The 144,179-nt window shown below is 40.5% G+C and overlaps 3 protein-coding genes and 1 non-coding gene across 6 annotated transcripts in view; 1 reads left to right on the top strand and 3 right to left on the bottom strand.

Moving 5' to 3' along the window:
* The window catches only part of SACM1L (SAC1 like phosphatidylinositide phosphatase), a 29,301-nt gene extending 14,480 nt beyond the window's left edge, over nt 1-14,821 (bottom strand). The window contains exons 1-6 of one of the 2 annotated variants that reach the window (XM_059475187.1): nt 14,657-14,821; nt 6,695-6,792; nt 5,030-5,104; nt 3,011-3,138; nt 1,868-2,017; nt 554-613 (exon numbers count right to left, since the gene is read on the bottom strand). In XM_059475187.1, coding sequence (XP_059331170.1) covers nt 554-613; nt 1,868-2,017; nt 3,011-3,138; nt 5,030-5,104; nt 6,695-6,792; nt 14,657-14,715 — 570 coding nt within the window. In that variant the 5' untranslated portion in view covers nt 14,716-14,821. Of the gene's footprint in view, nt 1-553; nt 614-1,867; nt 2,018-3,010; nt 3,139-5,029; nt 5,105-6,694; nt 6,793-14,656 lie in introns of those variants that run through there. The other variant, XM_059475193.1, reaches the window with a different exon arrangement.
* A 154-nt stretch (nt 14,822-14,975) lies between these two features.
* TRNAR-ACG (transfer RNA arginine (anticodon ACG)) lies at nt 14,976-15,048 on the top strand. The gene has a single exon. It is a non-coding gene; the product is annotated as a tRNA-Arg (tRNA).
* An 855-nt stretch (nt 15,049-15,903) lies between these two features.
* Nucleotides 15,904-48,530, bottom strand: LIMD1 (LIM domain containing 1). 2 transcript variants are annotated; one of them, XM_059485434.1, is made up of 8 exons: nt 47,276-48,530; nt 37,779-37,880; nt 26,677-26,744; nt 25,642-25,704; nt 24,158-24,288; nt 22,977-23,028; nt 22,219-22,287; nt 15,904-21,259 (listed from the first exon to the last, which is right to left on the bottom strand). In XM_059485434.1, the coding sequence occupies exons 1-8, from the start codon at nt 48,435-48,437 to the stop codon at nt 21,122-21,124; spliced, it is 1,785 nt and encodes a 594-aa protein (XP_059341417.1). In that variant the 5' UTR covers nt 48,438-48,530; the 3' UTR covers nt 15,904-21,121. The 2 variants fall into 2 exon arrangements, with proteins under 2 accessions (XP_059341417.1, XP_059341426.1); XM_059485443.1 differs by lacking the exons at nt 15,904-21,259; nt 22,219-22,287; nt 22,977-23,028 and adding an exon at nt 24,822-24,889 and having other exon boundaries at nt 24,254-24,288.
* An 11,359-nt stretch (nt 48,531-59,889) lies between these two features.
* LARS2 (leucyl-tRNA synthetase 2, mitochondrial) lies at nt 59,890-143,719 on the bottom strand. The gene is made up of 21 exons (XM_059472869.1): nt 143,659-143,719; nt 140,536-140,786; nt 138,610-138,738; nt 129,190-129,281; nt 127,301-127,361; nt 119,563-119,652; nt 115,349-115,492; nt 103,180-103,287; nt 101,409-101,568; nt 98,072-98,176; nt 95,275-95,390; nt 94,041-94,324; nt 90,397-90,495; nt 87,519-87,656; nt 79,348-79,451; nt 78,015-78,197; nt 75,352-75,521; nt 74,281-74,358; nt 72,126-72,237; nt 65,614-65,741; nt 59,890-60,256 (listed from the first exon to the last, which is right to left on the bottom strand). Exons 2-21 carry the CDS (start codon nt 140,767-140,769, stop codon nt 60,077-60,079), a joined length of 2,715 nt encoding a protein of 904 aa, XP_059328852.1. The 5' UTR covers nt 140,770-140,786; nt 143,659-143,719; the 3' UTR covers nt 59,890-60,076.
* Between the last annotated feature and the right edge of the window lie 460 nt (nt 143,720-144,179).

Here is a 144,179-nt window from a genome sequence, read left to right as displayed (position 1 = left end):
AGCTGTGGCTCATGGTCATGCACTTGTATTTGCTGGACTAAGTGAATTCAAGGGTTACACTTCATTTGAAATAAACTGGAAGAATCTAAATTGTCAGTCTCACTCTCAATTACCAGCTTTATGATCTGTTCACGAGCAAAATGGAATATAAACTGCATTCATAGAGAATGATGTGAGACAGTCTTAGGGAAAAAAGTGATGAACTAGACCTTGCCTATACCCAAAGATAAATAAGTAGCTAAACTTCAAAAACTTGAAAAGTATACACTGTGCAGTGTAACTTCCCCTTTGGTTTATGAGCAGCTATCTTCACAGCACAGTATTTTCAAATACTGACACTTCCAAAAAAGTAGCTTTCTAGAAGTGCTACTGAGGGCACTAACAAAATTGGAAGTCTGAAAGCAGAAGACTCACTGTGCTAAACTAGATGATGATTAGCCATGTTATACTAGATTCTGGCTGTCTGAAAGAGACAGAATCACAAAAAGATGTTGCATACTTATAGCAAAAGTATATTTGTTCTCTATTACCAGAATCATTACTAAGTGTTTACCTCTGGTTGAGCAATAAATTCTCTCAGAAGGTGCCCATTCCATACAAACCGTGGATCTGCCTGCAGTAAGAAACAAAAAGCCAAGATGCTTTTAGAGACTGTCAGTTCTGCTTAATTCAACATAAAGGCAGTATCATAGCATCCACAGCATCATGTAAATTTACATGAACGGGTACAAATGGAGATGAAGTTCCCTTCTTTCATCAGTAGCTTTCATATCCTCAACTAGAAATCTAAATTAAGATTGAAGAGAGCTATTCTTTTAGCTGTTCTTAAGGGTGTTGCATGACACTTCTAAACCACTGACAACTGAGCTGCAGAACATAATGCATTGGTGCCCCTACGCTGTGGTTGTTTCCTTCTACCAGTACTGTTATAAAAAACAACAAATACAGATATCAAACAATTACACCCACACTCCAAACACAAACCAGACTTCTCTTGCAGAGAAAAACTGGAGATGTTCAAAATTGCCCTAATCCTTTTGAAGAGCCATTATACTGCAGCCATGGGCATATGAAATTACACTGCAATGAACCATATGATATCTGAATTTACTTGTAATTGATGTTTTTTTACTGTACTTTGCCTTTCAAACAACCTTCTGAAATGACACAATTTTAAGGCAAACCAATCCTTTTGTGTCCTTGCTCTCCCTGGCAAGAACACTGCCTGAGCAACATTTGATGATGCAAAACAATCCCCAAACGATTTTCCAATATTAAAAAACCAAACCAAACCAAAACCCCATCAATACATACACAAGAAAATTTCAAGTTCAAATTGCATTTGGCTGCTGTCTTTAAGAAAAAAGCAGCATACTAAATTCATGCTTCACACAAAGAATTGGAATACTTCAGAAAGAATACAACATCCCAAGACCGACAGCCATAAAACCTGCAGATCTCTCCCAAGTTATCCTGGAAAAGAATATGAACACAAGTACAACTTATTCCACTTTGGATTCCTTCCCCCCACTCAAAGGAATTACTTGCTTTCTCTCAATTGCCCAAAATGCTCAGCTCCTTCTTGTAATTAGAAGTGTTCCATATGAGAGGCAAAATTTAATTTCTTTTGGATTTTTCAAAATCAGTTTAAAGTACACTTTAGGAGGTACTTCCAACTGCTGATCTGGAAGTGTGACAGGAGATCAGAACAGAACTCTAGAACGCTGTGCTGCTCACAAGCTACGAGACTTGTGTGGACCAGTGTGTTCAGACACAGCCCCTAACACCAGCATCATTTAAACATCATCTGCATCAAACTGACTGACAATTTGCAAGACACAGACACGAAGCAAACTCAAATGCTTACCCTCTCTAGAAGGCTCATCTCCTGGAACTCTGGACTGGTGTTGGCCAGCCGCTGCAGGGTGTGTGTTAAGTCGTAGGTTGTTGAGAAGTAAAACCCGTCCACGCTCAAGACATGGTTAAGCATTGATAAAAATACTTTATTGTCCTGCAACTGTTGGGATGACGAAAGAACAAAAGAGCTGTCAGATACTGCTATCAAAATATTTTACTCTTGTAAGCTACCACTACTTTTTGAAGTGATGAGATGAATTTTGCTAGTGCTCTAGCAATACATGACATCATCCAGAGATTACCACACAAGAAGGAAAGCACGAGAGTGCAATTCTGATACCAGTTCACTGGTAACTTGCAGCTAGCACACTGCAACCAAATTCTGCAACAACAGTGGAGAGCAGAGAACAGTATTCCTGTGAGGCAAATAGCTACTGATATTAAACAAATCCTAACAATTTCCAAGCAAAAGGGAAACTGTTGGTTTCCCTGAAAACTATTCAGTCAAAAAAAAACCAAAAAACCAAGATGGTAAGACAAAAGAAAAGTTATAATCTATGTTCTGGTTCAACCTCACTCCTTTCCTGAAAAGGCATCAAATTCCCTTCCAGCTCCATTGGTTAGATACCCTGACCTGCTCTTTATCAATCCACTACAAATCTGTTTTAAAAAAATCTTCCACCTATCTCTCCCTTAAAAAGGTAAAAGTCAAATTTTCCCTGCTGAGTAATTCAGTAATTGAACAATTCCATAAAGAAAGCAAGACAGATAAGGTGACAGCTATGCAGTTTATTGTAGGGGCTGTCAGAAGAGTAAACCTCTGAGAAAGACTTAACAGAAGCATTAGGAAGGGTGTACCATTTAATAGAAGCAAAAATGCACATCCATAAACTGCAATGATATTCTAAGTTGCACCATGTGAGTTTATTACCTTGAATTTTATAAACTTTTTATCACCTTGACTTTATATACATCCATACCCAAATATTAGAGCCATTCTAGTAACGCGAACAAATCAGAAAAGGGTATTGTTCAAAGAGCTTCCAAAAAAAAAAAGAATTCATAGCTTCCTCATGTGGGAATCCACAAAATCAGAGAATTTTGAGAAAGCTGCAAAAGGCAGGCTCCACACTCCCCTAATCAATGTACCTACCTGAATATCAGTTAAGTGCAGCATGGTCTTTTTGTAGGAGAGGATGTCAAAGTCTGTTGCTTTCCAGATTGCATGACCAAAAATCTCACCTACTTTTTTCCTTTTTGTTATTACAATAAGATATGTGCCTGTAAATCAGAAAGAACAAAGTTTAAAAAAAAAACAACAACAAAAAACCCCCAAACCTGCATGTATTAAGAAAAGCAGCCTATACCCATATCAGAAAACTGAAACCAAGAGGACTTTGTGTTCTTAAGTGTAGCAAAACACACAGGGCTGGAGCAAAAGCAAAATGTACTTTCTAAGCTACCTACTTCTCTATGCTCAGAGATCTTGAGCTGCTCACTAATTTTAAGGAACTTGAAAAAAAGCAGACAACAAAGTGTCACCTACTCTTACTTCTGATCAGTGACAGTCTGAAAATCTTCAGGTTTGCCAACTCAGAAAGAGGCCAATGCTCTTGAATGTGGTTTGAAAAGCACAGAGTAAGCCCAAAATACATGAAAGGAAGTATTTTGCTTCAAAAGCAAAAAAGACTATTCAACTTATCATTGCAGGAAAAAATATTCCTCCTAACAGATTCAAAACTGTACAAAGATTTGGGGTTCTTTTACCTATTTAAGATAGGAAGTGTGCTGTTTCCCTGGCTGCATGAGTAACAAAGCAAAAAACCCACCCATAATCATGAACAGTTCACTCAGAGCAATTAATTTACACTTGCTGGTGAACACAACACAACCATATTTCTAAGCACAGCGTATTTTAGTATCACCTTGTTTTTGAAGAAAAATTTTACTCTTAATACTGCAATAGGCAAAGAATATTTATATTTGTTAAAGATGCTGCATTGCTAGACACAGGGTCAGTTTTACAATTCACAGCAGTGAACTGCCTAATAACACTAACAAACAGAACATTTAATTTAACTAATAACATGTTTACTTTGACAGCTGTATGCTAACACTTGGTGCAAAGCTCTGGGGGACAGAATGAAAAAACCCCAAGCTTTTAAGAGACTTAACATATTCTATATTTTATTTAATATTCAGGCAGATGAAAAGTAGTCATTACCAAGCCTGTAAGTGATGACAATTCCCCTTTGGGGCAGTTCAGTTTCTAAGACACATGTATCCATTCATTGCTCTTACTCTGCAAGACCACAATTCTTTAGAATATGGGCATAGAAAGTTCAGCAGTTTTAAGATGCTGTAGAAGTCACTGCATTCAACACAATGACCCTTTGCCTCAGTTGGGAATACTGCAGTGAGTGATCTTTAATCCCTTCTACATATGGGGATTTTATTCAGTATGTATACTGCTTATTACATCATTTTTCAGAGTATTTCAGTCTCAAACTCTACCAAATTCTACAAAAAGGATTGTTGGAGCAGCAATGCTTACTTTCCCAAAAGCTTACACTTTATGCATCAAGTGTATTCATGACACTGGCTGCTTAGACCTGACCATTGAGACACTTAGAAAAACTGGACAACTTATATTATCCTAGAGCTCTCTGAACTTAAAATCGTTCCAGTCTGCCCTTGCCCTTTTCATGCTGGATTTTCTTTGTATTTGTAGGGCAGCTGCAACACAATCACTACTTGAACATCTGCATCTACTTGTCTATCCTCCAGTCACTCTCAGCTATTTGTGTACCATGAGTATTGATCAAGCTTCACAACACAACACTTGACTGTTGCACCAAATCCTGCAGCTCAGATTAAAATAGTTACAAAGAATAAGCAGATGAGCTTGTTTGCACTCATTTGAAATGCATTCCTTATAACTCAACTACCAGTTAACCCTACCTTTAGAGTATCTCCTGGTTTAAGAGTTACCCAGACATTCATGATAAAGTAGATTTGGATGCCTCCATCCTCTAGAAGCCACATGGAAAGCCTATCATACTGATGAAAGTGCATCCTCAGATACTTGCAAATACTATTTTTGCCTTTAAAGCTTCTTCAGCAATCTATTTTGTCTAAGTATTTTTAAAGAGCAGAGTTCTGTTCTCCTTACCTGCCACCAATCGGATTGTTCCCAAAATACCAAATATAGGCCTTGTAACAGCTGAAGGGGGAACATCTTTTTTAACTGAAAAGCAGAAAAAAATAACATCAGAATTTCAGGCTACTTCTTTCATGACTGTATTGGAACACAATTAGAACTAGGTTTCTTCAGCCTTCCTTGTCAAATCAAGTTTTGCTACAGTATATTTATAGTATATAAATATATTTAAGTACAAGAAACAAAGCATCAGAATTTCAAAGCCTGATGGAGCTTTGGGAGGAGGATCTAGGATTCTAACCCACCTTCTAACCAATTCCTCATGTTTAATGAAACTAGTAATTCCATTAAATGAATTCAAGCTTATTTTCATGATAGCATAGCAAGTAGATTCCTCAATAATGTATTGTCCTGCCAGCTTCCAGAAGCTTTGTTTTGAAGCCAGCAAGACACAAAGGATAACCAAACCACAAGTGCTTATGCCTCCCAGGTCTGTTTGTATCTTCTGAACCTTGATCTATTTCTGTCTCAGAAGACCTAAGCTGTCTCTGCAAAACTACCAACAGCAGCACACACATGGCAAGGGACACAGTATTCCAAACAATACACCAAAAGATCCAAAAAGGACCCAAATCTCAATTAAAAGTCTTACCATGTGTAAGTTTAATCTATCTATATTTCTAACAGAAGGGATTTTAGAGAAATTGAAAGAAAGTCAAACCGTTCCCCAGAATGAAGCATTTTCCCAGAACTCAGAAAACTGAGAACCGTAACCCTGCAATCTTCTTTTGCTTTAAACACCTTGCAGGTTCATCTGATAAAAGAGCAGTAGTAAGAGAGATGCAGACTGACAAAAGACTTGGGATCACTATCTTGACAGTTTTGAAGGAGAAATTGCAATAATCTACTATGATACCAAAAGTATCAGTGGGATGGGCACACTGTTCTTACATGAAGGATACAAGAAGCCTTATAAAAGGGAGATAATGACTGCTTTTATATTACTATTACTGTAGCATTTCTGTTTAGAGATCAGTAATACTGTGCTACCAAACTCCTGAAGTATCAAAAGGGAAGTCACCCAGTGCCTTCATTTTATTGTTATTTAATCAAAGTTCTTTGTTTCATACTCTTTTAAAAATGTAACTAAAATTTTCAAGACGTCATCAGGCTTAAGACTCTTCCCACTGACATCTAAATCTGGATTTGCAACACAGAATGAAAATTTCTAGTAAGAAGTTTTTTTACTGTTGCTATTTCTGGAGGCATTATGAAAAGTCAGGTTTCAGTTTTATATAAAAGACAGCACTGGGACAATTTGCAAAAGCTGAAGAATGCCAGTATTCAATCCTTTCCCTGTTTGATCTTGAGCTTCTAGCACCAAACCCAACCAGCCTGGATGAGTCAGCTTCCCCTGTTGTGATGGAGAGTCTTACCAAAGAACAGGCAAGCACTATCACCCTGGGAACCCTCAGCACCAAACCCACAGCCAAAAGGCATCTGAAACAAAGCTCTGCAGAACAGAATGCAAAGCACTGTTTTAAACAGTAACAAAGTAAAAACAATTATGTCAGTATTATCTCAGTAATGTCCTGAAGACCTTCTTGGACTCCTAGAGCAAAACAGACAAAAAGGACAGAGAAGACTGTATTGAGAAATACTGGTGAGGAGAGTCACCTGTAAGAGTGACTTCTGTGGAGACTCTGTCAATGGCAAGCACATCATCTGCTCCATCATCACAGGCTTCCACATAGAACTTCTCTGGCGTTATATGCCTGTAAGGGGAGAGAGAGGAAAAAGGAATTAGTTTAGCAGAACTTACTTTGGGTTTGTTTATTCTTCACCAACTGAAGACAGAGCAATCAATTTCACACCTTATTTCAGCTGCAAAATAACAAAATTTTCACTGGATTGCTTCTCAGGCCACTGATGTTGGCAGTGGGCAAAAGAAAAGCAAAAAAAACCCCAAGTCCAGCACATCAGTTATTGCAAAATTTATGGCCTGCTTAACAATCTTAATCCTGTTTTATTACCATAAGGTAAAGACATGGAAGTAAATTTGTGTACATAGTGGTCCACTCTGATTCCTGTAAGCTTGAACCATACCTGATAAGCCAAAACCTAACACAAAGTCAGAAGTTTTTAAACCAAAAACAGATCAGACCACATCCCTAATGCAAATCTAATAAACATAAATTGTAAACACCTGTTTCACATTAGTGTTGTAAGTATTGCAAGAATCCACTGGAAACAACACAGACATGGAAAAGTTCAAGTGGCACACGAATTTATTGAAGCAGGGATCTCAACACTACCATTTCCCAGGTGAGTTAGCCAGGTCTACATAACCCACATGGCATTAACAGGTACCCCTGCACCAGACAGACAAGTCACACATCGACTTCCTGTTCACACCTCATTGCCATCTTTGCTGTCCTTCCCCCCAAAACCAGCACAAAACCCAATGCTAGTCATAAACAGTTTTTAGAAGTGTTTCTTAAAAACACACCCATTGTGGTAATTGCAAGAAGCCAGACAGGTTACACTGTGCATGGATAGGAGGGATATGCAGAAGTGGCTTGTAGCCATACACAGGAAACAAACAAAATGCCCCAAACACTCTTAAACTATTGCTCTTGACTCTTACAGTGATTTTCTTAGTTTAAGGCTTGACAAGACATGGGGTCAGAGTTTTAAAATTCTTGTTCTGGTAACAGGGTAGGTATTTTTAGGCTCCTTCTCCCTAAACAAATTTTGCATTTCTACGCATCTTTTATTTTTTTTAATGCTTCAGAAAGCTGAATTAGAATCCTAATTTAGATCAGAGGAGTCTGATAGCCAGGTTTGGTGGCAGGGTGAGGGGGGCTACTACAGAACTGGCTGCTGTGAGAAGCTGCTGGAAGCCTCCTGTGTCTGACAGAGCCAATCTCAGCCAGCTCCAAGACAGACCCACTGCTGGCCAACGCCAACCCACCAGTGACAGTGGCAGCACCTCTGGGACAACATATTTAAGAAGGAGAAAATGCTCACCACAACAGCAAAATCAAGCAGCAGAGAGAGGAGAGAGAACAGGAACAATCCTGCAGACACCAAGGTCAGTGCAGAACGAGGGGCAGAAGGTGCTCCAAGAGCAGCAGAGATTCCCCTGCAGCCCCTGGTGAAGGCCAGTGAGGCAAAGCTGTCCCTCTGCAGCCCAGAGCACAGACCCACCTGCAGCCCTTGGAGCACCACAGCAGAGCAGGGTGATGCTGGGTAGAACAGGGTGCTAATGACACCAATGCTGGAGGTTTGAGGAGAGCAAATACTGAACTGAAAAAATCCACCAAACAACATAATACAACAAACTGTAAAGCAATTAATAGTTAAGTGTTTATTCATTAGATAATTTAACTTCATTATAGTCTATGGGTCCTAAAATGGGAAACATATCTACAGTATTTCCTTTGTAAATCAGCATCCTTAAATCTTTCATGTACACATATTAAATGCTTTATCTTTGAAAATAAAACATAAGAGTAAGAACTATAAATATGCAGTACACTGAAGCCTTAAAACACCTATTTTACCTCCATTGCTTCTGTTTTTGATGAAGTGCACATGAGCATCCCCAGCTCTTTAGGGGAGTTTCACAGCAATAATGGGAGCTGTCTTCATGGCAAAAAGCAAACATGCTTACACAGATAGAACAGGGGCAAGAAAGCTTAAAGACACCTACAAACGCTCACTTTGGTAATGAAGCTAAAAAGAAAAGAGGATATACCATTTAAGGTGCAGTCAGAAAGCTACTGCTAACTGGCAGGAGGCAGCAGGACACATTTTTTCCACAAGAGAAAGCTGCAGCTCATTGGTTTAGTTGAATGCTTATCTTTCTCTGGGATATCAGCTGACACACAAGATTCCAGCTAAAACAACAACTGGGAAGAGACTCTATGAAGTTTAATATTGGATCTGTTGTGCCATTAACACAGATGCTTATGGACTCTTACTCATCTGAGCATCTCAAGCAAAGTAAGTTGAAAAAACACATTAACTTAGCAGGTCACAAACAAAGTGTTGAGAACTACAGTTTCAGTTTTTGAACACTCTCTATGAAGAGCACAACACAGACAAGACATCTACACTGACTGTACAGAGCACAAAAAGCATTTCCATCAATGATACTATTTTTAAAAGCTGCTCCTTACACTATAAAGTGCAACATGGCCCTGACACTACTACAGTCTTGGAACAGAGATTCACATGCATATTGGTTAAAGCCTGTTTTTAACCAACAGAGAAGCAGCTTACAAACCTCAAATAATTGTCATATAACAAATGTTTTCTTTATCACACGCAAGAATAACAATTTCTCCCTGAAGAACAAGAAGTCTTTTATCTCAATATCCCCAAACTGAAAAGAAACCAGAGAGAATTAGGGCTGCCACTGCAAATCATGCTGTTCTCTCAATGTGTGTCATACATCCTGCTTTGCTAGATCACATCCCAGCATTTCTCTCTCTGAAATCCTAGACCATGTTATTTCCTGCCACTACCGTTGCTTTTAACAACTTTATCATCCTAATTTCCTTTTACACACTGTCTATAGTTTAAGGAAAACTAGAAGTTTATGTTTCACATTTATTCAAAGTCCTCTTCCCATGGCACCCTCCAGGACCAAATTTGGTGACAAAAGCGTAGTGGAGAATGTAAGGCAAATCATCCCTGCTTTCAGCTCAATGGACCAAAAAGGCTTCAGCAGCTTGCAGCAGTCTGAAACAGAAATGTTGACTCTTGAGTGAGAGGGGAATCAGGGGTAAGAGGAAATGAAATTACCAATCTACAAAGCTGACAGAACCTGAACAAATACTACACTCGTGGGGTCATCTTTAAAAACTGCCTTAAATAAAGCTGTGCAACACAAACAGGAAAGCCTAAGGCCCTGCAAGATACTGAACTTGTGCTTCAGAAGAAGTGGGATAATTAGTGCTCTACAAAATCTCCAACAGAAAGATGATTCACTTAGTCCTTGCCTCATTTGAGCAAGAAGTTCAACATTTCCTAAAATATAGTTGAGGAAGAGGCCAAGACTCCAAGCAGTTCCAGCCCAAATGGTGACTTACAACTTCACCAATTACCAGAACTAGCTAGTAGGCTCATTCACACCTAAATGCATTTTTCTGTCCTAAAATTGCTAGAGTCAAGATGATTTCCTCTCACTTGTCTTTCAGAAAGGAAACTGATGAACATTGCATGCAAGAATTGGTTCATCTCCAAACTGTGCTCACCAGCAAGCCTGTATGTCTATCACAAGTTTAGACAGCACACATGCTCATTTTGATCATCTGACAGGGAGATAGTAAATGGTGAAGAAAGGATCATTCACAACTAGAAACTGCAGATTCATTCTAATTTTTTTAATGAAATAAGGACAGATGAAAGTCCAAGTGACAGTATTGTATAAAAAATTAACAATCAGGAAAGCAGAATTTCATAGAAGCCCACAGTGTCTGCAGTTATGAACTGGTTTTCATACACCCAACCACACTCTGGTTTTGTATAAACTTCCTCTGTGACAGTGGAGCCTGCCTTCTCCTCAGCTACATTGCCTCTGCTGTCTAGAACCATACAACACATCTAGGGCTCTCACCACCTTGCTGTGTCACCATCTTGCTTCCCTTAGAACTTAACAGCATGCCAAATCTTCACAACATTTGAGTCCTTCTATTTCCTTTTATTTTTTTTAATTGAAGGAAAACTGACCACCACTATAATGAACTATTTCTCAGTACTGCTAAAGAAGAAAGGATGTGATAAGTGCAAATGTTTTACATTTTTACTATAACTCACATTACTCAAGAGAGGAAGTATTGAAGAACTGCAATGACCAAATTCCCATTTCAAATATTACTGAAGGTGACTTGAATTATTTTGATAGTCTTCTGCAATTGAAACTGTGTAGATTGATGCTTGAGACAATGCAAGTCAGTAGATTTCATTCCTACAATTCAAAGTTGCAGGGGAAAAGTATTGATTCCATAAGAGAGACATTAAAAAAAACCCAAAACCAGAACAAACCACTGCTTGCTTACATCAAGTGTAAAGTCAGACTCCTTTACAGTTGTGAGATAGTATTTCTTTTGTTCATGTATTTGTTGAAAAGTTTCACTTCCTTAGTTATGCTATAAAGCAGCTCTGTGTATCATACAGATGATGCACAGTTGCACCCCACACTTTAATTAGGCTGATCTTACACACAGGAATATTCCTGTGCTCAGATCCAGCATGACAGAGGACCCAGCATGCTCTAATGGCCACTAAAGATAGTGCTTCACTCAATATCACTTAAGCCTTCTAGGCCTCAACAGCCAAATCCTTACTTCAGTAATTGATTATTTCACCATAAATACTTAACATTGCTCTAATGCAGGAAACTTTGATGTCAGCCTCTGAATACTGTAATAAAGCAACCCAGAAGCACAGCCTGTACTGCACAGAGATGCATTTAGGATCTTGAGCACAGCAAACTGCTCTGCAGTGAGATACAGGATGATAGTTTATGCAGAGTCCCAACAGTATGTTAACTAACAGAGTGAACACACTGGTGGTTTCAGCACTCCAGAGATTCCAGATTTTCTAGGTGAGCAGGTGTGCTAATTATATGTCTCCCATAAATATTACTCCTTGAGCAGAAACAGCTCAAGGAATTGGAACATCTCCCATGCAGCAGTAGTTGCTGCAGGAAGAAAAACCCCAGGATTTAGAAAACTAATGGAAATACCATTTAAAAACAACACAGAAAAGGCACGTATTAAAGGCTACATAGTGTCTATTTCTACTGAAGTTTCACTCTAGAGGAAAATAATTTACTGTATAAATTAATGTCCTGCTCAACCAACATCCCTGAGCTTTACCATGACAGCTGCTTAGATGGAGCAGGAAGAAAGACTAGCTAAAAATCCCTTTCTATAAGTGTTCTTCAAACCCAAATGCCCTTTCAGCCCTCCCCCAAACACACACACGAGTGGAAGGCACTCTGTTACAGGGCAGTGGCTACCAAAGACCGACAAATACTTTCACAAAGCATGTGATGCAACATAACTACAGGCAGGAGGAGTTAAATCTGAAACACAGCTAGGGTCATGGACCCACAGGATACTGAGAAGGCTATCAGCAAGGTAAGCCTTCATCCAAGCACAAAGAAAAAAAGTGATTTTAACTGAGCCAAAACAACAGTCAGAATTTGCTCTATTCTGCAGACACCTTCAACAATCAGTTTTAAATATTAACTGGACTGGCAACTCCATTGCCAGCAGTAGATGCAATACCTGCAATAGCTGTTTGAATTTTACAATTTATTCCTGAGGCTACCAGAAGAAGTTAATTAAATACAGCAATGCCAGAGGTGACAACTGTGGATAGCAGTTTTCAGGTTCATAGTTTTCCCAATAACTGTTGCTGTAACTCAGTAAGCTCCACAAGCAGCACAAATACCAGACATCAGCTCTTTCACTGTTACCACCTGAACTTGAGTGATGACACAGGTCAAAGCACAAGGGGTGTGAACCACTGCTTTTGATAAGGTGGAGAATACAAGGGGTTTGTTTTGAGAGCTAGAACCTGTGGCTGGATGTACAGAACGGGGCCCTGCAGAGCACAGCAGTCAGGGAAGCTCCATACAGACTCCCCAGAAAAGGGGCAGCCACAGAATCTGACCGTATCATCTTGAGAGTGAGTAATCAGCCAAAAACCCAAACCCAAACCCAAACACTGCCACCGCTAAATCCCCAAACTGAAGTCTAGCCTGGACTTTTCATGAGAACATTCTCCTTTGACCTTGACAAGCTGGTAGGTTTGACTCATGACACAAGTTATGGCCCTTATCTTCAAATGCTGGTAGAAAGGCTGCAGCCATTATCACAACTTGGTGCAATGACAAGAAAATAAGCTCATTTTTCAGAGCAGAAAACAATTCTGTTTTCATGTTGATGAAAAAACTCATGTTAAACTACATCTGAGACAGCCTTGTTCTAAAAAGATCAAAGCTTACTTTTAGCCAAGATTAAACTTTGAATGAGAGAATTCTTTACTAGCCTGTATCCAGAAAAATGCTTTTACTTGAAAAATTCTCAGTAAGAACAACTGTGCACTACAAGTCACACAACTGCTACTCACACAACTCACCTTTGCTCCTCTGCAGCCAAAAGGATCACAAGATCAGTGTAAAGAAAGACAAATACTGCTAAGGTGACAAGAGAAGGAAAAAAAAAAAGAAAGCTTTCTGCCAAGTGAAGTCTTTCTACCATCACTGATGATGTTACTCTTCAGCAATACTCAATTATGTCCAAGGCTGGTGTACCCTCACATACCTACCTAACCAAAATAAGAAGACTGGTGACTTTGAAACACATAACAGCATTATGACAAACTGTTTATACAGACCTGCAAAAGATCTGTTTGCTCTGAATGCAAAAGATGACTGTCAAATGAAACTCAACAGAGCATAAAGTACAGTTAAATCAGGCTTAAGAGTCACTTTCAGATTTTGCTGCCTGAAAACGGCATCTGTAACTCAATCATGGAGTTTCCAGCTACTGTTTAGAGGTCAAAAGCCTGGGAATGCCTTTAGGACACACAAAGACACTTCACTTTTGGCTTCAGACAGTCATGAAGAGTCTCATGCTCAGAGCAATATCCTCGGGAGTTCGAACTGGTGTGAGGGTTTGTAATGGAGATGCCTCTTGCAGCGTTAACTTTGTGCTGCTTTCGGTTATGCAACTTCTGCTGCTGTATTAAAGCAGCAAACAAATATCTGGCATACACACACGTTCAAAGGGTTACAGTCTCTCCTAAAAATTTTTTTGTTTTAATAATAGAATTAAACTGGGTAGTTAGAAGAATTTATCTGGAAAAGTCACAGCCGGCACTGCACAGCAGAGTCCCGAAAGTTCAAAGCTCTCAAAGTTCAGTCATCGACTGGCTTCCAAACCATCGCACATCACAAAAAAAGCAGATTTGTGTGATGAGAGAGCGATGGGCAAGCACGCCTAGGGAACCTTGTGCTGGCAAGCGGCGCTGCACACTGACAGCAGTGCCCGAGCCCCTCAGCAGCAGCAAGAGGGCAGAACCCCAGAGCTGTCAGGGCTGGGGCACCTCCGGAGAGCACCGGGCCCAACGCCCTGCCAAGGCACGGCCACCCGGAGCAGGGGACACAGCAACGCGGCCAGGTGGGGTTGGGATGGCTCCAGGGACGGAGCCTCCACAAGCAGCGGGCAGCGCAGGCTGCTCACGGCCAGGGAAACCCCTCAGGCACTGACCTCCGGGACCGCGGGAGGGCAGCGGGACAGACAGACAGACACGGGAGCCGCCCGCCCGCCCGCAGCGCCGTGGGATGGACGGCGACAGGGGACCGTGTCCGCGGCCAAAGTCCTCCCTCCCCATCCTCCTCCCGCACGCAGCCGCCGCCTCAGGCCAAGCCCTTCGCGGTCACCCGGGGGAGCGAGGGGGCCGAGACGGGCAGCAAGGGCGGAGGACAGGCCGGGGGAGGGCAGGGGACAGCCGGGGACGGGTGACCGTCGCTCCACCGGCGGCTCCTCCCTTCCCTTTCCCTCCTCTTCGGCAGGTGCCAGAGCCGAACCACCCCCGTCCCAGCGGGTCACTCACAGCTTCAGGCTGGCGTAGGCCGCCGCTGCCGTGGTTCCCACCGGTGCCGCCGTCGCCATCCGTCCCCTCGGGCTGTCCCCGGCCGCGGGCTCCGCTCCGACCCGGCCGCTCCCTCCCTGCCCGACTGACGCGTCCCTGGGCCGGAGCGACGGGGCCCCGCTCGGGACAAACCTCCGCGGGCGCGCTGGCGAGCTCAGGCCGGGGCGCCGCCTATGGCAGGGGAGGGCGGGGCCGGGCGGGCTCGTCAGCCCCACCATTGGCTGAGGCGGCGAGAGAGAATTGTGCTGAAGTGCGCGGGAGCAGACATCACCTTCGAGCAGGGCCAGTGGCGCAATGGATAACGCGTCTGACTACGGATCAGAAGATTCTAGGTTCGACTCCTGGCTGGCTCGGCTGCTCCTTTTTCTTTCTTTGTCGTAATTATATTTTTTTTCTTTTCTGTTTTCAGCGAAGGATGCTGCCTACAGCCCCCCCACTTCTTATATGCTCACCGCTGCCACATCTTTGCCCTCAATGTGGGAGTCTTCAAACCTCCCAGGGCTGGGTGATGTTACAGGGCTTCCTGCCCTTGGCAGTGCCCCAGCTCAGGGACAGCTGCTGTCCACCACCCTTCCTGATCCTGCAGGTTATGGGGTTTGGCAAGGAGCAAACCTGGGGCACCTCCTGGCCCACAAATCCAGCTCTCTGGGCGTCATGCCCCAGGTTTGGGTAGCTTCTTGCCCCATGGATGGGGAACTATAATTAGTTATTCCTATGTATTTGTTTCATTTAGCTGACACCTCCAAGCTGCTGTGTGCTGCTTGTCCAACATCCAGTCTTCAGGTCTGAGGCATCTGGTAGCTGATGGCAGGGGCACCATGGGAACATGGGAATGCCATCCAAATCCCTCAAGGAACCCACCCCCACCAATGCTGCAAAGGAGACTCACTCCCATGCTGGGGTCAGAGCCTGCTCCCACGTGCAGCAAATCCCTCCCCACACCCTCAGCCTGGGACCTGGGCCTCCCTAGAATGATGCCAGAGCAGGACAGCCTCCAATGGAACTGCAGCAAATACCAGCTGCCTGCAAAGGACTGGAAATTCCCAGGAACCCCACTGAGGTGGTTCTCCCCACCCTCAGCCACTGAGGTGGGGGAACAGGCATAAGGAAGAGGTTGGGAAACCATCAATTCACAGCATAACTCCCCCCACCATGGACTCTGGGCAATGACAGTCATTTTAAGTTTAGGAAAGACTTGACTCCGAGTGTTGCTTAAGATACTGTCTTTAATCACTGAAATCACAACAGGCCAGTGGCTACCGGTCTCCATTCTTTATAAATACTTAATAGCACAGAGGAAAAGAGGGCTGTGTTCACAGGAGGCTAAGGTTAGTTACACCAGCACAAATCCTAAAATACTGTCTCCTGGAGCTGAGCTTTGAAGGAAACATAAAATAACTAGTACCATTCAGTATCGTTAGGCAGGCTCTGGATTTGCTTTCTGGATGCAGAAAGGCAGAGCCTGGAGGTGTGCTGGGTCCCTGCCTGGCCCTGCTCCGCAGACCTGCTGCGTGGGGAGGAGGGCTGGGCTGGCCACTGCAGCCCTGTCATCCCTCCACCAGGGCCACAGGGCATTCCTGCCTCTACAGGACTCTCTGCCATGGATTTGCACGTGAGGACAGTTTCTTCTCATCTCCTGTCGTGTATGAGTGGGTTACAGATGCATTGCCACACCAACTTCTGGCTGCCCTGGAAGAAAGCTTTGAAGAAAGGATTTTTATTGCTCAGGAAAGCTTTGCTTCTCTTATGAAAAAGGGTGGGTGAGCAGTTCCAAGCTCTGTCTGGGCTCGTGGCAGGAAGATGTCTGCCCAGTCAGCTTCAGTGAGGACAGCCAGAGCCACTGCAGCCAGCGAGCAGCAGGACTCAGAAATGGAAAAGAAAAATGAACAAATGCTGTGCCACGATGAGAGATGCAAAGCCCTTCCCAGTTTCTCCCAGTGGCACTCACAGGATGGGGGAAAGGGAAGTGTATCTGGTCATGGCCCTTCCCTGCCTGCAGGTACTGACTCCAGGGGTATTGCCCAGTGATGAGGCAGGCCTGGGTCAACGTGGCATTACATTCATGCACAGAAAGTTCCTCAAAAGGCACCTACAAGCACTTGGCATGGGCACAGCGGTGTGAAAGGCAGGTGTGGCATGGGCACAGCGGTGTGAAAGGCAGGTGTGCCATGGGCACAGCGGTGTGAAAGGCAGGTGTGCCATGGGCACAGCGGTGTGAAAGGCAGGTGTGGCATGGGCACAGCAGTGTGAAAGGCAGGTGTGCCATGGGCAGCACCTGCCACACATCATGTGCATGGACACAGCTGCACAGAGCACCCCAAAAGTGAGAACATAGCAAGTTGTCAAGGCCCACACGGTATTTTTTGTTTTTTTTAAGATAATCCTTTCTTTGGAATGGCCAGCCAGACCCATGGCAGCTCTTGGAAGCCCAGTTTCCCCCTTTCAAGGCTGCCACATCACACCTGACTGCTGATGAAACTCCATCATCATTTACAGACTAAGCAGCTATTCACTTCATAGTAAAAAGATCTAAAAAAAAAATAAAAGAGCATTTAAATCTTGAAAGACTGGGAAAACGTTTTAAAAGCCCCCAAATGAAATTCAGAAGCTGAAGAGCCACAGATCTTTTCAAATGCTCTTTACCAGAGTGTTAGAAACTGCTGTTCCCTGTGTTTTAACATCAGGGCAGCTTCCCAAAATGCTTTGATCACAGGTGCTTCTTACACTTTAAATTACACAAAAATGTCTGCTGCTTCTGTAACTGGGGCTTTCCCCCGGCTCTTATGCAAAAATCCCTATTTAAATGAGTTTCTGTGTTTTAAGCAATAGAAATTTAACATCATGAATGAACATGATCTGAATTAAAAAATCTTTTAAGCTCTGATTCCTGAAAGCAGGCTTCAGGGAATTCACTTGAATAACTATTTGCATGAGAGTTACTCATTAACAGCACAATGGGACTTCCGAGGGTCCCTTACTTTAAAGCCAGTCAGAAGAACTTGCTGGGGGAGGAACCAAGACTAACATTTCATAGCATGTTTTCATAGCTTCTTAATAAATTAAAAGGCAACAAGATTCATGTGAATAGCAAAACCCAATGTGTACCAGCCAGAAGACAGGTGGAATTTAACATGTTTTTTGAAATTCTTGTGAAGAGGACACAAAGTGTCACACCTCCAGCTCCAGAGCTATTTCTCCCTTTGGGGGAGCTGCCTGAAGGCAGGCAGGGAGGGCTGAAGCTCCACAGATGCCTGGTGGAGGGTCGGGAGGAAGAGAAGGTTCCCCTCTGGGCAGGATGTCCTGCCTCCCCCTGTGCCAGACACACTGCCAGGCAGCTGCAGAGCTGGGGAAAATCAACAGGGACTCAGACACTCACAACCTGGGAGAAATAATACTGAGCTTAAAGGAATTAAAACTCCCAGAGACAGAAGCAGTGCAAGTTAGCACACACAGGGGTGCAGGGCAGTACAGCAGATGCTTTAGCTTCAAAACCACAAGATCACAGGCTCCTTTTTTCAAGAGCTTCACACTGTCACTTCCAGCTCTTTTTGTAAATACAGGAAAGGAGAGTGTTAGCATTTAATAATTTATAGGGGACCTTAAAACTGGAAGTAGGGCAGCCTTCATTTCCCCAGTGCTGAGGGATAGAGGATGGCTGACAGGAGTAAGAAGACACTGTGTGGGAGCAGAGGCCAAACTCCGGTGATGCAAAGAGGGCTCGTGCAGGACATCTTGCCACAAACTGCTGCCCTTGAGGCTTTCCATGAAAGAAAATTATCCTTCTCCCCATTCCCTTCTCTCCTGCTTATGTTGAGGTTTTGGGGAAGGCTGCAAGGCTGAGACAGAAGTTTAAGCTGCAGTTTAAAATTAAAATACCAGTCCCACTAGTGTTTTCAGATCTTTACAAAATGAAGGCCAAAAAACGTGCACAAGGGCTTGATCTAAAAAATCAAGAGGTAGCAAAAGCATGAACTAAATAGCAGCTGGTCTTTCAGAGGCAAGAGATGACCAAGGCTGGTATTTCCAGCTCACTTCAAAAAAACACGTTGGTATCTCGTTGCCTTCACTGCAAAAAGCAGCCCAGGGCACAGAACCACCTGCCCAGGACTATTTGAATTATTTACTAGGGATTGTGAGCTGGTGTTATTTTCCACCTCAGTCCCTTCCGACAGTCCTGAGATCACAGTCACACCTGGAACACCCCCTCCCTGCTCCAGCCTAGCTGTGCTGCAGGACACAAGCTGATGGGATGCACTGGGGTGAGAGCACTATGGGATCTGCCCTGGCTGTTGTTGCCCTCAATCCATCCTGCTTGGATGCAGAACTGCTTACAGCTCCCATCCCTTTCCTAACCAGGATCTGGAGGCTAAATTTAAGGCTCTAGGAGGGCTCACATATTTGGAGTCAATTTTACCTCCTCTAAAATCATAGGTAAAACTCTCAGAAGATATATTTCACAGTGCTGAAGTGCCCTCCCTTGAGCTTTCAGTCACTCACTGAAGGGATTCATGTCCCAAGCTGCACCAAAGCTCTGGATGGCTCCCAGGCAGGACCAATCTCCAGCCCCAGGCTGCCATCCCCATCCTGAAGGGCAGTGCAAACAGGCAGAGGCACTTGCAGCTGGATGGGGCAGAGGGCTGGATGGTCAGCTGGCACCATGAAACTCCAGGCCAGGCCCACCAAGCTCTGAGGCTGGGGCAGTTTCACATTTCAGCCACGGGGAGATGATTTACAGGCAGAGACTTGCTGCTGCCTGACACCTGTGCTGCTCCAGATGGGCACATGTTGCTGTCTGACTACATCAAGTGAAGTTCAAGCTACGTCCCTGCTATTGGAAAAGAGGTTTGGTTGAACTGTAATGGGTTTTCAGCATGGGAACATTTTGGGAGTCCCACTGCCATGGCTCAGCTAATTTATTGTCATTTCCACACTGAAAAGATCTTCAAGAATGTCATCCCATCCTTTGCCAGTCAGAACCAAATTTACATCTTCAGCATAGATACATGAGGATTTAACTAATTTTCCACACAAAGAAAGAGTAGTTAAGATCCCCAACTGCATCTGAGGCTTTAAATTAAGAACTTTTTGTTAAACAAAAGTACCAGTACATGAGGGGCTGCACAGCTTTGGTAGGGACAGAACATGCACTGCAGGCACACCTATCAGAAATGTAACACATCAGGGGAACAGATTGCTTTGAATATAAAGCAGTGAGTGGGGGAGTGGGAGGGTCAAGAAAAGAAACAATTTGCCTTCCTGCTTTCTCAGCAGAAGGGAAAGTAAGGGCCAAACTCTCTAACCCCTTGCTCAGATAAGCTGTTATTATTCATAGGAGCAAATCTGTTTATGCCAACATACACATCTGAGTTCAGGTTGTGGAGCTGGGCTCTAAATCCCTGCGTGACAAAGCCTTCATAACAATCCCAAGTTCACTCCCCAAACTCTGAATAAGCACCACTATGAAATGGCTTTGTTCTGGGTAAACACCATGAAAAGGAATAGCCAGACTGAGGGCTGAGCTGTGAGGCCAAACTGGAAAACCCAGGCAACTGTCTGTGTATGGAGAGCTTTTTTCCAAACAGAGCTCTGCAAGCAAGAATGAGGGTGGATTTCTCCCATGTCCACACTTTCAGCATCCCGACCTTTCCTTTCCAAATATGATCCACTATTTAGACTCTGACACAGCAGACTGGCCCCTGTGTGTCATGCTGACACACAAGCCTGGGCCCCAAGTCACTGCAGTAGCTTAGCCTAGCTTGTTCCAGTTTTTGGTTCTGTTTGAAATGGGATGTTGGCCTCCAGTTGACAGACAGCATTGCCTCGTTGGTGCTTGGAGAGTTGGTACTCTTACAGCCAGACTTGATACTGGAGTTCAGGGAATTAACTGAAAGGTCTGAGTGTGCCATTTTGCATAGACTCCTTTCTTTTGTTTTCCTAAAGAATTAATAAAAACGGAGAGTCTCTAAAAAGCTGGTACTAATAGGTTCAGAGAACCTGGTGAAATGTGCTTTCAGGAAACAGTAGACTGATGGGATGTCCCCAGCAGGCAGGCAGGCAAGCCAGGCCTCTGGCTTTTTAATTGTGCATGGCACGATGCGAGTTCATAGGCACGAGAGCAAATTGTGCTTTCACTGAAGAATCTTCCAAAACGTGCCCAGAGGAATCTCCAGGCAGCAGAAAAAGACACGTAAAAGTAAACTGATCAGTTTAGGTAACATGCCACATTCTTGGTCAAGTAGACATGGTTTGATGCAGCTGAAACCCACAAGCATACAAACTTGGTGAATCCAGCAAAAATCTCTCATATCCTTTGACAGGAACATTGCTGACTGGCAAAAAACATGCAGAGGAAATCAGCTGAAGGTGGGGAGAGGGGGATCCTGTAACAACTCTTCTGTCACAGCTTCCCAAAGCTGGCCACAGTGACTAGTAGTGGTGCTGGTAGGCAGCTGCTGGGGTTGTGCCATTCTCTATGTGCTTCAGGTGACAGGAGTGACAAAGCAAATGTTCATCCAGTGGGTAGCAGCGATGCCCGTCTTCATCGTTCAGCTCCATCCCACAGTCCTGCAAAGAGAGGCCGTGCAAATTATCAGAGCTTGTGCCCATCTCCCAGTGTCAGCTGGGGTCTGGCTTCTAGGAGAGACATTTTGTGACAAGGACAGACAACACCCAGCCAACAGCTCCTTCCCAATAGGTCCAGCATGTACCAGAAGAAGAAAAACATCTGACACAGGCATTTTGATGGGCAGCCTTGTACAAATTTGTTCAAAGCAGTTTTATTGAATAAGCTTTATCTTGTGGTAAAGTGCAACCCTCTGTATTTTAAATACGCTTGTGTCTCCTTACACTGTCAGGTAAGATTCACCTCTTCACATTACAGTTGTACTGATGTGAAATCAGATTGTGGAGTCAGGGCCTCTTTTTACTGCATTATAAGCACAGTGAGAAAAAACAACTACATATTTTAATTCTCAATGCAGAAGTAAGGCAGCTTTCTGAGAAGCCCTGCACAGACTAAATGGTTTTTAAGAGCTGGCATCTCCTGGAATTTTTTCTTGTGCAGCCACATCCTTTCTCCAGCCTCAAGGACACATTCATTTCCCATTAGAGTGAAGGTAATTTACACCCCGCAGGATCAGTCACCACCGTAGCATTTTTCAACAATCTGACTTGGAAATCAGATACACTGATGTTATCTGGAGCTGGAGGCTTCTGGAAGGCAGCAATAGACCTTACTAAGTCACCATGTTTCCTGCATTAACAAATAAACTGCCAAGTTTGAAAAGCAGTAATTAACTGGTTGCCCGTAACTTTACGGATGGCAAATGAAATTAGAACTGAAACCCATTGCTGCAAAAACTTTTGTCCTCAATCTGGAAACTTCTCAGTCACTGACAGAAAGGGTCTCACACTGAAGGTTTGAATTGCTCAGCTGCTGTAAGGCAGGAGATTTATTTCCATCTTAAAAACAACAGCAGTTATGACTATTAAGTGCCCAGTCCCTGAGAAAGATGCTGACCTACCTCGCAGTGATAACATTCCACATGGTAATCCTTGTCCATGGACACAACCCGAATGGTCTCATCAGACCCCTGTGAGCATTGGAGCAAAGCAGAAATTACAAAGGATTACAGCAGGATCAGACACATGCACTCTGTAGATTGCTTCCTGCAACAAAATGAATGTTGAGGAAATGCATTTGGACAGCTGGATGGAGACCACAAATAAATCCTGCAACTTGCAGTTATTTTTACAGTAAAGCTTCATCACAGACTGACTGCAGATATCCTCTAAAATGTGATACCAGAAGTGTAAAAATGTTCTCTGTTTAACAGTAACAGCTATCAGAAATCACAAATGAATCACTTGGTAATTTCAACAGATCACATTTTTCACCATTGTAAATTAGTTTTGCCTAAGATTCATCTCCAAGCATTAAAATGTGTTAGTCCCACAGTGGTCACACAGAGGACATTCATGAGTACCACCAGCATCTATTGACATAAAGGAGAATTCCCCTGAACATAAAACTAGCAGCAGCATGATCCTGCAGGAGATGAAAACAGCAGCCTGGCAGAGGAGCAATAAGCTTCACCAGTGAACAAAAGAAGGGTCACATCTCAAGAACAGTGCATGAGCTTAGACCAGAAGGTTGCACTCCAGAGGAAGCAACCATCTCTCCCCATCAACAAGCACATTTGTTTTGACACATGGTCAAGTGTGAAAGAGAGCAAGGCCTGACACTCCTCCCCCAAAGGGATATGGAATTAAAGGCTCTCACCTCGGAGGGCAGAATGGGAAGTCCACACGCTGCACACTTTGGAGCTAAAACTCTGGAAGAGCAATGAAAAATTGAAGGCAAGTTATGGACCGACATAAAAAGAGAGGTCTGTATGTTCTCAGTGATAACATGAAAAGTTGCAGCTGTAAATTACTTATCCACAGGAAACTTTGCATCCTGAGATCATCAATTCATTTTAGCATTTATTTTAAGTAATGCTTGGCACACGTTGCTCAATCAGGCAAAAAGAGACCTTATATCTTACACTTAGTGCCAGAAAAAATACAAATTTTCCTTATAAAATTCTTGGCTGCTCCTGAGAGATTTGGAAGAGAAAATGAGGAGGAACTGAGCAGGACTGTCCCCAGAAAAGTACATTAAAAGAAGTGGGGAGAAAAATTTCTGCCTCTGGGCAGAAAAATTCTGAGAAAATGCCACATGACTGCACAGCTTCTTAAGGCCTTATAACACAATAATTAATTAAATTAAATTGCAAGGAAATATTAATTATTTCCGGATAATGATGGCATGCAATGGCACTAATCTTGGCAACAGGATTGTAACAACTCTAGTCTTGGCGCAACACAGAAGAGTTCCAAGGGCTGCCTGAGCAACACTTAATACTCTCCCTGCTCAGAAAATGGAGAGAGGACCAAAGCAAGCCAGAAGGACACACAAAATGTGTGCAGCTCTAATACCATAACTACCAGCCAAGAGCACAGCCATTTTATTTTACTGTCTAAATAAGAAGTGATTTTTAAAGTGGATTTATCAGTTGTTAAATTTAGAACTGGCAAAAAGTTTTGCTTTGCAGATTCAGTGGCAGTTCTTTAAAAGTCTAATTCAGCCCTTCAACAACTCAAAAAGTAAATCACATTGATTTCCACAGGCATTCACAGGCTTACCTTAAAGCAGACTAATTTTGTACATCACTGAACACTTCAGGAGCACTATTTCTCACTCTCTCTGCTTTGCAGAGAACCTCTGAAACCCAGAGGCTATTTGGCTTCATCAGAGTTACGAAAGAGTCAACAGCTGGATAAGAGGAGAGAGGAGGAATTTCTAGGATCTAGTCCCACCCTCAATACTTCTAACTCTGTCTCTATTTTCTCCTAACTAGCTGAAAAGCTAAATTAGAGGCTTGCTGCTTGGAACATCACTGCTGTTTATTTTGCCCTTACTTGTGGTAATCCCTGACACAGTAGATTTTGTTTTCAGAGTCTACAGTGAACGGCACACCGTCCAGACACTCGTTGCAGATGACGCATCGGAAGCAGCCCGGATGATACGATTTCCCTAGAGCCTGCAGGATCTGCAACAGAGCAAGAGAAAGGAAAAATGCACATCAAGAGCCAATTAAGGTGAAAATAGTAAACACACAGCTTTACACCAGATAATACTGCATACTCATCAGCAGGGCAGTGTCTTTTTTCCCCTGTTTCATCTGAAAAATCAGTTAACAAGGATGGAAAGGGCAGCTGAAATCAATACACAGCACCTGACTCTAGAGATATTAATTATTAGCATGGGTACTAAAACAATTTAGAGACTCAGTCAAGGTGTTTAGCATGACAAAGGATAGAAGTGACAGAATTTAAAGAAAATAATTTCTGAAGTCAACAAGTAGAGAATACTTAGCAAGATCACAAGGCACAATGTATCAGCTGAACAAAGGAAATACACTTTTATATTCCCCATGAGAAGTTGAAACTGGTATTATTGCTAGGTTTTCATAATTCCTTACATACTGAAGGGCTTTGTACTTGCTTGCCTGGCTTTCTAATTAGCACAGACTATGGAAACACAGCTCAGACTGTGTTGAACTCAACAGCTGCAATTCACTACCTGGAATACCATGGTCCGTCAGTAGAAGGATCAGACTTCTGAGTAGGAAACAGCTTCCAATTGTAATGCTTTCCAGTGTAAGCAGGCAAACAAAGATAATTAATGATAAGCATTAGAAAATGTTGGGAGGCATGCTGTGAACCAGAAATTCCTAATTTCTTTGCCTCAGCTGTAGTCTTACACCACCAGCTATACCAGTCTCCCTCTGAACTTCCTATAACTGAATGCTGATCCCCTGAGTGTTCCCCACCCCATGCACATCTGGAATGGATGGTACCTGCTGCAGGCTAATCCTGCTTCACAGATCTAAACTGAGGTCTGGATCACACACCCTGGGTCAAACCTGCTCCCCAGAGTATCAGCACCCACAAAAAACAACGAGAAAGTGACTTAATGCAGAATACACATGGGAAGCCACAGCTTGACTGCAGGACAGAGAGGCTGAGAGAGCTGCACTGATGCCTCACAGCAAGGGAGCACTGCAGAGCCACGACACTGCTGAGCACGAAGCATCAACAGGATTACAAATACACTGTCCAGAGAAGTCCAAAAAAGGGATGAAAGACCTGGAGGCTCTGCTTTTCAACACCCACTGAAAACAGGCAGAGCAGTGTCTCTGCATGATGTACACTAGGGTGCCAGATTCACTTCCTTGAAAAAATCAACAAAAGGCTCCGTGGATTTTCCTTCTGATACCAGTCTCACACTAGGCAAACTACCAGATGATAACAGACAGCACTGGATATGAATATATTTTTCTTTTGATGCATTCTTGTAAAAAGCTGTGGGAGTTTTTTCTCCTAAAGCAATTATCACTTACCATGTCCATTATCAAATGACCACAAATGAAACACCTGTCAGCTGACTGCTGGAAACCAGAATACTGCAAGGACAGAAAAGAATTCACTTAAAATTTCACAAGGCCACTCAAGCATAAGCAACAGTGTACTGTGGAGTGCTATTTGCATATTTGTTATTGGTTCTTTTTCTGTGCTCCTTAGACAGAAAAACTAAATTTTCCAATCTTTTTTTGTTATATAAAGGTGTGGATGTGTTTCTGAGCGCCCAGGCTCAGAAGGAGTACAAGTTCCTGTAACTTCCAAGTCCAATTTAAAGTATAAAAATAAATACCATAAATGCACATGCAAATGAGGCAGTTACTAATAAGACTTATTTACATGCTTATTTGACCACATGAATCCACAAGACAAGAACCTGCTTGTGTTTATCCCATACTTATGTTGTAGTATCTGTATATATAGGCCTGGAAAGCCAAATTTTTCTTTGGTTACATGGTTATAATTCTGTTGAAGATTCTCTAAGGTCAGTGGTATTGTTCCAGCTCCCTGGTAGGATAGCAATCAAGTCTGGCCCACTGCAATTTTTTTGCTGTTTTTCCTGAGATCTATTAATAAGACACTGTCTGTCATGTCCATGCACCTTGGACACAGCACATAATCTGTCTGAATGAAGGAAATGCACACTTGGAAAATGAAATATTTTAGGTGAATTTAATTCTTTTATTTTCACCCTATGTAGAATATACTGAGGAGAACAAAGATGACCTTACCTATCTCTGACAGAAATCACTAGGATTCACCAATAAGTAAGCAAATACAACTTTTTCAAGTCTCAAGGAAGGCTTCATCTACCAGGACTCAGGGGTAGTGTATGGATTTTTATCTGGGGTGTATGGATTTTTATCTGCACCAGCCAAGAAGGGAGGTGCAGATAAAAAAAAAAAAAAAAAGCTCTGGGGTGTTGCTTCATGCTTAGGTACACTCACACAAAATCCATTGAGGGCAACAGAAAGATATCCATTAGGTCTCATCACAAGAGTCAACTGAGTGCTTACCAGGAAATCTTCTTCACAGTACACCTTTCCATTGACAAAATAAAAGGCTTTTCCTCTCAGCTTTCGACCTAAGGAAAAAAACACAGAGATAAGAAAAAGATCAGTAGAGAGCAAGGAGAAAATGTGATCAAAACCTGGCTACTGAGAAGCAAACAACAATGAAGACATCCAAGGACATATGTCACAGCTGGAAAAGAGCACCTAACCCCAGCATGGGTCTTCCCAGACTCCAGCGTGCCAAACTCTCTTCCACTGGTGGCTGCTGATGAATGCCAGTTGGTGGATCTGGACGGAAGTCCCACCTTTGGGTAGGAAGTAGGAGCTTTGCAAGCCTGGACCATCTCCTGGCAGATTACCATGTGTTGTAACTCTGGGAAGAGTGAGGGAGGATGCACTGACTCATGCTGGAAAACACCCAAGGAAAGGAGCAAGGAGGAAAGAAGAAAGGGCATACAGAGAGTGACACACACTTAATTCCCTAAAATGTCATGACCCTACTGTTTTGCTATGAGCAGCAGCTGCCAGACAAGGCACTGCAATACCTGAGCACTCACTCTGCCCCAGCAGGCTCCAACACCAAAGCACTCAACAAGCTTCTCTGCTACCTACCAGCACATTTGTTACTGCAGCTGCCAACAAAAAGCTTTGAAACTATTAAAAAAAAATAAATCCAAATGTCATAATCAAGACAAGATGACACAGTTTTTCCAAGAAAGGACTCTACATATGGAGAGGATTTGTATTTACTTCAGCTTTCATGTTTATGCCTCCCATTCACCGTCTGTTTTCAGTTCCATGTAATCATGGCAATGTTTGCTCACACTGCCACCACTCCTAAACTTCTCCCAAGAAAAAAGGGCTAGGTTTTGTTTGTTTATAAAAAGATGCTCCTACCTCTTAGCAGCCTGGTTTCCCTACTGAGTCCAGGGTTTGAAATGCAAGCCTGGCACTGGAATGGTTCTGCACTGGAGCCCCAAGCATGTGCCAGGAGACAGAGCCCAGGGCAGGGGGAGCAGCACTGCCTGGGCACAGCTGGAGCAGGACCTGCTGCAGGCTGATTTTGGACACATACCAGGCACTGCTGGAAGGAAATTGGGTCTGAGACACTGGGGCCCAGAAGCCTCCTGCTTGACATGCTGAATGTGGCCAGCATAATTTAAAAAGTGATTGTCAGCTGCTGGGTGCATAGATCTGAACATCACATGGGACTGGACTGGGGGTCACCTTATGGTATGCACCCACCTGGCAGCCTTCAGTGAAGAACCACGCTGGCTGCAAGGCTTTAGGGAAAGGAGGAAGCCAAGTAAACCCGAGAAACAAGTGGGTTTTCAAGAAACAAATGTTACAGTTTTCTGCATACGCCAGAGGGCACCCTCAGGCTGGGAAACAACTCCTGCTGCCAATTTCTTCCTCTGCTGCTCTCAGCTTCTCCCTGCCCACTTTTGGGATGGACTGCTCCCAGTGTCTCTTAGAGGTGAGGAAACACTTTCTCATCATACAATTGGGAAGGCAAGATGCAGGAAAAGCTCACTTCCCCATGCTGCACTGGGAACTGTCTCGATGGAGCACCTACCAAAATGGAGATGCTCCAGGGAAGCTCCAAAGTTTTGCTAGTGAATTGAGCCAGACCAGCATTTCATCAGCAGCCCTTAGTGCCCAGTCCAAGTCCCAGGCAGCAGGGCAGGTGGAGGACAGGGCAGTGTGTTTTCTCAAGGAACAAGCCCCTGTTTGCATGTGCAGGAACTTTGGGGTTAAACTGTGGGCATTGCTCAGCTCTGTGTTTACTGGAGCAGTGTAGAAGCCAAAAGCACATGTCCCTGTCACAGTCACTGTCCCCCATTCTCTTCAACTCCCTCCTAGGGACAACCATGTAACCTGAAGGTCAGAGATGACCCAGGGCACCAGCCCATCCTTGCATCAATGCAGGCATTGGATAGGACATGGAAGAAAACCTGACAATCCTGAAAGTGTCCCACTTTGATTTTTCTCATCCACCCTCTGTTGCCAAGGTTGCTGAAACTGAAACAGGACCCAGAGTTCAAAATAGAAAGTATCTAATCTGGGACACGTAATCTCTGTGATTTATAACCCAGGGTGTGTATTTGCCTGATAACCCTACCTGTGTGTCTGCCTGTCCACAGGTAAGCCTGGCATGCTCACCAGCAGCTCCAGAGTCACAGTTTCTGAGGAGGGACAGGAGAGGCATGGGAATACCTGAGATTTGCATCACCTTTGTCGAGGGTGGTCCTAAGCAAATTAACAACTTATGCTGCTAATGCAGCAAGAAGTACTCCTGAAAATCTTCCACTGATTGAAATGCAACACTGGGATTTGGCACTCCCAAAAATGAAAAACAAACAAAACCATTTAACTCTGGTTTTAAATTACATGGTAGCAAGGGCTCCAGTTCAGTGCAACGGGCAGGTGCCCAAATGACTTTCCACCTGCATGCAATGTGTCTCCTTAAAGACAAGCTGACAGTGGTAAGGAAAAACATACACATGGGGCCATGCAAAGAGAAACACTTCTTTGGATCAAGGCCTGGTGCATGAGCAGCAGACATTCCAACAGAAGGGATGAGGTTTGGATCACTGCCACAACGCCATTCTTCCATCATTCTTCCACGGTGACAAAAAAAGCATTTACCAGCCATTCTGCACCCAGTGTATTTTTAACACGGTGACATTAGCAGGTTAAGATTGATGGCAACAGACTTTCAGTGAAGGTGCCACAGCCAGCATGCTATGTCTGGGCTTCTGCTGTAAGCTCATTCAGCAGAGGGATAAACCTTTGTAAGGGATTTATAATTTGGCTGTTGGTATCACGTGAGTCCCTGAAGAGTTGCTGACACCAAGAGCACTTTGAGGCAGGACAGGGATGATTTAATTACTTTTGTCAGATAAGAGGGAAGCATTTTAACTATTTTTAGTTCTCCATGACTTTCTTTAGGCTTCTGGTATAAATGTAAAAGGAAATCAGCAAAACCCATGAGTAACCAGGTGCTACTGCAGCCACTGTGGGAGTGGTTCATGCAACCACAGCCCATTTCTTCCCTGCTGCTCTCAACTTCCCCAGTGTCTCTTTGAGATGAGGAAGCACTTTCTCATCATACAATTGGGAAGGCAAGATGCAGGAAGACCTCACTTCCGAGGCTGTGCTGGGGACTGTCCCTGTGGAGCTGGGAAATGCATGTCCTTGCTGCAGCCACAGCAGTAAAGGGAACAGCACTGGGACTGCCCCACAGCACAGAGCAGGGTGGCAGTGACTTCTGTCCCTGCACTGAGCCCCCTGCCATGGGACAGTGCCTTGAACTAAACCAGGCCCTCTCAAAAGCAAGGCTTCTGACTGTGCCTGCAGAGGCTGGCACAGGTTTCATCCGAGCATGGACATGCTGTTTTACTTTCACCAAAAGGATGGACTGAGAAGTTAAATGGCATATACGGAATCACATATTGATAAATGCCTACTTTCAACATGTATCATGATGAAATATCCTCTGACAAACCCAGGAATATTTAAGGTGTGTTTGCTGCTTTCAGGATCAATTGTTCTACTACATGTCTTATGCTGCTGGCTCCTGACTGTATTTCACTTTTGCTTCACCCTGAATTTAGCTAATCTCACACCCGAAAAGATTCAGACAATTAAAATTCTTTGGCATTTAAACTTTACTGTCTTCAGTTTTTTTACAAGGTATCTTGATCATCTTTTGACAGGAAGTTTGAGCCCTGAGCTTTTATACACTGCTCATCCCTTCACATGTCTGTCTAGTCTGTTTAGCTGTGGGACCTTCAGGATGACCTCGAGGTCATTTCAGCACCAATTTCAAAATATTTCAAGCTTAGTCACCAGTGCCTTTGTGCTAAAATAAACACACTTTGCTAAGCAGCTGATAATAGGCATACCACCAGGCTGCACTCCCAGGATGCCAGTGCTTTTGTCCACTGTTTTCTCAAATGATGGCTCTCTCCTTTTGAAGACCACGCAGAGAGAGTTTAACCAGAGACTTGAAATGTCCCTGGCAAGGAGGATCCTGGGAGATCCATCATTTGCTTGCTGGGGATTTGGACTTAACTTTCTCTTTTGAAGTTGCTTTTCCATTATTTATTAAAAACAATGGGGTCACAAACCCATGTTCAAAGACAAGAGATAGCTTGTCAATGCATACAATGGAACAGGGCCATGTCTGGATCCCAGGGCTCTATGGAGATACACAACCAGGATTGCTGCATTGCTGGAGGGGCAGTGTGCAGGCTTCACTTATCACTTATCTAAGCACTATGCAACTCCCTGTGGTATCTGCACAGCAGATGGGCAAAAATCACTGCTGACTGGCAGCTTCTCCTGGGTCCCTTCCACACTGACAGCCCTGGGCCTCTGCCATTACAAAAACCAGTGCTTTTTCAAGTGCCACAGCTGTAAAATAAATTTGGCTATGTGATTACTGATGGCACGTTAAATTCAGCCAGCACGTGTGTTTTGGGAGCCCACCATGGACACTCTGCTGACAGGCAGCACGGTGTCCCACCATGTGCAGCAGACAAGGTCAGGCATCAGACAGCTCTGCCTCATTTCTGACATCTCTCCCATTTCTCTTGGCCACCATTAAAGCTGGATGCAGCACTCAGGCTGACACAGAAGCGTCAATATTTCCAATCTGCTCTAGAACTGAGCCTGCATGAAAGGGTCACTTCAATGGCTGTACATCCTCAAATCAGGCAAATGGCAGATATTCCAGGACAAACCAAAGTCTTGCTGAAACCATGGGCAGGAGGATAGGATAGCTGCAAGAAAAACTGTGCTGGGACACAGTAACTCCATTACCCTTTATGATGTTCAGTCTCTCTCAACTATACCAGTTGCATGCTCTGTGCTCTCACCATACATTTGAGGCAGGAAAAAAAGCAAACAAACTCAAGCAAAAGACTTGGTGGCAGTTTTTTGCTGTTAAAAAGTGTTGCTTTATTCCTCAAAACTCTCAGGAAATGATCTGATGCCTGAAAGCCAAAAGCATGCACATGCAAGAAAGGTCAGCTGCCTCTAATGGCAACACAAGCACAGGTGAGGGTGGAAATGGATCCCCAGCCAGAAACACTGCAAAACCACAGCACCCCACACAACTGAGCAACACCTCTCCTTTGCCATCAGGCAAACCACTGCAAGAAGATATTCATGAGTTCTTCATTTTAGGGAAAACCCCTAGAAGTGTCAAAATTAAGAGGTAAAATACCGTCACCCTGGGACAAAGCAGTGCCTTTGATCCAGACAGTCCCTGCTCAGGAACTGGTTTTCATCCCAGTGCTCAGCCACTCTGCATCACTCTGGAGATGGCTGCCCAGCTCCCCAAAATGCACCAAAACCAGGTGGCTGTCAAGAGCTGGCCTCCCACCCTGTCACCCAGTGACTCATTGAAACACAGAGCCTCAGAGGAGGAAGGAGGGGGAGGCAATCTCTGTGACCTCGATGAATTAACTGCATGTTGAAATGACATGAGAAAGTATTTTCAAATTTCTCTGGTTATGGAAAGGGCCTCATTACTTACTGAGACACTACTCAGAAAATTAGTCACAGTATCATTAAAATGTTGTAAGAAACCCACTAGAATCTTTGCAGCACAAATTGATCCTACACCTGTTCTTTACAGAAAACAGTACTTTGAAGACGACATCATAAAACAGAAAGACTAGAAGGACTAGCAATTTATTCCACAAAAGATTTCAACCTTTTTTTCCTCCTCACATTGTCCTGATGATTTCAGACTTTCAGCCAGCACTAAAACACATGCAATTGACTGAAACCACTATTACACTGGTAAATCCCTGACTGCATCCATCCCCTTGTAGAGCTGAACATCTGCACCTTTCCCTCAAGGATATCTACTGAGGACACCTGATCCGTGCCAAAGCCCCTCCAGCCCAGGCCTCGTATCACTACTGCCCTGAAATCTGGCCAGGACAGGAACAAACACTGTCACCTTACTGTAAATCTGTCCTGGCTTTTCTCATCTATAGCAAGCACTTCTTGTGACAAACAATAGGATTTTTCAACGGTGAGCTGAGACTGAAGACAAAAAGTCAGCAAGAACATAACAGCCATTTAGACTGAAGCAGAAAAATGTACTGATGAATTGCCTGTCCCCTAAACTGTAAATCCAAGCACACCTGAATCTTTTCTGACATGATTTTTGCTAAAAATTATATTGTTTATTATGCATGAACAATGCATGCTGACTCTAGCATGATAATCTTACTGAAGGGATGCTGAGGGTGGATTACTGACAATGCTTTGCACTCTCCACTCTGAAGATGTGCACATTTCTCAAGCAAGTTGATTGGTGTGGTGGGTTTTTATCCAATTATAGGCACTAAGTTCTGCCTCTATCAGAAGAGATGGCAGTTTCTGCATCTGAAAATAACCATACACATAAATGTGGCCGTGGAGAAATCCACTTGGCAAGGCTTACTATCCTGCTGTCTGGGATTAAGTCACATGGGCAGAAAACGGTGACTTTCTGCTTGTAAAGTTATTAAACTGTGCCAATAAAAACCATGACCTTCTTTTTCTAGGAGTTACATACCAATACAGGACATGTTTACTCCATATAATTAGCCCAAAGACACCAAGAGCTGCATTGCTTTAAGTAGCCATGCTTCATAATCACTGCAGCAAGACTAATTAGGCCAAGCAGAGGGTTATGCTTGCAGAAAACACTACTTCGATAGCTTAGCTACCTAATGTAGTAAACGACCCTTGACACCTCTAAACACAACTATGTTGTGAAATATTGAATATAAAATAGATATACCCAGAGGGTGGCAAGAGGCAGCCAGCCTGTGTGATTCCAAAGTGTGTCACTGGAACAGCAGCCTAACCCCTGCACTGATATCAACATTAATCTGAGCTTGCAAAAACAGAAAATAAAAATAAAGTAATGAAGTGATGTTGACATGTCAAAGACTGGATTCTGTAATCTAGTAAAGGCTTCCAACCTTTTCTCCTGCAATCTAAGCAACCATTTTCTGTAATCTGTGCAAGGCTTCCAACTCTTTGCAGTAAGGAGTCAAAATCTGGTCCTCACTTTGGCCCTCATGTTGTAGTTCAACATCAAACACTCCTTCAAATCACCTTGCAATCAGTTCTTTCTTTCTGACTTCCTTCCTCATTTACTGATTTCCTTCCCAGCCATCTCCAACATTTCCCTTGCACGTTTTTAGCTTTCAGATTTCCTCTTGAGGAGCAAGTGGTTCAAGTGCAAGACTCTTCTGCTCTAAACTACACTTCCAGCAGAGCAAAAAGGTCTGTTTTCCAGGCAACCTGTGGCAGTTGGATACAAGCCTGGCTGAATCCAAGAGAAAACACTAAAACTTAACACAGAAGGTTAGAGTGATACAGTCTAGCTAAAAGTACATAATTTGTAAGGTCTCTTTACTGCCTAAATTGTAAATATCAACATCTGGAGACACATACTTTTTTATACCTCTGAGGAGGTATAAATTACAGATTTTATTTAAATGGTTAATGTGTAACAAACCATTTGATAGCTGCAACCTTGTGTCCAACAAGCTGTAAAAAAAACCCCAAACCCCAAGGCGGAAACAGACACCTTGAGACTGCAGGAAACAGCTCAAGGTGTTTGGAGGCCTTTTTTTTTTAACCTACTTTCATAGCCCTCCTGTAAAGCAAATTTCATTTTTTACTAATCCTGCAGAAAGAACCTGAAGCTTTTTCCCTCTCCCTCTCTGCAACAGACTGCCTTGTTTGTGCCTCTGCCCTGTAACAAACAAGAAGATAAACGAGACATTTATGCCAAAGTAATAATTCTAAATCTGTTGTTTTGACCTCTAAGCCAAATTTTCTGCATTACATGCCACTGGCTCAGATAAGACATTACATTTTTTTCCTGCCAACTGAACCCTGTAGTGTGTGCACAGCCCTGTTCAACAAACTGCTCTATCATTAATCTCTGAACATATGTGCATTGGGAAGCTGAGGGTGAAGGAAATTTGGCACTATATGAGGTATCACCCCCCACCTAACCCCTTGCTTCTTAGACCCTCTTGATTTTCTGTCTGGGGAAAACCAATGCACATTTGGACACAAATACAGCTAGGAGCAAAATTAGAAATCCCTGCTCAAATGAGAACGGCAGGACAGTGGTTATAAATATCTGGAGGACAATATGCTTTACCTTAATAGGTAATTTTGTATATTTTATTTATTGGAGTGGAGGATATTCAGTGTTCCACCAGAGAAGAAATTTTAGGACTGAAATGAGGGGCAACCTTGACTTCTCAAAGTCAAGTTTGTACTGGATGGTGTCCAAGATGAACTCCACTTGACCTTAAAAGCACTACTTACTTTTCAACTAGAAACCAGAGTTTCCACACAGGCTGCTCAAGATGTGCTTTGCAACTAGAAAGACAACACCAAATAAGTATTTATTTTTCTGGCAGACAAAAATGGCCTCATCACACTTCCTGCAGCGACACAGGTGACAGAAAGGCTGCAGAGGGGTATGTGTCCTCTCTGAATGAACAACAGAGTGTGCCCTTTGTCCCCACAGCAACTGATGGTCTGTGGGGCTGGGAGATTACTTAGGGCTACAAAAGGTGGGATTCCTCTTGAGTGGGTTTCCTCCCTGAGTGCAGGGCAGGATGTCCTGTACCTCCCCAGGCAGCCACAGTGCAGAGGTCTGATGAAGCAGAAAGTCAGCCCAGAGCAGGTAAGGCCACAAAGCCTCGGAGCGAGTGAGCAGGGGCAGTGCAGGAAACCACCCCCTGCACTGAAGGGTTTCTTGCAAACCTTGCTGCTTGTAGAGGTCTGTGCACATGAGGGAAAACACCCACAACTGTGGGGGCCTTCCTCTGGCATCACTCTTTCTGGAGTGCTGGGAATGCTATGCCACCACACACCTTCCCCTCCATCCATCCATGCCATCCTGCCAGCTGCCACTGCCTCCAGTTTCCATTTTAGTATGGCCACTGCCACAGTGGGAAGGACTTTATCTTTCATGACTACTCTCCTAAATATAACAAGCTGAATTAGGCTCTCACTTATATGCCCATGAATTGCATTCCCTTTTTCTATCTTGTTTTGAAATACAGTCTTTTCTACTGAGGGAAATATCATTATTGCTCCCACACCCCTTTCTTTCCCCACCTCCCCATAATTTTCACCAGCCTTGTTTTCTAATTTTACTTTCAGTTTGAAACCCTTTGCCCCAGCACATCTACTGAGCACATTTCTCAGTTACAGCCTGGGTAAGAGAGAAAATGGGCTTCACTTTGCTAAACTTGGCTTCTTTCCATCTTTCTAAGTCTCACCTGACATGCCCACCTTTACATCTTGCACTGGAAATGTTTGGAAAGGGTTGACTTTTAAAATAAGCAGCAAATAGCTATTCTTTCAACCCTCACCAACCCACCTCATTAGAAATGGGATTAAGTTAATTTTTAACCAAACACAGACAAACAAACAGACGTAACCACGGATACCTCTGCAACCACAACTACTTTTCCAGCACTCGTCTCCAAATAAAGATTGTAAAATTCATTTTAAAAGGAGGATCAAAAGTGTTTCTTTCTAAAGCACCAGTTGTATGGTAGTAATTTTAGAAATTTAAGACAGCTCAAACCTGCTGCTGGATTATTTTTAACAGGAGCTTTGGGTGCAAGGGCAGTTCAGAGACTGCCTCACCCTAGAGGGTGAGAGGTAACTGAAGCAAAGCCTTGGCTGCAGCCAGGAAACCTCTCCATGGGAGAACACAAATTAATCTCAAATTAATGTCTAAGAAAGGACAGAAGAGTGAGCAGCTGACTTCTGAGCCTCTAGGAAACTGCCACTACATGCAAAAACCACTTTCTCTTTTCAGTTTTCCTATTTTCAGTCAGATGATGGTGAAATACTCTACTAAAAACATAGGTGAGGCAGGACAGCTGGTGTAGGACAGCTGGGAAATGGGCATAGTTCAGGGCTCAGCTATTATTAAAAAGCATACACATCTTTCTATATTTATTCCAACTTTACAGCTCCAAATAAAACACATGCAGTCCTGATGAGTTTATAACTAAATACAACTCAGGAGGAAAAACCCTCAGTCTCATCTGGGAAAACCAAACTCATATATACAAAAGCAGCAGAAGATTATTATTTTTTCTGCCACCACATACACAGCTACACTTCTAAAAATACACTACTACCACTGGAGTTAAACACAAACAAAACAGAAAAACCACTGTCTTACAAACACAGCCACGGTTTAAAATCAAGTGGCCAGTTCTTCATTCCAGCTCCATCACAGACCTCCTGGAAAAGCTTCTTAGGAGGATCCATACATTGCTATACAGCCCAGCAACCACCAGATGTGGGTCTGACAAAGTGACCCACAGGGAGCTCAGCAGGGCCAGCTGAACCATTAACTCTGCTTCTTGGATAGATTTCATAGGGCTCATCATCAATGCTCCCAGCCTGATACCTTTGCACAGTAACCAGTTCCCTCCCTGCAAAAACCATAAACCAAGCTGGCAGAGACATGCCCCTTATCTCAGGGCATGGCTGCATCTCCCTGGAGAAAGAGCAAGCAAGATATGTAACCTGGGACATTCATGCACTTACATGCTTTAACTGGAGGTATTTCACAGGTACAAAATTATTTTAGCAAGTAAAAGATAACGCACACAGCGAAAACGCTGCCACTGGATTTACCCTGCAGCAGCTCCATCTGAAAAGTAAAGCCTGCTGAGACAAAAAACTGCCAGCTAAGGCATTTTCACTGCCACTTTGAAAAAATACTCTTGTAAGAAAATGTGGCTATAACAGAGAGGCAGAGAAATGAAAACAACCATCCCCCATACCAGAAGGCAGAAGCCTGGCACAATCCAAAATATCATTTCTACATGCCTTGCAACAATCCATTCAAAAACAAACAGCAACACCACCACCACCAAGTCACAGAGCTGCAGCAGACTCCAGCTGGCAGGTAGTTTAACAACTGCTTTCTTTTCTCCCCCCTTTACACCAGAAAAAATGTTAACCCTGAAGAGTTTGCTGCAGGGCCTGGCCCCAGGGATATTGAGGGATCAGACCAGGCCAGGGATACTCACTGCAGGCTCCACAGGTGAAGCAGCTGTCATGGTAGAGGTTGCCCATGGCTTGGCAAGCTTGGTTTGCTCCATACACGCCCTTGCTGCACTTCACACAGGTACCTGGGGGAGAGAAGAGAGGTCACAAGTGGGACTCAACAGGGTGCCTGGGGACACTGGTTGGGTGACAGCACATTTAGCTCCTCATGGTGGCTGAACAGCTTAGGACCATGTGGTTCACTGAAGCCACAACACGTAGGTGACACCACTGTCACCTGCCCTTAGAGGTGCTGTTAGCAGTGGTCATGACAGCCATCAAACCTCCACAGTGAAACACTTTTGCAAAAAAATGAACTGCACAAGAACAATCCTGTCCAGGTACAGTGACATCTCCTTCCTTCTCCCATCCTTCCTGACAACTTTTATATACATCTAAAACTGCTTAAGGACCTTTAAGGACCCTCATAAAAGCAGTGAGTATCAGTAAGGGGTGCTCAGAGCTCCTCATAGACAATAGTTTCTGGCAATTATTGTATAAGATAAGCTTGTTGGTCACAACTGATGTGAGGAAAGCACAGCTCTTTACTTACCTCCTTTAAATCATCCATTTCAGACCCTAGTTGTGCCTGCTGAAGGCCCTAATGGCTCCCCAACAAAACAGAGCCAGACTAGCTGACACCTACCTCTCTTAACAAGGAAATGGGACACCAAGCCATTTCACTCACTTCAGGCATTGCCCTGCGATTGTGACAGGCTGTTTTTAAAGCAGCACTACCCTTCAGCTACCTCTAACTGAGAAATTTGAATGTCTGATTGAGCAAATAAATGAGTAAGGGGCAGTGTGAAGGAAAAACAGATTATGTGTTCCTGTCTCTGGTCTGTAGTGACTCTGATGTGACTTCACCTTGCATCACTACCCAGACCAATTAATCCTGGCTCTTAAAATCCCTGGTCAAGGGACTGTGAGTCACACCTCACTCCTACGGGCCCAGGAGGAGGAACAGCATCATCCTGCCGGAGATCCTTAGTTATGCTAAGGATGATAAAAAAGTTTCACTTCTTCTGGGGCACTGCAAGCTCCAGAGTAATTTAAAAAGTCTGGAGAAAGTTAGGAAGAAGTCCATAGTGCTTACAACAGCGCTGAAAAGTAACTCAGTTCTGGCAGCACCAGGCTTGCACTGCCAGGGTGAGTAACAATTTCTTCCTGCAGCCAATAGCCCTGGTGGTCAGTTTCCACACCACAGGGATAAAACCACTCAGGAGTCCTTTGCAGTAGCACACACATGGCTGCTGGAAAGCAGACACTTGGTTTCCCCAGGTTTTTGCAGAGCAGCCCTGGCTCTCTGTGCATCCAACCAGCACGTTGAAAGCCATCCTAGTGCTGTGCCAAGCCCCACTGCACCCAGAGGCAGAGTCCACACCGACACAAACCTGCAGAGAGGGCTGCAAAGAATAATTAGTTACTTTGTTTTGTCCAAATCCTACACCAATGAAATGCTCACTTGGCTGTGGGCCCACCCCAGCACTCAGGCTGGCATCGAATGTACAAAACTTTCCGGGTCTTTTTGAACTGAGCAGGTTTATCTCATTTATAAATTGTACAGGCATTAGAAAAAGGATAAAAAAGAAAGTCAAAGCAAAGATAAGAAAAAATTGGCCTTTCAAATGGATGTGCTCTCCCAGGAATGCACACGCTCAGGGGCAGCCTGAATTTCTGTGCAATGATCTGACACAAGAGCTAACGACTCAAAATTCCCTCTTGAGTGCAGCAATGCCGAGCAGAAAGTTTAGCGAGCAGAAAACCTGCCAATTTTCCACGACACCCACCAGGCTTTCCACAGAGTCAACGTATTTATTGCACTGCAAGTGCTGCATTTTCCCCTTCTCCGTGCCAATGAGTGGCTGCTCCAGAAAATCTCACCAGCATGCTCCGATTTCCTCCTCTCCACAAGGCAGCCGGGTGACACTGACTGTGGATGAGCAGCAAGAAGAAGCAGGAGGCAGAAGGCACAGCAGCTGAGTGCAGGCACAATGCCCAGTAAAGATGCTGGCAGGCATAAGCCGCTATTAAGTAGTCTAAGGCAAACCCCATGGAGGGCAGAAATTGCCTCTGTCCTCTCCTGTCTATCCCATCACGCCTCAGAGCACAGGCACTGCCCCTCTGGCTTCCCAACAGGACAGATCCTGCAGGAGCTGTCAAGGCTCTCACATCTGTACCTCCACCTCCCACCCCTCAACCTTCCCAACCACTCTTCCACCTTCCTTTCAGTCCATGCTCTATTTCACCCCCTGATTAACCCTTTCACCCACTTCTTTTGATATTTAGGCCCCTAAAAAATGGAAAATAAAGTAACGGAGTGAAAGGGCTTTTAAAACACATTGACGATGTTTTTTGTAAAAACTGTAATGTGCTAAATTACTCAACTATGTCATAAGCAGACATGCTATAAATATTCATACATATCCTGTGCCAAGGTTGACAATTGAAAAATGGCATTATGGCACATCTGAATCTAGTTTATGTTCTTACATATATCTGCTAAATCTTACTTGAAAGCCTATTAAATCTCACTAGCAAGTGAAACTACTCTCTAAATAAGTCTTTGCTTTTTCCAGATATAATATTCTGAAGTATTTTAACCAACATACTTCAGCCTTCATCTCTGACACTCAGCACACCTGGCCTGAAATAGGAGGGGAAAAAAAGTTATTTTTATTGATTTTTCCTTTCCATTTTTTTTTTCCCATTCACTCCCTGCTGTCACAATGATCCTGATCCTTTGGCTTAGGCTAAGCAAGGAAAAAGCAAGGAAAAATCTGCTCAGCAGCCCGTGTGCAAAGCCAGCGCAGCCGGGGCCAGCTCCAAGCGCATCCTGCTGCAGAGGGGGCTCCACGCCCTGCCCCACGCCAGCTCCATGGCTATTTCCCGAAACACTGCTGACTGTGCTTGCTGCTGCTGTTAAAGTGTCAGCAGCATCGCTCCAGCCCCACATGCCACTGACACTAGTCAGCAGTTCTGGGTCATTTTCTTGGCATGGAGTGGCTTTTAGCAAAAACTTCTGTCCTCAGCGTGAAGCAGAGGGATCCTAAGTAGCCACAGTTCAGCAAGATCACTGATTCCTGCGCTCAGTAACTTTGCAGCTCCCAACAAGTGTTTATCCAAGTACCAATCCCAGCAGACATCCCCTCTGAAATTATGATTTTTAACCTTAGACAAGGTTATTAAGAAGAAATGACAGGTTTCCCTTTTACCACCAGGATGACAAACCACACATGCACAGCACCACTAAATTCATGCCTGAGCGGACAGGCAGAATGGCAGCCAGATTTGGGAAGGAAAAGGGATGGAAATTGCTGATTTCAGTTCAATTTCTGCCGGCAGGGCAGCCGTCCTTGGACAACAAAGAAATCTCTGTTCCCTTTCGCATCACGCAGCAAGCAACCGCCCGCGCTGCAGCTGAGAGTCTGAACAAAGGGACCTTTGGAGCAGAGCTGGGACCAAAAACATGCCCTGGAAGCCACTTCCCAGCACTTGCCACACTCCATCTCAGCACTGCAGACCAGGAGGGCTCTCACCAGGAACGGCCTCGGCTCACATGATCCAAGAGGCTGGACGCAGACCTCAAGGGCTGTGAGAAATGGAAGTGAACCCGTGCTCAAATGTCAGTCCCACCCTCAAAATTCAACAAGTGCATTTCCATTTACCACCTGACTCAAAGCCCCTGGAGACATTTTTCCTCCAAGTGTTGCTATTTCACACTCACCAGAAGGAGTTTAGTTACTTACTGTATCCCACTCACTAAAAATTCAACACAAGGCTTGCTGAACAGCAGCGTTTTCTGGGACTAAGTCTTATTTCCACATTTCAGACAACACCAATCTACAGACCAAGACCACAGTTCTTCCAACAGCATCCCTCTTCAGCAGCCTTCACCTCTACCCTCACCTCCCTTCTCAGCAACACACAGCACAGCCAAGCTTTCCTACAAGTGCTCCTGGCTGGGCGTACTAATATTGTCACTTCATTTTGAGCAGCCAAATGTGACGGTGCTTCAGTGGTGAGATTTCTTTGCCATGCCAATTTGGTCCCAGGTAAGAGGAATGCAGGGGCAGGATGATTCCAGTGGTGTGAGTCTGCTTATCTGGCTAATCCAGAAACAGCAAGTCTGTCCTACTTCTTCCACATACTCTGTGCAAGCCACATTTCCACAATCGGATTGACTCTTCTCCATCAGATGTAACTGGGTTTTGCCCCTTATTTACAGGAGGCTGGATTTATGGCTGCGGAAGAAAACCCCCAGCTGGACTTAGAAAAACCACTCCTCCCTCTGGCAACATAATTCCCATCTGTCCACACATGCACACAGTAGATCTTGATGCCTCTTGGCAGAAGTTGTACCTTCACAAGGGTCTTCCCCATCAGAATTCTGCTTGACACTCACTCTGACAGGGAGGACCCTGTGCAGGTGCAGCTGCTGTGTCTCCAACTCACCTATTTATCCCAGGAGAAGCAAGCCCTCCACTTGCACACACGTGTTTCAAAGACTGTCTGCTGAGAAAAGCATTCACCCTGTTGCACACAGTGTGATGCTCAGTTCTCCTGGTTTTACTTTAGAATTTCTCTGGAACTTGAACCCACCCACCTTCCTATGGCTCTCCTTTAACTAAGTAATTCCTACATCAAACTCTAAATTACACACATTGCATGCCTTGCTATGCTGCTCATCCACTACTGAGCAGTAATTCTTGCTGAGAGGTGATTTCAAGGAGATTTGGAGGCCTGGGTGAGATGGAGTGCCTGGAAAACCTGGCAGATTGGTTCCATTCATCACAGGGTGACTGGGTTGTCTGCACAAAGATGGACAGGTACTCCCTGCCCAGAGAACCACAGAGTTGGTAAACACAAGTTTTCTGTTCCCTTTTTCATGCCATTCTTGACCCCCAACCTTGCTGCAGACCTTCATGTACACACTGCCAGTGAAGGATGAAAATGCCATCAGACTCACGTCAGTGACATTTTAAGTACCTTATAGTGCCATCAGAGATTATGATAACTCCCATGCCACATGAATGAGGCTCCTTATTTCTTTCAGTCCCACTCTTACTGTATTCTGGCTGAAACACTGATTGCTCCTCTGCCTCAACTCTTTGCTTTTTATTTCCTTTTGGTAGATTTTTCCTTAGCTTGCAAACCCAGCTGAGCTCCCAAGAGGAAGGGAGGAGAAGCACATACTGCTGTAATCTTGAAGAGCCATATTCCAAGCCAATACTTATTTGCTTGGCTTCTTGCAGTGAGATAAGCTTTGCAATCTGTACACACCCACTACTCCAAGTGTTGTAATCCTTCTGGCTTTCCTTCTTCCACCAGGACCTGACTCTCCCTTCCTCCCCCTCCTCTCTGCTGCAGGCAGGTGTCTCCTTTCAGCTTTGGTATTCTCCCAGGAGAAGGTAGTAAAGGATGCCTCTGCTCATTCTCAGTGGAAATGGCATTGTCATCATCACCCACAGACAAAACAGACTCAGAGGAACTTTAATTTTAGTCAGAAATTCTCCACTTGTCAGCCCTGAGATTACCTTTGCTGCACACAATGTGTCCTGGTGCCCCACCATCAGCAGGGTTCAGTAAAATCCCTGGGTGCGTACAGCCCCAAAGTTAAAAGATTGTGGTTCCAGCAGTGGTGAAACACCAACTTCACTGTGCACCACACTTCCAAAGAGCACTGCTGGCCTTTGAGCTGCTCACACCCATTCAGATGTGCTGGGCTCCCAGCTCTCCACAGGGCTCAGCAACTCAGCTACTGCTCTGCTTATGCCAAGGGAAAAAAATCTACAGACTGTGCTAGGAGATATTCTCTGCCTGACTGCTGGGAAGCATCCCAGCTTTTCACTGCAAAACAAGATGCCCAGGGCCCTCCTAAATCACCCACAGCTTATCAGCTCTGCTGTAAATAACAAGGAAGCCAGAATACAACAGCTAACAAATATTTGTAACACAAAAACCATTCATAAAAATGGTTTTATAAAAAGCTCTTGGTAAGGGAGTAGATAATCCTCATCAGGTGGAGATTTCCATCTAGCTGTATGAAAAAAGCACTGTTAAAAACGTGATGCTACACGTTACACCTCTAGAAGCGTCCATCTGTGCCTGCAGACCAAGGCACTGCATGCTAAGACAAGCAGTCAAACCTCCCTGCAGACCCCAGCACAAGTCACTCCCAGGCAGTGCAGGCAGATACTTGGTGTGGTTGTGCATCTGTCTCACCTGAAAACTCATCAGGCACCTTCAGTCTTTGGGATGGTGTCACTTCACCTAACCCTGAACATTTGGGTGGTGCTACCAAAGGATTTGCAGCTCCCCTGATTGCTCCTATTTAATCTACTGTCACCAAGAGGAGATGAAGGCTGATGCACCCAAAGCAACTCCATGGGAAATCAGTGGGATTTGGGCACCTCACTCCTGAATGTTCTCTGGAAATAATACACCAAAACCTAAACACATCCTAAGCTGGCTTCCAGTGACACCTCCCAGACACATGGGGGCCCTTCTCTGCTGCATGGGAACCAGTCTCTCTCACGGGAACCAGTTTCTCTAGAAAGCAACCAGTTGCTCTCTGAGCAACTTCAGCTTTTCCTTCCCCAAGCAAAAGACTTGGGTGATACCTGAGACTCCCTGTGTCCTCCTTGACAGCCCACATAAATCAAATCAGCACTTCAAAAGCCCTCTTGGAGAACTGAAATTCCTCCAGAGACACGCACAGCCCATGCAGCTCACACACAGGTCACTACTTCCAAAAAAACAAAAGGAAAAGAAACCAGAGCGAAGTCTTGGCTTTGTGTATTCCTTTCCTTTCACTAATTATACCTACTCTGAGCAGACAAAAGCATTTTGCACAGCAAGCTGGTGCTGACAGATAACCAGACTGCTGCTCCTCAGCACAGCATCCTACCTGTATTTTACCTAGTCCCTGGCTTATCCTTTTCTAGGCTTTCACTCACAAGCACACATTTTCACACAGTGAAGGAGAAAGCAGCTGCTTTACTGTGATCAGATTTAATTGTTTTCTATAAACATCTGGTCCTGACTGAGAAAGACTGAAGGACAGTATGTTAACCTGACAGACAGACCCATCTTCAAAAACATCCCCTTGTTACAAAAGTAGCACACAAAATTAGGAGAACTGAAAATATTTTCTATAAAATACTTGGGTCATTTGTACTTTAGTCTTGGTTTCATTTCCTGGCTCTGATGAACTTCAAAAGTGCTGCAACAGACTTCCCTTCACTGGGGAATAAGTCTGCAACAAAACAAACTATTGATCCTTTTTATCACTATTGCATAAAAGTGTTTATTTTACATACTAAAGTTTGGTAGCTTGAGAGTAGGGCATAGCAAAAAATGGCTGAGAAGGCCAGCTGTGTCCTTTGTTCCTTCAAAGGAAGTAAGGTAACTGCAAAAAATGAAAATAAAAGTGAGAAAGAGAGGGGGAGGAGGAGGCCCAGAATTAAAATACCTCGATACTTGTTCCTTCCTGTTCCTTGGTCTTCAGCAGGGCAGATCTGCTGAACCTTTGTCTGCTGAACTGAGGCTCCACAAAACTTTACTTTTCCCTGTGCCAAGACTGCATAATTTCTTTTTTTCCTTCTCACTCTCCTCCTTCCCAAATTTCTCAGATATCACATCCTGGTGCAAAACCTCGTGGCAGGAGGATGTCAGAACACCTCCCTGGGGATCAGGCAGCCTCGGTGTCTCCTCCCTCCCTGGGGCTCACTCAGCCACCGGACCAGCCGGGCTCTCCATGCTGCCGAAAATACTCCTGCTTCACTATAAATCTCCCATGGGACAGAAGCCTCCTCCTGCCTCGCATCCTTATTTTGTGACAAAAATGTAAAATTAATCAGGCCATTAACTGGGTTCCTCTGCCTCCTGAGCCATCCCCAGGCACATTTTGGATGAGGTATGATCCAGCTGTTTACACACACCGCGAGGAGCAGACACAGCAGGGTCTGCTGGAGAGACCCCTGACACCTCCCCAGTGGAGCTGAATGTCACCTCCAGAAAAACATTCCCATTTTCGAGCACCACTCCCCAGGAGCCTGCTGTCCCGACCCCATCCCCGTTATCAGCTCCTTATCACGGCATTCAGCCCCCCCCCAGCGAGGCTCCCTGTGCTCATTCAAACCGCGCGCTTCCTGCAGGGGACGGAAAGCGCCAAAACTTCTTTCCAGGCCAAAACACTGTGAGCAGAGCAGCTGAACGCATCACTTTTCTGCGACAGGATAAAAAATGCCCCTGCCCTGCCACAGGGCTTAACCCAGTCTCGGATACCAAGATAAACAAGCCCGGCACAGCCCTCTGCGGGCAAGTCCCCCTGCCTGCTGCCAAGGAACACATTTAGCTATGCAATGTGCAGCTCAGCTCTCGGTGGTCCCCCCAGCTAAACCCCCAAAGCTTGGTGTGAAGCTCTGGGGTGGCTCAGACCACCACGGAGCCACCCACCGACCCCAGCAGACAGGACCCTGTGCAGGCTAAGATGCACAGAACCCTTCCTCAGCACCAGGCTGAACAGTTTAATCTGTCCCTGTTCCACTTCTGCGACTGCAGGTCTAAAACCATGAGGAAAATCCATACACCTGGCCTGCTCCCATCGTTTCTTAAGTTAACCATGGAGTTTCCAGCCTTCCCAGCAACTCACTCTGGGTTTCCCTCTCCCAAAAGCTGAGCTATCTTATCTGCTGGTAAATTGTGAAGTGGCACAGCAGGGAACGGAAACACGCAATTTGACCCTGACCTCCCGCCATCCTGGGGTAGCAAATCAATTTAATCCAGGAGGACATTCAATATTCTCATCGGGAGTCCTGGCATGTAAGTGGTTCCTTTCCACTGCCAAGTGCCAGTGATAACCTCTGGTGGTGGTCTGGACTCGCCACAGACCCCAGAGTTAGGGAAGAACGCGCCTACTGCCTGTTCTTCCACCTTCAGGATGCACCAATCATTTCACTGCTGATGGGAATCAGCATCTGGGGGCAGAGGGAAATCCTGGCAACCACCGCCCTCCCCATCTCCAAGCTACTTCTCTCTTCCTGAACTCCGTGTTCTTCTCCATGACGGCAGCCTATGCAGGCTGGATGGCTGCCTTCCCACCCACACGTGGTCGGGAATCCTTGTAAGACACACAGAACCAGGAGCATTGGCAAGAAAAGTTAAGTGCCTGACTGCTGGGAATGAAGGGCACTTCAAAATACACTGTTTCAGCTTCTTCCCAGAACTGTCCCCCTGCAAAGCTGCTAAACTACCTTTGCTTTAAAATTAGAGAGGTAGGATTAAAGAAAAAGGTGTCGCAGGAGGAAGAGCTTCTAATCCCTGTGATAAATAAAATTTAAATAAAAAGCCTCTGCTCTGGGGAACTGACAGAGCACAACCAAGGATATGTATAGGCCAATGCAATCCTGCAGGTCTGAACCCTGCCGTGACACTCTGCAGTGAGCCCTCCTCGCGCCGACGGGGGACTGCCTCTTACCGAAGTAATCGGCCTTTGGCCGAGCATCCATCTCCTGCTCCAGGCGCTGGGTCAGCGCCTCCAGCTTCAGCTCAGCCGCCGACGGCCCTTGCTCAGGCTGCGGAAGGAGGGTCTGGCAGGGCAGCTTCACCTTTGCTGGGCTGGAGCCATCCAGGTGCCCAGAGTCTGACCGTGGTCCGCTCACGCCCTCCGGGAAAAGCATCTGCTGGGCATTGGGAGCCACCATCCCTCGGGAAGCCAGGCGTGAGGAGCCGGGCTCAGGGTTCCCGCTGCCGCTGCCAGGCCTGTGGTTCTGACCGTGGGCCACGAAGTGACCGCCTGGGCCGGGGTAGGCAGCGGCGTGCTGGTATTCCACACTGGGAGCAGCAGGTGCGGAGCCTGGCGGGAAGGACAGCGAGACACCCTGGTACCACGGCTGGCTGCCATCTCCTCCGCCTTTGGGACCGCAGGGCTCAGCGGAGCCTGAAAACCCCCGAGCGGGCTGCGCTGAGGGTGCCGAGAAGGATGAGGACCTCTGCTGTGGCGGGGGCTCCTCTGGCCCCACCGAGGGTGCCGAGGGGGTCCCGGCGTTTGTGAAGGAGGAGGACCTCTGTCCGGCGGGCATCGGCTCACGGCCCCCGACACCTCGCCTGCCCTCGCCGCCGTTCTCCTGCCCGCCGCGGCACGGCTGGGGCTCGACGGGGCTCCCGGCCAGCTGCTCCCCGCGCCCCACGCCGGGCTGTGAGGCCCCCGCTCGGGGGATCCTGTCGGGCTCCGCTTCCCAGCCCCGGCGCCCGGCCTGGCTCCCCGGGGCCTCGGCACGTGCGCCGCTCTCCCCGAAGCCGCGCTCCGCTCCCTCGCAGGGCCTCGCCCGCGGCCCCTCGGCGGCGGGGGGCGGCTTCGAACCCCGCGCCACCGGCGGGCTGGGACGGGGCGGGTGGAAGGCGGCAGCCCCTCCGTTCATCGAGGCCATCAGCATCTCCTCCTGCTGCTGCTGCTGCTGCTGCTGCTGGAGGTGGATCTTGGCCATCTTGGTGGCGAACACCCGCCTGGTCTCCTCGAACTCGGGGTTGTTGCCGGCAGCTTTGTCCACCCGAAAGAGACCGTCCTTGGAGGCCTCGTACATGTTGAGGTCCTCGATGAACTTGCTGGCTTCCAGACCTAGATCGTCGTACTTGTCCATCCTGCCCGGCTTAGCGGGAAGATCCCCGCTTTCTTCTTCTTCTTCTTCCTCTCCTTGTTCCTGCTCCTCCTCCTCGCCTCCTTCCCGCCGGGATCAAGGCAACGCCGGCAGCGGCAGCCGCTCCGTCCCGCCGCGCTCCCGCCGCGCCCGTCCCCGTCGGGGGCGTGGCTGCGGGCGCGGGAAGGGGGCGTGGCCACAGTGAACACGCCCCGACCGTCCCCGCTGACCGCGCCCCAAGCCACGCCCACCCCAGGCAGCGCGCGCTGCTCGCCCCCGCGCCGCGGCGGGGGCGCGCGCGGTCCGTCCGAAAGGGTCGCGTGCGGCTCCGAACGGGCTCGGGAAGGGCTCGGGTCAGGCTGCGGAGATGGGAAGGGGGTTAACCAGCACGCTGGTTAAAGTCACCGGCGTGATGCAAGGAAGGTGGGTTTGCCTCGTCTCCCCGCTGGATAATATTGCTCCTTTTCACCCTGCAGCCTGTAAATCCTCCTGAAGAAGCCTTGTGAAAAATCACATACACCCGTCGAGGAAGAAAAAAAACCAACAGTCCTACTCCCACATGAAAAACTGCGAGGAAACTCTCATTCCATAACTATTGGGGCAATTGGTCTGTATGGTAGGAAATGGTATGAATTTTCTTGGTGTAGATAGACATTCTATGCTGGATAGTCACGCTTAAGTAAACATGACTTAAGCGTTAAGTTAACATGACTTAAGTTAACTTAAGTCTAACGTTTAAGTTAACATGACTAAAGGGCCCTGGATCATCGCAGGAAGATGACCCCTTGCCTGAAGGTATCCAGAGGTATCCTCTGGATGCCCAAGATAACATCAGCATGCCAGCCTTCTGGACACCTTCAGGAACCCCCACCCCGTTATCCAGCATCATACATGTAACTGCAGCAAGACCACCTCCAGAGACATTTAGATCAGGAAAGAAGCAGATGGATCATGACATGTTAAAATTATTGTCGCTTTGTAATTCAGCGTACCTGTGATACATAGGGACTGGGCGAATCATGCTGTTCCCAAATGCTCAAAGGGTACAGAAGCTGTGTGTAAAACTGCATTTGGGGTGCCCCAATGAGATCGGGACACTTCATGCCTATGACTAAATACTCACCCATGTGAATCTACACTTTACATCCCGGCCTCCCTCCTCTGTCAGCCTGGGCCACTTGCAAAATTTTCACAGCAAAACACAGCCTGGGGCTGCCAGAGGTTGGAGGGCAGCAGTGGGAACTCTGCTGGGTTCCTGGGAGAGGCTGGTTGGTAGGGAGCTGTGGTACCTCTCTCTAAACTTACTGGTGCAGTCGATCCTGCGGGCCCAGGCACGTGTCTGGCATTCCCATAACTTGTTATTGTAATTCTCCCCCAGGCTCCAAGAGGGAGGGCCAAATGTTAAGGAATGTAGAAATTCTCTGCCTTTAATAATAATGAATTGGGCTGTGATCAAAACATGTCAGAAGTAAAAAAAAAAAAAAACCACCAACAAAGCCTCCTGAGCAACTGAGGCCAGACCTAAAATATCCTGACTCTTCCTGTGAGATTCGGCCCAATGTGCTTAAAAATGATGGCACTGTGAGCCCCTGGAAAAGGTGCCTTGTCTTCTTTCAGGGCAACCTTGGAACTGCTGTGGTGTCTCCAAGAGGCTGGAGGCTTGTCCCTGCAGCAACAGACTTAGGCTGGAGCTTGAGCTGATAAATGATGAACTTTGGACTTACAAAAATTAGCCCAGCCATAGCACAGCTCTAGATAAGGGAGTTTATGGTTTCTAGGGAAGACAGGCAGATGGGAATCCTGGCACAGGGCAAAGCAGCAGAGCTCCCCCAGTCCTCAGGATCTGGAGAAGTGGCACCCCAGCATATATTGCTACTTTTTAAAGAGATCTGCCACTTTTTAAAGAGATTGATAATGCTGGAGCTTTTCACAATATCAGGGAAACATCCCAACTATCAAGCAATCTCATCTATCAGACTTTTCCAAGCCCTCCTCTGCGGTGGGGGTAAGGGAAGGAGGGGTGTCACAGTTCTCTCAAGCTGATCCCTACAAGCTCTCTTTCACTGTGGGAGAAGCTGGGTGCCTGGGGGCTAAACCCCACTTTGCACAAGTCCCATAAATTCAGGAGGAGGGTTTAGCCTCCATCCATGGTGCAAAGACAGCAAACCCCTGCCTGCGCCAGGGCTTTTTTGGCTGGAGTGGAAGGGGTTTGCCTCCCATTTTGTGGCTGGAAGAGGCCACAGTGGCCCCCATGAGCTGCTTCATGCCAGGCAGGTGTAGGCTCAGGCCACCAGTTACTAAGAGCCAGAGTGACTACCTCTTCTTTGGGTCTTGACCAAAACTGTGATGTTTGAGGCAGAGCTCAGCTGGGGCAATGAAAGCCAAAACAGTTTCAGTGTCTAAAAAGCATCCTCAGAAGGTGTTCCTGGAAGTCTGCTTTTGGCAACACCCTGGGCTGACCAGGAGAACCACAGCAAGTTACTGAGGCATGGGATGCCTCCTCCTCATTGCTGGCTTCAGGATGCTTTTGGAGATGGGCTTAGCTGAGATGCCTAGTTTTCAGTATGAAAATGGGCAAGCTTCAGTGTTAAAACAGTAAGTAACAACAAAGTTGGTACTGAAGCACATATTGAGTTCATATTTGTATGGAGAATGACAGAAAGGAAACAGAGCACCAGGTAGATAAGGATGGGAGTGTGAGCCCCGGCAGTGCTTTGCTCACTGGAGCAATATGCAACGTGGACAAAGAGCACTTGGAAAGGAAATTACACAGCGTGCACCTTCTTGCCTCCTTCTCCCCAAAGGATGTGAAGTTAATCAGGGGAGGCCATGCTTCTGTCCAGCACATCAGACTCAGACTTGTGTCTACTGGAGTTTTTTTTTATTCCAAGACACAGAGATGAGGCTCTTCCATCCCTCTAAAAAACAAACTGTTTGGTGAAGCAGAAGGATTTGGGAGTAGATGTCTTTATTTTCAGCTTTCAACACACAAACCAAGGAAGAATCTAACTTCCATCAGATCATTTTCTTTCTTTCTTTTTTAGGGTCATGCACATATTTTCTGCTGTTTTTAGTTTTTATCTAACATCTGTAAGTCCTTTCACAGTCCGACCTGCAGGAGCTCACCCCTTTGCAGAGGGAAGGAGTGGGGGAAGCAGTCTTCTTGCCAAATGGCCGCTCTGGATGCTGCTGACCTTCACCAGCTCTGTAAAGTACATTTCCTTCCTATGCCAGAGGATCAAATCAGCTGTCTGCAGAACAATGCTTACGTGGAAAAGGCTGCTGAAGCCCTTTGGATAGGGAACCCCTCGCTCTGGGCCTGGCCTCCTTCCAGGCTCCGCATGCATGAGCAGACACTTTGATGGCGAGCGCCTTCCAGGGGGGATCGCCGCCAAGCGATTCAAAGGCATTTTGGAGCTGAATTCGCAACGCTTTCAGTGAACATTAGGCAGCAAAATACCTTTGAAGTTTCCTGCTCGGATTTATTCTTTCTGTGAGATTTGGGCTAGGGGTATTCTTAAGTGAGCAGATGATTAACTTGAACTTTCTACTAGACTGGAGATGTAATACTACACGGACTTGCAGACCCTTCTGCTGTGATTAGATATGGTCCCACATGTTTATAGTTCCTGTGACTTTTACAGCCCACGCCTATTAAGAAATTAAGGGGTCCACAATTTCTGTTGTAGCACAGGACCAAAATCTATGTGCCAATTTGAATTAACTTATTCTAAACCCTACCCCTTGAAGAGAAAAAAAACCCAAAAAAACCAAAAAACCCCAAACCAAAACATTGCTCATTTAATCTGTTTTTATTCCTGTGGGCAAGGCTTACACACTGCATTTATTCATGCAAAATAATGCTGACAGCTTGTAACTCAGCCCCGCTCCACGTGGCAATCTCAGCTGCCCGTGGGGTGGAGGGGGGCAGTGATCTGGGGAGAAGCAGCCCCGAGTGGTGTTCCCAGCTTTTGGCTCCACCTCGGCGGGAATGCTGGGCACATCAGCACAGCCCTGTGCTGGGGCAGCACGGCCCTCCAGGGTGGGCACAGCTCTGCCTGCCTGGCTAAACAGGGAAGTGGCCAAGGAGAGCAGGAAGGGGATCTTCTGTCTTTGTTTCTTGCTGCCACGTTGGTGTCCGGGCTCACATTGCAGAGAGATGGAGAAAATGTGAAGAAATTCTCCACCACAAGTTCACAAGTTTCTCTCCCCTGCCCTCCCCCCCGCCCCGATCTTTTTTCAGTCTGGGTGAAAACGCCCTCATATTTTAAAGCATGACAACAGCCCGCGGCTGTATAGTTTATGGGAAAACATGATTAGGAGGAGTCTGGGTGCAAATTCACAGCCAGATCTCTCTCCAAAAGCAACTATTGCATGCTCACACTGCCTATTTGCAACCAAATGAGTGTGGGGAGCCAGTGGCTGGCAGCCCACCAGGTTGTTTGTGGACACGTCCAGGGCTGGTCCCAGTACCTGTGTATCTCCAGGCCGTGGCTGTCCCAGGCAGGTAATTTCCTGCAGGACTATGCACACCACTCTGCAGGGCCTGAGATACGTGCTCTGGTGTGTTTTAGCAAGAAAGTAATAAAGGCTTCAGGGCTAGAGTATAAACAAAGCAAGCAATTTATAAGGCAGAAATATTTCCAGCATAGAGCCTGGCTTGATTCTTGCAGGAGCAAATGTGTTTCTCAGCTTTTTGCAAGGCAGTGCCACGGCATCTCTGAACTCTTGACTGAATAGCAGGGGGAAATGATGGACTTTCCTTGCAGCTTTTTAATAAAAGTTTTCATTAAATGTGCCATTTATCTGCACCTGCCAGATGCTTTATACTAGGAAGATGATGCACAGCACTGTAGGGCAAATCAGAGGGTGGAGGAGGAGGAGGGAGGGATGAAGCAAGGTGACTGCAGAGGTGAGCCTGGGGGCTGCTGTGGGTGGGAAGGCTGGGCTCAAGCTGGGACCCAGACTGCAGGATGGGACTGCAGACTGTGGGATGGGACGCTGCAGAGGTGGGGAGGCCAAACCTCAGCCTCTGCCTTCCCAAAGGTTTTCAGGAAGGCGGCAGGGCAGGGCAGGGATGTGTTGTTCCTCCTGACGGCTGCCCCAGGGGCCCCTGCATTCCTCCAGGAGGCCTGCCCTGCCTGCAGCCGGCTCTGCCAGCCCTGCCTGCAGCCTGCCTTGCCTGCTGCCTGCACAATGAGCCCCCAAGCTGCAGGGGCAGCCTGGGGCTGGGGGCTGCCCAGATGCTCACCATGCAGCCTGGGTCAGTGCATCCCATGCCCCTGGGATCAGGGCAGAAATGGATCCAGACTTGGATGTTTTGGTCCTGCTGTGCTACAAGTGTCTACCACAGGGCATTACCTCTGGCAGGGTATTATGCTAGGAGTATTAATTAACACTAATGGGAGAGAAAGGCCAGGGCAGTACAGGGACACCTTTCCACACTGCCTTTCAGGAGAGGCAGCTCCTTCTTAAATAGCTGCTCATGCAGCATCAGTCCAGTGGGGATGCTGTGGGCCCTGCCTACAGGTGGGTAAACTGAGGCAGGGAGAGTTACCTGGCAGGCCCCACCTTGGGAAGGTTAGAGGAGCCATGGGGAATCACCAAGATCCAAACAGGAACCCAGGAAGCAGCAGAGAGAGAAGCTGCAGATCCCTGAGTAGCAGCAGCTCAGTCTCTGTGAGGAAGGCCAGAGCTGGGTGCCAGGCGCTCAGCTACTGCTCTGGGGCAGACAAGAACCTTCACCTTCCTCTCCTCAGTTTCTCCAGGTGCCATCAGTGGTGTTGGAGTCACTGGTCTCCCTTAGCTGTCACTCCATGGGCCAGAACACTTCCTTTCAGTGACTGCAGATTTGCACCGATGCAGTTGGTTTTCCTACCCCTGCTCAAAAGAATGTGGAATAGTTTGTTTTCTCCATTTTCTACTGAAAAGAGCCTTTTATCAGAACAAGAGCTCGCCTGGAGAATTTTCCAGCTCTGTTTCCCTGCCTCTTTATCAGTGCATTAACACAAACAGCGCCGTGACCTTTTTAACCAACATACGTGGCCCCCAGTAATGCTGGGCTGGAAGCACTCCACAGGTCAGACGACATCCTGCCATCAGTCATCGGCCTCACGTGCCTCCCTGCACTTCGAGTGGCTTTGCCAGATGCAGTCAGTGCATCCACTCTGTTCCCCCGTGCATGTAGGAGAAGCTCTCTGACTAACAGATGTTTTTAAATGCTCTTTCACATGGGAAAATTGGGAATTACATGTTTTTGTTGTACCCTTGCTATTTCATCCAGCGATGGGGCTCTCCAGGGATGGAGACGTACTGAAGAAAAATATTCACTTCTAAAAGCTTCTACAGATCTTTTTCACAATACTTCCTTGGCTTAACCAGCCCAGCAACGTACACTTGTGTTTCTGTTTTGTGACAATTAGTAAGATTTGCTAATTACACCGCTATGTGCTTAAAGACAATTGATTTCCCTTTGTAGCAGAAAACAATTTCCTGTTATGCCGATTCTCTTAATCTTCATCAGAAACAAACCCAGGCTGCCATTGCCAGCAATGTGTCACGTTCCTTTATTAAATCACTCTCTTTTTCTGCCCCAGTTATGTGTCCTGTGTTTATTATTCCTGATCAGTGGATTGGATCACCTACAGCTGTTATGACTCGTACATATTTTGCTTCATGTATTGCTGGCACCAGGCAGAGTTATTGAAAAGCAAGTCCCTTTGCTCAGCAGCTTGCCTTGCGTGTCTCCTTTGGCAGTGGGATGCGGCTGTAGGGACAACCCTGGACCTTTTACGCTTGGTTTTGGCACGTGTAAAAAACTACTGGCAGGGGAGGAAGTTCTGAGCCTTATATGTGAGTGTGTTGGCCACCCCCTTGCAGGCAGCCCAGAGAGCAAGCACAAAGCACACATTTCTGCTCACGTAAATGTACAGGTTTTGTTTAGAGTTATAGTGAAGAAGACCAGGCTTCTCAAATAAAAGAATTATGCCAGGGCTGAGCACCACCAGTGCAAGCAGAGTGTGAATATTCAACTCATTGTACTTAAGCCTGTCCCATTTACAAATTCCTTTGCTTAGTGAGAAACTCAGCAGCTCAGAAGGGAGAGCAAATTGGTGTGGCCCAGGCAGACGAGAATGCCAGGAAATGTCCTGGAAAGCTTTGTATGGAAGATGGTGCTGGATGGCAACTACCCAGGGCTTCAAACCAGACCTGAAGTTTTCCAACCCCAGGCTTACCTGAGTGAGAGAAGTGCCACGAGTCACAAAGGCTGTGTGTGACTTGGGGCCTCCTGGGACAGACAGGGTTAGTGACTGAAGACTGCTTTGTGATACCGGAAAGCCACATTATTCAGGAAAGGGAAAAAAATTCCCACCTTTCCTCCACATGTCAGGCAAGATCTCTTTTATCATCTGGGCTGCAGATGAGAGCTCTGATTCTCTCCCCTTCTGCACAGAGATAATGCTTCAGTTCAGTTCTCCTGCTAGGGCTGGGAGATGCTTAACACTCTGTCTCATCTACTGTCATCAGCTTCATACTACTACTTTGAGACATAAACCCCATTTCCATGAAAAAGACCCCTAAACTAACCACTAACCAGTTCCAGCAACATTTTTTAAGGTCAAAAGCAGACTGATAGTATGTATGTTCACCACTCGGGTTCTGTGGTGACAGACCTGGTTTAACATTGAACACTTGTTCAGCTCAGTCCTTCGATACAAAATCAGCCCAGATCATTGAAGGAGAGGACTGATGAAACATAGAAACAAAAAAAAAGCATCCAGCAAAGCCAGCATATGTACTCTTCCAAGTGGGTAAATATACATGAATAAAACCAATCCCATTGTAAAATGTAATCTCATCTGTAAACTGTAGTAAGTATTGCAAAACTACAAAAAAACCCACAAAAAAACCCCAAAATCAAAAACTACCTCAAAACACCAACCCACCAACCAGCCCCAATTACTTCTTCATTTATAGCAAGCTTTTAGAAAAACCTCCCATACTGCAAACCTCCCTAGGAAGGAACCAGCAGTGCACTAGTTAACATTCTTTCTAGTGCATGTTGGTTGTGAAAGGCTTAGAGAATAGGAATAGCTTTCTGTGAGGCTTTACACAGAAGGAGGAGAGACAAAGAGGAGAGACTGTTCAACCTGCCTTATATGTGGAAATACTCCCTCCAGAAGAAACAAGCAGGCTTTAGAAAGTCAGATGAGAAAATGTCATTATTAACCTGATGTCAGTTCTGTAGCATTAGTATGATAAGACAGCACACAGATTTTATTTTGCACCAAATCTCCATATTTGGGTTCTAATAAAGGTCATGGAAATATAAATGCCTGTCCAGCAATGCTCCTGTACAGTTTTTTGTTTTTTTTCAAAGCACAGGTGGAACAAGCTGGATAGAGAGCTATCAGTGTCCTTTATGTGATAGAAAAAGCTCTTTTGCCTTGCTGCAAAGGAGCACGGGTGTGTCCATGTCACCTCAGTTCTCACCCACACCAAATAACACATTTTTCTACACAGTGACGTCTTCCAGCACATTTCAGTGCCCCCATCACCCCAGCATCTGAGATCCTTTCTCATGAAATCAATGGCATAGGAAAAGTACTTGGTGACCTTTCAGGACTTTGCCAGCTTTGATTTTCCCAGAATCAATGTTTGAGGGCTGGATTTTTTTAAGTTTAGTCACATGAACAATTTTGGGGTAGAAAGTGTGGGTAGTAATTATTCTTTAAATCTGACAGTACTTAAAATAGAAATTCAACATAGATTGGATTAGTGCAACCACCAATCCTCTATCCCTTAGATGGACAGGATGCTGAAAATGCCCCTTCTGTGCCATGGATCCATTTCTTGGAGCAGCTTGTCCTGGGCCTGTCCCACTGGGTTTAGCAAACCTCCCACATCATCTTTGGAGTTCACTTCATGGAATAAGGACAGTGGCACCACGTCATTTTTACCGTGTGTGAATGCAGTGCAATTTGACTGATCACCTGCCAGCACCCTTCCTTCTCACTTCTCAAGTGTCCCCTGCCCAGATTTCAACCTCCAGCACTATTTACCCACTGAGCTCTCCAAGGGGGCACAATCTATATTAGGCATAAAGATGCCTCTCTACTGTGGCACAAATAACAACTGCCAAATAAATAAGACTTCTGTCCTGAGTTATTTTACAAAGGCTGGGTAACAGGCTGCAGCCTGTATGTCATTATCAGACCCATCTAGCCACAGACCGAACCTGTGAGTCACAATTACTGTAAAACAAACGGTGATTGTGCTTCAGAGCAGGTCACCCTTGGAAGAAATGTCAGTGGCTGCCAGCACACAGCAAAGTTCTGCTGCTGGCACCTCTGCCATCCTTCAAACATACACTTAGCAGGGATTAGGCTCTGTCACACCGTCTGCATCATCTCTCTCACTCATTCTTTCACCACCTTTTTTGTATCCCCTAGACCACACTGAATTACAACTTACTATAAACACACTGGCGGGACTTCTGACCTTACACTTTTTGTGAGTCTGCTGCTCACTACCTTTCCTTTTTTAGCCTGTAGAAATCTATTCCCTATTTTGATTTTTGCCTGAATCACCAAGTGACATCTACAATTCACTTCCTCGGGCAAGAGCAAATACCCTCAAGTGCTAACAGCAATAAACACTGTGGGCGGCTGCCCGGCCCTGCAGTGACTGCAGCTTTTGTTTAAAGGCACCACAGGGTTGCTGGGCTTACAACATCCTTCTTCATCCTTGTAAATTTATAGTTTTTATTTACATCAAACATGCCACCTTCCCCCAAAGAAAAACTCTGTAAAAAGTTTTAAAAAACCCCCACACCCTGGTTCCACAGGGTGTGCTAAACCTTTTACATTAAAAAAAAAAGGCAAAAAAAGAAAAAAGAAAAAAAGCAGGACTGGGCTGTGCTACAGATTTTACTTCAAAGGATCTCTTTTACAGTCCTTTAAGGGGGTTCTGAACAGGAGTTTTATGAATTTATAACAACATATATGTCAGGCAGACACTGGAATTCAAATTATTTTAACTCCAACTAAAGGCCTGTGTTCGAATGTCTGAATGCATTCCTTTGTGGCTCAGATTTCTGGAGTCTTAAAACTGCAAAGACCACATCTTAATTGTAAATATTCAATTTCTTAGTCATTGTGGTGTCAAAGGACTGCTGGAGAGAAAATCTGCACAAGTGTGGTCCAGGAGGAAGCAGGAATCAGAAGAGTTTTGTGTAGAGCCAAACATGCTCACTAAGCCTGGCATCTCTGTTATGCATCTGGATATTTGGTACCAAGAATGCATAAACCCCAAATGAATATTGGCATTGCTTAGCTAGTGCCCACATGGCAATGTGATCTGTCTTGGGCCTGGTTGCTGAGGATCTGTGAGACTTATTTACTGTTATGTGGGATATTTTTCTTGGTTTCAATTCAGTATAGAGTCTGGATGCCTGCTGGGCTGGAAGGTTACTGCAGACCTCTGTATTTGCCTCGCTGGTTGTTACTGCTGATTTCTTAACTGTTAGAATGGCTCACAAATGGCTGGCTTATTGGACTAGTTAGTTGGATGACTGTTAAAGAAAAAAACATTCTTTCACAATGAACCCTGCAATTGTTTCCTTGGAAACTCCTTTTCAAGCATTTGCTGAACACAATAAATATTTCCATGTGGATATATCAGCAACGCAGTGTACAAATAACCTGTCTAGAATCAGGTATGAGAATGGCTTTATGTTTCAGGAATGTCTGATTGATTTTTAGAAACATGATGGCTATTTTCACTTAATCAACCCCTCAGGAAAAAAAAAAAAAAAAGAATCTCAATTCAAGTTTCACAATCTAGGCACTACAAGAGCCTTGAGTGGCCTGTAAGTCTCTGAGATGGCTCATGCACAGGAAGCAACTTCCATCCTGTTCCATGCAGAAACAACCATCAATACTTTGCTGAAGTTGCACCTCTCATGCCTGTGCCAACACAAACACATCAGCTAAGAAGGAGAACCCTGGCTAAGGCAGGGCTTGGCTAAATAATCTGACCTTTTTCTTGGCTTGGCTCTGAAATTTATGTGAAATGTATCAAACCACCCCATTCTGGCTACCTGCTGTGCCCAAGGCCATTGGTCAGCACAAGAAATTATTTTTTAAATTAACACTTTGTAGTGTTTTGTAGTGTTTCCTTCAAACTTTAAATGCTAGTTAATGGTAGGGCACCCAAACATGAGATCCAGGGAGCAAAGCACACCTAACATTTGGGTTAGCACATATCAGGACAGTTGTTTAGTCCTGGAATCACATTTATGCATCTGCAATTAGCCAAGCCAGCTTTCCAACAGGATATATTCCCAAGGCTGACACTAAGCCCCATGTGCTTTCTTCAGTTACATTCTGTTACAATTGTTTAGTTCTTCTGTGCTTCCTTCTCTTTCTCCCAAAGAATAAGGACAAGCAGCATCTTACCGTGACTCAATAAGAAACTTTAATTCTGCACATTTCTCCACATTGAAAGGAAGATTTTGCAGCAACCTGATTTTAACAAGATTTCTCTCCCACCTTTACATGAAGTGAAATAACCATAACTGCTCTTTTTGGTTTCTACCTCAGAAGATTCCAGATCCCTTTTGCAGCCCAGCAGAGCCTTTACTATTCTTGCACCAAGAAGTTGATAAGGGAAGTTCTGGGAGACAGAAAGGCCTTTTTAATGGCTCGTCCCTGCAGGTGCTTGGCTCCAAGCTCACTCTGAAGAACGAGCTCCTGGACTTCTTCAAAATTGCGGGCTGCTTGCTGAGGCACAGAAACTTTGCCACAAGCTTTGTTATTGATCTGAAAGAGAGGCACAAAAACAAGAAAAAAAAAGAAGTTTAACTAGACTGTTTCCTACAATTTCATTTCCTGTATCTAACCTATCTTTTTACAAAAGGAAAGGGGGAAAGTGGAATAAACACTTTTTTCTCCAAACCCACACTTTATAAGTAGAGGATAAAATTCTTTCTATCTCCTGTCCACCTAAGATAAAACTCTGATTCATGATACTCAAAAAAAAATTGGAGAAGTGGCCACAGGAAGTCTCAGTTTTGAAGACAGCAAGCAGCATGCGACTGTGCAATGCAGTGATCTTTTAATTTTAAAAACATGACAGTCATATAGGCTGCATGAAATGTCTGGTGGGAGTCTTGGTTTGTACATACTTCTGGGCAGCAGCTTGGATTCTTTACAGCCAAGCAATGTCTTGCAGAGATTCAAATGGAAGATTTATTATTTTTAGAAAAATAGGCTTTAACTTAGTGTATGTTGCACTCATTGTTATATGCTGCACTCAACCCATGGCTCATTAATCCAACAGTGACCACAAGGATGTCAGCTGCTCACTCAGCAACATCTTCCTGTGTCGGGCTGCTTTTCAGTGCAGCTTCCACCCTGCTTTTGCTTCAGGAGGGCAGAATCACATAAGTAAAAATGAGTAAGCCTTTTGGTGGGAATCACCTCAGTTTATAAAATGGTTTTATAAATCTTTTCTGTCATCCAGTAAGGGTAGATAACAGAGAAAGACTACGGAGCCTCACTGAGTACCTTTCTGGAGCTGGCATAAAATGAATTATTACAAAGGCTTTCAGATTTATATGGACTATTTTCAGTGGCTTAATGAGAAGAAGGTCAATCACACATTTTAGAAAATGAAACAACTCAAATCTTTTAATGCAGTTAATTGCATTACTTGCATAATAATCTGTATATGTACTGCGGATTTCTGAGCCCTAGGCATCATTTCAGGGAGATTTCAATCATCTAAAAGAAACACACATTGCTTCATGCAGTTTGGACATAAAAATGTTCACGACTTGGTTTTCACCTGGATTTTATCCAGGATATCTCCATGCAACATACAACAAAGCCAGAGAAAGACCTAGTTCACTTACCTAGTTTGTATTTTGTTTGTATTTTATTTTAATGAAAATAAAATAATTTGTGCAATTCTCTGAAAGAGGAAGTTGGGACAGATTTTTAAGGAACAAGATGGAGTCTCAAATGCAGCAAGGATGAGCCACTTCTGTTTTTTGACTAGTCTTGACAATAATTTGCAGTGATGTCAGTAGGCTTTTAATTACTCCTATAAGCACCCATAATATGGCATCATAAAAGGCTGACTGTGTTAAACTTTGCCTTTAGCATCTGGTGTAAAATAAAAATCTTTGAAAAACACATAGGAGTTAATTTTTAAAGCTTTTGTGAAAAATAACTACAAACGGCTCTTTCTGACAGGACACTTCAGAGAAGAAATGCATTCTACAGGAAAAAGAAAACAGTAAAATCCAAAGAGATACAGTTTTAGTGGGAATATAAAGCAAGCCTCTCAGCTTGCTGCTAGGACACGCAGCCTGCAGTTCAAAGCTATGCCTGACCAGTTAAAATGTCATTCACTGTCCTCCATCATGCAAATTAATATGTCCCAGTGGATGGATGTTGGCAGGGGGAAATTTTCCACAGCTAGCCTATTTGGTGCTGTTCTCAACAGAAGAGCCAAGCAGCCTAAATCAACTTGGTAAATAAATGACTGCTAGTGGTTGTGTTTTCCTAGAAAGGTTGAGAAGCCTGGGCGACCTGGCACTGTGTACCTTCCCACAGCACATCTCCACCTTCCCACAGCATGTCTCCTGATCTTCCCACACTCTGCTCTGAGCTGGGACCATAACTTTTATCAAACAGCAGATTGGTTATGGTTTCACCACGTGTTTGAGCATGGCTTTCATTTTATCATAGGTATCATGAAGCATTTTACCACTATTCTTAAAAGAGGCAGCTGCAGATTTCATCACATGCTGCATGTAACAAGCATCCTAGTCACATATCCTTTTAGTCCAGGGCTTAGGCTCTCAGCAGGAGAAATGCCTTCTGCCATTTCTGCATCTCTCTCTGTGTATCTCAGTAGACCAGCACAACCCTTGGCATTTCCAGGTGAAAGTGCCACACAAGAAAACTGGGTGCTGGTAGCCTTGTTTCTCTGACAAACCATGCAAGAGGAGAAATACACAAGTCTTGGGTCCTCTCTTCCCCTGAGGAAGGAAGCTGTTGCTTTTTTCTTCTCTTCTTTTCTCTCATTTATTTTTTTTCTTTTTAACATTTGACATTCCACACTATTCCAGATCTACAGAGAGCCAGTGGTAACTACAGAAGTTATAAAACTTGAAATGAAATCACAGAAGACTGAAAAATAAGCACCTTGAGGCTGGAGAGAGGAATTTTTAATTCAACTCAAATATTTTTTTACCATTGATGCATAATCCTTCTGAGAAGTTAGAAAGAAAATAAATATCTGTGCACTGTTAGACCTTCCTCATATGCCAAAGCAAGGAAAATGACACCAATTTTTTTTTTTAAATTTATAAAAACATCAGTTATAAGACCACATCTGCTAACAGTTCTGCACCACCTAGAAAATGTGAGGAATGCTAGTCAGAAGTATTTATAGGATGAAATGCACACTACATTCAGGTCAGATTTTTCAGAGCATTAATAATATACAGTATTATTAAAAATACTCAACTTTGCAATAATATTTAGAGGAACAGATACTGTGCATACCCAGTGAATTTAAACGTCTTTCTTGTAGGCAATTTATATTGTTTCAGCCAAGGATACAGTGAGCTGGTTGCTTTTGTTGCTTTGGGTTAAATATGGAAAGACATAACTGCAGCACAGACAGGAAATAATGAAGTATTTTGTGTGAAGAGAAATAAACCCAGAATGTCTCAGCAGACAAATCCCTGGCAGCCTGAGGCAGTTTGATGGCTCCAGAAGAATAGGGTTGTGGCCCAAAAACTTGGTTTGACTGTACAGCCTTGTGAAGAGACACTGACTCTTTGCAAAACCAATTCCTCTGTATGGCGAGTGTTTCTTGGTTTAATGAAGGCAATTTATTTTTGCAGCCATACAAAAACCTTCAGTGTCCACAAGAATTCCCACATTCCATGCACATTCACATTCCCTGCTCCCCCATACCTCCCTTTTGCTTTACTCTTACAGTAGAAAGCCAGGCACACTCTGTAGGCACTATTGCTAAGAATTATTCCCAGTTCAAAAAAACAACTTGTCTTTCTGGTCTTCCAGTCACTTGCTTTCTCAGAAGGAAGGTGTTTACATACATCATATAATTCCATGAATATATGACTGAGACCCCAGGGGTTTTTTTTTTGTCTTATTACAACAAGACTTACACAAGGCTTTGACAAAGTCAACCAGGAAAAGAAACAAAAATCATTTTAATAAAGTAAATTAATTAAATTTTTTTTCTTGTTCCTTTTTATGAGAAGGAAATTTTCGTGTCAGCAGAAGAATATCAGTGAAATATTTAGGTATTTTCATGTTTGGTTGTGTAGTCTTAAAAACATTGTGTCCAGAGTTTTCTCTGTGCTGCTGAAGTTGTTATTTCAAAGATATATTTAATAACATGTTTGCTTTAACCACAACTGCGAAGACGTTTCTAAAATTACACAATTTCTCATTCATGACTTCCTTATAAACTGAATGCTGGAATTCAACATGTTTGCTAGCTGTGGAGGCTTATTTTGGGCTTGAGAGAAGTGATCATATCTCAGTGAAGATTTTTACTGTTAGAACTAAAAGCTTATCACTTAAAGAAAGAAAGAGAGGGCAAGAGAGAGGAAAAAAGCAATTCACCCACAGTGACTATTAGGCTAAGTCTTCTATTAACCCCAGCTGGCAATTGAGTCCTTCTTGGTTTGGAAAGATGACAATTGAAAATTTCCTTCAAAAAGACATACTCCTTGGTCTTTCTTAAGTGCGCATGTTTAATGTTGGAAAAACAAGTGCTTTAAAATTATTTCTCATTCTGTTCAAATAAACTGACTCAGAGATCGGGCAAGATATGAAATTATTTGCAAAGATACTTTGATTAAGGAAATATAAAGCAAAATGGCTTCCCCTAAATTCAACCAATCTCTTCCCTCCTGAAAAAATTCAGCTCAACAAAAACAACCCAACTGCTTTGCTCCCTCCCCCAAAGGGGTGAACAGAAAAAATACAACTAAAACACATTGCTTCTGTTTCTTCTACACACACAGAACATACAGTTTTACATGACCAAATGACATTTCTTCTATAGGCTCCATTTTCATTGACTGTCCAGAAACACAGAAAGTGTTTAAGTTGAAGCGTTACATTTAATTTAGAACATTAACTTTTAGAATGTTAGCATTAAAGATTATCCTTTGGGGAACAGTGAAAAAGGCAGGAGACCTCAGATCTGGTAGTGTGCAGCTATGTTAATTACTGACTATCACACAGTGCCTGAGCATGAGGAGCTTGAAGGCAGGCGGAGCAGGAGCCAGCCAGTGAAGAGCTGAGTCCCTGCTCAGGGATCCCACACCTTTGGCTCCAGGCATCCATTCCCTCTGTGCCCTGTCTATGCTTTATGGTGCCTGGGAGCATCCTGAACACATGCTAGTTAACTAGAGCCATAGCAAAGAAGACAGTAAACTACTCTGTGCACACACTGGGGAACTGGAGGTTAACTAAAGGTACCTACATCTGCACTCTTCCAGTGAACAGTCAGCTCTTTCCCTGGGCCACAAAGGGGCTTGAGCCCAAGAGAAATTGGAAGTTATAACACACTTCCAAACACAGCTGGTTTTCTCAACTCCATTCCTGCAAATGGACTCTCCTGACATGTGCCAGAAATTCAGGCCAACGCAGATGGGAAACATCATTTGGCAAAAATCACAACTTAACCGAGCTTATGATTGGTTCTGTTAGGGAGCCATAGCACTACTGGCACCACAAGAAATATCACCCAATTATACATTTGTGTACAGGACTGAGTTAATAAATGCACTGTCAGGCAAAAAATCTGGGCCTAGTGATCCTAGTTTCGACTGTATCATCCTTGCCCATGGCTGTTCATTGGTCAAATCTCCACAGGTACTAATATACAGTCACTCTGAAAGATTTATACTTAGGGCATCTCTCCTCCAGACTCACTATATCTTTTTGTTTAGGTAACCATTTTAATTACTCAGCACAACTGTTACAGCAGCTTCTATTTTGAACTTTCACTGGGCCACTTACTATGGGAACTGACTTCCACAAGAGAAGAAATTCCATCATCCTCTGGGCTCATAACTCATTATTTGGCCACTACTGAAAATAAATCAAAATGCTCTTACCAGTACAGACATCTCCACAACATCTGATGGCTGAAGGTAAGCTGGATCTACTTTGGGCCAGGACTGATGCAGAACATCAACATCCCAGTGATGATGAGTACAAAGTTTATTCTGCACATGTGCCAAACCTGGAAAATGAAAGCAGTAAAACATTCATTTGTACATGGTAACCAGAACATTTGGTCTCTGGAATTTGTTTGACAAATTAGATCAGGATAAAGCTCACTTTAAAAGCAAGTGCCATAGGAGGAAATAACATTGTTTAGATTAGCATACAACACATTATAAACAGAAAGATTTAAATCTTTGAAGTATTTGTTTTATACCATGAGTAAGGATATTAACAATGTGGGCACACTTTAAATTTAAATTAACACTCTATAACTTTGCCACGAGTGCAGAAGACTGCTGCTTATTGTTTTAAATTGTAATCCTGCAACATAAGCTGACCTCTGCTTCTAAAAGTCAACCATAATACTGCATTTATTTTCAGTAATGCCACCAGTTTGATTAGAATTTTACTAACAACTGAGAATGATAAATGATTATGCCTCATTTTACCAGCTGTAATATGCTGGCTAGTTTCTAAATTTGCAAGTCAAGCTACTTGCAAGATTTTCTCTATTTTGTGAAGTATATTTTCTCACAAATTAAAGGTGATACAAAGGAATGCCTTGCAGAGCTTGCTCTCCTTCTTACGATTTTTACATTCTGAAACATTTTGTCCTTCAATTTTATTGTTAAAAATTTCTAAAATGGCTTTAAGTGATCTTCTTTTATTAAACTGGTCTTCTCAAGATAATTAATTTCTGATTTAAGTAATAGGAGAATAGGATGCAAGTCATTCTGAAGCTGCATTCTGTAACTGAATAGAAGCTCCTGAGTGGGATTTATGTTGCTGTTTACTGCAGCTATATGACAAAATACAAAGATTTCATTTAACAAGATGCTGTCAAATATAATTAATATTGATGATTATGACTCTTGTGATTCTGACAGAGCCAGGAGATTTTTTAAATTAAAAGCATTCTCTGCATATGAATAAGAACACAGACTAAAACTTTTTATAAGCACATGCTTCCTTCAGGGCTGCAAAATGAAATCTTTTCTGGATGTGAAATTTCTTCTGGTGTAGGGAAACTCTATCAAAAGCATAAAGAAAACCCATTCACACAAGACTCACTGGTGAGACTGAGGCACTGAAGCTGTTCAAAACAGCAGGACAGCAGCCACAGGCACCCACCCAACCCATGCACAGAGCATACATCAATTCAGCTCGCTGGGTTGTTTAGACTGATACGGTGAGTAACAGCAAACAGGGACATAAAGAGCAAGCAGCTTCCTCCAGAAAAATCCACCACATTTTTGGCAGTGCTTTTTTGGACAAAGTGCTTTGATAAAATGACACACAGCTGTGCTATTTGCTGAGTGACTCAGACAGGGACAGTGGGGAGCACTGATAGGAGTTATTTCTAATGGCAAGCAAGAACATGCACATTTGCTAATGACAACAGCTATTTGTTAGGTAAATAATTTATTAAAACACCTCAGTGACACTCATTTTGTGTATTTTTTTTTTTTCTTTTGAAGCAGTACTCGGAAACTGAGAGAGCAAAAGATAGGAACTCAAGCAGAAAAAAATCTTCATATTGATGATTCATTATCACATTGACTGTAAAGAAAACAGCTGTTAGATTCTTTCCTTTTTGGCTTCTGAACACCCAGATGACTTCACTTCTTTCCAACTGATCACATGCTTTGTGGCAGAAGCATGCACGCTGGCCATTCCTTATTTTACTGCTGAAGAGAATTCTTCAAACTATTTAAAACCCACTTTCTGACAGACAAATTTCTATCTACAAAAGCAAAACCAGGGTCCCTTTTAATTCCTGTGGAGGCTGTCAGTCCTAATAAACTGACCAATAAAAAATAATCAAAATTTATCCTGAAGCAAAGTGTGAGTAAGCTCAGTGTCAATCTTTTGGTTCATTTTCTTGCTACAAAATGAGCTATGAGCTCATCCACAGAAAAAGAGAGTAGAAAAGTCAACAGAACTAGTTTGAGAAAACAGTTTGACAGGAAACCAAAATGAAGGTTTTAGTTATGTTGCCTGTTTGGCTTCCTGCCTTAATTCACATTTTGTAAGCTGCAGAACACAGAAAACATAATGATTTGGTTTGTATTTCCAAAATTCAACACGCTAAAACAGAAACTCCATCACTCTGATCCATAATGGTGATTGATAAATTAAAAATGGACCATTTCTGAAGCTTTGATTGTGAAAACATGAAAAACATCTTTTGTTGTCTTACTGTACAGGAAAGTGCCTAGTGAAGTGCATTTTATGAAGTGGTGTGCATTTTGCATCATTTTTTTTAATGCATTTTTCTTTTATGGCTACAGATTCTCTTGCAGATGCACGACAGAAAGATAACAGTAAATTTTTAACTTACTGTAAGCTTTTTACTTATATGTATCCATCTGTACAGGACAGATCAAAGACAATATTTGTGTTCAGTCTGAAGTCCTGATCTTGCTATTGGACCTGCTTCAATGGACTTCTACTGACCAGCAAGCAAATATTAGAGCAAGGTTTCCCTAACCAGTAACTCACAGCACTAGAACCCATTTTAAAACACCAAGTTAAACGAGTACTATAGTATATAGCAAGTTGAGAGAAAGAGGGGACAGGACCAGTCTAACAACTTTTCAGCTCAGGGCAATGTTTTACTAACATTACAGGAGTATTTCATAAGCATAATACTTCCCCTAAGGTGCTATTTGACAGGGCAGAGCAGATTCTCATTTTAAAGAGATTTAAAAAGGAAGACGTGGGGGCAATCGTGTATCAGCAAGGTGTTGGAACAGAAAGGTAACTCTAGTCTTACAGAAAAAAAGCCCTGGAAAAAAATTATCTGTAAAATTCCAGTAATTGTGCAGCTACTTAGACATAAAATTATGCAGGCCAAGGAAAAGTTGTGATTATGAAGTAAATTGAGAAAGAGCTGGCTTGTGACAAGCCCTGGAGAGGTTAAAGCAGAGAAGGAAATGAAGATGGAAGTCTTAATGGGTGATAAAAGGAATCTAATGAAAGCATCTGAAACAATGGCAGTATCAGAGTTTAGGACTAGAGATTTTCAAAGAGAAAATGTTAGAAGATCAGAGGGGTAAGTACAAGATGACTCTGAGGGTGAATACCCAAATACTGCTAATTTAATTAAAAAGCTCTGATCAGAAGTGTGTAAGGGCAAGTGGAGAGACATTTTGGGTGAGTATCCACTTGCCTGTGAAACCTCTTTCTGGCATTGTTGCCATGTTACTTTGTTCTTGATATTCTCTTTACTATTTAATGAATCTTCCTATTTGACAGATTTGGGCAAGTTACATACCCGAAATTTCTTTCTGCAGCTCAGGAAGAATATGTCTGTCAGTCATATGTGAAACAATCTGCTATCTCAAAGAAATGGTAAAAGCTGTTTCCAGACAGCTCTGAGAAAAGCTGTATTATACCACTGGTGTAGTAGCACAGAACACAGAACTGAAAAGCCTGGGTTACCGTAAGCCAACTCTTGGATGTGCTTGCAATCCAGCAAACTCCACACAAACACTTTTAACTTTCTTAAAACAATCTGTCTTCCTCCATTTGAAAGACTTTCTCTACTTCCTCTTATGCTATTACTCTTGGAGAAAAAAAAATTAATTTCCAAATCATGTTTCTTATTGGATTTATGAAGAGGGATTTCTACATTCAGATTTTCAATTAAAACCTGCAACATCAACTAACTTTTACTCAACTCTATTCTTTTCAGCCCTTTTTGAGCAAGGGCTGAATTTAGACAAATTCTTGCAACAGAGATATTGTAGTGACAGTTAAAATATTGCTAAGACAATGATACCATTAAAAATTCAAAAAATTATGTCTAATTTCAGCATTTCCTAAGATATGTTTATTGAAGGTCTACATATCTTTCATGAGCCATCTCTAATAAAAATTTAGCAACTCACAATAAGCAGTTTCATATCCTTGTCTGAACAGCAAAACACTGTACTACTACAAACAAACTAAAAAAAAAAAGTCTCAAATGGTGTCTGTATATTCCTTAGATACAAGGTTTCAGGAAGGAAACAGATTTCCTCATCCTGTTAGTGTTCATAAACTGCCAAGATATCAGCCGGATGAACTCTTCCCACACTGAGGGGCTACGGCTGCTTTTTATGTAATTGAGCGATAAACCAGCGCATTCTGTGCACAATTAACACCAGCAGGCTGACACACCACAACACCAAAAACTGCTCGTCCTCCGAGGGGGGAGAAGAACTTCTTCACACACAAAGTATCTTGGGTTGCTGCTGTTTAGCTGCTGAAAGGTGAGGCACTTACAGAACAGCATTCAAGCAGCTTCCATCAAAGCCTGGGGTCCACTGCTATAGGTGCAATTTATAGAACTAACAATATACAAACTCCTTTTCCTGACCAAGTTACAAAAGAGGAAGCAGCATTATCCTGACATTTAGATGCAAAGACAAGGTACAAAAGGAGAGATTTTTTTCTCTCTGAGTATGAAGAACTAAACACAGAGAAAACTAAACGGAGTATTTAGAAACCTTAATTTTTGTATTGAAATTATTTAAAATAGTAAAGCATTATCACTTATACACAACAAAGTTTGAGAAATTGGTTACATTAGAACAGCAAAAGGACTTGGTGGAACCAGAGTGCAATTCAAACCTTGGAGAATTTTTAATATGAAATCTTGATCCCAGGACAGAACTGATAGATGCTGGCTATTTCAAAGTAAAACAGTATTCTTACCACAATGCAGCAGTTAAATGTACACACATTCTCCTGATAAAATTGTTTAATAACTTCAGTATAATGCAATGATTACCATGCTAAAGGATACTGTCATTTTCAAATGTAGTAATAAAATTCTTCAGGCAGTAATCAACTCACTATGGTTTTTAATGATTGCTGCACTGAATTACAGTGCACATGCCTTTGGACCACACAAGTAAAATTTTATCTTTAAATGCAGACAGAGGCTGAGGACAATACACTTCCAATTTTTATATGCTTCCTTTTGATTCTTACATCAGAGTGAGATACAGAAAATGTTTATCATTTTCATTCTCCAGTGATTTTAGTAGCAAGAAAAGACTTCCTTATCTGACATTCAAAACACTATAGGATTAAGCTTTGTGTTTGACAAGTTGTTAATTAAGATACCCTAGTGCTCTTTGTCATTTTATCAACCATAGCTGATAATTCTGAATTTCCTAACATGTAATAGAATTCCAAGTTTAGAAGGCACTGTATGTATAAGTAATTATCCTGAATCTCTTCTGTCTCCATCTCAACCAATAAGGAAAACAGTCATGCTAATTGCTTTTATTTAGCATTATTTTAATTAGATGGCACGTCATCGTATATGACCAGATGGATCCTGTCTGATGCCACTCTTTATTCCAGACTTAAACTCCTAGTAAGAGATTTTTAAATCACTTGAAATGAAAACACACACAAAAACCCCAACCCACTCTCCCTACCATATCTTCTTGTTTCCACAGGCTCTGCTTCTTTGTTACTGCTTTGAACAAGTGCAGTCTTTCCTTGACAATTAACATTGCAGGCCATGCCCAACACTGAAATACCATCAGTTTAGTAGCACTGCTCTGCAAACACTTGAATGCACAAACCATTGAAAATAAAACCATTAAAACAGCATCCAAAAGCTAACATTAGGTCCAAAACCACATGGCAGTTTGTGGCCAGCCACAATGCAGAGTATATTCCTATCTTCCCACATGCATCTTGGGACGTCTTCCAATAAACCTTACAATCAGTTGCTAAACTCTGGCATGCACATCCCTTATTTTACAGGCTTTAACTGTATCAGCACCATGAAACTTAGTCCATTTGGTCTTCCAACCTGTACAGCTCTGACAGGTGTTAGAAAAGATACCCTTTTCTACAACTCCCATTCTCCACGGCAGGGTAATTTACAGCATAGTGTCCCTCAGCCTATGGAGCATCCTAAAAGGACAGGATTTTTATTGAACATTCCTTTAGTCTTTTTTACTATCCAGCCCTCTGATATGGTTTGGTTTGCCTGAATTCCTGAAGGAAAATATTTGTAGTCCAAAGGCTCTGACACAGTTATTTAAAAAAGGGCTGTTTCTGCCCTGGTGTTCAGCTCTTAATAATGCCATCCATATCCAGGAGCAGTTAGCAGATGACATATGAATTCCTCATGCAAGTCCTGTCTTGAATTTTTCTTCTAGCTCCCTTTCTCCACCTAGTTTCAAGAAATCCACCTCTGTATGGAAGGAAAAATAAACCAAAGGCAGAAAGGAGAGATGTGGGAATGACCAAAGTTCAAATTTGTTTAACAATTATGAAAGAAGGTGACAAGCTAGATAAAGAATTCAGAGGTGACATGTGCTGAGTTACAGACATTTTTGCAAATTTCTTGTCCTTTTGCCTAGAACACCTGTATGAAGTTTATAAATACCTTTCCACATCTCTGATGCAATGTGGGGAGCCATAGGTGCAACCATAATGCAGAGGGAAGCCAAAGCATCTTCAAATTCTGTGCTGTGGAGAACAAGAGGCCGAGGAGCTTGCTGAGTGAAAAAGCAAGGAAAAAGAAACAAACTATTAACATTCCAAGGTGGGGAGGAAAGTAGTTTAATTAAGAAGAAAATGCAGTAATAAAACCTAAAATCAATGTCTATGCTAAGGAGAGTGCATTTTCACAATAAATTGGAAGCTTATGAAACTGGAGAATTAAAATCATAACTCTTGGTCATAGAGTGCTCTCTAACACTTAGAAGCTGATCCTGAAATGGATCATCCTGAAATTGCCATCATCATCCTGGTGAAGATCCTTGGGGATCTGCTCTAGCACAGAACTCTGAACACACACTCATGTGGACAAGAGTAGCCCACAAAACCATTTGGAGTGCTGCCTTTTCTAGAAGTGCAATCTTAGGCAAAACCAGAGCTATCTGAGAAGAGGTGAAGCACTTGTATATGACAGTCAAACTGTGCTGAATGCAACATAGATTTTGTTGGGACAAGGTTCCATTCTACAGGATCATAGAGTGGCTTCAGTAAAGCTGAATTTAGTGACAAAGAGAGGTTTTAGAGCTGAAGGAAGCTTTGAGAATGAAAGCACAGTGAAGTTTTTTACAGTTTTATGTTCTCATTATTTTAGTAAAGTGTCTGCCTTCTTTAGTATATAAAATGTTCAATTTCTAGCTAAAAGGAACTTGACTGACAAAATCTGAACTTCATTTCCCCATTTAACTCAACTTACAGAAAAAAAGATACAGCACTAAAAGTAATCAGATGAACTTTTTTATTCTTTGCCTAAGAGATCACATCCCATGGCAAATTCAGCTGATGCATTTATTTTGTAATCTATCTCTCTAATGAAACAGCACAAAAAAATGTCAATACATGTCAACTTACAAGGATTATTTGATGTGATGAAAACCCATTCTCATCAACTAGAAAATGGTCCAAAACCAGTGATTTGCTTGACCTCAAATGTTGTCAGAGGGCATCTTATCACTTATAGTGCAAACTATATTTGAGTAAGATTTAGCAACTGCTACCCACTTTCAATGTTTAATCCTTGCCCACCTCTCCACTTCCTCCTTTTAACTGGGAGCAAAAAGAGGAAGTGCCAGCAAGCTATGTGGAAACTTATTCTTCAAAGATACTGCACTGTCTTCTTTGCTCAAGAAATACATCAGTGTTCAAGTATCTGGCTGTCTGTAGGACTCTGAATTTTATCTTTTTTAACATTCATTCCACCATCCATTAGCCCCAAATGCCTATGAGTCATTGAAATGGAGATAAAGAACTGGGTGTTACCTTCCCAACACCATACAAGATGCCAGGCTTAAGTTGTTTCAGTACAGCACCTGGGCACAATGTACTTCATTTTTGTTAAGTTCCTTGATTTTGCTAATAAGCACCTTGGAATCCATAATGTATAAAATGGTATTTCAATAAAGAAGCTAAAGCTTTCAAAATTATATTTAATTTCGGGTCAATATCAGGTTACCATTATATGCCTGAAGGACTGCTCAACCAGATCTAAGAGTAGTAACAAAAAATAATAATAGTTTATTATTTTTAATCTATTACCACTGGCTGATAAACAACATAATCTAAATTAAAAATCTTAAAACTTAGGTTCAGCAGTGTAAGCTGTCTTTGAGGACTGACTGTGTGTGATTTTCCTTGCAAAGAATAACCCTTTTAAAATCAGAATATTTGGTAATTCTATAATGTACTACTATACCTAGCTACCTATGTAACTTGGCTAAAATCAAGAGAACAAAGAACAGAACTAAACAAAATGTATCCTCTTCAAATTACAGGATGCAGACATAAACATCAGAATCTGGTCTAATCTGATCTAATACCATCAAGCTCCTCCTGCAAAACTGTTTATATTTCAGGGTTACAGTGATACCAGAACATGCTTTTGAACTGAGTGTAACTCAACAAGGCTCTTGATTCAGTAATACTGGTTATGAAGTTAATGACTTACAGAAAGCTGGACCTACAGTTCAGGTAGTTCCTGCTTGGTAGAAAGACTGACAGAAGCAGTGTCTGAGAGGAAAATACCTTCATTAATATCCCATACTTACATGGAGTACATTTGTGAGGCTCATCAATCGGGAAATAGCTGCATTGAACAAATGATCCTTTGTGAAGTACTCGGTTACCTGTATTAGAAGAAAAGGTCTGTCATTAATTACTTAAAATTCCCAAACTCAGAATACTGGGTTTTTAAAAATGGAAAACAATTACTGGTAATCAATTTCAATTTGTGAAATATGTACATCTTACCTAAAGTGAGGAAAATCACTTTAGTACACAAACACATCATATGTGCAATCACAGGTGTGGAAGGGAAAATAATAATCATATAAAAATTCAATTGATTAGCTTCCCTTCTGTTTCAAGATTTAAAATGTTTCAATCAATGAAAAATGTGCATTGGTCACCCTTTATTTCCTTTAATAAAATATCTTCCCTTTGCCCCTTCAAGAGGCCTTCTCTCTTGTAAATCCATTTATACTGGTGAAAACTTGTTCATAGATTACAAGATTAAAATTATAAAGTCTGTTAAATGATCTGGAATATCCCTCACAGCAGGGTTTAAACTGGCAAAAGTTTTTATCCACAGAAAATTACTTGAAGTTAATTTTGCAGGTATTTATGTTTTCTTCTGAGTCTTGGATAACAGAATTGATACCAATCACAGCAGGAGACAACACATAACAAGAGATGAACAACCACTTCAGTATTTTTTTCAAGGCTATGCTAATATATTTTAACCAGTGGCTTTTTTCATTCTATATGAAACAGCAGGCACGATAATGAGATATGAAGCAAACAGACCAAAGCTTTTGTTAGGGTAACCTACAGAACTCACCTAAGGTTTTGTTACTTGAAATGGAGTTACTTGAATCCCAGACTGACAGAACTTTATTGTCATAACATTTCATTCCTTAATGAGGCATACATCCTTTAAATAAGTTTTGCCCCACAAAATTTGTAGGTAGACAAAATTATTTACATAAAGAATAATTCAGTTTAAAAAATAGCTACTCATCTGGGGAAAAAGCTTTTGGCTCTGTAAGTCAAACATATGGTTTTAGCACAACAAGCAACTTGTTTAGTAATTTAGAAACTATGTAAGTGTTTCTTTTAACCTCAGAAATCACCAGATTCTTCTGCTCCCAGATCTTTCTGGCTTCAGCCTTCTCTTTCTTATTCAGAAGCTCAGGATTGGGCATGATTCCTGAAGTCCTTGCTTCAATAAGTTTGGTTACAAGTGCCCAGAGGCGCACCTGCCATCTCTGAACACCGGGCATGGCATCAGCTGAGATTAATGAAAGATTTCAGAAACAAATGTCAGTTACAAGTAAAGAATTCAAAACTGTAAAGAAAAGCAGGAACAGAACATTGGAGATAAACATTTTTAAAAAACACTCTCTATTTTAAATGTAAGACATCAATGCAATTAAAAATGTCTTTAGAAATAATGCTGAGTTGCTTGAATGGAAAAAAAATCAGTAAGTATTTTTCTGCAATGACTTTAAAGCAGATATATATAGCAAGAATACAGCATAGAATATTTACTAAAATCTGTAAAATAACCCAATATTATGTCAATGCTAGAATGCTCATCTGTTTTAATGACTCCACAAAGGAGTTGTATGTGCTCTCATTTTCTGAACTCATGGCAGAATACAAACATACACACAAGTATGCATACATATACATTTTCAAATTGAGAAGTTTCTTTTCAGATTTGATTTCAGCAAGTATGTATATTTTTGTTGCTAGATATGCTATTGTGCTGATGAGTACAAGCTCACCATACTCACACCACAGGGGAGAATGACATGAGCCCTGCATTGATGCCCACCACTGAGAGGACAAGGAATTTAGTCTGAAGGGCAATCATCCTAAGGCTATCCCATCCAGAGGAGAGAAGGATCATGACAACTGAGAACCACTATTTAACATTCTCTGAATGAAAAAATTTCCTGGGATGGCTTTGCATGGTAAAGTTTTGGTAGGGATATGCTACAAGGATGACTCCTCTGGGAAGATTCTAGGGGCTTGCTCCATGTCTGACAGAGCCAGTTGAGCCCAGGAAAAAGGGAGGGATGAAAGGAATGTGTAAATTTGGTTTTACTTCTCATTACTCTAATTTTAATTGGCATTACATTAAATTAATTTCTCAGTCGAGTCTGTTTTGTCCATGATGGCAAATGCAGAGTGATCTCCTTGCCCTTACCTCAACCCATGAGCCTTTTGTTGTACTTTTCTCCCTTGTCCAACTGAAAAGCAAAGAGTTACAGAGCAGCTTGGTGGGCACCTGACATCCAGCCCAAGGTCAAACCCAACACAACCTGCCTAATTCCTTTAATTTAAACATTCATGATGTTGTTATCATCATAAATTCAGAACAAAGCATAAAGATATTTAAGAGATGCTTTTCACCTAACTTTCTATTTTCTTCTCCCCTGGAAATATCTTTAGGCAGCTAAAATATCCTTTTGCTCACATTTTCCAATACTTTTAACATGAGATGATGCCAAAATATTCCTTTGTACTTCTAAAGTGGTAAACAGGTTGGCTTCAATGACTAAATACATTTTCGCTAGTATTATAACTGCGCGCTCTTAGCTTTCTTACAAAAATGTTTAATCACCAAGCTCTCATATACTTTGCAACTAAGATTTGGTACACATTATCCTCACAGTAATTCAATTATTCCATTTTCAAGATCAGAAAATACAGCAAAAAGTTTGTGCATCACCAAATTAGCTGCCTCAGAGGGAACTGTGTACCTGTCTAGTGTTTAGGATGCAGCTGTTAAGGCTCAGTTCTAAGTGACTCATTTTTTAAGAGACCTTTTCAAATGCCTAGCTCTCTACTGTTGTGATTAGGTGGTGACAGAAAGCCAGCTGAGAACTCACAAAGCCCACTCCTCCAGTACATACAATAGTGCAACAATATATAAAGGAGCACAAATGAATATAAAGCATGCCAGACACAACTGAAATAAAGTTTAGTGCAGGCTGAACTAAGTGGCAAGAACTTAACATGTGAAAGAATGAAGAACTACACTTTTTGAAACCAAGAATGGAGTTTTTATTAAAGCCTTATGAAACAGGAAGGTGAAATGTAAATGAATATATAAGACTACATTAAAATGTATGAACCACAGTAGATAAAAGAAATTAAGACCTTTCAGTATGAGGAATTGCATGACAGGAGTAAATAAATGCACAGGAGGGTAATTCTTAACTTACTCAAGAAGTAAGCTCATAAAAATGTCATATTTAGAAATATTAATTATTAGGAACTGTGATTATCTTCGAATGAGATTCTTTCTGAAAACTATTTCATAATCCAGCTTACAAAAGCCATTGCATGTTTGTTAATAAACAGAAATAACAAAATTTTGTAAAGTTGCATCTCTGATCTGATATTATTAGAAAAAACCAGATTATAAAGAAAAATAATTTTCAGTTAATCAATTATTGCTAATTAAAAAAAAAGATAATGAGGTCCAAGTTTTCAGAAGAAAATGCAACTTAAGAAATAGCTTTTGTATGTGCTTTTAGCTTATAAGAGGTAAGCTGCTTGCAATAATCTTGTAAGATTGCCTCAGTGACAGCTTTGTGACTCTCTCCTTTAAAAGAAACAAACAATAAAACCTGTTTATGATACTTTTTGATTCATTTTTTCCAAAACTTGGGCACAAAGAACTGTATTAATTTTGTGTTTAAAATATACTACTTGAGAAAAAAGAAACAAGTCCACAAGAAAACAAACTACAGAAAATAATCTGACTCACTTTTAGCATCCCACAAAATGTCTTGTTCTGGAGGAGCAGCAAACAGGATGTAAAGGCGCAGGGTGTCGATGCCATACTCTTTCACTATTTCCTCAGGGTCTATTCCATTGTACTTAGATTTGCTCATTTTTTCCCAAGCAACTTGGAGCTTCTCACCAGTTTTTAGGTGGACTGGTTCACTTCCTAAATATTAAGACATAAAAAAACTACTGAAACAAATTTTGCTCACTTGTAACAGCTATTAATTTTGTTCCCTAAGCATGAGAAGAAACAACTGTTGCTAGCATTTTGGTTTTTTTTTTTTCCAAAACAGCTTAAAGAAGAATACCACCCATTCCAAACACTCTTTTCCCTCCCAAATTTTTCTTGTGTTAATGTTCTGAACACCAGTAATATCCTAAAGCTTCCATCACATCATGATAAAAAGTCTCCTACCACTTGGAAGCTGTATCTGGCATGCATCCTAAGCGCTGCCTTGACAGCTCCCGATATTTAAACTTTTTTATAACCATGACATTTAAAACTTTACTGATTTGATACAATTCTGACCTGCACTTAGCTTTTGCAAACACCAGAGTTACAGGTTCCAATTGCAGTAAGTTATCCTGAAAAGAGTGTGTTTTCTCTTGCATGAATTTAGAGTGGGGCATTTACAATTAAAAAGGTGCAACTGAGTAAAACCCTCTGCTAAAAAAACTCAATCCTTTCTAGAAGAAAACAGGGTAGCAGAGAGTGGTAAAACTTAAGAGGGTGAATTGGTGGGTTGATTTTTAACTGTCTTACAGGGTTTGTATTCAGTGCAAACGAGGATGTATGAGAGGAATGCTTAAGAGAGGCAAATAAGACCAAACATTTTTGTTGCTACAGGTCCCATAGCAATGACTGGTCCAGCTTATGCAATGAAGGCTCTGCAAAGAACTTGAGAATGAGCACTGTTTCCTAAAGGTTTTACATTCCTAATACCTACTGTATACACCTGCACCTGTGTTAGTTTTGCTGTAATGTTTTTGTAGGTTGTCTGTTTGCTGGGCCTAACTGGCTCCATTCAGCAGGCTGCTGAGCACTGTCTTAACAAAACTGACTTTTGATCTTTTGGACTACACTGGAGCCAAAATAATACCACAGCACTGCTTCTGTGTTTGGATGCAATTAAAAGCTGCTGTATTAGTAGGATCTCTGTGTACTCAGCAGCATGTGTAAATCCAAAACTCACAGAAGTTGCTCTCCAGTTTAAATATTACATTCATTTTCTCTTCCAAATTTTCCCAGCACCGAAGCAGTCCCTGGCTTTAGGGGTGCACCTATGCTGATTTTCCCAGGCAGTTTCTCTTACCAGTGAGATCAACCTCCTCTCTCTTCAAACACTGGCCTGTTGTTGTTAGTCTGAAGGTCTGATTCTTGATAAGTCCTTGAACCAAGAGCTTATGGAAAGGCTCCCTAAGGACGGAAGGAAAAAGAAATTTCTCCGTTGAAAAGAGCTGTAAAAAGCATACTTTATGATAAGCCTCAGGTGTTGAGCCAATCAGGCACAATTTTTTAATGAAACAAGAATTTCAAGCTGACTGTACATAAATAGTCGTCACCTTAGAAAGAGTACTTTGTCCATTGATTAATGGTGGCTGGCTGGCAATTCTAAGTATTTATTTGCATTCTGCTCACATTCTTGTACCCTAATTTAGTACTAAGTTATTCTAACATCACTTTTCAAATTAGCATATGGATAACACACAGAAGTTTCTTGTACAACAGTACAATTTCCCTAACTTCAAGCTAAATCTCTTGCGTGAAAGCATTCAAGTACCTGGCTTCATTGTCACAAATATTTAGTTCTAGCTTCTCTCTGAGGAGCACAGAATTTTGAACAAATCAAAATGCTGTTGCACATTTCTTTCTATAAACAGATGGAAAGAACAGATAGATGTTTCTCTGACATAAGCACCCACATGCCTTGGCCCTTTGCAGAACTAGCCAGGAAGGCCTGGCTGTATGAAAAAGTATACTAGAAAAAGGGCAATGCTGAAAAGTTCCTATCTCAGTGCATCAATTTTTTAGCACCTTACTTTTCTAGCAAAATTTACATCAGTGACAGTAAACTCCCATGAAATGAGTGTATGACAGGGCTAAAAAGAGCCTTGAAAGGCAGTAGCGCACTCAGCAAGAAATAAACTCTAAGTAAACACTGCTCTGGTTGACACTATTGTGGCCTCCTCCTTTAATGATCTTGCATTTCTAATGTATTCAGTCACAGTTCTGTCACTGTTTTCACTGAAAAAAAAGGCAACAAAATGAATCTCTAAAGCTTTTGGTTCCCACTCAGCAGAACAGGAAAGTAAGGCAGCTCTAACACAGCTTTAAGAACAGCAGGGGCCAGGGAAGGAGGTATGGAGCCAGTCCCAGAAAGCACATACAGTCTGGAAGCCTTCTCACAGGACCCTCCAACACAGGGACATCAGTCACCATGACTGATGACATCATGTCATCATGATGTCACCAACACCATGACATCAGTCATCATGTCATTTTGGAGGACATGATCATCAGCACTGGTTAGTACTGACTTGCACCTCCTAATGCTGACATGTGTGTGCAACATTAAACTGAGTTTTCTACACTTTTTACCTAATAAAACCTCAAATATGTACAAAACAACTTATGTAAAAGGATGCATTATTTCTATTAACTTTTAAAAAGCCAGAGTATACCCATCTAAAAAAGCAGTAGCAAAACCAGACTTCCACATTTTATTTCATGTGTACAAAAAAGTCATAATCCAAAACACGATTCACCATTAAGGAGTTAATATAGTATTTTAAATTATTATAAAATATAAATTAAATGAAAATTTATCTCACAATTTAAAATGAAGTAATTTATTAAAACAATTAAAGTATTATTAAATTATAGAACAATTAGGCATGTTTCTATCATATTAAAGCAAGTATATTCCAAGTACTAGTCCTTAAAAACTTTTGATGACTCTGAAGTAATAAGATATTTGAAAACAAAACTATAAACTGGGAGAGAAAGTAACAGGCTTCATATTTGATCTTCAACGTGCTCAAGTTTGAACACGAGCTTCCTTCCTTGCATATTTTGTATACTTATAAATATTGTGCAAGTACTGGCACATATTGATGTATCACTCAGTCACAAAGAAGTATGAGTCTCTGCCACGCCACCTGGTTTTAGCAACAATGTTAACTAAGAGCAACTCAAGCATCTCTATAAATATTTTGTAGACCATACTTCAGAGGCTGATGAAAAATCTTGTTATTTAGAAGTAAAGGAACTTAAGGGAATGAGAACTGAAGTCAAATTTAGACAGCAAAATGAAAAAAACATTAAAAACAGGATTCAAAAATAATCTAAAATACCAAAAATTATTATAAATTATCCAAGTGAATTAGAAGGTAAAAATTGGGAACAAAAACTTTGTAACCCTATCAATAACAATGGTGGGAAAATGCTTCAGGATAAAACAGTTTATGATACATTTCTTCTGTCTCTACAATCTAGAGACATAACACCACTGGAAAAAAAACTCCCTCCCTATCATTCAGTACTTCAGTCTGTTTAAGATCTCAAACAGTTATTAAAATAGCTACACTTCCTGCTATCTAAAGTAAAGCTAATGAGGTAGCCAGATCATCCAAATCAGATAGGGCTCTCCACTGGAAGTGATTTTTCAAGGAACACTTATTTTTCATGACAAAGAGTTAGTTCAGATCATACGCCAAGTTACTAAAAACTAAATGCAGGAACAAGCATTTCTTATTTTTGTTTATGCTGACAGAGGCTACAAAAATGCAATACAAAATACATTACCAAGTATGGGGAAAATAAACCCCAACCATGTGTCCCTAGTGGGAAACCACAGGAGTATGGAGACATGCCCAAAAGGAGAAAGCCAGAGCCCATCTGCCAAAGACGGGCTCTGAACCAAATTGTGTTTAGTGATTTTGGCATTGTGTTGTCGTGGCTCCCTCTCATGTTCACATGCAGAGTTACACTTGAATTCATGTTAATAAAACTGCACACCTCAAACAAGCCCCTTCAGAGGCAGGGATGCACTTCTTGACTGTAAGGGAACTGCCAAGGGGCTGCAGCACAGCAGGGATGATGCAATTCTGTCCTCAATACTGCAGCACCATGGTCATGGCACCATAAATACCTCCTGATCCAAAACACCAAGAACAATGAAATTAAGCCACTTTGAGACACACTGACATTTCTGGCATAGAAGAGGAGTCTGGAGTTCCTCTGAATGCTTGATCATGTTTCAGACCATAGATATAATGGAATGGGATAGGCTTTCACCTGCCTGTGAAGTTTGTTTGTGCTCATGCTGGAGTATCTGCCCTGAGGCTTTTGCTCATGTTGTACACCCACCTGCAAAGTGTGCCTGACACATCTGAGAAGGATCAGCTGTGCTAGTAATGAAATCTGTAATCCTTCCCTTCATCTTTTCCTTTCTCTAATGTTCACACTCAAGTTCATCTCTATGAGAGACCAATCTAGGACCATGCAATGGATGGTAGGGCAAGCACAACAGACAGATCAGGAATTCCTGCTCAGTACCATGGTCTCATGCTCTTTGCTTTGTTCTGTGCAGGGTGACCAGCAGGACTTTCAATCCTACTACAAATGACCTGGCTGGAAGAACTCTGTGGGGCCACAGTGATAAAACAGTGAATTCAGGAGAAGGGATAGCCCTAGCAAGGGAGCTCACTGCATGTATTTGCACCCTGCACCTTTAGAAAGGATGAGAGAGCCCGAGTGCTGTGCCCCTGAGTGAAGACAAGACTACATCAGTCACTATTGGCTGAGTTCAGGGGGCTGTGAAACCTGCTGCTAGATACAGCTCTGCAACCTTGTGGAGGTGACTGAAGGGCATAGAAACCAATAATTTTAGGCAAAAAAAAAAGATAAAACAATATTGAATGTTCAAGATTCCACACAGTTAACAACTGAGAGCTTTTGCTTAAAATCAGCACTAGAGATAAGGTTCTAAATGAATGCAGAGAAGCTGTAGCATTGTTCCTTCACAGAATAAGCTATTTCTGTCACATACAGTCTTTTATTCTGTAACTCAGCTATGTGAAAAACAGTGCCTTCTTACTCAGCAGATTTGCCCTCTATGAGAGTCAAATCTGCTGACTTAACGGCAACAACAAAATTTTTTTATTGCTTTCTAACTCTTTAGGGAGAATGTGCTAGATTCCATTTCCAATTATTCATCAGACAGATGTGATTACTGAAGTCTAGGGCAGAACCAAATTCTGTGTAACTTGTACTTGCACAGATGAGCAGGTGCAGCAGAGAGTGACAGCACACGCCTGCCGTGGTGGATTGAGCTGGAACAGAGGAGGAGTTTTCTGGCCCCAGCTGCCTACCTGGCCCCTCTCCCAGCAGTGGTCACAGCTGGGAGGGCTTGCTGCCTTGTGAATTATTTATAGAACCAATGCATTTTACAGACCAGACTGCTAGAACAAATTGACATCAATTTGGGCTTAATCTGATACCACATGTATGAATACCCAGAGGGTACCACTTATTCTGCCTTGTCATTACTGAGAAATTGAGCAGCATCTTTCTTTCCCATCGTCTCCAGTCCAATGCATTAAAAAATAAAAGACCATGCCTCATCTTTAGGGGATATTTAAGCTATACTGACACCTTTACAATTCTAAATTCTAACTCTAAATGTCTACAAACACTGCATTTTCAATGAGGGTATGTGTGTCTGTAAATGCCTATTTCATACATGTTGCCTGTAACATTTCTGTAATAATCATTACCCCATATTTGGAAAGATTGCTTTGACAATCCAAACTACAGGAATTTTAATTTCTGTTTTCAACCACATTACTATATAAATAGCCATTAAAGACTATCCATAATTAAAGGCTACACAGAAGTATTTAATTGGATTTGAACATCACAGGATAGGAGCTAAACAATGAAAATTTCCATCAAGTAAACATATCAAAGAAAAACTACTACAGATAAGCAGAGGAATCATAAAATTAATGCTAGATGACACTTTAAACGGTGGCAGCTCTCCTTACCTGAGATATAACAATTTTATTTATTTAATCAGTGAAAAAGACCTAAGCTTCTAGAGAGAGATTGAAAATGCACAAGAGGGCAGTGTTTTTTAACATTTTAGTGTTTTCCCTCAGAGCTGTGGGTTTTGACATCATGACTTTGAGCTTCCTAACAATAAGCCTGTTGTTTCTAATTACACTTGTCAGATCCTTCAGACCAGTCCTTGAGCAGTTCAAACAGAAGACTGAGCAAAAGTGGCTTCTGATTAACACTAAAAATTTAAAATACATGGTAGTATTTATAAAGGAGTTATGATTTCCATATTAAACCAAAATCCTAATTTGACTTCATGGCTTCAAAGCACCTAATGCTTTACCTTGCATAGAGCTAAAACAAGTGAACAATTTTGTGCATGATGATGAATTTGTTAGAGTCATCTTGCAGTCTGAGCACATATCTAAGCACACGCCCAAGCAGCTCATACACCCAGCCCTCAGGCAATGCTGTAACACATCTTCACACCTGCAACAGCCCTTGACATTGTATACCATGCCAAAGGAATTCTCCACAGTCTTGCAAACTGCTTCTACAGAAAGCAACTTCTATTTTCTTCTGCCATTGTCACTAGATGTAGTCAGTGCTTCTTAAAGAGCTTTCTTCACTGAAGGTAGAGTTTTCTTCTGCAATTTACCACATTTAGAACAGGCTACGCTACACAGCTTTTGTGCTACTGCTCTGTCACACCAGAGTGTGAACAAAACACATTCCAAAGCAATGCAGCTACAGAATCACAGAGTCCTCAGAATAATGCAGGTTGTAAGGGACCTTTGGAAGTCATTTGGTGCAACTCTTTTCTCATATCAGACCTGACTTCAGGTTGTTCAGGGCCCTGTCCAGCTGCGTTTTGAAAATATGCAATGATGGAGGTGCCACAATGTCTCAAGTCAAATGGTTCCAGTCTCATCACCTTCCCTGCCAAAACTGTATTCCTTCTGTCCTTGCTGCAATCTGTGACTGCTACTCATTTCCTTTCTCAATACATCTCTGAGAAGAGTCTGGTTCTATCTTCTCTATAAACCTCCTTTAGGTAGCAGTAGATAGCAATTACATTTCCTCCTTAGCCTTCTCTTCTCCATGGGGAACACACTCAACTCTTTTAGCATCTTCTTGTATGTCATATGCTCCAACCCTGACTATGGTGGTGGTCCTCCTCTAACCCTCTTTAGTTTGACAGTGTACCTCACACTGGGGTGAGGGCCTCAAAACTAGACACAGTATTCCAGTTGTTCCTGAATGATGAGCAGAGATAGCCAAAGCTGGGCATGGTTTTGCTAGAGGAGTATATTGTCATGCCAGCTGCTGACCCACATCCAAATTGCTGTTCATGAGGACCCCTAAGCCCTTCTCTGTTGTAATCCTGCCCACACAGATGGCACAGTCCCAGATGTTCTGTTGAAGTCATGGTAGAAGATATGCACAGCTCTCTCCTCATCCATAGATGGAATCATGTCACCACAGAAGGAAAGCAGATTAAGTTTGGAATAATTTCTTCTTGGTAAATCCATGGCAGCTGCTCCAGCCACCTTGTCTTTCATGCCTGGAACTTGCATGTGTCTGGTTTACTTAAGTGAGCCCTAACTCAATCTTACTCTACAATGGGCAGTATGTCTTGCCTTCAAACTTTCCTACTAAGCACAGACCTTGACAGCAAAGGCCAAGGCAAAGACTTTTCTTTCTACTTAGGCTCTTTGCTGGATTGTGAATCAGTCCAATGTCTTCCTTGCTGTTCTCTTCCATGTATGTCCAGAGGCTCTTCTTACTATCTTCACATTCTTCACCAGTTTCAACATCTGATGAGCTATGACCTTTCCATAATCCACACTGCCTATCCAGTAAAGGCTTCTACATTCCTCCAGGGGTAGCCAATCCTTACCTCCCATTTCCTTGCACTTATTTTGGTCTTCTTTAGGTCACACAAGAGGTCTCTTTTTAGTCCAGCTGGCCTCGTTCCATGCCCTTTTCTCTAGCATACCAAAACAAACCACTTACTTTGCAAGAAAATCTCCCCTGCCCTGTGATCTCACTTTCTGACAATACTTCAGCCACTAATGTGGTTAATATAATTTTGGAAGGTTAAAGAATTTGACTAGCAAAAGAACATTTTGCTGTTGTGTGTGTAGAATTAATAAGCCTAAAATTGCTTGCAAGGGAAAGCTTTAAAATTCTCTGCTTGAAGGCATAGCACCTCTGAGAGGAAGGGTCTGCTTTGAAAGGTCCACTCTGAGAGAGAAGAAACAGCCTTCCTGCTGCAGCTACACAGGCTGCAGACAACAGAGTGAAACAGGTACACAAATCATCTACATCCAATATTTCAAACACAGCTTTCACTGCAAACTTTTGCACAGCCAAGAACGAGTTATGAAAACACATTGCCTATTTTCATAAAAATTAGGCAATACCTTGGGGAAACATCCTGCTAGATGCAGTAACTTGTCCATCTTTTTCTGGCTCACAATAATTCAATTCTAGTTTTGTAGCAGAACTACAGCATTCAAGTGAGTTCAGTGACACATATATTTAGGCTCCTGTTTAATGTCAAGTTTTTAGAGGGGATACTTGTAAAGAATGAATTTATTTATATGAGTTGTGGCTGAGAAATCATTGAGCAGTTCTTCTCATGGGGCCACTCATTTTGACTCAGTATATTCAGTCATCTCTGCTGATGGGAGAACAGAACAGAGCATGGGCCAGAGTTTCATTGTTCTGTCACTAGCACTCTCCAAGCTGAGGATGGCATTTTAGGGTACAAAAGAGCTGAATTTCAGTGGAAATGGGGATGTCAAACTCAGAACCTATCTGAGAGGACAAAGAACAGAACAACAGATGACTCACTTTCTTCCATCAAACTTTACCTCTAACCAAAACAGAGAACAGTGAATTAGGCTATAGCAGCAGCATCAACAAGAATAATTAAAGGTAATTATATAAAATTAATTAAATAAAAAATAAATTGGCATGAGATAAATATATTTCTTTTGCCTATCAAGAAGTGTTTTGTACTGCGCAGCTCCAATTATACAGTGACTTAGAGTGCTTTGTTTTTTACATATGCATGCTTCCACTGAAATTAATGCTATTACTGGTAGGAAGTTACCTAATTTGAAATAATAGCACTACACAGAATGCCTGAAGTTACTCATTTGTGCATGCTTTTGCAGGCTGGAAATCTACAGCAGCACTTTACCACTTGCTCTGAGCCAGTTAATACTCATGCAATAAAAACCTTTGTATGAACATATACAGGAAGTGCAACTCACTGTGAGAAACCAAGTACTGACAAGGCAGGAAAATTCAGGCTTACTCAATGTAATGTTCCACCATCACGTCAGTGTCCACTAATACTCTTATGAGTCAAATGAAATATGAAAGACTTTAACAGAAATAAATAAGGCTTACTTGTGTTTAGTCATCTTTAGATCATGGCAAAAATGGCTGAAGAACCTTGCGTAGAATAAGTGCATAACTGCGTGCTCCTTTCCTCCGATGTACAAATCCACAGGCATCCAGTAGTCTGCTAAGTCACTATTAAAGGGCCTGAAAAAACACAATTATAGGGAAAAATCCAGTGTTGAAAAGAAAGATCAGCACCACGAAAGTAGCTCATCATCCTTAACTGGACAATACTGTTTAGTGAGAGCAATACATGTGCAATAAAACTTTCATTTTACTATCAGATCTTTTTATTTTTCTAAGAAGTAAAATGATTATTATAGACAAAAATTAAGTTTCTGCTGAGATGCAGATCTACAAAAAGATTATTTACCTATTTTTCAGGCAAGCAATTACCTGAGAAAGCAATGAAAATGCTTGACTGCTCTTTAAATGATTTTTTTGTAAATACCCTGTGGCTGGCTTTAAATTTTTTAGTATTTATCAAGCTTTATATACAAATATATTAGAATGAAAGACAAAAGACATGACCACTTAAAACCAGTTTTTTAAATTGACGGTTTGCATTGCTGCCGTTAGGGGGCAATGGTGCAGTTCAAGGCTGCAGAACCCTCTGTAGAGTGAGATGGGTCACAGCACTACAAGTGAAGGATGCTCATGAAATGACAATAAATTTGCCATTTACAGCATATTTACATATCGTTGGAGGTCACCTGAATGGTTTCCCAGCATTGCTTATTGCTTCATTGCATATTTCCATGTCTCTATAGTGGGCCCACAAAATACAATTTGTACAGAAGTGTTTCTCTAATGTAGGCTTCAATCCCCTGCTCCAACAAATTTATTTGTCTGTCTGTCTGATTATTCTATCTGTAATTTTTGTTACAGCAACACTTCCTTTGTCACAGATGAGCCCAGAAGCAAATAATGATCTGGGATTCATGTCTTTGGTGGAACAAATCAAACCTAACTTGTTCATAGGGTTCCAGAATCAACAGAGTAATTCTCCTGAACGGTAGACCAGTGAAATATGGTTTATGGAAATGAAGGGTTTACATATGCATAGCTTAGTTAAAAGAACTAACTAAATAAATCAAATGCAGGCAGCAATTTAGTGCAGAAGTCCATATAAGTGTTCTCATTTCAGTGTAAAACAGATTAGACTACACTAAGCTGTTACTTTGACAGTTGGATGTTACATCTGACTATTTATTCTTTAGCTTCTGGAAAAGTCCCTCTTGCACACACACAAAAAATACTTCAACTGTAATGGAGAGGGAGCAATCTGCCTAACTCAGTAATAGCAGTAATATATTCATGCTAGCACTAGAAAATAATTAAAACTGGCATAAAATAAAAGAGTTCACAGAAGATTTTTCTCTAGTTTAACCAAACTAGTGCTGCCAATACAAAAAAAAATAATTGGCCCAGCAATACTAAGTCACTCAGTATATGCAGTATGCTTCCAGACACTGCTCTGCACAATAAATAAACAAATACATGCCCAAACAGCCCATCATGTGGCATCAATGTTTTAAAATGTCATTCTTCCTGTCCTCCTCAGACTACATAGGGATGTTGCACTAATTCCTCTTTGGGAAAAAAAAGTGCTGTCAAGCAGTGCTACTACAGCCACACTATGAAGCAGAAAAGCAGCTAAATAACTACATCTGTCTTCCCACACTCTCCATGCTGCAGACACTAGGCCATAGCACAGGAAAAACCTCATTTCATTAATAATGCATGCAGTGGAAGTGCTGACACAGCAGGACATTGCTGTGATGCCTCTTCACTTTAGGTCTGCACACAAGAAAATGGCAAGAGTCACCAGAATTTAAAAGGAGAGAAGGGAAGGTTCCAGCTTGGCAGCTGCATATCACACTGGACTATTCCTCTTCTTACCATTGGAACAGCACTGCCTGTCCACACACTGAGCTACTCACTGCACTGCCAGGGAGGCTACACTCCATGCAATTTACCAGTCTGAAACCATGGCAGGCTGTAATTCCTGATGGCATGGCCCACTAAGGACTTCAGCTCCTCAGCTGAACATTTTCTCTGAGCCCTGCCCCATAATTCCCATTCATGCAAATTTTTGCTCCTTGTCCTGTGGTTCCTGTGCTTGCATAGTTGTGCTTACGCATCCTGCTCTTCTAGATCTCCTGACACAGGAGCAATCAAATACCACATTTTTAGACCAGCTCTAGATATTGTCCTGATTTTAGCTGCGATAGAGTTCTTTTTCTTCTGAATAACTGGTACAGTGCTGTGCTGTGAATTCAGTATGAGAATAATGTTGATAACACACAGATGTTCTGGTTGTTGCTGAGCAGTGTGTACTGTAAGCCAAGGATTTCTTGGTCTCTCCTGCTCTGCCAGAGAGCACGTGTACAAAGAAACTGGGAGGAAGCACAGCCAGGAAGGCTGACCCAGACTGGCCAAAGGGATATCCCATACCATGGACTGTCATCCCAGCTGGTGAGCAATTATACAGCGCATCACTTATTTTTCCTGGGTTTTCTCCCTCTCTTTCTCCCTCTCCTTTTCATTATAATTATTATTATACTTTGTTTCAGTTATTAAACTGTTCTTATCTAAGCCATGATTTTTACTACCTTTTTCTCCTCCTCCTAACTGTCCTTCCCAGCCCACAGGGTGTGTGTGGGGAGTGGTACTTAAATGCCAGCTGGGGTTAAACCACACCCACCAACCCTGTGCTGTGCTCAGGCCCAAAGGGCAGGCACATGATGAGGGCAGTGCAGGGATTTACCCTGCCAGCACACTGCAGCTAGAAGCTGGAAGCACCTGAGTGTGTGGTCTCTTTGTTCCCTTGTGTTCTGTGCAGCAGGCTTGTTCCCAGTGGCCCTGTGCCCGCAGCCCTCACCTGTCACTGTTGTGAGGGTCAGTGTACCTCAGGTAGTACCAAGCAGAATCAACAAAGGTATCCATGGTATCGACTTCTCGCCGTGCTGCTGCCTTGCACCTGAGCAAGAGGGGAGAAAAGCTTCTTTTAGATAAGTGACAAGCTTGGAAAAAAAACCCAATAAAAACATGGACAGGGTGGCCATAAAGACATTTAGATTGAAAACTGAGCAGTCTGAAGAGTGACATGTTCAGAAAAAGTCCAACCACCATAACAGGACTGACTTCCCTCTCCCTCCCACAACATAGCAAAAGCAAGCTGAAAGGAAGCCTGAGCATTCATCATATCCAGCAACAGCAGAAGACGGCACTGCACTGGACAGCCCTCTCAATCTTGGAATTTTTTAGAATTGTAATTTTAAAAGCTACAAAGCACAGACAAGCATACTTTGCCATCAAGTTAATGGGTACTGAATATAGATCACACTCGTTAGGTACCAGCAGATTTAGCAGAAAGGTCAGGTGGTTGCCTCTCACTGATTGCCCGTACAAAATGGTCTTTGCAGATTCCATTTATTATCTCTAGAAAAAATTAACTTAGTTTAATTTCAGCTTTCACTGAAATCAAATCTCTTCTAGACCTTGTAGCACAATTTTAATTTGTGATTACAGTAAATTGATTTTTGCTTGTAATTATATTGGCAGCCCTAAGGAACAGTTTCAAAATAGATTTTAGGAGCTCAGGTTACTTTCTGTTAATTTCTCCTTGAATATTCGTTGTTTGTACGAGCCAATAATGACATTTAATAAACTACCATTTGTTGTAAATGATCCCTCTTAAAACTCTTACTATTAAAACAATGGGATTATTCTAAAGTCAATGAAACTTTGCAATCTGTGACACTCTAGTGCATAAATGACACTGATTATATGTAAGAAATGTACACAGTTAATAATTGCATGCAAGTTTAAATGTATGTATATAGTAGTAGTAAGTACACATAATGAATGGGGACTGGCTATTTCATATTTACTAACTGCACATTCAGTCTCTGATCAGTCTTGATGAGTGAGCTGCAACATGTATCCCTGCTTGTCTGCCTGATACTTCAGCTTGGCTTGCCAAGGCAAGTTTACAAGAGCATCACCACTTAACATTTTTCTTCATTGTGTCTCTGTACGTGGTCTTCCTCTACACGCAAGTTTTTCTTCCAATGAGACTAATGTAATAAAGGATTTTCACATCTAACTGCTTTTTAGTGTAGAAAAATATTTTTTTCAAATTGCACACATAAACAAAGACTCAGCCAATGTAAAAGAATGGCTTTTCTGTCAAATGTTAAGAATACTTTACAGTCATTGAAACATAATTACATCTGCTTCATGTCTCTGTGCTCTAAATGGACATGGCTCACTAACAGAGAGCCAGCAGGGGCATCTTTCAGAGTTTATACAATTTATATCAATACTGTGATTACAGGATCTCATTAGACAATCTTCAGAAGACTAACACAATTACTGGATTTGTATTACAAAGAATAACTTGGGCATCTCCTCCCATTTATGATTGTTAACATTATTGTCACCCAAATACTCAGACTTTTGTATCTTTCCATCTGGCTTCCCTTATTAATTATAGATATTAAATGAAACTAATAAAAAAACATATTACTGGAGAGAAGAACTAAAGGAAGGGATGATGTCACTTCTTGGAGCAAGGAAAAGCAAGGATAACTGCACACAGAAGTAACAGCTCAAATGATTTGAAACTGTAGCAGACATGGACGAGCAATACTGATGATAGCTGTCAAAAAGGTGAAAATTAGGAAGACAAATAAAGATGATAATTTAAAAAGTTATTTCAGCAAACTACTACATTTTAGGCTAAGAAACTAATCCTGTGTGACTTCTATTTCTGACTAAACAAATGCCTTTGATTAACTTCCCTGCAGAGCAGCCACAATAACTATCCAGAAACTTAAGGATTTCCTATACATCAAAAGTGTGTTATCGTCTGGTAAACAAAATAGTAACTTTTAACTAAGGTTAAAAACTGGGGGGTTAAAAGTTGGGGGAAGCCAAGAGTGCACACAGTGACTTTCAGTCTTTCAGTCACAACAGCAAAATTTTTGAGTTGAAATTAGGAATTGTAGACCAAGGCTTTTCTGGGGGTTTTACTAAACCTGTGGATTTTATTCAGTAAGGCTTCACTGCAAAGGTCACACTTTAAAATACACTACTATGTGCAATTTCAATAGGCACATCTGAGAGGAAATTTTCTATGCAGAAACATGGGAGTAAAGGTCTGTTTTGCAAAAAATTACATGTTATCAACAAAGTTTAAAACATATGTTTCCAGAGAACCATGGAACTGTTGATATTAAAATAAATTTAGATGTTATGAATCTGCTGAATTATCAGTGAGAGCCCTACTGCCATTTATATGTCTGATTTCCCTACCTGGCAGCCTGACAACATGCTTCCCATTAGTTTGGTCAGGCTACTAAGACCAGCAATGCATTGCACTGCTGATGAGAAAATTCTCTGGGATACTTTATGTTCTACCAGTTCCTCCCACAGAACCCACAGACAAACTTCAGTGTACAGAGTATCTATGCAGTCCTCAAGATTACACAACTGATTTTTACAACATATCTCTCACTACATCATTTAGACTTTTATTTCTTGAACAGATTGACTACAAACAATAAGGATTACAGTGACAACAGGATGCATTTACTTTCAAATCTGAATTACATGTTATCTGTAAGGTACAGCCTCATGATAAAGATTTATATAGCTGAGAGAACACTTTATTGTTGATTATTGCAAAAAAATAAAGACAATGTTAGTTTCCTTAACAAAAGGACTAATTCAGTAATCATTATAAGCTTTATATGAACACTGATGAAAGACAATTAGAATATCTGTAATAAATGAAGTGATAAATACTGTAAAGAAAAGGAAAATGGAGAAAATTATTCTGTTTTTCCTTTTTTTCTCTCCTCTAACTTAAAACCAGTGAGTTTTGTTTTAACTTGTTTTATGAAAAACAGCAGTAGGCATTGAGTGTTGCAAAACAAAGGAGTTTTACAGAGTGTGTAAGAAAAAAATTCCTGAGCTGGGTCAAACGAAACATTATTTTGGAGTAGTATCCTGTCTCAGAGCAGTCACTTGCCAACACTTTGGGTATCACAGACATATTTTATGAAAAATCCTTTTGCTAGGATCTTTTCTCCTGAGAAGCTGAGACGCCTCAGAAAGTAAATGCAAACAATAATTATCTGCTGCTGTGGAATGTAACAGGTGCATCTTTGATTGGTCTCATGTGGTTGTTTTCAATTAATGGCCAATCACAGTCCAGCTGTCTCAGACTCTCTGGTCAGTCACAAGATTTTATTATCATTCCATTCTATTATTTCAAGCCTTCTGATGAAATTCTTTCTTCTATTCTTTTAGTATAGTTTTAATATATAATTTTTATAATTTTCTTTTAATATAATATATATTATAAAATAATAAATCATCCTTCTGAAACATGGAGTCAAGATTCTCGTCTTTTCCCTTGTCCTGGGACCCCTGTGAACACCACCACACTTTGGGAAAGCGCACAAGGAAGAGGCAGGTGCAAAGTGATCTCTCCCAGCAAACACAGCACTGACTTACTTTGGACAGGAACAGTTCACCCACTCTGGGGCACTCTCCAAAGGTGAGGCTCCCTTTCCTGTGAAGGTGGTGACATTGGGCAGCAGCACAGGTAAGTCCCCGTAAGGCACGGGGACAGCGCCGCACGCCGGGCAGTGAATGATTGGGATGGGCGTTCCCCAGTAGCGCTGTCGAGATATTAACCAGTCTCTCAACTTGTCACTTGTTAGGTCTCCACCTATCCTTTTATTTTTGGCCTGCTGAGTAATAGCTTTTAAAGCCTCCTGCCGAGTCATGCCGGTGATCTGATTGAAAAAGAAACAAAAAATGAGACGTGGAAAAGGAAAGAAAAAATTATAGGTGCTGTCAGTGGAAGTGCAAGAACAAACAAAACCAGTCAGTTTTCTGGGAGTCAAATAAAATAATAAGTTCCCTCTTACCGCTGGTTAACATCCTGCTATCCAAGAGACTATTCACATACCAGCTGCTCATTTGAACCTTCTTGCTTAAAGGATTATGTTCTTCATGATCTGAATAGAACAAGGCTGAGAAAGAGTCATGTAGACCCCTTCAGCCATTACTGGCAGATATTTGAATTTACTGCTGATATCTTTATCAGTTGCTGTATGCCAAAACTTTCAGAATTCTATCACAAACTTAAGGTAGAGACTAAGGAAATACATAAGAAAACTGCTTTCCCTCTCCTGTGTTCACTTCAGCATTTTCTATTCTTGCTTTCGCATCCTTTTTAACCACTTAGACCCTATCTGGGAAGTAATGTGTCTGCTATTAAAACACATATTTTCAAGAGCTAGATCTAAAGATAAGATTCCTATGTCTCTTGAGGCATCCATGATACCACAAAGGTTGAAGCCACATTTCAATGAATTTATGGAAGAAGGATTAGTATGTTCATGTTTAGGTTAATATTCTATTGAGGTTATGAAATAAGAATCAACTTTCAACATGGGTTAAATTATTCAGTTTCCATTACAGAACTGAAACCAATAGAGAGGAAAGTTCAACCTTCCTCTCCTGTACAAAAGGAAAAAACTTATTTTATTGCTACAGCAGGGTGAACATATTTCATCATTAAATTATTCCCAGAAATTTGGTAGCATAAGCTTGGCTTGATTTAAAACAAACAAACAAAAAAATCCCTTTAATCATATAAAATATTTGGCTCTCTTGAGAAAACAGATTTAGCCTGCATTGTTACTGTAAGCTGGAAATAAATCCATACTTGTATACCCACCTCTGCAGAATTAATGACCTTCTCCAAACCATTTGGCAATGTCTCAATGACTTCAGTGAAAGAAATGCCCAAATTCTTAGCTACTGCAGCATCTTCTGCACAAGTACTAGGAATTCCTAGAAGAGATGAAAAACCATTTAATTTCTATGGCACTCTCTTTATAATGACTTATATTTTCTTAAAAGAGTCAAAGGAAATTGTTTAAGAACAGTAAAAACGTTTTTGTGTTCTTTAAGCAATGAAATTCAAACAGCAATAATTACAACTCAGTAATTTCTCAGTTCCTCTGTATTTCAAATGTTCATCAATGTCCTGTCCTTCTTTCAGAAAAGTTTGAAAATCTGATGGTACTGAAAAAACTAAAGCCATAAAAATTGGATAGAATTACAGAATTTTCAATATAACCATATTATCTAAATATAATATATTTAAACAATACAAATTTTATTTATATTTGCTAATATGATAATCAAAGACTCAACAAAGAGAAGAGTCTTCCTGTTTCAATATTAATCTCTAATTTCATAGAATTATGAAATAATAGAAAATTATTAGAATTAGAAGTCATCTAAATTCACCGTAATGCAACAGTCTCAAACATTACTATCCCTTTAATTTACTATGAAAAACATGATTTGTTTATAAACTCAGGGAAACTATTAAAATAACATCAGTTTGCTATTCAAACTATAACTGGTGAGAACACTTCCTACAGCTATTCAGATGAGTTACACAACTCACACTATTTAAGGCTCCCAAAGCTCTCCTTCCCTCTGCATTTTATTATTTGGGACAGTCATGCATTTTAATTCTGCTCTGGAGGGTTTAGCAGTGAGTTAAGAAATTTCTTAGCTTGTTTTATTATCACATGTATTCTGAAATAATATTAAGATACCATCAGATTTATTATTTACACAGAGATACATCTTTCTGCACATTTTCCCCCTTCAATGATAATTTAATCAATAATTTGAACTATCTTGCAATTACTGGCATCTTTAAAAGGCAAAGAAACTTATTCCAATGAGACAATGCCAGCCTTAAGTTGGTGAAAACTACACACAAAAGTTTTCAAAATATTTGCCGAGCACATTGGAATTATTAGCTAAACCAGCTTAACAATTGTCTTAGTTCAGGCAGTGAAATGCCAGCTATACTTTAACTCTGCCAATATGTGGAAGTTTGGAAGCAGATGTCTAAAGAAAATCAAACAAAACTCCCCTGTGACAACTACTTCCTTAACTAGAAAAATGAAGAATTGCTATTTTATCTTCCCAGCAGATGTACACTCTTGCCATTTCAAGAACAATGTTTGTATCTTAATTTGTCAGAGAGCTCTGCAGTCTGCAACAGGTGACTTCACAATATGCTCTACAAACGGAAAAAAGCAGCTCCCACTTTTTGGTCTGCTTCCTTTTGGAAAGATGATGCTATTAATGTACACTGGCAAAGCTCAACAGCTGGCACCCTCAGCTTCCCATGAAGAGCTGGGCTGTTTCCAGCAGACATAAGGCCAAGGTATGTGCCAGCAAACTGCAAGATTTTAAGGAAAATTAAGATTAGGTATCTCAATCATTTGGCTTCTCCAATATGAGGAAAACCTTTGTTTGTCAAAACGAGATTCAAATCTAAAGTATAAGATTTGGGCATGTTATAAGCAAATACAGCCCAAATGGGTAATTTCCATCAGCCCTGTGAGGGTCATCCAAGACATTTCTGCACATTCAGCTGGTTTAATTCAGTCCAGTTGTGCAAAAATAGCCAATATTGGCAGCAGTGAAAGCAGCAGCCCCAGGACAGGAAAGAAGTATCAACAATAGGGAGGCAACAACAGGAGTTAAGAGATAAGGAACGCACTGGAAAAAGGGAAGAAGACATAAATTATTTCCCTTTAGGACTGGCATAGAACATTGCCTTCTCAATGCAGCTGAGCCCATGGCAAAGCACAAGAGTAAACTGAGAGCTTGGTGGGTGCAAATTAAAATGGATATGGTTTTTAAAACTTAGTACAATTTCTACTTTGACTTATTCAGACAATCATATTATCTAAGAGGATGTACTTAGCTGCCCAGTTTTGGGACCAAGCTCCATGTCCAGGAAAGGAGCAAGACAGGAGCTTCATAGGACAACTTTGAGAACAGAAGCTCACTGCAGGTGATTCAGCATCCTCTAGCCACATCCTCCCCCTCCACTTATCCACCCTCAACTCCAAATCAGGTGCCATAATTATGGGAATGCTACCTTGAGAGATAAAGGATCCAAGATAATTGTCCAAGACTACCTCAAAACAATTATTACCTATCCTGAACTATTTTACTGGCCTCAAAACAAATATTACTAGATAAAAGTCAAAGTTGGAAGTTTTGTAAATTTATTATCTGAAGCATTTCTCTATAAGCATGTCCATAATTTATGTAAACTTTAGACACACAAAAAAGTCCAAAAGTTAGGGTTGTTTGCCAAAAAATAGTAGTTCTGTTTTGATTAAGGATGGTGAGAGAAAAAGCCAAACACATATGTTGTATGTAACAAATTTTCTTAAGATTTGCAGATCCTCAAACTTAGCTCATTAAATGGACTAATTTTATAATATTTCCATTTAATATGCTGTAAATCTCTTCACCCACATAGATTCCACATAGCTTCTTTTCCCTTCCTTCTTCCCTAATGGAGAATAGAAATCTAAAATCTAGGAGAGAGAGCCTCTGTTTTCAAATATTTACTACACCAGTATCTTGTGCTCCAATACAGCAACTGAAAAGCATACTATTCCACTTAAATATTTAATGCCACGTACCTATTTTAGTATCAAGATAATTATCAAAATTGGTTTTTGCTGAGATGACTATAGGAATCTCCTGATTGGTAAGCAAATTCACAGCTGTCACTGAAGTAAGTGAGTCTGAAAACAAATGTAATGATATGGTAAGTAAAATATAACAGAAGATATGCTAAGAACATCACTTAACATTACAAAGCAGTTTATCTTCAACTTACATGAATTTTAAGTAACAGTTTTCTTTAAAAAAGAAAGTGACAAACCTACTCACATTTCAAAAAAACTCAGATGTATTAAAATGCTCAGTCAGATTGATAAATTATCATGATTAGAAAACATACTTATAACAAGCACCTCTATAAAAACTGAGTAAGATTTGGATTATAACAAAAAATTGAGTTTTTGATCAAAATACAGGCCGCTGCAAAGTTGTACAAAGTGGTTTTATTAAGCCCTGAATTATGTACTAGCATACAATGCTACAAAATTCTATAAAAAATCAGATAAAATCGCAGGGGAGCATATATCCTTATGATTTAATTTCTTACAGAAGAACTTCAAAGCTTATGACATCTTATTTTTCTAACCTGTGTTAAAAAGCCACCTAAGTAACCTACTGATTTCCAAACAGGATATTCACATTCATATTCCAGATGAGGAACCCAATGTCCAAGCAAGGGGAAATAGGAGAGGAGAGAATTAAGGGTGAGGACTAATAAACTGAAATTGATGTACAATGTGCAGATTGGGAGTCTCAGCAAGAAGAAATCCAAATCTGAACACTCTAAATTTTGAGGATTTGATCACCAGATCTCAATTTTGGTCTATTTCTAACTTTTTCAGTGCCTTTAAGTTGATGATAATTACAATCATTAAAATATGGGCTGCTAAGAGCTTCCTTTCACCTTTCTTCATAGCTAAGCTGAGGCTATGAAGGCTTGCATTGCAATGCATAAAATCTGCTTGAAGTAAAGAAACAGCAATTTTGAAAACAGGGCTGTTGTATCTCATCACACTTCTTAACACAAATGATACATTTTATTTCTGATTACTACTTTCCCAAATTTTAGGTGTCTGAGGTATTCATATTACAAAGAAAATTTCTACATTCCAACCACCACACACAGCTTTCCTTTGTTTAAAAAAGTACAAAAGGGACAATTTCATTTTTTAAAAGCAACTAACCAAGAAGCGTCATGAGCAGGAAGCTGAGTGGGCAGGACACTGCTTTTAAAAATAACTTCTCTCTTTCACCCAGCAATAATATTCATTTTTATGCTGGAACCCAAAATAATAACTGCAGTTGATGAAGGTGCTCTTTGCTGTGCTCATTTGCTCACATCATTATCATCATAACCAAAGAGAGAGAGTGGTACAGGTACAAGTGTAAGACAATGTATGCAGAATATTATCATGAGATAATGAACAATGTAATGGTCAAATCTTTATCTCAGGTACCTCCTGCTGCCCAAACCATTAGACTTACCAGATTCTAAATTAATACATATTTTTCTAGGCAAAAAAAAAAAAAAAAAAAAAAAAAAAAAAAAAAAAAAAAATTGAATGTTCGACAAGTGGTTGTTCTATTTATTTAAATAATAGGAGTCTAAAATACAGACATGTACTTCAAGACTAAAGGTTTTAAAGCTTTCAGTTACTCAGCTATACAATTGCTTATTTTTCTCTCCTAGAAAACATGAAAACATACCCTCCTAATTATTTAAATGAGAACACAGTGAAGAAAGAGAATTGCTAGACTATGCCCATTTAAATGAGAACACAGTGAAAAAAGAGAATTGCAAGACTATGCCCATTGAAAAGAAAACAATTACATTTAATCAAATTAAAATTTCTGTGTTACTGAGGAATTTTTTTATAAAAGTCTTGGTTAATGTGAAAATAGGGTCTACATAAGGCCATCCACAATGTCTTTTTTTTAAATGGCATTTTTGGCCTTTCATATGTAAAATGCCAATCTCAGCTAATTTCAACTGAAGAATGTCTGTAAGTATATTCACAAGTAGCAGGAGTATACAATAGCAGAGTTATGTGAAATTGTGCCTCTTTTTTGAAGACTTTTGGTTGTCATCATTTCAATTCAGAGTTTCTTAATTTAACTCGGCCAAAAGCTTTAAGCTTATTGTTAACAGACACACAAAAAAGCTTTTGCAAGTATTTCCACTTAAAAAACAATATAAAAATATAACATTGTCCTTATTAAAAGCAAATTTTGCACTTCTCTGGTTTGGCATAAAGCACAAGATCCAACAAAGGTACAGGCACATGCATGAATGTGTGTTTGTGCAGTTAGTGCTTTGATTTGGTTCAACTGCAAGAACTGCAAATTTGTTCTCCAAAATTCTCCAAGCTTTTCTCACCTCTTAGACCAGGGATTTATGTACTCAAGACAGTCAGGATCCATGTTTCTTTCTACTAGCAAGCAAACTTTTTTAAGGTAGAAAAAAAGTACCTAAAAAAGCAGGTTCTGTACAATCAACACAATTTACCACAAGATGCTGTTGAAATCACGTTATCCAGACAATCTTATCTTTACCAGTAAGGGAAAAAGAAAATATCGAACACCAGCCTGAAGTAGAGACAAAACACATTATATTTACACTTGTCATGTCCAGGTTTTCCAAACAATAAAAAAATACTAGACCATGGATGCTAAATACAGGCAGAATTGGTGGTTGGAGACTTCAGGAAAGCAGTTAACAACAATTAAAGCATTATCAGTTGACTGTGCAAGTCATGAACTGCCACAGGGATACTCTGAATTTACTCCATTGGAGCCTTGTATTAACAAAGGATCTGCATAGCAGAGTATTATTTTACAATCTATCAGTGATCCACTTTGCTATGTATAAGTGATAAAACCAGATAAATTGTTTTTATTTAAAAAACAATTTAAAAAATAAAGTAAAAAATTAGTGATATATTGATCTCTTTAGAGTCCTTATGACAGGAAGAAATAATTTCTGGTGCAAGAATTAGTTCTGCTGTCTTTGTGCTAATGACACATACCTTATAGACATGAGATTTTCCAATGGGCTGACACAGTCAAATTTGGACTATTCATTTCTGGTGGATGAGGAAACAAGAATCTGTTCCATTGCTTTCATATACTGTGAAGTGTAACAACTATTATAAAAAGAAGAATTCCAGCATAGCTGCTATTGCCATATCTGAAGCCAGGACAAGCTGATGTGACACTGTGTGACATAGCAAGAATCAAAGGCCTGCTTGCTCTCAACAGGAACAGCTCCTGCTCATCTTGATGCACATTCTCTAAAAATCATTCTCTATAATTGTTGCTCTTCTACAACAAATTGCAGTATGAGAAAAATACCACCTTTCCCTGGGATGAACTCCCTCTGAAAGACTTCCTTGAGACTGCTATTCCCATGCAGCAGTCTGTGAGTTGGTAAGATATATAAATGGGAAGCTCCATAAATGGCTTCAGGTGTATAGGTGTAAGCTGCTAGTTTCTCTTCTGTTATTTTGCCATTCACCTGAAAAAGAGCAGAAAAAAATCCCACTGGCTGTGCAGTGCTTATAGATTTCCCTTCCTTTTCCCACAGCTAACGAGCCTACATCACCCTACAGAAATACACAGATCCAAACAGCAAAGCCAGACACATTCCCACTATAGAAATTTTCCAGAATCAAACCTTGACAAAACTTACTTTTAGGCCTTGAGAAAGTTATTTTACAGTCTTGCCTTAGTTTATCCAAATATAACTATAAAAATATAATTCTAATCCCATATGTAATATTGCACTGTGCTACTGAGATAGACTCAATCCCTGGCTAAGCCACCCAGAATCCTTCTATTCACTTTTAATATGCATGCCTTGTTTCCAAGAAACTGGAGGGAGATGTTGCCTCTGAAAAGAATTTAGGATTTTCTCAGCTACAATATGACTTTACATCATACTTCTCTGATGAAGAAAATGCTGTAAATTATAAATAATAATAAAGAAATAATAAAATATAGAAATAAATAATAATTAATGATAATAAAGAACAAATAATACAAATAAATAATAAATTAAAAAGAAATAAAATAATTAAAGGTGGCACAACAAACAATTGGACATAAAATGGAAATAGTAAACTTCAAACACTTTTAAAGAATTACCACCTGGTACTATCAACAATGTTTATATCTTAGATGAACTAACTGTGGAGTATATGCGGGTCTTGGAAGGAGATTTTTCCATAATAAGTATTGATATAAATTTTCAGAAGCAATTGATAAAAACAATTTTAATACCAAGTTATTTATACAAATACAAGTACTGAATCTTTCAGCAGGGTGCAATTCAGAGGTATTTAAAAGGTTTAATTTGTCTCAATTTGAAGTTCTGAAAAATTCAGTACTTTAAAATGAGAAGTCACTTTTAGAATGTTAGCCCAGAGTAAATAATCACAATAAAGCTTCAAAGTACAAGGGCTGAAATTTGATCAGGGTCTGTGAAAATGTCTTCTGCCACTACCATATTCATGGAGCCTTGCCAATCTCTTGACAAAAAAGGGAAATCTGAAGCCCTTCTGCAGATAATGATATTTTTTTTCAGGTTTCCTTTTCCTTCCTCTCCTTTCTTTCTATCTAGACTTCTCTGTAGCTCCATCACTACCTAATGGTATGGTTTCCATTATTTTAATTATGGGAAATAGTAAGTGAAATAATGGACAAATGTTGGCAAAGCAGTTTGCCTAAGGTCAGCCTGGGTCTGGCAGAGAAGGTGCCATTCAGAGAAAAGCAAATGCCCAGCTAGACCCTAGCTGACATGTGCAGTGCCACTTGACAGTGCACCTGGCACAAATGTTGTGGCTTTTAGGGAAGCTTATTAGCTGGCATGTATTTTGGCATAAATACACACAGCCAATTTGCATCCACTTGAACACACAAACCCTTTCCTAAGGAGGGTAGCAGGGAGCATCTCTTCAACCCTCAAGTGCTGTTCTCCAGGAATCTGTGCTGGTCCGTGCATGAATATAATAATCATCTTTTTTAGGAGGTTTCAAGCTTTTAAGATCTGGGAATCCATTCTCATCACACATTTCAGGGGCTGCAGTTAGCCCAACCAAGAGATCAGCAAGTGAAATTTCTGACTTACCTTTAGCAAGAAGTCAAGAGAGCACCCAACGCAGTCACCTATCCAATTTGCTTGCATTTCTTTAATGCCATACCACTCAGGGAGATCAGATAAAGCATCAAACATGGCCTGGAGCAACAAAAGAAAGAATGAGGACATTCAGCTTTTGTAAGCATATGAATTAATACTATGGGTTTAATTATAACTAAAGCAAAATGGCAAGGTGCTGGTAAAAACATTGGAAGAGGTGGTTTTATATTGCTGCTACCTCAAATTAATCTCTCTGAGAACAGAACTAACATGGTACAAGCCAGAGGGATGTCACTGCCAACAGAGACCCTCTTGTTATTAAAAGTGGCCTTTCTTTTGAATGGATTAGACCTGAAGATACAGGAATGAAAAACTGAGATGAAAACAAACACAGATAATATTCCCAGTGGTTGTAACTTCTGAGAAGTGTTGGTGACCTACTGAGCCGAACAAGACTTAACAGATATGCTTGCAGATACAAAGCCTAGATTTGTATTAGTAGACAATAGCCTAGAGATTGCAATCAGACAAAAGGTGTTAACATGTCCTAAAATTTTCAAGCTCTGGCTTAAAATAGCATGATATTTTCTAGCTATCTATTTTTTCATTTTTCGTATTGATATTTTACCAAGCACAACAGGCTGCAAAATTGATTGGGATCTTTAGGTTGTATCATCCTGCAAAAACAACACTAATCATAATAACAAAGGCTTGTACTAAAATAAAAAAAAATATATATATAATATTATAATATTAAAATTCTTATAAGCAACCAGCAACAAAGCTGGGTCTGGAGGGGGGTCTAGAGCAAGTCTTATGAGGCGTGGCCAATACACCTGGGAATGTTTAGCCTGGATAAAAGGAGGCTCAGGGAGGACCTTATCATTCCATAACTGTCCAAAAGGAGGCTGTAGTGAAGTGGGGGTCAGTCTGTTCCCTCAGGTAACAAATGATGGATGGGACCAGAGGAAATGGTCTCAAGTTGCACCAGGGGAGGATACTAGAAAAAAATTCACCATGGAAAGGGCTGTCAAACACTGGAAGAAACTGTCCAGGGAAGTGCTTGAGTCATCATCTCTGGAGGTATTCAGAAGACCCACAGACGTGGTGCTTAGGGACAGGGTTTACTGATGGACTTAGCAGTGCTGGCTAAATGGCTGGACTTGAGGATCTCAAGGGTTTTTTCCAACCTAAATGGTTCTTCTATACTATGCAGCAGTGAAGAAATTCAGTGTTGCCTCCCTTACTATCTATAATGTCCAACAGCCAACTTGTAACTTCTACTTATATTTGCACTCAACAAGAGATAAACCTATATATTTATGTGCTTTCTGATGTGTGGAATGGAAGCATGAAAGTCTATTTCAAATCAATTAGTATTTGTCTAAACAGTTTGAACAGCATGATTTTAATAAATGGCATCTATAACAATGTAAAGAAGACAGATAACTTAAAGTTCATCTTATTTTTCACTTCATAACACTTCACATTTTTGTTATGAATACTGTGACTGTCCAAAATCTTTACTTTGGCAGAAGTATAGCCAGAGGCATGAGTCATTTGGACAGATGGTGAATATGCTGAACAATTACAGTTAAAATCTAAGAATAAGGCAACATGTTGAATAATTTCTCCTTCAGCTGTGACTCTCAACATCAAATGTGCAAGCTCTTTATTATCTCAGTAATTACTAACAACCTGCAAGGATGGACAGTATCTACTATGTGCTGTTCAAACCAAACAGTAGGTAGGTGGATAATTAGTGAATGCACACTTAATTCTTCTCCAAGAATGCATTTCAAGTTCTCTTTTAATGACATATTTAACTAATTTCAAAGTGAGATGCAGAAAAGTTACTGTAAGAATTACTTTTTTAGTTACCGCTCTGCTGTATATCTGTCATTCAAAATATAACAAAATCCATGTCCTTTGTAAACCATAATATTACATCACCACTTGGGATTTTTATTGCTTTCTACAACTTTAAGAATCAAACCAATTTATTGATTATTTATAAATAAAAGAATGCTAGACTTTTGGATAGGTTTTTATTACACTATTTCTTTAATCAGTTTTAACTCTCAATTGCAAGCATGTTATATCAAAGAGAATTCAAAGTTTGGAGTATTCTCATTAATTGCACCGTTCCAGAAACAACTAAGCTCTATCTACCATGATCAATCTATGTACTGATGTAATTATGAAAGAAAAAACATAATTGGAGATATATATATTATATCTCTATACTACGTATGTATATCTCTACACATACACACAATATCTAGTTACACTCTTTGTAAGAACTTTATGCATTTTAGAAAGAATGAAATTGTGTCAATACAGGCAGAACTGGCTGTACACATTAGATATCCATTCTAATCTACATCACATTTTGCTGCCAGAAGCAGCTAATTGTGCATGTGTTCTACTGAAACTGTACAGTCTGTAACTGCTTGCCAGCAAAGCTTCCTAGATGTTCACTGCAGTATTCATACACCAAGATTGTCAATACCAGTGTGATAATGATTTTACTGTAATTCATTGGCCTTATTAGAAGCTACAGTATGAGTTAACCCAGTTCTTCTCTTGATAATGCAATTACTTCATGCAACTAAATACAGGAAGAGCCAACTTCATGTGAATGAAGATAACTAAGCTTACTCTGCATGATGATGAAGCCTACAGTGTTTGCAAACATAAACCTTTATAACCTAATTTATACATAAACAGTTTAGTGTGATAGGAAACAAAAACCCCAAGCAAACAAAAAAACTTCAAAAATGTTCAAAATGGATTTATGATACTCAGTTCGTTGTACTCAACAAACTCCTTAGGTTTCTCGTCAAGGCTATGAACTGCAGGTGAAGCAGAAAATGAACATGCAAACTATAAACAATTTATCTGGTGTTACAAGGCAAATAATATACAATATGCACACTGCTAGCGTGTTAGTAAGTGTTTCTGAATGGTAAATTATCTAGGGTACTCACTAGCAGCAAAGCAGAGATGCATCAGTTCTTACACACATGAATGCACTTGTACATCCAAAATTCATATATGCAAACTAGGACCTTTTAAAAGATAGCTTAAGGAAACCCTTTAAAAAAGCTTTTCATTTTCAAATCCAATTGCACTACACCCTACAAAATACATGCTCATAAATATATGCTAAAACTATTATTAATATTTTAAAAAATTACAAGTGTACTATTTGGGTATACTCTTAACCAATGCTAGCATAGAAATTCCTGAATATTTTAACTTACTATTTGGGAAGTTAAATATTAACTCCCATGAATTTTGCTTCCAGGCTATTTTTAAAAAATCACTGCCATGTTCAGTACAACATTTTCTCAATCATTAGAGTAGTCCCATGAATTCTGCTCCAAATTTTATTTGCAAATTGCCAGCCCTGGCAGTATTTAAGGCCAGGGTGGATGGGGCCTTGAGCAGCCTGGTCTAGTTGGAGGTGTCCCTGCTCATGGCAAAGGGGATTGGGAATAGATGGTCTTTAAGGTTCATCCCAACACCTTAACATTCTATGATTCTGTAATTACTGATAATTTCCATACAAAAAAACCCAAAAAACAAACTGATCCTTAAAAGTGTGCATATAACTTCTTGTTATTTCTGCCACAAATTCGTTAACTTGATTTGCTAACACAGAGAAGACAGTCAGTAAGAAGACTCCCAGCACACAGGCAAATAAACAAAAGTAAAACCATGCTGGAGTCAGCAGGGGACAAAGAACAAGAGCAGCATTTCAGTCCAGTAAGCAGAGAGTGACAAGATTACCAAATAAACTCAATTTTTGAATTTCTGATGATAACTTAATAGTGAAAAATTTGGAAACATTAGGTAGCAGAGTATTTCTGCTTTCATTTCTCATTACTCAGAAAGAGACATGAAAACCTCAAATGCAAACATCTAATTACAGGAGAAATTACTCCCATCTTAATTAAACATAAGTCAAGGAATAGCATAAATACATTTTGTCAGTCTTTCAGATCTAAAGATAGACAGACTCAGGAAAAGCTAAAGAAATCAAAGTTGTGTTCAGGGATGAGAATGATTTAAAGGCTCTTACACCTGAAGAAGTTGGAGATTGAGGATAAATGTTTCACGGACTTTTTTACTCTTTCAGAACATGCAGAAAATCCTGGCACAGCCAGAAGATGAAAGTCAACTACCTCAGATGATCAGAGAGTAACTAAATCAAGATGAATTTGCTGAAAATTCATCAAAGACAATGATGACCAAGCCTAAAACTAGAAGTAACACATTGTATGTGAAAAACTGGTCTCACATTTCTAGCTGTTTAGTCTGCTGAGGATTATCACAGAAAGAGAACTTCAGTTAAGCAATTTTCAGGTAAAAAAGATCCAGAAAATCCAAGAACAGAAGTATTTTACAATCTCCCAAGAGAAGCTCAACTCCAAAAGTCCTCCTGCTTTAGTTCAAAGAAAAATTCTGCTGAACCCCTAAAAAATTCAGTCTTTGACTCCATGAACTAAAGGTTTTAGTAGATCAATACCAGCTACTAATTTCATATTTAGTGAGAGTGACTTAACTCCTCTATGATAATACATGAAATAAAGTGGAAAATCTAAATATAACCTATATAATCAAATGTATACTTTTTTTTTAAATGAAGACACTTCAATGAAGTTTGACAGATCTGCAAGGTAACAAGAAGATCAGAATAAAAACTTCAGCAAAAGGTCGCATTTCAGAAGAATTCAATTAGCAAAATAAAATTGCATTCTACTAAAAACAATAAAATTTAAAAGCTTTGCTTCTGATGAAGTCAAATAAGTATCTAAGCTCTGTTTGAATTAAAATGAAATTCTTCACTTCATTTGATCAAACTCCCCAAAGAGCAACCAAATATAAACTAAAGATTACACAAAATCATTTAATACAACTTAATATATTAACATATATTAAAGCACAAGAAATTAAAGCTAGGCTACCCACTGTTTTATTTTGCACTCTATTGCACTGTTCCAACTGTGATTATATGCTACAGCTTCTGCTGGCATTTAATATCTTCTTGTTTTACTACTTCTTCTTCTCCTTCCGTAGTTTCTGTCTGTACTATTGTAGGTCACTCTTGACTTTTATTTCCCATGTGTGAAGAATACTGAAAACATACATTAAAGAGGAGCAATAACACAGACACTGCGTATACTGAAAATTCTTTCTCATAAATGTCTGAACTGTCAGCAGTTTTCCCATTTCCTTACCTACAATTTATGGGCAACAAACACCTCTGGTGTGATTACACAGAGCTGAGGCAAATAAATGTTTCCTTAAAAGCAAAAAGTAAATCCAGACTTATTCTCCAGATTTGCTCTTCAAAGCTGTTCCTTGCTTAAATTTCTGAAGAGAAGATAATCCCTTTCTGAAATAATGAAGTATATATTTGTGATGAGTAACTGAATCCATAAATAGAAAAGCTCTTCAAAACATTTGCTATAATTTTTAACAGTATTAAGTATGCACTGTTTTGGTTAACCTCATACCAACAGGAACTTAAATGTACATTGCTGTACCATCAAATGAGATGCTGTGTTTAAAACAAGGTGACAAGACCAGCCTGGTCTGGATATCCACAAACAACTTTCTGCCTTGCCAAACTGACAAAACTGGGGGCATTTCTTAGGAATGAAGTGCTCAGCAAGCTGAGGGAGCCCTGCTCTTGGTCCTTGTCCAGGAGACAGCTCTCAGCCTGGCTCAAGAAGAAGTGCTTCAAATAGAGCTTTATCAGGCCTGCTGTTTTAGGAGAAGACAACTATGAGCTCGAGTCCAAGTGTGGGAATCAAAACAAAGCACACATAAAGAATGAAAAAGAGCCAGCATTTCAGTTCTCAGTGATGAGGCATTACCTCCTGCTATGAAATCCCAAGTGCTACCAAGACTCCTGACATCCTGAAATTCAGTACTTCAATCTCATTACATTTCATTACTATTCTGCTTAAGATCTCAGAAATAAAATACAAAATAAAAAAATCAAGCAAAACACAATTACATGAAATAATTCCAAATCTATTCAGATGAGGCAAAAAAGGCTGTCAGATGCAGTGCAAAGCCAGAGAAGAGTTGTAGTTCATTTGCTGTTTTCCCTCCACAGAGTCAGCACCATGCCCAACATTGTGTTCCTGAAACCCACAGAAAGTGAGAAGGGTTTATCTCTAAATGTCTTTACAAAAAAACGTAACTAAGAAAGGGTGCTACTTATCTGTATGGCAACTGTCAATTACATCAGTAGAATTTTTTGAATTAAACAGACTGCCCTACTGCTGTGCAAAAAGGGGAGATCATTTAAGGCAAAACTTGAAGTTTTAAAGTTGCTTCTGTTTCATTTTATTCAAGAAAAGATTATTTTCCAGCTATTTGAATGAACTTTCATACAGTAAAATATGGAAAAGAATTGTATAAATTTAATTTAGGAAGAACAGCATCTATAAAAAGACGAACCTTGCCAATTCTGTTTTGAGGACTCAGGTGACCATGTATAAAAACCTCCATAAAAGCAATTTACAGGTACACAGAGAAAATACTAACATTTACAGACAGATTTTTCCAATGAATCTGCCTACCAATTCAGCAGGGTAACCATAGCAACTAAATGTTTTAGCTTAAACATCTTAAATGCAAAGCCAACAATTTGAATAATAATGCCATCAGTTAAGGCATTATACTTTTATCAAAGAAATGTGTCAAAAGAAAAATAACAATTAAAATGTTCTCTAAAAATCAAAAAAAGCTGCTAGACTATTTCACATGTACTTAACAGTTTAAAAAATGGGTCACAATTACTTTATTACTTTTCATAAGCAAAATGCTTTCTGCTAAGCATTAAAAGCATGGTCAATATTTTTGCCCTTTGAACAAAACTCATTACCAGTGGTAAATTGCCATGTGAGCCAACACTGCTCTGTTTACAATTTTTATTTCAAGAAAGGAATATGAGATGGTGCAGTAACTACCAAAAAAAAAAAAAAATCAAAGCAAGTCCACAGGAGATGCTCTGGACACAACAGAAATGTGAAAAACAGTGTGTGTAGGAATGAAGCACTGGTTCCTGTAATACCCAGCTTCACAGACCACTAATAATCACGTAACTCCTGGCTGCCATTTGACCAGTAATGTAGGCACTGCAGATGAAGATTACTCTGGTTAGTTTTTATTTCCATTAAGGAAAACATAAAATGATAAATGGGCAAAAGAGAGGAACACAGATGACTAGAATAGATCGTCAGTATACACTATAAATAGGCTGAAAGTTACAACAAAATAGTTTGTGGATGCTACAAGCAGAAAATAAGTTGTATCCATACATATTGAGCCATTATTGCTAGCTGGTAATTTGCATGAAGAATTAAGGGCTAGAAGATGAATTAAATGTATTTCAAATGGAACTTTTTCTATGAAAGAAGGCCATGGAAAGACTTACAGTGCCTACATTACTGGTCAAATTTTCCTCTAAGCCACACAGGAATGGAGCAAGTTAACAGAAATTGTAGAAGCGAAGGGAGACGACCCATCCTTTGATCAGCATCGAACTCCGACTTATTGATCCAACATGCACATTTTGTAACCGTGTTAATTAAGTTCATACATATTGCAAAACCCGAGCTCATCATTGGTCACAGATTACACAGCAACCCCTCTTTTTGTTTTCAATACCTGTGGTTTGTTATTGAGACCAAGACTTGTTTTTTCTCATCCTGTTATGAACGGTTCTCAAGGCCTCCATGTTTGTCACTCTGCTTTCCCATACCTTATCCAAGGACAAGGTATTTACTTGTTATTGAAACAGGCTTGAGAACTCTTGCTGTTTACAGAAACGTGCCTGAGAAACAGGCTCGAGAATTAGCTGCTTACAGCTGCCTTTTACTTTTCCATCAGCTGTATATTTTCATGGCCTTTTGTTTTTCTTCAAGCCATGTCTGAGCAAAATTCTCCAACAATTTTCCGTTTTTCCTTTTTGCACAAGGAGGTTAGTCTGCCAGGGTCTCCCCATCAAGAAATAAAGCTTTTTTTTTTCCAAATACTTTCCCACTATCTCAATTTATAGAAAACCCAGGTATAACTTTGGGGAAGGAATAGGAAACAGATTTACAGAGAGCCATTTTTCAGAAAAAGGGTAAGGAAGGTGATACTTCTGACATTTGGTCTTGAATTTCTGTAAACTTTTCAGAAGAAATATTAGTCACCATTGAAGGCACAAGAAAAAGGTGACCAGAATCAAATACCTTTCCCTATGATACACCAAAACCAGATAAAGGCCTGACTGCACAAAGGTGAGTGAGACACTCATAGAATTCTAACCCTCTAGGTCTGAAAGTAGGCCAATCAGAAAAAAACACAAGTCTTCCCCAAAAGGTGCAAGGACTAAGTTACTCTTAGTGCCTTTCAATTTTTAGATTTCAAAATAAGATATAGTGGTACTTCAGTGGATAGCACAAATCTAGTCACACAGCTCACTGAAAGCCTGATCCACTTGGCTCTCTACCTTTTTCCAAACCCAGGAAAAACATCTTGCACAAAGAAGGATTAAATCTGCTCTGTGCCTGTGAACCGTGAGGAAATAAAGAGCCATGTGTGCTGGGATACAAATTCTGGCAGTACAGCCCAAAGACCAAAATGCTGCTCTGTACTGACAGAAAACATAGATTTTCATATCACAATGACTGTGACCACACTAACCTGACATAATCTTGTCTTAACCTTCTGGACACACTTAAAAAAAATGAATTGGACAAAAGATGTTCAACAGGTAATTGGCTCAAAAATGGGGAATTAAGGACTCAGGATCAGACAAGTTCTGGAAGGGCAAATTTCTATTTCTGTTAGTGTCTAATGCAAAACAATCTAGTCACACAGCTCTCTGAATGACCACGGATTTGAAATTGACCATGGATTTGAAATTCCCCATTTTATAATGCCCCCTCAGATTTCCCTTCTACAGGAGTCTGGCATATGAATTACCAAACAACTGACAAAAAAGGGAAGTGAAATCCATAAAGAATCAAATTGCTTTACTAATTTATCATTAGAGGCACAAATATCTGAAGTCTTGGAACTGAAAAGAATTTCAGGAAAACAAAGCTGTACTGGTAGTGTTTCTGGTCTGGTTTCATAAGCCAGCAAAATCTCTTCATGGAAATAAGTGTGTTCAAAATCAGGAGACATGAAATAATACCCCTTGCCAAAGTGAAGGTATCACCACCACCAATGTTATCATCCTGAAATCCTATTAGCAATTAAAGATCTTTAGCTTCTTAGAGAGATGTCTTTATCCTCCACTAAAAGGACTAACTCCTTAGAAATCTGGACCCTCCACTCCAAGAGGAAAGGTTCTGTAAATGATGAAAGTGAATGAAGGTCTCCCTCTCAATAAAGCCCATTCTCCTGGCAAGAGCTTTTGAAAAGAGGTGGGGAAGAAGGTTTGAGGAATAGGCTAGGAAGAGTGATTACTGTAACCAGGGTGTTCAATAAGGCAGGATAATGTGGATTCAGATGAAATGTCAACAGCCTGAATCCAAAGATAAAGGGGACAAAAGAAACAGGAGGAAGGATTCATGGGTTTTACCACTCCTGGAGAAGTACTGGCACGACTACCATAAGGAATGAAGAATTGTGTGCAAGGATGTTTTGAGGATAACTAGTCGAATTATTCAGGAAGAGAAGCCAAAGTTGTAGCATTTCAGATCTCTAATTTGGCTCCTGTCAAAATGCTAATGTGAAGCTTCCTGATTATTATGTCAGTGTGTGCAAAGAGTTTCTAAGAGACTGAAATACTTGGCCACTATTAGCTCAGATCCAGCCTCCCTCCAGTGGACTGTTTACAGCTGTGGCTTGCAGTTCATGGGCTGTTCAGAGTTGTATGGCCAAAACAGTCTTACTGAGAAAATAAACCACAGCATGCTGTGTTATCTAGTCTCTTGCAACTTGAAAGAAAAAAAATTACCAAAAAAAGGGACTTTGTCTTAATCTTCCAAACATGAAATCCATCGACTATCAGATATTGGACTTCATAGAGCAGAGCCTGGTAATCTGCTATTCTTATTTCAAGGTGGGGGGGAAGTTATTTTTCCCCCTCTACAACCAAATGTTTAAAAGCCTTGCCAAAAGAAGCAGAGTGAGACTGTTTAAAAAGAACCACAGCAACAAAAATAGGAGTGAATGGAGGGTGAGTAAAAAGGAAAATCCAAACCACCTGCTGATTCTTGGTAGCATCTGTCACTGTAAGTGGGAGAACATGTAGGTAATGCTTGCCAAAGCACTTCAGCTGGAAGCAGCATGGCATCATTCACTGATCTGGTTGTATCAGCTAGCACAGACCCTATGAATATCAATCACAAACTGAACAAAATTTTGGGAAACCTTCACAGAAATCTGTAGAGTACTCAACTGTCCTTTGCAGCAATGTTTTAAGGTTTTGTAGGAGTTGATACAAATGGTCTTCCTGAAATGAAAAGCAGAAGCAGCTCTTATTCATGTCACTAAGATGTTCAAGAACAAAAGGTCACCTGCACATTTGCCCCTCATGTAGGTAGGGAATATGGCAGCGTGCTGAGGTGACATCTTTGGGGGGAAGATGAGGGGGTGTTGTGGGGGCAAAAGTTCCGTCTTATCATAAGATAAGCCTGCTTACTGGGGAATGACATGATGGAATGATGGAGACGTGATCAGAGATTGTGCATTTCCTCTAACAGCATTTCTCAGGTAAGAGACTAAATACAAAAGATAAATCCTTCCTAGCAGAGGGTGGATATCGAGCAAGAGGTAATAATCCCATAAACCAAGGGTGTTTTCAAGGTTACTGAAAAGCTCCTCAGTCACGTCTTTTGGTCTTGATGAGTAAAAATTTATGGCTGATTCACCCCTTTTAAAGGGATATAAGTGATTGGGTACCAGCATGGATACAGACCAGAAATACCAGTCATTGCTTCCTACAACCTGTATAGAGACAATAGACAAAAGAAATAACAGTGGAGACAGAAACTCTAATGGAGCTCCAGCCTCAAACGGGGGGAATCAGTGAGTTGGTGCAGACCCTAAAATATCACAATGGTCAAAATGAAATCTGGTGACAAAGGAATTGGGGGGAAAAAGCTCAGAACATTGTGTTTATTTTGTGATGCTGCAGACATGCTCCATTTTCCTTCAGCTATTGCAAATGTTCCCTCCTTACTGCCAGAACAGGCAGCACAATCAAAAAACATGTATCTCAAGCACCTCTCTGTGTATGAAAAATCAAAGCATCAGGCAAGATATCTAAAGCTTTTCTCTTTGTTATGAATAGATCTAGAGAGAGACACAGACTTCTCCTTGGATGATACTGGAAATTTGGCTTCTTGAGTCTGGGACTTGGGAAAAGGATCAAAGACAAATTTTTAATATTTTCTTGGGATCAACTTTCTCAATCTGTACTTGAAGTCTCACTACACAGAACACTCAGAGGGAATAAAAACTTCGCCCAGACACAACAGGAAGCGGATACTTTCATCTCAGAGAGCATAAAGCCAAAACTTTTGTTCTGAATTCTGAAGTATGGAATCTACATTGTCCCAGCACAATCAAAACTGGAGCTTATAAGAAAAAAGGATGTTTAAATAACTTGAAAACATTTTTAAAATAACAGATTATCAAACAGAGTAGAGTGTGAAGTGAAGTAGAAGGTTGAGATGAATCTTCAATAAAAAGCAGTTAAACATAAAGAACTATGATGCAGACACAGGTAGAACTGAATGCTAGGTAACAGGCTGTACTCCATTGCTAATAAAATGCCCACAAGTCAGCAAACAAGTTTTGCACAGCTCTACACTCAAAATATGCAGAAAAGCACTTGATCGCGAATATAGATGCCAATGTGCAAATGCAGAACTCAGTAATTCACTTCTAATTTATGCCTTTTGATTTCTTCAAAACTTAATCCCACACCAGTCACCTACAATTCTTAAAGAGGTGAACGGAAGAACTTCAGGGGTAATAACTTTAATATACACACATACACAAGGATATTACTATGCAATTATGTATTATTCAAGCATGTATCTATAAAGGACCACATTCAGCTTAATATTTCTGAGCAAGAAGTCTCCTCTTCAAAGTGCTACCATAATTTCCAAAAACTGTATTCTCATACCTTTGCATAAGCAGTTGTCTTGATAAACCACTGTTTGAGGTATTTCTGCTCCACTTTTGCTCCTGAACGCCAAGAGCAACCATTGTCATCCACCTGCTCATTAGCTAGAACAGTCTGATCCACTGGATCCCAGTTAACCAAGGCCTAAAAAAAAGTTGCAGGAAGAAGAAACACTTTCAGCAGCTAGTTAAAAACCAGTTTTACTTTACAGATGCCAAATGAATTATCCAGAGGCACACCTTGGAAGTTTGCCTGAGTCTTCCATATTTTTAAAACATTAATTTGAATCAGCAACATGGACTCAGATGGAAAAGTTTTGAACATTCATCTTCTCAGAATTCAAAAGACCCAAAAATGCAGTTGGCAAGATTTGTCCAGACTGATCATGCCAGCAGGATAGGCTGGTACTTGACTGCTTGGCTGTAATATATAATAAGTGTTCCAACTAGACTACACTTCAAATAAAATAGTCTGATGCTTAAAAGTTCTTCACTACTAATCCAAAAGAGTTGAGTCAGACTGAGGGGGATGAGTAGACAAGGATGTCCAACTGAAAAGGACAGAATCTCAAGGAAATATTACAGTGGTCAGCTATATTTTAAGTGAAAGAGTTGATATTATTTGTATGTAACTCCTGTCAACTGCATGAATTACTTTTGGAATTCTTTGCTTATCAATACAAATGCATTAAGTGAAAATCTGTGAAGTGTAATTAATGTTGGTGTTCAACTCCACAAGCCTTGTATTTTGAGCTTTAGAGTCAACTGAAATACAAGACATAACATACTGGAAAAGAAGCAAAAATCAAACTCAGCCTCCCTAGTGCTGAACAATTTAACTGGTCACTTATCAAAAAGGATCTAGGATCACAAAAGAATCCTATCCAAAAGTGGCATAAAATGCTATACATTGACATGAAAAAATGAACAGAAAGAAAAAAAGTATAATCAGAGCAATAGAGTAATCTATTATATTGAATGTTATTTAGTATTTAAGCTAAATTAGTCTGACTGAAAAACAGCAGCTATCATTCCATAGAGATCAAATACATTAAACATTTAAAAAAATATTTGAACGACTTCTTTGGGTATGGGGAGGTCTTGTATCTCTATCAAAAATTAGTAACCGCACTCACATTGTACTTTATATTTTATCTATCACTGATCACCTTCTGACCAGTTTCCAAACACCCAATATTGCTTCATTTTAAATATGCTATATGTTCTTACAAATAGTAAATACCACAACCACTTTACAAATCTTATAATGAGGAGAGCTAAAAGAAAGACACAGGGATCCTCTTGCTTCAAAATACTGCTCACAACTGTGTGAGCACAAAGTCTGGCTACACTGAGTTATAAAAAATTTATTATCATTAAATGAAAGAATGTTATTCATTGATAAATTGAAACTTGCCTTGAAACGAAGCTTCTTTGAATTCAGACTTGAATTTAAACTTTTTACTTTTAGCCTTTTATCTGTTACCAACCAATAATACCCCACCAGATTTTAAAAAGGCTTATGAAAATTCATTGTGAAATTAAAAGAAATCAATATATTCCACTATTACAAATGTATTTTGCAGAAAATAAAGCTTCTTCAGTAATAAGACATTATGAATATGGCTCTAAAGTAATCTAAAAGCAATCTTTTAATTTATAAAGTTCTGAAAAAATGCCACACAAAGTTACACCTAAAGAGAGTTAAATCAGACAATACTGAGAAGTAATAAAATTCCAGTTGCATAAAATGGTATTAGCATAAGCTTGTATTAAACTGGCTGTGACTCTAAGTTGAGAAAAAATACCATTTCTATTTTGATGATAACATACCAAATTTATGATGAAAATTTTGGAAGGTAACTGAAATGATTACATAACTATTTAGCATAACAAATCCTCCTGTTACAACTCATGAGGCTATATTTAAATAAATCCTGCAAAACATAAAGCAAATATGCATTTAAGAAATGGTTGGTGGAAAGTTCTTTGTATTTTTAAGTTACATTCCTTCCATCTCACACAGACTTTTGACAGTATCTAGAACCTGGCTAATAAATGAAATCTTTAGTTCCTGTTTGTACCTCACAAAGGCAACTTCTTGACAATGACAGCCTCTGAAACTATGACCCCAGGAAGCTGCTCAAAGTCACCTACACAAAGAAAGCAGAGAGCAGGAGTGTTCAGAGCACACCAATTATCTTGCTCTTCTCACTATGCCAATGCAGACATGTGCTTTTAAGGCAGGATTCATCTTGTCTAACTTCAGCTCTCCTAAGTGTGAGCATCTATCTCCAGGCTTGCTGTCTCTGTGTCCACTGTGGATTACAGGTATCTGATCAAAGTAGCAGAGTCAGGGCAGGTATTAACCTCAGTGAGGCACTCACACCTGGCCAGGTCAATAACCTCCACAGCACATTGACTAGGTGAGTACTGCAGGAAAAAGGGACAATTTTGCTGCAATGAATAAAGGTGCCCTCTCTGGATGCTGCAGCACTCAGACAGACATTGTTAATCCTCCATAATTGCAGCTCATGGACATTGTGAGCCTGCGTCTCCCTGCCAGGGTAATTTCTGGTCAGACATGCACACTGCTGGAACAGAGCATGAACTAGGCTAACACCTTATTCTTATTGTCACAGCAAGGCTATGAATTATCTCTTGTGCCCAAAATGAAACTGTAATACAGGAGACTTCAGGCTGTGTTTAATACATACTGCAGAAACACTGACAACATGAGACAAATATATGCTTTAAGTATATATGACTGTTCAAAGAGACCCAGGGTTACGGGCTCTCTCTGCCATCTGTTTCCTGCCAAAAAGCAACTGGTTCATATCCACCAGAGATTACATCCCCTACAGATTGACAGATGCTGATTTAAGTCCTCAAGCTGATCCTTGACTTGAAAGCAGATGGAAGTTAGAAGTAGATTCAATCACTGGTATCCAAACACCTCCAGGATCCCACAGTACTCAGAGTCAGAATGCAAAATTTATTTTGTATATCATCCCTGCTTTAAATGAAGCAGCAAACTTTTACTTTCTTGAATCATCTTGATTCAAGATTCATCTTGAATCTTGAGTTCACTTGTCAAACAACAAATTCACAGATAAAACCAGGTTTGTTACAAAGCTGGGGGTTCCCTTTTTTTAATACAAGAAAAAAATAATTACAGAAGGGAAAAAAAACCCCAACCCCCAATCTAGCAAGCTAGTATATATTAACCATTGAGAGATTTCACTGGTTGTCATTTAAGATCTCTGAATACAAATGCAAATAGGAGAAATAGCTCAGTAACACCCTGCTATCCTAAATGCTACCTTTCACCATCAATCTCTTTTTCCAGGTTCACAGAATAATTCGAGTACGTCCTTAATTATATCCTATGGGGTTTCCTGGTTTCTACAGAATACAAATGAAATATCAAAGCATATTTAAGAAATTTTAGTTTCCTTTTTAAGTTAGAAACATTCAGTAAATTGCTGCTTTGTTAAAGTGCAGCTGTTCAGGTATTTTGGAAATGCATTGCCTAGGCTATACAGAGAGTTCTCTGGACTGCTCATTCAACATCTTTGTTTCATCTCGTGTTTCAGAAATAACTGAAACCTTCACTTTTCAGATACAGCCTGACACATATTAGGTACAAAATATTATAATTTCTTAAGATAATGGTAACTGATGAACAGCTGTGATAGTCTTATGACACCTAATACTTCTTTAATATTTTGAAGATCACAAATAGTGTTCTGGAATAGGATGGTTATGCACCTGATCTCCAATTATCCTATCCAAAACCATAAGTTCTGAGACAGTATCACAGTAATGTTAGACAGGTAAATAATCTCACTGCTGAACAGACTCCTAATGACCACCATGTCATGTATTTCCATGAGGGACAATAAAATCTAGAAAATAGTAAAGCCAGGAAATAAAAACCTAAAAGCTATATTCTGGTCCTGCACTTCAGTGCAAATCTCTGACAATAAACACTTCTGACTTGACTTGCTACAATGGCCATGCATGTTAGCTAGTTATAAACTGCTACATAAAAAATTCTGTATATATAAAATTAATTCCATTTTAGAGTGATTTAAAACTAACAGAACACAATCACTTTATGACTGTGAATGGACAATGCAGAAATGTGCCACTGACGTGAGGGATCTAAATTAGTGTAGCAGCAAAATGTTGAAGGTCAAAGTTTGTACCTACCTCTTTTTGATACACTATCCCAGCTTCAAAAAGCTTAAGGAAGAGATACTGTGTCCATTTGTAGTACTCTGGTAAGCAAGTGGTTACCTCCTGTAGAAAAGAAATAAAAATTTCTGAAACTATTGTCAGTATTTTCCTACACTGTTTTAACTTCAACAATTAACCCAGGAGTGTATAATATATTCCACAGAGTAAACATTTATGCATGTATTCATGTACAAACCTATTTACTTGTATAATGCTTACAATGAATGGCAGTCACAATGAGTGATAGTCACCAGAGAACATTGGCTTTGTGTGGGTTTAATGCAGAAGGTAAAGTTTCCCTGTTAATGTGGGACATAAAACTCTGTAAGATTAAAGCTGATAGATATAAGAACAGAAGATGAATGGAAGTGATTACAGCAGCCTGATCAAGGAAACAGCAAAACTAGAAAAAAAAAAAAAAGCAGACTTCTCTCAAAGAGCCTTCCTAGCCAGGCTGCCTTTCCCTCTGTTGCTCAGCAATGGGAGGCAGGAGCAGAGGCTGTGGATGCTCAGAGGCAGCAGGGAGCTGGCTGATGTGAGGCAGGCAGAGCGAGGAGCTTCCAGCTGAAACTGTGGGTGCAGGAGGAGAGAGAGAGAGAGAGAGAGAGAGAGAGAGAGAGAGAGAGAGAGAGAGAGAGAGAGAGAGCAGCGCTGAGGAGCTGCTGGCACACGGACCATGCGGGGCACACAGCTTGGAGTACTGGGTAAGGCTCGGGAAGGGCAGCTCACACAGGGCAGCTCACACTCAAAGCTCAGACAAGCAACTGCTCCATAAGGCAAGGCAGCTCAAGTTAGCTCTAGGTTAAAGTATGGAAAAAATGAGTCATAAAAGTCACAAATGAGGAAGATGGTTATGAAGGAAATAAAGATGGATAAAAATAAAAGACAACATAAGCAGGAGGAATGGGAGTTACGAGAACAGCAAGCTGCGATATAATGGATAGCTTTTTTAAAACTCAAAAACATTTGCTAAGTTTTTAGTGAATTCTGATAATTAAAAAACAAGCTGCTTACCAACTGCTTACTAAGCTCCATATTTTAAATGTTTGTTCTTAAAAAACTCTAACTTAAAATAAGCATTAATATGTAAAGACAACTAATGGATTCCATCATTACAGACTCCCTGTTTTCTCAACACAAACATAGGTTTCACAGGTGCAGTGGGAACCCACATACCTGCTTGAAGTGAAAGAGGCTTCTATATCAACTTCAAATTAATATGAACATCTCTTGATTTTAAAGTTACTGACAAAAAGTAAGCCACTGATACAATTTATTCCTTTTGGAGTAGTTATCAAGCATCAGAAATAGCTCTAAATGTGAAATGTCTTTCACGTGGGCTTTCCCATCATCCTAGCTTCCCACTACACACAGCTCCTGCAATATCATCTGCTACTCAAATGACATCTGAAATGCTCTAGCAGAAAATTTTTATTCTTTTTCTACAACTTTATATTCTAGTTGCTTTGTACTTTATATGCCAGTGCTGAAACATAGCTTTTAACAATTAATATGACCTTTGAATAAATGTGCCTCAGAAGTGTGTATAAGAGGTTTTCAAGATCAAAAGGAGACATTTAATGGCAAGTTTTCAGCTCAGCATGTGAAGACCTAGTAATGAAAAACAGTTGCTTGATTAAAACCCTTTGCTCTGCACTGAAAAAAACCCCACTTGATAAAAATCTGATTTCCATCTCTTCAACTAAGCACATTTAATAGTTTTTCCCCCCCTGCTTCTTCACACAGTGACAACAGTTCTTGTGTCAGTGCGATGCCACTACAGGCAACAGTTTCATCGCTGAGTATCAGACACACAAAAGAAGAGACACAATCCCTTTCAGTACATTATAAGATTATGTGAGCAACAGGAAAATAGGTAGGATAACAAAAGTGAGCTGTGAAATAAAAATAGAAAAGCGAATGAAGATTGGTCCTTTTGGCCCTGAAAGGCAGATATGTGTCAACTGAAACAACAGGATGACATTTCCCAATTTAAACAAGCATGTTGCAAGCTTGAGCTACAAGATACAAGCTAATTGCTGCAAACAGAATCCCATGTACACGATCTCTCACAAGGAGTAAATAGACATTTCTTTGAAAGAAATGTTGCAGACTGTATCAGTGAAAAAGAAATCTGCTGTGTGGTCACTGAGATGCAAAAAGAATAATCAAGTTTAGAATTTAACTTTATAACCATGAAGGTTTGGAGTAACATTTCAAGGTAATGAAGAAAGAGAAATTACATCACTAACAAGTAAAATGAGGTGCTAAGAAAAGCCAGCAAACTCCTGTCAATCTTGAAATGTGTTTTGGTGGTTTTTTTCCTATCATTTAGCACAGTAAGATTTACTGTTATAAATAATTTTGTGTGTATTCCAGTTACTGACCTTGATTAAATGAATGATGCCTGGTAAAAAGTTTCCATTAGGCTGCCATCATGCTTAAATTAAGGTGAATGTTAACATTTCTATTTATACTCTGTAAGCACGACAAAGATCCACAGAACACTGACAGAACTATCTTAACTCAGAAATACACAAAAGAGTTTATAAAAGGGTTTGAAAAGTAGCATGCTGGAGCCATTCCAGCCTGCCAAAAACTGTACATTTCTGCTTCTCATTTGCGATCTGAGCACTGGCATTACAGCACACATATAGAATCCTGTATCATAAAGCAGTACAGTGAATATATAGAACAGGATATTACCATATTCTCCACAAAAATAAAATACCTACTAAAAATCCAAACTTTTCTAAAAATATGTAAGATGCTGCTCAGCTGTCCACTGCATGTGCCCTTCAGTGCTCTGTGAGAGATGCAGTGATCACCCATCACCTCAGCATTTCAGTATTATGAAATGCCAGGGAAAGTCTCTCCCTCTTTTCCCCTCTACATTTTGCCTTTTACTTTTGTCAGCTTTAAACAGACACTCACCAAAATGCATCTTTGTCTTTGGTTACTGCTACTGTTTCTTATTCCTACAGGAATGACACTCATTCATTAATAGAACTCATTACAAGAATTTAAATTAATCACCTATACAGGTGGTTTGCTTTTAAAACAGCAGATACTGGCAAGGCATAAGAAAGACCCCTATCCTTACCAAAAACTACCTAGCTTAATCCATTTATTGCAGCACAGTAATTTGTTTCAAACAAATACCATACCAGAGGGGTTGGTAACTTTTTTCTTTTTGCAAAGAAATTCTCAGTTACAGACTAAATTGGTAGTATTATAATCTGGATTTGGTATCACTGCAATGTGGGAAGCAATGGGTCCATGAAAAGGTCAAAAAGCCATTCACTATTATGAAATCTGCTTTAAAGAGTACCTTTCAACTACCAATAAAAATAAGGGTAACCAAGAGTAAAAAATCCTGCATTAAAAAAAAAAACAACAAAAAACAACAGCTAAATCTAGATGAAAGATTTTGGTGTTTAATAAAAGAAAAAGTAATTTTCAAATGCTTTGTTTTGAAATTCATTATTTGTTCTAAACCTGCTCCCTTCTAACAATTTTCTATTATGAGTCTCTGACCTTATAATTCATTTTTGCTTGTATTTTTAAGAATAAGGTTACAACTTCAAGCTACTTCCATGGCTATATTTTAAAAAATAAAAGTAATATTTATAGGCTGCATGAAAAGATTTACTTTTTCCTAAGATCTACCAGGCTTTATGAATAACATATAACTAGACTGGAGATATGCAATTTCCTAGTTTATTAATATTAAATTTATTTTTAGCACAGTCGTATGCTGTCCTGAAGACAGGCATGTTGCACCTCTTTAAAGGGAGATAAGAAGAAAAAGTCAGGATGGATTTTTTTCAAAATCTATTTGGGAAGATAAAACAGTCTTTAATCAATTATCTGCCTATTTTGGTTTTCAAGGGCATGCACTACCTCATCTAGAAGTATAATTATTTGATTTTCAGAGGTTTGGAGCTACACCAACCTACATTTCTAAATTAATTTGAGTATTTGTATTTCAAAGGCCTTTAGTTTTATGCTTTATTAGCTACAAATAGAAATGTCATACAGTGCCTACATTTTGGAACACGAATATATTTTCTGCAAAAAAAAGCAGTCTTGAATCAACAGTTTCTTTTTAAAAAAATTTAATTATAATTGGGTCAATGGTACGTGGATGAGAAGAAAATTTCATAGGTAATCTACGTACTGTTGGTTTTATGTATGTTCAGGCAGTACACACAAATGACAACTTCAAAATTAAATAGAAAATTATCTGCACAGAGAAAATCTACCAAAGATTTAATTTTTTTAATGTACAGAGCAGACGGAGAACATTAGTCTCATGCAAAAAATATGTCACTTGGAATGCAGAAATTGAAATTACTAAAAAACCTTCATAGAAAGAGCTACTTCCTGGGAGAAAGTTACAGATTGATAATAACTGGTGAACTGATGGCTGACTGGGAACATGCATTTGGTCTGATGACACTCCTGAACAAAATGAAGGAAAAGCTTTATATGCTTTTCATGTTTTGTTGTTGATGATATGAATAATTGAAAATGTTTAATTCCCCTGAAAATAATGTTCAAAAGAAATCACAGGCAGTTTGTTATGCTGTCTGAGGTGGTATTTTCAAAAAATCTGATCACCAGGAATGCTCAGATTATAGTTATCTTAAAACCAAAACATAACGTTGGGGATTTTTAAAATTTTCCATGTGTTTTTAATGACTCTTAAGAGACATTTCTTCCATGCTCAAACTTCAGCTTTTCATCCTTCCATCCTAGAAACATAAATGTTCAGAATAGAAATGTTATCTCACTTATTTAAAAAAAAACTCTCCCCAGAATCACACCATTTTCAAAGTGATTTACAAATATAATACTTCTAACTTGAGGCATTTAAAATACCTCCATGTTTCAGGTAAAAAAATCAGATAATCATTTGTATTCAAAACTACTCTAAGGCAAAGTACTTACAGAGTTATTTTACTCATTTAATTTAATTTCATTTTGAATTTGCTTAGATTTTCTGTTTAGGAGAGCAATTTTAAAGTGTCATTGTAACCTGACTGAAATAATCTAATCTAATTAATCTAGCTTTTAATAAATGTCTTATTTATGATATTGTACTAGATAAGTAAGTTCACTGACAGCTATGAGACAGAAATACCTGTACATTTTGATTTGTAATACAGAGAGAACAATGAAAAAAAATCATTGAAAAATAAAAGGAAATTTCTAGCATCGCAAGTGCACAGGGATTTATTCATACTAATTTTATCAAGCAATGAGATTTAACTAGTCTTAGTATTCCTGGACACAAATTTCTTGACAAGCAGATGTGACTATAAGCAGGAAGACTCTTTAGGACAGCTATATGCAATAGGTTCTCAAAATGGATTTTCTTTTTCTTTTTCCATTTCTCTTTTCCCATACCATATGTAAAAGGTAAAGTTTATGTAAGTTTCCTTCCCATCATCTAAGCACATACTCTAAGCTGGCCACAGAGGACAGAGAGAGTTAACATAAATTCACATTTTAAAAAAGCAGTTCATGGAGTTAAGGTAGGGGAGTGGGTTCCCTCCAGCATTATTTGGTAAGTACTATGCAGTAGCATAATAAAGGGGAAGATTTAAGCAACATCAAGGAAATTAAATTTAAAACAGGCCCCTGCTTTGTGTAATAGTCTTGATTAATTAGACCAACCCATATAAAATCTGTTTTTCTTGGATTGTTCATAGGAGTCACTAATACTAGTGGGTTTTTTGCAGTGTCACAGTATTTTGTGAGCCACTGATTTAGAGCCATACAAGTATAGAATACTATAAAAAAATACTCCTTACCTCAAATAGCTCACTTTTAAGATAAGCACTTGCACAGCACAGTGCTTTTCTGTGCAAAGATGCTTGAGTTAGCCCAGGAGCAGTACAGCTGAGGCAGTAAGATGCTCTGCCCAGCCTAATGAGCCTGCAGAGAAGCAGGCTTTATCAGCCTGGAAAACACCCTGCTACAGCTCAGCTCTTCCATTTCCACAGGTGCTTCTTTCATGGCCAGCTCAAATATCTGTGTATTTGGAGTCACACAATATTTTGGGCATCATGCATTTTTTGCAATTAATAAACATATCTGTTTCTGTGGCTACCATTCAGGTTACTGTTACTCCAATTAGTATGACCGGCTTTCCAAGTAAAACAAAACTTAACTCATAAGCTAAGGAGTGAAAACTATAACATGTGTTGTCTTTCAAGGAACATTTTTCAGCTGTTTCAAAATCTTACTTTTCAAAAGCACCAACTACATGTCCCTAGAGCATACTAAAGCATTTCAGCTACACAGCAGTTCAAATGGAGTTAGTAATAGGGTATCAAAGCCTTTTCCATAAGTATTGAGAGACTCCTGAAAGTTCATTAACTAAAATACAGTTTACTAGTAAAGTGAAAGTAACTCTCGAAGAATAGGCAGAGATGACAAATCATTTTTCCCTGAGCACTTATACTTCTTGCCATGGTTTTCAATACTGCCAGTTTTCCATTTGTTTTTCAGGACAGAAGGGCCAAACAGAAGCTTATACATGAGACATTAATTTTCTCAATCTTCTTGAAATGCAACCTGCACCACTGAACTCGTGTGTGTGTGTGCACGTGTATGCTCCATAACACAGCCTCCACACAGGATTCCACTGCTTTCAATACTGCTGCACCACACACATACAGACAACCTCTGAGATACCAATAGCTTTAAACATTAGATGTCAAGAATGCCTGCAGTGAAGCTTCCACAACAAATCTTTTATTTTCAGAGCAAATTTTTGGCTACCAAGAAAATTTAAATCTTATTCAAAAGGCTTACACTGGAAAATCCTTCCCTATATGAGACATGACAAAATGGTTTTTTGGATGCAAGACATACAAATAAACAACTTCACCTTCATGATTAAAGAAAACAGATGGCATGTCTCAGACTGTCAGAAAACTAATGCTTTTCCTTTTCAGATCTACAATACTGCTATAAAAATCCAAGATTAGCATCTCCATCACTCTATTCAAAATCACATTAAGGTGATAAGCAGCAGCTACTGCTGAGAATATAAAGGCAGTGTGACTGATTCACTGGTAAATGCAATAACCTCACAATCGCTTCCAACGCTAATTTCTTTTTTATCTGGAAAAATGGCATTAGTTTATGTCTGACCATGTTTGGTAAGTTTTTTATGGTGAACACCTGATTCTCAAGCATTAGTGTTTTAAATAAATTTCTGGTTTCCAACATGATCCTGATATGAACATTTATGAAAATGCAGGCTACACTTCAAAATTTGGAATAACATAACTGAGCCACCACTCCAATTTACTATCTTTAAACATTTGACATATGCATTGAAAACAGCACTCCTCAAGAAACACATACCTTAGCACAAAGGCATTGCTGTTTCATAAACATCTGTTTATTACCTTATTTCTAACACAGAAAGTTGATACTTCAAAGAGATAAAAAGCAAATACAAAATCAAAATGACTTTAAAGATTCTCCTATGCATTGATGATATCAGATTATATCAGCATGTTAAAAGTTAACCAAATCTGATAAAAAGCTCAATTTTACAGTTTAACAACTTAAACTGGTTACTGCCAAAGACAGCTGTATTGTCATAAATAAAATGGTGAAATTCCATGGGTCTCAATGCTCCATCATACAATAAAATAAAGCAGTATCCATTTTAAAAAGAAAATCTTACCCTTTCCCATGTAAAAGACAGACCTAGTGCATCAAACTGTTTCCTCATGTGTTGAATGTTACTGCAAAATAATGATAATAAATGAAAAATTATTAGCTTAAGATACTTCTAACATGTGATCATATAAAAAATCTGGTGCTTATAGAGTTCTGAGAAATCCAAAGCACTAGTTAACCTCTAAACACTATGATCTCACTAGCAGTAAAACTCAGAATTGTCAGAATACTGAAATAATACTTTTAAAAAGCCCCCAGTATATTCCGGTCCAATTCCCATGGCTATGTATATGAGGCAATAAATTTTTTTTCCTCTAGATTTGAATGCAACTTAAAAGTAAATATGGCAGTGTAGTTTGAAGGAAGCATTACCCAAGCACCACTTCTTACTATTTTTATTTATCTTTACTGCAGTTGAGTCAAAGGGCCCTCTCAAATCTCAATGCAGTAGGGGACACTTCCACTTTGAGCTTAATCCTGCTGTACTCTGGCAATGCTATCCTGGCTGTTATTTTGCTGTGGCTCTGGTGATTGTGTGGCTGTAAAATAACCTGAATCAGCCTACCCATTCAGCTGAAGATATGCCCTACAAAAATTCTCCAAAAAAACCCCACGAGATTTCTTTCCTCCCTCTGATCAACAGGCCGATCAAACCAAAACCATGGCCCACAAAACCAGCTGAGCCAGTGCAAAGGAGGTGGTGAGAGCTTGTATCCTGGGAGGTGACAAAGAACTACAAAACTTCTGGTGGCAGCACCACCATAGATAAACATTAATCAACTCACACACTGTTAGGTTAGATGCTGCTCTGAACAGATTAAATTACAAATGTAAAGTAAGATACATCAGGATATACAGTGAAGCTTTAGTTTGAAAATGTACTAAATGTGCTTTGCTAAAATACCCTCAATTACACAATATTAATTAGTGACCTGGTGAGAATTCATTCAAATACTGTAAAATGAATTAAAATTTCTTAGGGACTTTGACCTTTCTACTGAAAGACATTCTGTCAGATAAAGTAATATCTATCCTCCCAGAGCAGCTGAGTTGACAGTCATGAAACAAAGCATTTAATTCTGATCCAGAAAAAACTTGCAGTGCTGAATAACTGAGTACTGCAAGTATTTAGTATTATAATATCTTTGTTGGAAAATTATCAAGAATCTTAAGATGGGACCAGAAGCATGAACAAAACCCAAAGAAACAGCATTATCAAAGAAGGAAATGAATCAAGGCCTATAAAGATACCACAGGTAGATTACTGCTTCCAGAGTACAACAAACAACCTCACTTAGGGAGATTGGTTTCCAAGTAATTTTCAGAAACTGTTTACTTATATAACATTTTACTCATTTTAAAGAATATCAGGAGAACGTAAGACCCCATTCTGTGGTCTAAACCAAAAATATTCACAGAAATCAGCAGCAATAATGGCTACTTAGCACTTTCCAAGATCCAGTCTCAAAAAACCCCAACTACCTCCTTCCTCTCTCCCATGGTACCAAAATCTGCTAGTAAATCAAACCACATAACTCGTAATTTTCCACTGTGTACTCCATATTAAGGTTTACCTCACCATGATGAAATTTTGATTTATTTGTACCTGCTGGTTTGGGTGTTTGGGAAATGCTTCTCTTTTGATATTCTAGCATTTTACAATTTAAAAGTCATTGAGATTAAAACCTTGAAAATCATCCCAATATATTTATCTTTCAAAGCAGAGTCATCTGCACAGTCCCATAAAATGTTTTCACATAACCTTGGTCTCAGACAACCCTGTTCTTTCCCGTACCATCTTTCTTCTGTGCTAGTTTTGCTCTGTTTTATTGATTCATGGGGGCCACAGTACAGGTATTCACAGTGAAAATGCCATATTTCAATTCATTTCACCTTTGTGTCCAGCTTGCAGGGTGAAGGCCATGTTCAACTGCAGCATTTTCTGCTGGTAAACCAAACGCATCCCATCCCATGGGATTGATCACCTGTCAGCAAAAGGAAAAACCACAATGTTATGCAACTTCCTGGAATGGCATCAGCAACACACTGAGAGGCCTCTGAATAATGAATGGGGTTGGCATTCCAGCATTCAGTCTGAGCTGAACTTCTTCCAAACCTGCCAACTGTGGCCAGCTTTGCTTTAAAAGATGACTATGAAGTGCACTTGTTACCTACAATGAGATGTTAGAGGGAGTTTAAAGTATTATGCAATAAACTCTCATGACTATTTCAATATCAGGTTACAATGACAAAACCCAACTCTTTGTAAGTTTGTGTGGTGGTAAAAGTCAGCAGTTGATGCTGCCACTGGACAGAACTAAATATTCATTCTAAAATAGAAGATGTAAGTAAAAATAGTTGAAACAACAGTTTTACAACTGTGACTGATGTGTAGCCTACTAGCTTTTTACTTTGTGTTGAAAACAAAATAAAAGAAAAATACCCTATGATAACTTTAAATTCACCAGATAAAATTGTGAAGATGAGGAAAAACTGTTTTAGTCAAATTTTACTGAAACATCTCTTGCAAATATAGACTACAGACGGACAAATTATTATTTCATAACCACAAACAAATTAAGGTGGGAAAAAAGTTTACTACAAACTATAATAGATAATTTCTGTTGAAATAGAGATGTATTCTTCCTGTTAACACGCATGTTATTTAGAAAAATAATCTAGCAATATGGTAAGTATTCAAAAAACCTCTTTAATAACCAACAAAAGAAAGGCCAGTACTTAAGATGCTGTCATTAAACACATATATATTGGATACCTGATAAAGCCAATTCTATTTCTTAACCTACAAATGTGCTATAAATTCAATAATCATTATTAAAATTACACAAGTTTAACAACAGCCAAACATGACTAACATTTTACAAGTTGTAAGAAATCAAAATTTTTGCCCCTTAAAATACCTATTTATATAAAAAACATGTTTCTTAGTGGCATGTAAGCAAACAAGCCATAAAAGAGCAATCCCAGCCATACTAATCTCATAATACATCTCCATGTGAAAAATCACCTCATTTTAGAAGCATAAGAGCTACTTTTGTCACTGCTTTGAATTATTTTTATTCTTCTTTGCCAACGCTTTCCAATCTCCTGACTTAATGTAATATTTCATAACAAATATTTTATAGACGTGTTTATAAAGATGCCCTAGGCACCAACAGTGTAAAAGCAACAGGATGTAATAGATGTGACTCTTCAGCATTCTCATTTTCAGTACTGATCTAAAACTAAACCTGCTGTCTATCATAACTCTACTGGTGCAATAACAAAACCAAAGGTATTAACCTGTGATTATCTGTGATCCAAGCCAGCCCAATAAGGGCCCATGCACAGCACATTTTCGGTGTCTAAATCTAACAGAAATTAGAATGCTATTCTGTGTCACAAACTCTCCCTATCAGACAAACTATTGCTCCTCACACCATGGTATCAGAAATTATGAGTCTTAACTGCCTATTTCCTCACAAATAGAGGGGGGATTTTACATGGAAAATGTCAGCTGGAGCCTAAACCACTTCTCAACACCCCACTGAAACACACCTCTGCCCAGCCCCTCCCCTCCCCTCCCCTCCCATCCACCCACCAATCAAAACTATTGGTATGAAAGAAAAAAAAAGTTATGCTTTACATAAGCTATAAATATCAACAGAATTTTTATGGACATCTTAAAATATTAATTTATGTAGCTCAGTTCTTTTTGACTGCTAGTACTGCTGACAACCGACCTCTGGACAGATGTGATGGAAAAAAACAGATTTTTTTTTTCCATGTATAATACATGTTTTCTCTATTTAAATGCCCTAGACTAATGTCCTGCCTTTACATTCTTACAAATACAAATTGATGCACATTAAGTGAGATTAGAAAGAATCACTCTTGGTTAATTTTTGTAAAATTTGGCTTCTGATGATCTCCTGGATACAGACAGGCAGCCAAATGCAAGACACAATCTCATTTCTCATGGCCCTGAGCAAAAAGATGTGGGAAAAACAACTTCACTACCAGCTACAGACTCCCCAAAAGGGCTGATGGGTGCTGCAGACAGTTCATGTGCAGACATTTTAACCCTGTACCATCAGTGCTGGAAAGAGCAACCTGTGCTCACAGAGCTTCCAAATTCTAGCATTTATCAAAAAATGCCATATCCACTCTTCACATTCAAAAGTTCAATTTAACGACCAATAGCATTCCTCAAGCTAAAGGTCTAAAGAAGTATGCTAATTCAAGTTTCAATCAGAAAACTGAATTTAAAGAGACATTAAAAATATCCTCAAATTAGCCTCCAGGATAGATCTATTTATGTAGTTGCTATAGAGATGAATGTAACATGCACAGGGGTTTAGAAAATGATTTCAAGTTTATTGTCTCTTTTAATTCTCTACCATGAATGGATTTGAATGATTTATGAAATGCATTTGTCTAAACAACAGGTCAGTTCTTCTGGCTGTAATCTGCAGCAAAAATGCCACAGTCTCCACCCAGCATTTACATCTTAACTCTAGTTATTCAACATAAAATCTGAAAAGAAATGGAAGAGGAGAAGAAAATATGCAACTACCATGTCAAAAGTTGGGACAAGGGATAAAGGAACAGTTTGACTGTTCAAAACAAATTTAAAAAAAAAAATAGAAAGCAGTTTTGAAGACCCAAGGATTATTCCTTGTAGCTCTTTGATGGGTTGGTCACTGGCCTAACTAGCAGAAAACATGGCTGCTCTCTCTAGCAGCACAGATGAGCAGAAGAAAAACAAGTCACCCACTTTCTTGAAAGCTGACTTGATTGCTTTCAACAGCAACCTCTAAACCTTATGCAATGGAGGGATCCATTCTGCTCACTGCAGTGACCATTCTTCTGAACATCACTTCTCTAAGCCTCAAGGAGACAGAAAAACAAATGACTGTATTTTGTTAAACAGGAGGCTGCATAAGTCTAAGGGTGCCTACACCAGGTAAAACAAGGCAGGCTGTAGTTCCAGCCATTTTACAATGGCAGAAGGCAGTGCCATCACCAAAGGCAGCTGTGTGTTCATCCTCACAATGAAGTGGTCAGGTGAACTCCTCGTGCTGGAAACTCCCAGGTTAGTGTTGAACACACATGGCATAACTTCAGATCCTCAGAAGCTCACATGACCATGCAGGATCAACTATGAAACACTGGCATTTTCTACCACTTAACACAGTTTGCACAGGAGTATAAAAGGTTACAAGGAAGCGATTAAACAGCACGTAGGGAACAAAGCGCTCGGTAACTACGACACTGAATGGGCTTTTTAGGAACAAATTATTAAAAATAAAACCAGTTGCATCTTGAAACATTTTAGAGCCCAGAGATTCTGGCTTGAAGCATTTTTAAGAATAATTTCCCAGCATGGTCAAACATCTGTTGTTAGCAATGGCTAGAGCTCTTCACGTTACTGTGGGACCAAGGGGAGGAAGACACAAACTCACTTGATTGAATGCTGACATCTCAGCTGTTCCTCTCTGAGCATTCTCATCTGTTCACTGCTGTAACAATCAGCTCATCACACTGACATCAGCAGGTGAGATCAGTGTACTGTATAACACAGAGCTGACAATGATCTCATAACACTCAGCTCTAAGCCTCCATCAGCATAACCAGGGCTGGTGATTCAGTGAATTTTCCTCGGTCTTTGTAAGGACACAAAGAACATGTTTGCTCTCCTGATATACTCAGTATGTCTCAGAACTATGACCAGGGAGCTGACATACTGTTCTTACACTCAGATCAATGCATTCTAAATTTTAAGAAAGCTGGTACACTCAGTGTCAGAAAGGCCTGCAGATAAATATATTTAATTCAGAGAATGTGTAATAAAAGAAGATGACCAGAAATGAAAATTAAGAGGCTTGCTGACAAATTAGTGGTTTGAATTGATACAGCAAAGTCTATGTTCCTATCTCTGCTTGCAGCCCCACGACACACTCGACATGAACTAACCAAAAACGGCTGGCAAAACAGGCAATCCATGATTGCAAGTTCCAGCTGTCAGAAAACACCCCTGGCTCCATCATGGATCTTGCAATTGTGCAATCACAGACATGAGACAGCGAGGACTTACAGGTGGAGAGGGCAATGGAAAGGATGGCTGCTCCTTCCATTGGCTGCCCACAGTGGGCTGAACTTGTTGAAAATCTGGTGTAAACTGGCGTATTACAGCACACTTTAAATACAAGACCTCCCCTTGTGCGAAGCCTAGATTCTCTTTTAACCACTACAGGTAAGAGACATCATTGCACAACAGGTAAAAATTATCATAAACAAACAAACAGACAACTCCCCCAAGCAGATAAGGCACACTTGAAAAAAGATAAAAATAAGGAGGTTTTGACCAGTGTAGATCCTAAAAAGGACTATTTCAATGCTTCTCTGCAACACAGTGCTGCATACTAGAGAAGGTACTCTCTAATAATCAAACCATACAGATTTCTATCAAAACATAAAATGCCCATTTATTTTTATTCTCATAGAATATGAGATATGAGAAATTACTCAACATCCACAGAATACCACACACATTTTGAGAACAAAGTTATCTTTTGCCTTCTTAATCTCATGCATTCTTGTCTAACATAATTATATTTAAAATTATATCTCATTTTCTCTTTTTCTTTCAAAATGAAACAGAGTGAGCTCATTAACACCTTCAGTACAGGCTGTGGGAAAACTGAAATTAAATAAGATTCAATTCACACACAATACTTGTAATATTTGCTACTTAATTTTACCACGCGAAATAACCTGACAAAAGGATACAAAAACCTCACAAAAAACCCCTGGAAAATAGCAGCTAGTGATGAGTAGAAAACGGATCTGTATAGAAATAATTCATCCTACTGATGATTAATTATAGAATTTTAATTAAACTTGCCTGTCTGGCTTCAATACCACTGACTTTTGCAATTTCAAGAGCATTAAGATTCACTGCTGAAAGGGAAAATAATTAATGAAAATACATCCAATTAAAAAGTAGATATGTTACAGATAAAAAGAAAACGCTCTTCAAGTCATTTAGGGGCATTGCAGAAATATCACTGACTATATTTTAATCCCATCCATCCCAGTTTAAGTATAAATTAAGAAATAATGAGTATAGTGTGATTCTAGCATGCAGGAATTTCCCCCTGATTTGATTACAGAAAGGACTATTCTCAGTTCTGTACAACTCTCACATGTGACTGCCTGGCTTTGGTACCAGTTTCATTACAGAGATATCACAAGAACTATTGAACTGAATCACTCTGTTTACTGATCACTAAGGGAATTATTCTCAGTCTTCTGAGAGGCACAAATTATCCACTTTGGAATTTATCAAAGACATGCTAATGATAACATGATAAAGTAATGGTAAATACTTTTTCCCAGAGCAATAGCACACTGGAAATCTGCCATAGTGAAAATCACCATGAATATCTCTATCATTTCTACACAGCAATCTCAAATAATGAATAGAAAATAATTTCTTACAAAACTCCTACATTTGCATTCACAACATGCATGTAAATTCACAGAGTAAACACAACCAGAAACTACACATAATAGTTCGGGACTGATTTATTAACAAATAGTTCGGGACTGATTTATTAACAACTATAAATTTGTAATTTAAAATATATGCATTACTTTTTCATAGCATTTTACAATAAACACGTTTTAAATAAGATGTAGAAATCTCCATAGATAAAAACTGTTTTAATTGCACTTCAAGAAACATGTCACCCTTAACACACTCTGGAAAGACCAGCTCAGTGCAGCCATGCTAAGCAATCTATATGGCTTACATTTCCCAGGCAGAGACTTCAAACTTCATCTTCAGTAATCAAAATGTAAACAAGTTACCTTCTAACACATGTACTCTACAAATCACTTATCCAGCAACCCAGTCCTAGTGCATGACAGCTTGCATCCCATGCACTGCCTACAGGTCCTTGAGGAGTGACTGCTGGAACAAGACAATGCTTTACAATGCTTTCATCTGCAGTTTTATATTGAAGTAGTATTTCTTTCAGAAACAAGGTGGGGAAAAGAGCAATAGATATTTATTTTCACACTTAAAGCGCTGATGCAGTACAGGTTTCTAGGAAATATCTGTACAGTTCAGTGTGCATTACCTCTCTAGAATATTTTAACTGAAACAAAATCAGACTTTATGGAACTGAAAAAAAATGGAATACTAGTGTTCCATTTTAGAAAAATCAAAACCACAACAGAATCCAAATGATTAAAAACTTTACCAATTAAAATTTCAAAATACTTCCTATATGAAGAAATTACGCAACTGCATTCAAAATAATCCCTTTGTAAATGTATTCTAGCCTATCCTCACTAAAATATTACAAAATATAGGCCAATTCTTGCCTGCTCAGATTAAATCAAGATGTAACTAATTTACTGTTTTCTCAGTAAGGCATTCTTTATGAAAAATAACTCCACCTTGTTCAATATAAATTAATCTCTTACTCAATCATATATTCTTGTCAACTACATACACATGATAGACGTTTCCCCTCACTGTTTATTAAATAACAAATATACATTGTAGTCTGAAGCTTTCCCTGGGAACTGTAAATCTGAATGGTTTTGTCTGTAACTTTCATTGTAACAGCCCATCATTTCTCATTGCCTTACACTTTTCTTTTAATTTGAAAATGATGGATGCAAAGTTTAAACAACATGGTTGCTCAAAAATATTACCCTAACCTTGCATTGAATACCTGATATTGATTCACTTCTCAGATTTTTGATTAGAGAAAAATTAGCAGTCCCTAGGCTTTCAAACATAGAATATTACAGCAGAATTTTGAGAAATAGAAGATCAATAGAACAACTTCAAAATTATGCATACTAACAGTTCTGTTTCTAAAGCATTCTTTCTTTATATATACTGAAGAATTCCAGTAATTCCTTGAATACAGAGACAAATTAATTTTTCTAGGGAATATATAAAGTTTTATGATATAACCACATCTTAGCTTACAATCATCACAGTATCTTAAACATCATAATAACCTTTGACAGATTGTACAACCATGAAAAAGGCAGAGGGAAGCTTTAGAGGTTGATAAATTAATTGCAAAGAGAAAATCAATTATACAGACTCTAATTCTAAGTGATGGAGAAATTAGCATGGGAAATAAAGAAAAAGTTCTTTAAAGTAAATGTAAGTTCCAGCAAGTTAATGCACATCAATAACACAATGTCTATTAATCTGACATACCCAGAAAATCATCTGAGAGATTTTTAATGTCTCTTAATCGTAAATGAAAGTTAAATTCTTTGGCTGCCCACCTTTAGTCAAAAATAGATGTTCAAACTGGTTAACATAACAGAAGATATAAGTATTTTTAGAAATCCAGCATATTCTACAGGCACTTCTTCAAAGTAATTTTTATATGAAATATAAAAATGTGCTGAAATGCAAGATGTAAAAACTTGAAAAGTCTGGAAAAATTTTTCCAGAAAAAATATAGGCAAACGTGGAAATAAAAACTTGTTTGCATGGTAGCTCTTGCATTTTATTGGAATTATATTATCTTTTTACTTTTCTCCAAATGTTTCCATTAAAGTGCCTACTTACTTTGTATTCAAAAATTTACAACTAGAGCATGCTACTGGATGCAGATAATTATTTTCACTTCATTTTCACAAGTACAAGAAGCAGCAAGTTTTCATCTTTCTGAACAGCAATTTACTGGCTACCTTCCCTGCTATTGATAAGAGAGGGCTACATCCTGAAATGACATCAAGCAAAAATCAAGCATCCCTTCAAATGCCCTGTTATAGCTGCATTTTTTTAGTGAGATCCAAGTTCTGGTCATTCAGAGGAGTCAGGAAAGGTAAGTGTTATAACAGACATTGGGGTTTCTTCTCATTTAAAGTCTAAAGCATTTATTTCTTTTTCCTGAAATTTTGGAAGCCTAAGAATGCATATCTGTAAAGCAGCAGCAAGTATTCAGTGCATGGTATGTTCATCACTGGCAAAAAACACATAGTATGTGGAAAGGCAGCACACTGAATAATGCAGTGACAATACCTATCAGAGTCTCATGGATGGTGATAAATCCAGGAAATGCTACACTTCTTCAGCACTTGTAGCAAGGAAATTGCACTTAGTACCACGACCAGCAACTAACATTCTTTCTCAATTTCATCTTCTTTGTACTCTTTTGAGGTTGATACCTATATTCTTGAGCTGCTCCATCACTCTTGTACAATAGAGAGACTGCTTCCTGTCATCCTAGATCCTTACCTATACTATTTTCCTCTTTTTGTTCCCTTCTCTTTCCATATTCCTCCTGTTTTCCCAGCTTCTTCACATTTTCCCTCTACCAAATGTCTTTCCTCTGTAATATGGCTGTCACTCAGGCCACAGTTCTCCTACACCTTCCTTACATCCTTCAAATTTTACCTTGCCAGCCTTTACTGCAGAATGCCAGCCAAGATCCCACTGCAGATTGCAGGGACACGGCTCTCAGCTACCCCTTCAACCTAATGGAGAGACAGAAGGCAGTGAGGAGAAATTATGGCAGGCGTGGGGGAGACTGGGAAACAGAGAACTGTGGAAGGGAAAATGGGATTTCTCCTTGCAGATGTAGCAAGAAAGTTAAGACTTAGCCTACCTCGTAGGCCTGCACCTTCAGAGGATATTTCATTTTTATGAGCAAGGCTGAAATGGGCAAGCCAAGGGGTCAGATGCTACAGAACAGAAACTTTCAGCTACACACACATGATGTAACATATGGCATGATCCTGTTCATCCAACTTGCAGCAGCCACAATAAAAAAAGAGGTTTCTCTCCCAGCAGGCACAGAGGCATCTGCATCTGACAAGTGACATGAACTGGTTCTCAGGAGCAGAAGAGGTGAAAGCAGTTGGTTTTGGTGGTATCTCTTTTCTCTTGCCAGGTACATCTTTTCCTCCCCCCTGGTCCCACCCAGCTGGCAGGAGGGTTGTCAGCCTCCTCACAGAATCTGTGTAGTGTAGCCCAGAGGTCTCAGTGACACTGTGCCACACATCAGTAGATTCAGGTACCTCATACAGCACCAGCTGTTATCATCTGAGATAGCTTCCAACCACTCCTACCGACAGTGAGCTCTGAACACTACTTCTTTTAATAAAACTCTCAAATTTCAGTATTCAAAGCTTCACGGGTCATTATCTACACACCTGTAGCACACACTCCACTTTCATGGATTTTGGAAAATACTAATTTCCTGATCAATTATGATATTAAAATATAAAAAAACCCACCCAGTCCTACCACTGATCTATTCTTACCTGCATCCCTCTCATTTTCTGGAACCGAGCTACTGCATCACTGATGGTGTAGACACGAACATGGCCCATGTGAAGCTTCCCAGAAGGATATGGGAACATAGAAAGCACATAAAATTTTGGTCTTGATTTCTAGAAAGAAATGTTTAGAAACTAGTAACTACATGAGTTCACATTTCACTTGAACAAATACACATGCACATTATAAACTACTGCACAACATCATAAAGAGAAACATGGTTCTGCTGGAACTGATCCAAGTGAGCACTGACAAAGTTCATTGGATCAAATTCTTTGGGGCTGTAAATGGAGGTGTTTTGCCAGATTTTGCTGCCATCTCATGAATTTATACTGATGCTTCTATGGCACTTAAATGTTATGAAAATTAATTCACTTTTACTCAAAAAAAGCTATATTGACAGAACTGGAGCTTAACTACAGCATCTGCAACTGATTATCTATGTGTTCTTAGTCTGCCCCAACAAAAACATGAAAACATAGCAATTAAATTACACTCATAACAGTTTAAATAATTAATGTTTTATTTTGTATCTACAACAAACACAGAGCTCACTCCTGGACAGTTGCTTTTTGTCATCTGAACATCCCAGAGTGACTGCATCATTTGCAGTTGCATGAACATCTGCTAAAGGGAAACTGTTCAGTTTCACTATGTATCCTCAGATCCAAACACATCTTACAAGCAAGATTTTGCACAGTGAAAAGAAACAAAAAATTTCATTTACTTAGGTTTAATTAAAATGACAAAAGTTACAAAGAAATCACAAATCCTCTTGCACATCAATTATTCCTATTACATCTTGATTACCACTGAATTCATCACTGATACATTGATAGTATCAAGTGCCACTGATACGTGCTAAATTCTTATATTATTTTTCTTGTTAATAATAAAAAAATTACAGGCAGCTTTCAGCTTTTACTGTTCTGAATAAAACTCTATTAGTATTTGTCAAATAATATTTATCATTTTTGTTCAATCACAGCAAAATCAGAAATAATCTGAGCACTACACACTATTTGCCTCTTAATATGTTATTAAATCTACTTCAACTTTAAGGATAAAACAAAAATACCATTTAAAATACAATCTAGAACTTAGCATACATATGCTACATATGACTCCTATGCACATATGTATATAAAAGGCACAGGTCTAAATGAATGCTTTCCCTTAAACAGGTATACACACATACCATTTCATCTCAATTTTCTTCCCCAGAAAAAGCAAGCTCTTTTCTCTCTTCAACATTTTGATAGAATTTTTTTTTTTTTGTCAGAAAAAAGGCAAATTTTAAGGGAGATGAACAAAAACACATCAAAAGCCACAGAAGTGTATTTGTCTATTGTGACAGAATAATTGTGAAGGCAAAAAGAGTCAGAGACTGCGATACAGCTGTTTTCAAGATCTTTTATTGCATGGGAAAACTTTTTTTTTCTTCAAGTCACTTACTATGAGATTGTAAACCAGAAAATATTAAAAAATCTTTTTCCTTTAACGTAGATTTTAGTGAGTCACAGGGTGTAGTGTGATAGATTTGTCATAATGTGGGGAACAGAACCTTGAGAAAATTGTTTACAGAAGTTACTATTAGATGTTTCTTTTAATACTTTAAATAATTAAGTGCCAAATATCTATAATATGTAAAGAAAGAACTGATTACTTAAACCCTTCCTAAATGTACAAGTTTATACTTTGCCTATTATTGTATCTTTCCTCAGGATTTTAAAAATTATTTTTGTTTACTTAATAACGGTTTTTAATAATCTACATGAAAGTATTTTCCCCTGAAACATAATGCACATCTAATCATTAAAAGCCATCTGTACTAAGTAAGTTTCAATTAATTTCATTCTAAGAAAACAAAAATATAAACATGCAATCTCCACATTTCTCATATTGCTTACATCAGTTTCTGAAATTCTGCAGAACTGTTCCTTTATTCTTGGGAACCACCAATTCTCAACTCGTTTCCTTGTCTCCAACCCATAGTTTTTTTCCCATTTGCCCGTCTCACTGTAAATGGTTCTCACACAAGCAGGAACCAGTCTTCTCTGCCATTTAATTAATCCCAGGAAGCCATTTAGTTGTCTCTTCAAACATGAGGAACAAGGGCCAGTTCTTTGATAAACCGACTGCATTCTTAAGGTTTTGGTATCTGAAAAGACAAAAATATGTATTTCATGCCACAATACATAACAAGAACTCAATGATTATTATGATTATACTGAAAAGCGGTAGCTATTAAATTATTTTAGCTTGACTTAGTCTACTCAGCTGCTTTTCATGGAACTTGCATTTTATTTCCACATCTGAATTATAAAAGTATGTATTTTTTAGTCAAGAGAACTAACTGTGGGATCGCACAGAACAAAACCATTGTGTTAGATGTCTTGTCTAATAAAATAAAATTCTTGCATTCAGTGTCCCATAAAGGCATAATCAGTCAATTGAAGGTTCCAGAAGCTCCACTGCCTGAATAGAAGATGGCTAACAGGGTGTTAGTAAAAATTCAGAATGAAACAGAGAGAAAAGGAAGTTGGACGAAATTATACTGTAAAAATACTGAATTTGTCATCACTGAAAAGAGATGGGGGAGGATGACTATAATTAGTAGATTTCAACCAGATATTCTAAACCAACTATTTTGCTAAGGCTTTCTTTTTCAACTAAAAATCTGGTTAACTCCTCAAATGCTTCAGAGAGAATCTTCTAAGCTACTCAGATGGGAAAAGATTGAACAGCTCTCATATCTGGGATGAGTCTCAACAAGATTTTTGTTGATTTTACTTCCTACAGTAGGAAATATGGCATTAAAAGAACTTGTACTCTGCGATTTCCTCGTCATCTTGACTGCCTTTTTTTTTATGGCATTTTTACATCAGTATTTTCTATTCTCTACTGTTGATTTTGGTGCTTTGGTGTTGTTTTTCTCTTTTTAATTATGCCCAATACACTTGTACCAAACTAGCTGTTTCAGTCAGTTCAGAATTTTCCTTGCAGAGTTACATCAGTAAAATCTCAGTGTAGAGAAAGTCTGTATAAGAAAAGATTTTACTTATGCATTTCCCATAAGGTAGAAACATTATCAGTAGAAATAATTGCTATAGCACCTAAATTAGATCCCCAGCAAGCTAGTGGGAGTTATGCTTCCTTTAACATTCACCATACATGCACACACAAACCCTCACTGCCTGTCTCATTACCTATGCAGAGAATTGCTCCTTTTCTCCCTTACTTATCAAGCAGGATCTTATAAACACTCCTTCACTTATGTCACATCAGTGCTTTGGATTTCTTGTTGCTACCCTCCATAATCTCTCATATTTGTAATAAAAACAGATCCAGGACTGTACTCAGGATTCCCAGTTCAGGCGCACATGAGTCATTCAGGAGACTCCAACTTCCCCCAGCCCATAACATCACACTCATCTCAAAATTAGCATCTCAGTACTTCAAAGTTTTTTGCTTATTTTTACTAATTATTTTCTTATTACTTATGTCTCATTTCTATGGATTTATTTTACAACAGAAAGGAGTGCTTCCTTATACAAGCCAATTTCAGCACTGCTGGTTTACAAAGGAAGTATTTTAAACCCCAGAAGCTCCACATGAAAGCAGACTAGTGGATGAGAGGACACAGTCTCAAGCTGCACATGGGGATGTTTATGTTGGACGTTAGGAAGAATTTTTTCCCAGAAGGGGTGATTAGATATTGGAATGGGCTTGCCAAGGATGTGGTGGAGTCACCATCCCTGGAGGTGTTTAAGGAAAGACTGGACATGACAGTCAGTGCCAAGGCCTGGTTGAGAGGGTGATGTTTGGTCATGGCTTGGACTCCATGATCTCAGAGGTCTTTTCCAACTTAATTAATTGATTCTGTGATTCTGAGACAGAAAGAACACAGACCCATGCCTGTGCACAGCTCAAGGGAAGCCCACCAGCCATGTCATGCCTGAGAGGGCACATTTGGGTGACCTCAGGCCCTACAGGTCACCCAGGCAGGGGTCAGAGCAGTGGGTGGGAGTGAGAAAACAGCCACAGCCAAGGGAACACAGCACTACCACTATGTTCATTCAAATAGATGGAATTTCAGGATGAGAAAGAGAACTGCAGGGTCCTTGCTGCTCCTAGGTACTATCATGCACAAGATGCAATGGTCAGCCAGCCATGTGTTGGACCAGTGTCCTTCCTGCTCCCAGGTACCATCATGTCCAGGAGGCATGGCACAGAGGATAATCAAATCCAAAAGACACAGCACTAAGCTGTTTTTCCTTTCCAGGCTTGTGTGCATGGCACTAGGACAAGGAGAGTGCCTCTCCGTGCCCCACTAAAGGGCACTCCAGCCCAGTGGTATGTGAGTCTTTCAAGGAGCAGGTTAGGAGCCTAGAACTGTCTTCAGGCAGGTATGCCAAGCAAGGAGGAAGGGCCTGGTCTGATAAAGAAATAAATCACAGAATGCCTGAGCTACAAGGGATGCACAAGGATCGCTGACTCCAGCTCCTGGGCCTGCACAGGACCATCCCCAAGAGTCACACCATGTGCTCAGGAGCATTGTCCAAGCCCTTCTTGAGCTCTGTCAGGCTTGGGGCCGTGACCACTTCCCTGGGGAGCCTGTTCAGTGCCCAACCACCCTCTGGGGGAAGAATCTTTTCCTAATACACAATGTAAACCTCCCTGACACAGAAAACGTTTGGAAAGACAGTAAGCACACCGGAGACTGAATTAAAGTCTTGGAAACGGACTAACGAGGCCCAGCACATTTCACTCAGCCCCGCGGGAATGGGGGCGTGTCCCGCCGCTGGAGAAGCCTGCACGGGAAGCAGGCGGGCCGGAGCGAGCGGGGGAGCAGTGGCAGAGGGAGGCTAGAGGAGGGGGGAACTCCGTGGGCGCAGGATCGCCGGGAGAGCCGGCTGGGCGCGGGCAAGGAGCCCAAAGGAGGAGGCTTTGGGAAGCGGCTGGCGGCGGGATTAGCGCGTCTCCGGCGGGCGGGGGGCGTGAGGCGGGGCCGGGCGGGGGGGGACCGTTACCTGCACGCGCCCTCCCTCAGCTCCCCCGCCGGGCCGCGGGCGCCGCCATCTTGGCGTGTCGGTGTCGGAGCGAGGCGCCGCCTCCGCCCTTGGCACCGCCCGACGGGGCGGGAGCTCCGCGCGGGGAGGGAGCGGGAAGAGTTTCCACCTTTCCCGAATGTAACGTGGAAAGGTAGAACAAGAGTAACTTACAAAAATAATGATATAAAAAAAATTAATTAACCGGGATTCAGCTCTGTAGAAAATGCACAGAACCTGCTCGGCCTTGAGAAGAGAGGGACCCTCATTAATGTTTATTGTGAAAAATGCCAATCACTTTTTTTTTTTTTAATTTTAAAAGTCTAATAGTAATAAAATGGTTATAAAAATAGTAATACAATTAGAGTAATAATAATTTCGACAATTTGAATTAGGACAATATGAAACAATAGAAACAAAAAGTTACGGACGTCCAGGTACCTTTTTCTGGGCAGCAAAAGCCCGAAAAAGGACCCCCGTTAACAAAGGATTAACCCTTAAAA

This window comes from Ammospiza nelsoni, chromosome 1 (genome assembly GCF_027579445.1).
Source record: "Ammospiza nelsoni isolate bAmmNel1 chromosome 1, bAmmNel1.pri, whole genome shotgun sequence".
Classification (NCBI taxonomy): Eukaryota; Metazoa; Chordata; class Aves; order Passeriformes; family Passerellidae; genus Ammospiza; species Ammospiza nelsoni.
Note: the sequence above shows the minus strand (reverse complement) of the source record. Positions and strands in the feature narration are given on the sequence as shown.

Coding starts and splice junctions, on each gene's coding strand:
- LIMD1 (XM_059485434.1), bottom strand. CDS start 48,437: ATGGACAAGTACGACGATCTAGGTCTGGAAGCCAGCAAGTTCATCGAG. Junction 26,745..37,778: donor CTTCACCTGTGGAGCCTGCA/GTGAGTATCCCT, acceptor TTTTTTCCTTAG/GTCGAAAGCTGAGAGGAAAA. Junction 25,705..26,676: donor ACTGTGAAGAAGATTTCCTG/GTAAGCACTCAG, acceptor CTGTCCTTGCAG/TATTCTGGTTTCCAGCAGTC.
- LARS2 (XM_059472869.1), bottom strand. CDS start 140,769: ATGCAGTCGGTTTATCAAAGAACTGGCCCTTGTTCCTCATGTTTGAAG. Junction 129,282..138,609: donor AGAAAATGAGAGGGATGCAG/GTAAGAATAGAT, acceptor TTTTGCTGACAG/GTGATCAATCCCATGGGATG. Junction 127,362..129,189: donor CCTGCAAGCTGGACACAAAG/GTGAAATGAATT, acceptor ATTATTTTGCAG/TAACATTCAACACATGAGGA.